At 31.9% G+C, this 144,179-nt stretch overlaps 7 protein-coding genes and 1 long non-coding RNA gene across 8 annotated transcripts in view; 5 read left to right on the forward strand and 3 right to left on the reverse strand.

The window, feature by feature from the left end:
- Nucleotides 1–9,282: 9,282 nt before the first annotated feature.
- On the forward strand, nt 9,283–23,508 carry LOC123668631. Its single transcript, XM_045602347.1, has 10 exons — nt 9,283–9,340; nt 9,388–9,537; nt 10,092–10,626; nt 16,155–17,181; nt 17,340–18,085; nt 19,091–19,348; nt 19,529–19,788; nt 19,900–20,020; nt 20,243–20,539; nt 22,845–23,508. The coding sequence occupies exons 3-9, from the start codon at nt 10,126–10,128 to the stop codon at nt 20,537–20,539; spliced, it is 3,210 nt and encodes a 1,069-aa protein (XP_045458303.1). The 5' UTR covers nt 9,283–9,340; nt 9,388–9,537; nt 10,092–10,125; the 3' UTR covers nt 22,845–23,508.
- A 5,910-nt stretch (nt 23,509–29,418) lies between these two features.
- On the forward strand, nt 29,419–39,429 carry LOC123668849. The gene is made up of 3 exons (XM_045602540.1): nt 29,419–29,514; nt 38,691–38,742; nt 38,861–39,429. Exons 1-3 carry the CDS (start codon nt 29,419–29,421, stop codon nt 39,427–39,429), a joined length of 717 nt encoding a protein of 238 aa, XP_045458496.1.
- A 2,761-nt stretch (nt 39,430–42,190) lies between these two features.
- LOC123668427 (sodium/potassium/calcium exchanger 3-like) lies at nt 42,191–61,322 on the reverse strand (the record flags this gene model as incomplete). The annotated part of the gene is given in 12 exon segments (XM_045602159.1): nt 42,191–42,636; nt 43,274–43,395; nt 43,681–43,782; nt 44,665–44,880; nt 45,036–45,137; nt 46,693–46,794; nt 47,065–47,212; nt 47,497–47,684; nt 49,397–49,499; nt 51,595–51,716; nt 61,152–61,211; nt 61,214–61,322. Coding segments are annotated over 12 exon segments (1,590 nt in total), but the record flags the coding sequence as incomplete, so codon positions are not given.
- A 16,716-nt stretch (nt 61,323–78,038) lies between these two features.
- LOC123668426 (sodium/potassium/calcium exchanger 3) lies at nt 78,039–82,450 on the forward strand. The gene is made up of 8 exons (XM_045602158.1): nt 78,039–78,226; nt 78,887–79,073; nt 79,171–79,245; nt 80,377–80,687; nt 80,858–81,020; nt 81,097–81,198; nt 81,274–81,395; nt 81,697–82,450. The coding sequence occupies exons 1-8, from the start codon at nt 78,047–78,049 to the stop codon at nt 81,922–81,924; spliced, it is 1,368 nt and encodes a 455-aa protein (XP_045458114.1). The 5' UTR covers nt 78,039–78,046; the 3' UTR covers nt 81,925–82,450.
- A 143-nt stretch (nt 82,451–82,593) lies between these two features.
- On the reverse strand, nt 82,594–101,926 carry LOC123668428 (sodium-coupled monocarboxylate transporter 1-like). The gene is made up of 13 exons (XM_045602160.1): nt 101,703–101,926; nt 99,036–99,195; nt 98,501–98,618; nt 98,073–98,140; nt 95,854–96,008; nt 94,942–95,082; nt 92,471–92,689; nt 91,976–92,103; nt 91,439–91,581; nt 90,957–91,138; nt 89,878–89,998; nt 83,552–83,695; nt 82,594–82,740 (listed from the first exon to the last, which is right to left on the reverse strand). Exons 1-13 carry the CDS (start codon nt 101,882–101,884, stop codon nt 82,669–82,671), a joined length of 1,833 nt encoding a protein of 610 aa, XP_045458116.1. The 5' UTR covers nt 101,885–101,926; the 3' UTR covers nt 82,594–82,668.
- Nucleotides 101,927–106,930: 5,004 nt separating this feature from the next.
- On the reverse strand, nt 106,931–120,886 carry LOC123668642 (voltage-gated potassium channel subunit beta-2). Its single transcript, XM_045602356.1, has 18 exons — nt 120,733–120,886; nt 120,055–120,149; nt 119,666–119,767; nt 118,928–119,059; nt 118,464–118,575; nt 117,035–117,173; nt 111,709–111,782; nt 111,249–111,486; nt 111,086–111,193; nt 110,162–110,307; nt 110,000–110,079; nt 109,396–109,528; nt 108,754–108,890; nt 108,579–108,675; nt 108,036–108,151; nt 107,604–107,740; nt 107,175–107,337; nt 106,931–106,961 (listed from the first exon to the last, which is right to left on the reverse strand). The coding sequence occupies exons 2-17, from the start codon at nt 120,061–120,063 to the stop codon at nt 107,226–107,228; spliced, it is 1,872 nt and encodes a 623-aa protein (XP_045458312.1). The 5' UTR covers nt 120,064–120,149; nt 120,733–120,886; the 3' UTR covers nt 106,931–106,961; nt 107,175–107,225.
- Nucleotides 114,670–117,243, forward strand: LOC123668643. Its single transcript, XR_006745613.1, has 2 exons — nt 114,670–114,814; nt 117,039–117,243. It is a non-coding gene; the product is annotated as an uncharacterized LOC123668643 (long non-coding RNA).
- A 13,365-nt stretch (nt 120,887–134,251) lies between the features above and the next one.
- The window catches only part of LOC123668961, a 24,654-nt gene continuing 14,726 nt past the window's right edge, over nt 134,252–144,179 (forward strand). The window contains exons 1-4 of the mRNA XM_045602649.1: nt 134,252–135,159; nt 137,992–138,123; nt 139,064–139,187; nt 142,878–143,037. Coding sequence (XP_045458605.1) covers nt 134,770–135,159; nt 137,992–138,123; nt 139,064–139,187; nt 142,878–143,037 — 806 coding nt within the window. The 5' untranslated portion in view covers nt 134,252–134,769. The remainder of the gene's footprint in view (nt 135,160–137,991; nt 138,124–139,063; nt 139,188–142,877; nt 143,038–144,179) is intronic.

Genomic DNA, 144,179 nt, shown 5'->3' on the forward strand with positions numbered 1-144,179 from the left:
ATAGAAACACTGTACATAAGATCAGGCGGCCAATCACGTTCGTGTAAGCTTGGAGACCAATCTAAAGCACGTATTAAATGCTACAAGCTTCACAACAAAGCTCATCACATTTTTAAGAGAGGAAGAGAGGATAAACAAATTAATTTTTATGTAGAATATCCATTAATTACGTGACCTATTTTTCGATTAGTTTAGACTGCATAATAATAAATTCATAACAAAAGCTAAATGAATTTTTTCTCGGGGACCCTTCTTCCCTAAGATCTTCGAGGAGACTAATGTTAAAAATTCCTGTTCATAAAACAACATTTTTCAGCCAGTCTTTCACCATTCGGGCAATTAAACTATGGAATAATTCACCTTTATGTAACAAAGAAGCCAAATCACTCCCATCGTTCAAAAGATTAGTTAAAATACATTACCTTAATACTGAGGGCGATTCCAATTAAATTTATTTATTAATTTTTATTATTTTTTTTATTTATGGCGAAATTGATTGTAACTGCTATGAGATACTGTTGTTATATTTATTAGTTTATTATATTATATTATTCAAATGTATACATATTTATTGCTATGTGTAGATATTTGTATGTAAGTTTATTACAATATAACTGCACCACCTATCCGATCTTCAAATAAATAGTATACAATCCTATTTCGGGTTGTCTGGAAGAAATGGCTAACTAGCCATAAGACCGCCTCTTGTACTACACATTCATAAGTTGTCTGTATTATTATTATTTTGTATTTGCATATTGTGGTGTACAATAAAGAGTAAATAAATAAATAAATAAATAAAAGAACAAATAACTTTATACCTAAGTAATATAAATACCAATATATATAAAAGAAAATTAAAGATATCTTTGAAATCTGCTAAATTCTACCACTTTTTTTGAATCGTCTTCATAATGTTTCAGGGTTCAAATTTAGGTGCCAAATTGCCCAAATGGCAGAAATCTGCTACAAACGGTCACCCTGCACGTTAGTCAGTCGACCAAAAATCGAACCAAGGTTAACCGAACTTTAACGAACGGATCAACCAAATAATAGGTATAGCGTAAGTGTATGCGTAGTCTAGCGATGCTGTTGCAGCAATGTTGCCACAAACTTGAAACATCATCTTTGTCATAACAATATTCGAGCAATATTGTCGTAAACTTGATATTTCATTTTTTAATTTAACACTATTGCAGCTATATTGTCACAAACTTGCCTCGTCATATTTGACACAGCAATTTAGAATCAAAGAAAAATCAAATTTGCCCTAAGTTTGCATGCTGTATGGGTATGTATGTACTAGGGATGTAAAAAATTATGAATTTATGAAATAGAGGTGGGGCCTAAAAAATGTTAGCCCGAAATATAAGGGGACATCCATTAATTACGTGAGCTATTTTCGATCAGTTTAGACCCCTCCTTAGGGGAGATTTAGTGAGATTTGCCTAGACCCCCTCCTCCCCTTACGTGAATATAATAGATATTGACGGGAAATAATAAACTGTTCAAGTATATTTTAGTTAATTTATTTAAATTAAATTCGAAGCAAAAACTAAACGATTTTAATAGCTATGAGAGTTATTTGAGCGGGCAAAATGAACACTCAAAATAAAAAAAAAATTTGTAATAAGGATTTTATACTTTATTTTTTTTTTGTTCAGTAATTAACATATTTTTTTTAAATATACAGCGCTAGCTAGCGCATACTAGCGCTTGACTGCGATCTCACCTGATGGTAAGTGAAGATGCTGGTTAAGTTGGTGCGCACTTGCCTAGAAGATGCCTATTCACTCTTGATTGAAAGATACCCAAGTTATAGTTAGTTGGATAAACAGAAGCTGGAAAGACATTCCAAATTTTTGAAGCAAAGCACTTAGTGCGATATCATGTGATTTCAACCACATAGCGATGCAAATTCATTCGACGCCTTGCGGTGTGGTGGTAGAAAGGTAATGCCAGAACGAAATTGTATAGTTCTTAAGCACACTCTTGGAAATATATCCTGTAAAATACCGACAGACAGGCAACCATGCGTGTTCCAGACTTTGAAGTCTAGAGTTAACCAGCGATTCTTCACCGATAAGTCTTCTGAGGCGTCGATCCGCAGAATCCAAAACAGCAAGCTGGTACTTGGCAGAGTCATCCCATAAATGGCTGCAGTACTCCATGCACGATCAAACTTGTGCTCGGTATAGAGTAAGAAGCTATTCTGGTGTGAAGTTCTGTCTGACTTCATTGAGGATACCAAGTTTTTTATCACTAGTTTTTGCCTTGAATTCCATGCATTGTCCGAAATTCAGATTAAATGAGACATTTATGGCCAGAAGATCTATATTATCGGTGATTGGTACAGATACACCTCGGAAAGTCGGAGTTAGTGAGAATGGAGTCCGTTAAGTGGTAAAAAGACACGCTTGCATTTTGGAAGCATAAAATTTGAATAGGTTGGCGTCGCCCCAATCGAATACCTCTTCCAAAGTCAAATTTATGCGTTCGACCAGACCCTCTTTACGCTCAAGAGTTCAGCTCCACTACCACGGGGATCGAATAAATATAATCAAAATAAACGTAGGTATATAAATTAAACAAGACCATGCTTTCACCCAGTTATAGTTAATACATTAAATAACTAAAAATTAAATTAAAGTTATAGGAGAACATAAAAAATATAAAAATCAAATTAATAAACATCGCCCTGGTACATTCTATCTTCAGACGACTACACTTTTAGACGTTCTGAAGATCAATTTGGGGGCATTCTAAGCTCTGTTGTGTTTTTTGCGTAGCTTTCATTCTGGTCTTACTGAAGACAGTTAATTTATGACTATAATGATGATTATTATTATGTTTATTTCAAAACCTAACAAATTATAGCGAATTTATACCGTATCCCGAATAAGCTCTGGCTCTTATATGAAGATATTAAAGTGGGTATTTAAAGAGATGGACGTTATTTGTAACAAGCCCTTTTTAAATGAAACTACTTAGTATTTTGTACAGCCCTACTCATACCAGTTACCATATGTGAGAATAGTGAGAAGCTTTTCTTGCTTAAAGCGGGTACAAGAATATCAATCTACTTTAAATCAATAAAAGCTATACGACTTAGCTCTTTTGTGAATAGAATCAGAACTAACGAGCGATATTTTTCATACGACGATACAATTGATGATTTTGCGGATTTGAAATCTTGCATAAAGTTAAAGTTAAACCTTCATGACCTAAGTGATTTTATTTCCATTATTAACCAGACCTAAAATTTCTTATCCACGTTTCTTAATTTCGTACTCAACTTAAGTGGCTCCTAATCCACCTTCGCCGTGATATGCACATCCATTCTTTTCTCTATAACATACTCCATGATCAAAATTCTCCCTCCTACCTTCGGTCCCGTTTCCATCTTCTTCCTACCCCAAAACGTTCTAGGAGGTCTTGCATCACATCGATGCTTGAAGTCCCCAGACATAACACCAACTTCTTACTCAATTATTTCACTATACGTGCTACAACGCTTTGGAATCGTTTACAAAAAGTGATCCAAGAAAGCACTTTAATTTATGCTTTTAAGGACAAGCTATGAAATCACCTTTCTCCCAATTCAAGAACCTCTCATAATGGATATACTCTCAATGTATGTATTTATTATGTATGTATGTATTTTATGTATGTATCTATTTTATGTATGTATGTACACGTTCATGTAAGTGTGTATGTAGTCAAGTATACATGTATTTTATATTATTAATTCTGAATAAGTTTATAGATTTATAATCATTATTATTAATCACTTTTGCACTTCTGTGCCCCGCGATAACAGAAATTCTCATCACCATGGGGAGGCTGGTGGACATCTCTTCTAGAGATAAGTTCGCCCTTGCCAATTTTCTTTTTCTTTCTAAATATGATTTTTACTTCTTTCTTTTTTTTTAAAGTGCAATGAAGAATATCAAATTTAATTAATATATCATTTGTATTATTTTTTTTAAAACTGTAAGTGCAGTGAAAAATACAACATGTTACAACGTTTACCGAAAATAAAAAATTATAATCTGATTAAATTTGAAAAGGTTGCAGCTTTTTTGGGTTGTTTTGTTGATTTAGTAATCACGCGTTCAACGAAAAATAAATAAACGTGATATCTCAGTACAGTCCCCGTCCGTCTTTCTATAGACCGGGATTTTACTCCGAACCCCCCTTTCCAAGCCTCGCGGTATTAATGGACGACCGTTCATGTATTTCAACATCAAAATCAAAAATAGCTTTATTCAAATAGGCTTAAAGAAGCACCTTTAAATCGTCATTTTACTCTTTAAAAAGTTTAAATATCGCTAGAGCTGCTTAGCTAGCTAAGGATAGCTACCACCGATTCGGATCTTAAAAAAAAAAAACTGTTTTAATATACTTACCTACCTAAAATTGTAAATATAATAAGATTTAGTTATATTTTTTTTTACTTAATAATATCGTCATAATCGCCTGAAAATAAATTAAAATTTTAATATAAACTTTAAATTTATTTTCAGGTAATTATACGAAATCGTCTTTGGGGTTTTTATTATAAATTCGAATACCATGACCCAGAAAGGAGACGTTTACTTTGATTTATTAAACATAAATAAACACTTCACACTCAACGGCCCCTGTAGGATTTTCTCCTGTGTCGGGGGTCCGGAAACACACACAATACACGAGCACAACGCAACAAAATCTATATGGCCGATACAAATGTCCTTCGTGAGCGGGAATCGAAAACGCGACTGCCAGCGCAACAGCTAGTGCTATGACCGCTGCGCCAACGCGTCGTCAATTAAATATTCTGCTATTATTAGCGTTTTTCCGCAATTTACTCAAACTTGGAGGGTGTAAGTCAAACAGATTTCGTATTCGACTCAGGACGTCAAATACAAAAGAAAAATACTTGACCAGCTAGCATCGCATTCAGCCTGTAACATCCCACTGCTGCGCATAGGTCTCCTTCTCCATGTAGAAGATGGATTGGAGCTTAGTCCACCAAGCTGGTCCACTACGGGTTGGCGGATATGTTCCCTACTATGAGTAACGATCGCTATCAGGTGTACATGATAACAACCGGGACCGACGGCTTAACGTGCTCTCCGAGGCACGGTGAGGAGACCCACAAGGACTGCACAAATACCCAGACCATGGCAAACACCTGTATGGCCAATACCCGCGGGTTCGATCCCCGCACATGAAAAACAAATGTTTGTCATTTGCGGGGATCGAACCCGCAATCGCCAGCGCTACAGGTACAATCCATGGCTGTAATCGTTGCGCCAGATGATAATCCATGCAAAATATATGAGTTATCCCTTTATCAGCAGAACCTTTATACCATACATGCTAGAACACCCCCACACAAGGCCAATCATCCAAACCGGAAAGAAACATTTGTACAAATACAAATATCCTTCCCGGGCGGAAATCGAACCAGCAAACCGTCTGTGTTTTAAGAGTAGCGCACCACTACACCAGAGTGGCCTAAGTAAATAGATAATCCAGTTTATAAACTGGTGGTGTACCCCCAACCATCCACCACCACCACTGATTTAGAGTGACACTGACCTTTCGGGTGCTGTATGTCAATTTAAACTACCAAGTGACTAGCATTTATAGGTTCATCAAAACATGCGCAAAAGTCACTTTACCGTCTTTACACGTTGAGCTATGTCGATTAACACCTCTACCTCTAATATGTCATTTACCGATTCTATACTATCGACAAATTAATGGATTTAAGCTTTCCCTAGTTAAGAAGTGGATCTAATACTAAATCTTCTTTTGAGGCTCGAAGTCAGTGACTAAAATTCTGAACCAAAGGTCAAGTACTGTTCACTTTTCTTTAGTTATTCACAAATAAAGTGCAGTATAAAGAGGCTACCCGAAGGTTAACTGACCAAATAATTCATTTTATAAATTTCAAACTTCGTCTTATTGTTTTTGTACATATACATCGCGAATGTAACGTTTCGCAATTCGCAACGTTCGCAAATGTAATTTTTGCAAAAAAAGTATCCATATACGGACATGATTGAGAATTCCTTTTTCTTTTAGTGCCTTATGCGGCGATGTTATAGTGAAGAGTTTTAATTTAATAAATGTTAAAATTGTTAAAATATTGGGTGAGCGAATAAACGTCGAATAAAAATTTTATTCAGTATTTGAACGAATCACTACATTATAGTTGAACTTCATTTAGTTTTCCAGTAGGCACTAACTGTACATTTGTTTACGATAAAAATTAAATCATGTACTTACTACCTAGGTGAATAGATGAAGTGGGTCAAGTAGTGGAAATGTTAGAGATATCGTAACTCGTACACGTAATATTGAAAATAGAACAAAAAAAGTTTTAGTTCCATTTTATTTGATTAGGATGCGAGCGTAACATTATTTCCTACACAATTTATAATAAGTACTACTTCTCTAAGCGCAATTATGTAATATAATAATATCTATATTATTATCCATAAGCTGTAAAAGAATGTAAAATTAGCTGCAAAGTTAGTTTACGAAACCCGAATTCACGGATTTCTTTGAATTTTAAAGGTTGTTCACCACATGGGACCTCTTTCGTGAAAAATAATTATGTGAAGTGTTAGATTCATGACGGTAGGTAACTATTGGTTTTCAAGCTTTGTATCTCTCTTCTCTCTATATATTGTACAAAGACCAAGTTTCCAAATACTAATTTAACTGTTGAAATCGTAGAAATGAAATGAGAATTTATTTCACCCACACAACGAACGTCAAAAAATATTACATTTCCAAAAATTAAAGTTTTCACCTAACAATATTCAAAATTGCTATAATATTAACATATGTTACCTTCATTATAACCTTAGGTAATTTATCCAGTTAGTATGCAATAAATAACAATATTTTTAATGTCTTTTATTATAATTCTTTTATTTTTAGTGTCTTAGTAGACATCGCCTTTCTTATTATGTTATCAGCTTTATCAGCTAATATCCCACTGCCAGGCATTAGGCCTCTTTCCCCTTGTAGGAGAAGGACCAGAGCTTAATCCACCTCGCTGCTCCAATGTGGGTTGGCGGATATGTTCCCTACTGTGGGTAACGATCGCTATCAGGTACCGAGGATAGGACCGATAGCTTAATGTGTATCCGAGACACGGTGGGGAGACCCACAAGGACTGCACAAATACCCAGACCACGGCAAATATCTGTACGGCCAAAACCACCAGCACAATAGCCACGAATCAGTGCTGTGACTGTTGCGCCAACGCGTCGTAAACCTAACATGAATACGTTCATTGAATGTTCATTAACAAAGTGTTCAAAAGACAGTTGAACCTCAATTTTAACCTTAATATTTAGTAATAGTTTTATCGTGGACAATTTCACCTCCCCGTTTTTAAGCTGCTCGAGCGTCGCATTAATCTCGTCGACCTCAATATCTGGGATATCTTCCGAAAAATGGCACACCAATGGTGCACGTGGATCTTCGGTGTCTCGAGTCTGAGGCTTGTGTGTGCTCGACTTAAACAGCTGTCCATAGAATTTCTCGACCAGACAGTAAAATGCTCTTACACTGTTATTTGATTGTCACCTGATGTTAAATTAACAAATTATATTGTTAATCGTTATTTTATCAAGCTTTAATTAAGATACGGAAATTTGAAGTTATTGTAACTGTGACTATCTAACTAAAAAATCATAAAGCTCTAAAGAATAGTATAATATTAGCTGATTTTTAGAAATTTCCTTCATCACAAGGCATTTGACCTGATCATACAGAATACATTTTTTTATTGTTTATTTTTCATAATCGATAACATAGTAGGTATATTATAGATACTATCTACTAATGCTTTATTTTGATTGCTTAGAAAGGGCTGTAAGCTGTATTTTAAAGGATTCCAAGAGTTCGTTCAGGGCATAAAGTTATGAATAAGACTTTATGTAATTAAAATGATATTAATTTATATTGCGTTTAAATAAAAAGTTGTAAACAATTATAGATTTGTAGATTTATAATTTATATCATCATATTGTTTTATTTAACTTTATACTTAGGTACTAAAGACGATATTAACAAGTTCGTCTCGATTGTTCATGTATATTTTTATTATAGAAAAGAAATCAAAGTAGATATTAAAATATCAAATTTGTTTTTTAAGAATAGATGAGTATGATACACAATAAGAGTAGTATACCATCCGATAGTACCACTAATCAGTGACATTTATATTTAGTTCTTTAATATACCGCGACTATGAAGGTATTTTGTAGATCTATAGAATTAATTACATCGTTAGAGATACAAATTATTTAGTTAAATTCTCTTTCAGTTTTCTTGAAAGTATAAAACGTACCCACATATTTTGCAACATAGGTACTTTTACATAATTATATATAGCCTTGGGCTTTTATGTACAAAAGTCTACATATCAAAATTTAGGTCACTGACATAGCTGTTCTTATGTGCAAGTAAATAAGAACTATGTGCTTTGGTGTATATCAATTAATATAGCTGTATTTACTATATATATATATATATATATATATATATATGTTTTTCTGTCAGGTTTGCCCTGCACGATATGCATACCTATTCATAGAGTCTGAGTATAGAATTTGTATCTTTCTCTTTTTAGCAAACTAAATTAATTTAAGTTAGACAGAGAGAGAAGTACGGTTATGAATATTTGGTGTTCGATATCTTAACACGCAATAGCCTACGCCCTGATTTTGGCTGTTATATTTTGGAACATTACTTCTTCATCTATTTTATTTATTAAATGAAGTGAAGTTAATATACTTATGTAGCATTGTTTTACTAGACAAAAAAGATGACTACTCATGTTTCTTTACGTGTGAAAAATATTAATTTAAAGTTTTAATAATGTATGAATTTTAACCAAATATCGATAAAATTTAAGAATCAACCAATAACCAATAATCGATAAAAATTAAAATTCAACTGTAGACATATACAATTAATTTATATAGCTACTACTAAATTATTTATATGAATTTGTAATACTTGTTTCGTTTGCCGCTTTTTTAATTTTAAGTGTTAAGTATATACCTATGTACTTATTATTTACATACATTTATTCTTTTTTTAAATAAATGAAATACTCAAACCAAGTTATTTTGGGACTTAATTGTTATTAACCATAATTTATACATTGAATAAAATTATTTACTAAATAAAATTAGAAAGATATTTTTCGATTTTGGTGGGAAGTCACGTGACTGATTTGACTCATCGCCGCCATATTGCGTTTGTGCTGTGGCGAGGGATAATATCGTACTGTCCCTGATTTTTTTAATATTTATAACATTATTAAGTAAGTTGATCTGATTGTTCGCGAAGTGAAGTTTTGATATATCTTAGTTTTGTGCGTGTTTTCAGTTCGATATGGCTTTTGTATTTGCTTGTTTTGAAAAGTAAAATCGCCCTGGGTTATACCATTGAAATAACCAAGTTAGAGAACGTCGACCGACAACCAGAAAAGTGTCAGCTACTTAACGGAGACTGGATCAGGTAGCAAACCGTCTTATCTTTTATTAACCTTTATTTTACTGAATTATGCTGTAAATATTAGTTTGAAGTCAGTTAAGTGATTTAAATACCGGCATTGATTGTTTACTTTTATTAAAGAGCAAAAAACAAATTGAATATGGTGTTTTTTTTTAAAAAAATATAGGAGTGTAATAAATATAATAATGGCTGAATAATTAAAGCTGAGATATAAAAAAATTACGTTTTTTAATTTAATTGGCAGAGTTCTAAGAAAGTTTTTTAGTAACCTTGTATTTGTTTTGTTTATGTGACAAATGTAAATAACACGATATTCGGTGTAATATGCGAATGCAACTTGATGAAGTGACCTTTGAAGTCACGCAAAGACGTACACGTAGCTCTGTATAGTTGTACCATGGAACCGCCATTTTGATTGCTAGCGCCTTGCCAGGGGAGAGGGGACGGCGGGAGGGGGCAGTCTTCACTATAAAAAAATATGACGCTCAATATTTGGTATCACTTCATGACCATAATTTTTATAAAAACATAACCCTATTGTGTGATTGTTTTGACAGTTGCTTGCCACATGGAATGTAACTTGACATCAACATGAATGGAGGTGTAAATGGTATGATGGAGGAGTCCAAGGAGGAGTGTCATGCTGACCATCCAGAACATGTAAAAGAGGTCAAAATTGATACCTCTGACGAGGTAGCATTAGATGCAAACCAAAGTGAACATGACGATTCAAATAGAAATAATCTTATAGACAATGGTACTGAACCCACAGAGAGTTCTTGTGCTGATTTGGCAGATAATGCTAACAGTATAAGTAGTATTGAAAACGAGGTTGGTGAATCTTCTACTGTAACATCTTCACAACCTACGCTAGAGGAAAGTAGCCACAATAAAGCCCTAACAAACCACTGCACTAACAGTAATGAATCATTCATTGATGCAGTAGAGAGTCGTTCTAAATCAGAAGTTGTATCTGAACAAGAAACTGAAAATTGCTTGACATCGCAAGATAGTTTAAGTAACGAGTTCAAAAAGGAAAGTCCTAGAAATTTTGATAATGATGTTGTTGGTAAAATGACTTCTAACAATGGGGTACGTACTACTTAGTAGCATATCAAAGACACTTAACAATAACATACCAAATACAAATAATTATAGAATATATTAATTTATTTTTTAATTTTTATTTATGTTTTGTTTATTTTGCAAGCAATACATAACATTATTTTATAGAATACTTGCTTGCACTGCTGGACATAGGCCTCCCCAAGAATAGTTATTAAGAAATTATTTAATCACATATATAGGATATGTCCTAGTTATTTTAGAGATCAAAATTGTATTGCAAATCCGATCTATTAATATTTTTAATCCAGAAGAAGTATGTGAGAACTGGTGTTTGTTATTGATTCAGACAAAAAGTACCAATATAATTTTTATGAAATTGGTTACCTAAGTTAATGTTGGAAATCCAGAATAAGACAGACACTACTTTTTATCTCTGCATTCCCACGGGATTAGAAATTGTGCGGGTAAAACTTTTAGACTAGCTGTGTCCAAAAGTTTTACCTCATAAAGTTTGTCATAAAATGTGAAAAGTAAGTCTTTTGATTATTAAAAAGCTGTCTAGCTTTTTTTTTGTTAGTCTGTTATTAACTCTAGAATATTGGTTATAAGAATCAAAACCAGTTTAAGCAACGGTAAGCTTAGTGTATAATTCACATAAGAGAAATTATAAATAGTTCGATCCATGTTTTTATTTTATTTTTATTTTTTACACCAACACTGCTCGCGACTTCATGAATTATTTTATAGTTATTGTTGAATAGTGACTTTACATGTTCAACGTGATTCTTTAAATTGGCATAACTTTTTTATTTATGAACCATTTGTCATGAAACAAACACTAAATGTTAAGCTAAGCTTGCCACAGCATATTAGTAAAAACCACATCTAAATCAGACAAGCTATTTCTGAGATTAGTGTGCACAGACAAACAGACAAAAATTCTGACAATCATTGTTTGGGGTGTTATTTGCGTTAATAATGGTTCCAATATTATTTTTTCTCATATATCTTAAATGTACAGAAAGACAAGACAATACATTTATATTATAATTTCAAACAAACAGTGTGGTAGTTGTGGCATCAAATAAATAATTATTAGTAGAACTATCAAAAATAGAGGAGGACAAAGTAAAAGAAAAGGCAGACAAATGTATACAAAAAAATCTGTAACTCAATTTTCATTAAATAATTTAAATGAAACTGTAAAAATATAGGTATAAATTAAGGAAGATATATAAAAAGAAAAAAAAAAACTAAGTCAAAACTTGAATATAAATTGAAATATTGAATAAAGTTAAATAAAGTAATTTGTACGAATAATCATATTCAATATTATTTTCTTCGTAATAAAATTTTACGATAATATTTATCATTTTATAAATAAATCAAACTAATAGAAATGTTTATTTTTGTACAAAACATTGTACTTAAATTTTGCTAATTTAGTAAAAGTAGTAGTTATAACTTTAGTAGAATATAATACTCTTTATACAAAACGAATGACCACTACATAAATATATTTTCAAGTAATTTTGTAATGTGTTTATCTATTTAATTTTTGCATAGACAACAAAATAAAATGAGATGCTTTACTTTTATGCTTATAATATCGTTTTTGTAATACTTATTCTAAAAGGAAAGGCTATTTTATTACCTTACCTTATTGAATGTTTGTAGTTACATATATCACAAAAATCTAAAAAAAAATACTCCTTAATTTCATTTTGTAATTTTACGATAATACTTTACTAGCGACCCGCCCCTGCTTAGCCCAAGTGCAATGCTGATACTAAATATAAGATATAATAAAAAATAATAATATAATAAAATATAAATAAAATCGAAGTGTCTGTTTGTAATATTAAAATAACCGCTTTTTATTAAATGCATTTGGATGTACACGGTACATATATCAAAATAACATTTTTTACAATTTTTGTCTGTCTGTCCGTCCGTCCGTCCGTCCGTCCGTCTGTCTGTCTGTCTGTTTGTTCTTTCTGGCTAATCTCTGAAACGGCTGTATCGATTTTGTCGGGACTTTTACTGACAGATAGCTGATGTAATAAGGAGTAGCTTAGGCTACTTTTATTTTTAAATTTTATTTATTTTATAACTGAAAAATAAATAACTGAAAAATAGTTTTTTTTGTTAAATTCCCAGCGGACGAAATCGCGGGCACAGCTAGTATAAAATAAAATAAAATGAATGCACCGCCGGCACTGCCGCAAACGCTTTGTCCCTGCATTTTAAATCTGTAATATCTTCGAAAATATTTATTTAAATTACATGCTGTAAGGAGCCATATTGATCTATAATAAATGTACAATGTATTTAAGGTACTTCATTGGATAAGCTTCGATATCGCTTCGTAAATAAGCTGTTGTTTCTCGTAAAAAGTAAAGGTTAAAAAAGGTTATTGTGGGTTATCCCTAGGTATATAACCTTTTCCTTTTTAAGGTGTACATTATTTTGATCTATCTCGTAGGGCGTCTCGTAGGGGGTCTCGTATCGCCAACGTTTACAATGTAAGCGCAACAAAAATGTGTTATTTACGACATCACATTAGAAACCTCTAAAATGATCAGTGTTCCTTTATTATTTTATGCATGTCTTATACATATGAACGTTCCTCTGGAATAACTCTATTTACTAAAGAAAATCGCATCAAAATCCGTTGCGTAGCTTTAAAGATCTAAAATCATACAGACTAGACAGCGGGAAGCGACTTTTGTTTTGTTTTATACTATGGTATGTGTGTATAAGAACATTTTGAATTTTAAAGTTATTCTGTTTTTAACCGACTTCAAAAGAGTAGGTTCTCAATTTGATTGTATTTTTATCCCACTACTTTAACAGGGTTTACCGATTTTGAAAAATCTTTTTTTTTTTGAAAAATCTTTTTTTTTTGAACCCGCGGAGCACAAAGCAGGGCTATTACAAACTGCGCAAATGGCCAAGTCGTTACTTCAATGTAACAAAATTGAAATATTTGCTTGAAATTGATATCCCCTAAAGTGTTGAAAAGATCAACTTAAATCAAAATTACCTAAATTATCAAGATTTTCGTTACATTTTATAAAGTCAGTTTTTTAAATAGTTATGGCACATTCATATACACACATCACATCATTATAGTGGAAAATAATATTATAGACCCAGAGACGTAATGTTGATCATATTGATTATGAGTTTATTAACCGACATCCAAAAAAGGAGGAGGTTCTCAATTCGACTGTATTTTTTTTTTTATGTATGTTACATCAGAACTTTTGACTGGGTGGAGCGATTTCGACAAATTTTCTTTTAATCGAAAGGTGGTGTGTGCCAATTGGTCCCATTTAAATTTATTTGAGATCTAACAACTACTTTTCGAGCTATATCTAATAATGCGTTTTTACTTGACGCTTTTTTCGTCGACCTACGTTGTATTATACCGCATAACTTTCTACTGGATGTACCGATTTTGATAATTCGTTTTTTGTTGGAAAGGAGATATCCCAAGCTTAGTACCATGATAAGGAAACCAGGATCTGATGATGGAATCCTAGAGGAATCGAGGGAAACTCTTGAAAATCCGCAATAACTTTTTACTAGGTGTACCGATTTTGATAATTCTTATTTTGTTGGAAAGAAAATATCCCTAGTTTAGTACCATGATAAGGAAACCAGGATCTGATGATGGGATCTCAGAGAAATCGAGGGAACTTCTTGAAAATCCGAAATAACTTTTTATTAGGTGTACCGATTTTAATGATTTTTAATTTAATCGAAAGCCGATGTTTATCATGTGGTCACATTTAAATATCATCGAGATCTGATAACGACTTTTTGAGTAATCTTTGATAACGCGTAGTTACTTGACTATTTTTTCGTCGATCTACGTTGTATTACTCGTCGATGTAATTGAAGTCGGTTTTTTTTCGTTTGCGAGCAAACACAATTATAAGTAAACGTCTTCTTTTCAAGACGTTTTCCAAACAGAGAATACGACATGTCATGAATACATACCTTGTTCACACATAATCGCTTCAGCCTGTAATATCCCACTGCAGGACATAGGCCTCATTCCCCATTTAGGAGAATTCCCCACGTAGGAAAAGGATCCTTTACAACAAGGATACTTTACGCATAATATTTAATTATAAATCCATTAAAACGTTAATATATTTTAGAAAGCGAACAAAATAATTCTATTATCCTTATATGTACGGAAAAAGTTAACCATTATAATTGGAAAACTGTTGAGATGATAATTTATTTTATGTCGGTAACCTAATATGTATGGCTATAATACAACAACCTATATGTTTGAAGGATTAATTCTGTGCATTGGCTATGTCATTAACAACATTTATATGATACATGTTTTTGCTGTTCGTTTTTTTTTTTTTTTTTGTATTATCGGCTATGGTGCAATATGCGTAAATCATAATATTTCAATTTTTAAAGTGGTGGTTGTTGAAGCTCGGTTCCTATTTACAAAAAACGATTCGCTTTGTTCGCGAAGTTGAAATGACTCGATAAATTTTTATTATAAACTACTGCTCAGTCAGTTCAGCCTATTACAGTCTACTGCTAGACATAGGCCTCCCCAAGTTTGCGTCAGACATCGCGTTGTTCCGCAATACTTATCCAGCCTACATCGGCACTCTTACGTAGATCGTCGGTCCAGCAGCCGGAGGACGTCCATCATTGCGTTTGGCAACACGCGGTCTCACAGGACACGTATACTCCAACGGCCATTAATCTTGCGACACAGGTGACCAGCCTACTGCCACTTCAACTTACTAATTCTGTGGGCTATGTCGGTTACTTTCGTTACTTCGTGAATAGTCTCATTTCTAATCCTATCTTTGAGAGAACCTCCAAGCACTGCTTGTTTCATTGAACGTTCGTCAACTTTGAACTTGTGGACCAGTCCCTTTGTCAGTGTCCGGCTTCGATACTACTACTTCTAATTAAACTTATTAGGATAGATACGCGCATGTTACTAGAAGTGTATGCATGGTTTTTGGAATGAAGTTACTGCATAAACAATATAAATAAAAATTTAAAATATTCGTACATAATCTATTATTTATCTATTATATAAATTTCTAAATGATTATTTTGTAATACTCACATATACATTACCCATAAACAGTAGAACATACAGTTACTTACATTAGTTACCACTGAAAGTTTTAATATATTTACAAACAATATATGCTTTTTATTAATGATCTTACACTTTTAATCAGTAGTTTATATTAAAATATAGTGTACAGCAGCATAGCAAAAATAGTTTTATAACAGAGATAAAAGAATTATTTAATAGCAAAATTCATTATGAATATACGTAAAGCGTCTCCGCACGATTAGTTTAAATTAATTTGTTTCATCCGAAAAAACGATCACGGGAAACAGCACTTATTTATGTTATATTTCGTTCTTACGCCATCGTTAGTATTTTATAGAGACAATTGTTGCGTTTGTATTGTAACATAGCCTTGGGCCATAATGTAAATAGCATATTTTTATGATAACAATGATTAGTAGAGTATTTTTTTTAGGTTTCGGATGAAATAGATTCGGAAGTTGAATCGGAAGAAGAGTATTCTCAGGCTTCGTGTGAACGAAGAGCGGAGGAGACTGTTAGCATCAACTCAGACTCAGAAGTAGATGGTCATAATCAAACCGCCCAAGAAAGTAAAATTAAAATTATAGATTTAATCTTATCCGAACATGACAGATCTGATAGTCAAAATGGAAACGCAAACGACTGTTCTAGTCCAGAGGTCCAAGAAATTACTACTGATAATGAAGATAGTGTCGTAGAAGAAAAACAAAAACCCACAGAAAATCAAATACAGTTACGTCGAAGTAGTAGAGCCATTAAAAGAAAAAGATACGATGATGATGTAGAAAATGGAGATTATGAGTCTGAAGTTGAAGAAATTGCTATGGTAGATCCTTTAAGACGTAGATCAAAAGCGATAGTTATCAATAATACCAAAACTTTAGTTGAGATGGCGGCCAAACAAATGAAATCGGGAATCCAAAAGAAAGAACCGACAGTAGTTATTATAGATACAAATTCTATGTCTTCTGTTAAGAGTAATCCTATAAAGAAAAATTCAATTCCTTCTAGTAATTCGACTTTAAGTGCTCAGAATTTATACCAGAGTATTATCGCGCGAGGTACTACAGTGACTCCAATAAGCACTAAGAATAACATAGCCTCTCAAAATTCATGCAACTCTCAAACCTCAATATTGCCCTCTCTCACTGACGACATGTATGTTGTCGAAGCGCCTTCTTTCATAGTACCTTATGTATATGAAAAGCCTTCACTCAAACCTTTTAGGAAATTTGTAGATAATTTAGGTAATGAATTACAAGAGCAACGAGCCAAAGAAGAGGAAGAAGAAAAGGAAAGAGAATTAGAGGAAAGAGAAAAAAATGAGAAGGAGAAAAACGAAAAGAGAGAAAAAGGTGAAACAGTAGTAGAATCGGACGAAGATGCTGACGAAACGCCATCTAAGACAAAATATGAACTGGAGGAAGAAAATAAGCAAAAGAAGAGAGAAGAAAAGAGAGGTGAGTGGTTCAAAATTATTTTTATTTAACTAAATCAGAATCAATGTGTGAAATAGTTAAATGTGTTTTTGTCAAGTAGTGCGTTTGACATTTTTTATTTCAAATGAAATTTTATATAAAAGTAAGGTACAAAATTCAACAATTGTACTGCTTTTTAGAACGGCGTCGGCGCAGAAACGATGACGACGATGCCTCTTGGGATGGTCAATCTTCATCAGACTCTGATGACGAAATAGGTAGCGATGAAGAGGATAAGACTGTGGTTATAAAGGACAAAGTGGATGCTATCGACGATATTAAAGATGTAACTGACTTAACCGTGGACAAAGTTGTTACTGGAAAGTCTGATAATTATTTTGATCTATCTCTTGGTAAATTTTTTATGAATATTGGCCTAAACCTTGTTCAAGAGTTTGTACAAAACGATTTATTGAAACAACAAAATAGAAAACTTTATAGAGAAAAAAAAGGAGGCCACAGTACAAAAATTACAGAATCTTCTATTGCGTCACTCAAGAAAAACTTAGAATTCAGTAAAGAGAACAATGCGCCATATGCCTTTAAGCAACATAAATGTGAATTTTGTACTTTTAAAACTGAGTCTTCACTGGTGATGGCTCATCATTTGGAGACTCCACACATGAAAAACAGTGTTTATAAGTGTAACTTTTGTGTTTACGAAAGTCGTAGCCCTCACGATATATTGTATCATATGGAAACAGAGCATAGTACCCGTGGTAAATTAGAGAGGGCACCAGCGTACCATCAATGTGCAAACTGTCCTTTCGAGGATAACGGAAAAGGTAAACTAGCGCGTCATCTTATTCCTTGTGCGAAGAAGTTCAAGCCTGATCTAAATCTCGCGCCGCCTATAGAGTGGGAACCTCCAGCAAAAATACCAAAGGTAATTAATAGTTATCAAAAATAAACGTATACGCTTCAGCCTGTAATATCCCACCACTGGGCATAGGCCTCTTTCCCCATGTAGGAGAAGGATCAGAGCTTAATCCACCACGCTGCTCCAATGCGGGTTGGCGGATATATTCCCTACTATGAGTAACGATCGCTACCAGGTGTACATGATAACAACTGGGACCGACGGCTTAACGTGCTCTCCGAGGCACGGTGGGGAGACCCACAACGACTGCACAAACACCCAGACCACGGCAAACATCTGTATGGCCAATACAAATGTTTGTCATGTGCGGGGATCGAACCCGCAACCGCTAGCGCAACGGGTACAATCCACGGCTGTGGCCGTTGCGCCGACGCGGCGTCAAAAAAAATAAACGTACATCAATATCTATACATATAATAAAATGGTAGGAAAGTCAAAACTGTACATTGAATATTTTTTTAAAAGAATACTTAGGGGTGATCTCGAATCGATACCGAAGCCAAAAATATGGTTTTTAGAATTTTTGTCTGTTTGTCTGTACGTATATTCGGGATAAACTCAAAAAGTACTGCATGGATTTACTTCAAATTTGACACGAATATTATTAAGAAGTCAGGTCAAACATACTACACAATATCACGGCTACATAATACCAGGCTATCACCTTAGGGGATACGAGCAGTGAACCTTTATTTCTTCAAAGCATTCTGTAACAATGTGTAATCTAATGACGCATATTTGAATGTTGTTGTTATTATGTTAATAACCATACTATAAGCTAGCTTCACACTATAAATAAAGACATTCTGTAGTATATTTAGTATCAGTATTGCACCCGTGCGAAGCCGGGACGGGGCGCTAGTATAAAATAAACTCTTAAATAAACAAGTCAACTTTTTTAAATATAGCTGTTATTATAAATATGGGTATATTAAAATTGTTTAAATGGGTTTCCTGTTAAAATAATCTCAAACAAAATGATTAAAATATATCAAAACACAATATTTTCAGATTGCTCGGGCTCGTAATGCTATTATGGGTTCATATCATAACACTTTTCATCGAGGTCAAGTCGGGAACAATTTGGGCAGGCCACCTATTGGTAACATCATGGCAAGTACCAGCTTCCGTCCCCGAGGAAGGTCACCAATGGGTATGCCCCCTCGATCTACTCCAGTTCAAGGAATACCCATCCTTCGAAGTGGACTTATGGTGAGGCACAATACACCATCACCGGTTATGGTCTCACCAAACTACCCATTAGGAGGTGTAAGTATATATAATATTATTTTGTTATTTCTATTCTTTTATTTATATGTTAATAAAATTTGTGTTATAATATACAAGATTTTTAGTTAGAGCTGAGTTTACATTTTTTAGAGTACCTATTTTAGATAACATTAAGATTAAACATGTTTAATTTTTTAATAATGGCTTTTATTACTACAGAATAATGGAAAGAATGCTGCAGTGCACAAGTCTCTGCACCAGCCCTCCATTTCTATAACTCCATTACCAAGGCAACCTGTACCTTTGCCACAACCGCCACAGCAAAATAAAAATTCGTGTGTCATCTGCGAGATTTGCGATGGTTACATTAAGGATCTTGAACAACTTAGAAATCACATGCAGTGGATACATAAAGTAAAAATTCACCCCAAAATGATATACAATAGGCCTCCACTTAACTGCCAAAAGTGCCAGTTTAGGTAAATTTTTTGTACATATTTTATTTGACTTAAAAAACTATAAGCCAAAATTAATATTTTTGATAGTCATATAAAATTAATTTACACTATAAAATACTTCTGAATTTGTAGGTTCTTCACGGATCAAGGGTTAGAAAGACACTTATTAGGCTCTCATGGCTTAGTTACTAGTTCAATGCAAGAAGCGGCAAACAAGGGAAAAGATGCTGGACGATGTCCAGTGTGTGGCAGGGTAAGAAACTTGTTGTGAAAAATATAAAATATACATACAACCAAATGGAATACTTTTGAATTTCATACATTACCTGAAACATGTTTCAATGTTAGAGCTTTACAAGCTTCCAATCCAATTTGTTTTTTAATATTGTAGCAATACCATAACTGTCAATCAATTTGTATTATCTTTTAGTGATGACATTATAGGATAATAAAGTTAGTCTAATTTCAATTCTAGGTTTACCAGTGGAAACTTCTCAATCATGTAGCTAGAGACCACAACCTGACCTTAAAGCCAGCGCATCTGTCATACAAATGTACAGTGTGCACAGCAACATTCGGAATGTACAAACAATTCGAGAATCACGTATATTCTGCTCATAGTGTTGTTGCCAAGCGCGTTATGGACAAAGGCAAGACCGCTCAACCTGTTAAAGCTGGACAATCATTGCTTAAACCTCTCAAAATTAACGACGAAATTACAATCATCCCACAACCAGTGAAATCGACATCACCACCAGTTCAAGAAAAATAGGTAAGAGTTTATAATTTTCATTTTATAACTTGAAGTGTTTGATAACATGATGATGTTCTTATACAACAATGTTATGCAGTTGGTAATATAAATGTTACGTGTCACAGTATAGGGCCTAAACTTCAATTAAAGAGCAGTAACATGTGCCACCCAGTTGTTCCGCTGAGCTATTTTTTAAGTAACATGAGACAAATTTATAACAAATTTAGTTCATTTCCCTCATCTACTAGTATAATAATTTATTTATTTTTATTCACTTGGTTATTATTTTGTGTCTATAAGGCTGCATTTTGCAAGTTGTTGCTTTTATTTACTTATATTAAATTACATATGCTATTCTTTGAAATTGCTGCTGAAAAGTCAAATATTTTTTAATCAATTACATACGTAATAAACTTAAGAGTGTAAATGTATGCGAAATACAAGCTTCTTTTTATTGATTATTATGCACTGCAATAATTAGATCGACATAGCTAATTTGTTGATATACACACATATCATACTTATCACTAAAGTGTAACTTTTTATGGAAATTGTACAAGAGTGCATAACAATTTATTTTAGAATTGTAATGTTGTAAAAAATATAGAGTATTTGTCAAAAGATTCTTTGGTTCAATCCTTAGTACTATAATTAACTAATTATTACTGGTCACTATTCCTACTTTCTGCATTTTAATATTTTCTCAAGGTCTTTGTGTATCTTCTTACATCTACATCTATACAAATAAATAAAATGGGAGTATCTGTTTGTAACATTAAAATCGCTTTTTACTAAATTCATGTACTTATGTATACATGGTATATATACCAGAATAATATTTTTTATAATTTTTGTCTGTCTGTCTGTCTGTCGTGTGTTTGTTCCGGCTATTCTCTGAAATGGCTGGACTAATGATAATACTATACTGAACTAATTATAACTGATGTAATAAGAAGTAACTTAGGCTACTTTTATTTTAGATTTTTTTTTATAGCTGCGAACTAAACAATAACTATTTTGTTAAATTCTACACGGACGAAGTCGCGGGCACGGCCATTCGCGAATAAATTATGTGTTAAATAATTTTATTTTTGCATTGCGATTGCTTGAATAAAACATCAATAACAAACATAAAATAGTTAATGTTCATCAACATCACATATAATTAAAAAAATAGTTTGAACTAGCAAAGAAACAAATATATTTAATATATGTAATATATATATGTATGTCGTGTCGAGATGTATCGTATGTTAGTTGTTGCGAATTGGTGTTTTTATTAAAAATATATTAAGCATTTTAGAGAAATTCAGTGACATACAAAGGAATTACGCTGATTTTGTTATGGTACTGTTCACGCAGTAGTAATTATGTAAGAGTGTATTAATTTGCTGAGATTGCAGTACTACAATTATACTTGTGTAAATAAATATTTATTTATTTATTTATTATTAGATGCTATATTATAGATACTTATATTATTAGATGCTCATTGCTCAAAAATATTATTTATAATAAATGATTATTAATAGTAATTACATTTACTGAGGTAGGGCATAGCAGGAAATTTCCTGCTCAAAATATGGAGCAGCCCGACTGGGGTAGTACCTCAACCTTACAGAAGATCACAGCTAAATGATACTATTTTTAAGCAGAGTTAAGTTCCTGTTGGTGAGTAAGGTCACCGGAGATCCTGGGGGAAATGGGGAACGGGTCGGCAACGCACTTGCGATGCCTAGTGTTGCAGCTATGGTAATCGCTTACGATCAGGTGAACTTTACGCTTCTTTGTCGACCAAGTTATATATATTTAAAAAAAGTGGTGCACGTAGTTGGCTAAAAAACTGACGGGTTCCATTCCCGCTCGGGATGAATATATGCATATGTACAAATATCTATTTTCAGTTTAGATGTCTGTCCATGTGTGTCTCCCCACTGTCCTCGGAGAGCATGTTAAGCTGTCGGACCCGGTTGTTATCAAAAATATCTGATAGTGATTGAACATAATAAAGAACATATCCGACAAACCGCAATGGACCAGCGTGGTGGATTAAGCTCCAATCCTTCTCCGCTTAGGCTGAATTGTTTCTATTACGTTGAAGTTATGGCGTTGCGATTTTTTGTCGATTAAAAGTTTCATTGCGTCAAAATAAAATATTATAATTATATATATATATATATATATAATATATATATAAACATTATTCAGTAAAGATTCATGAGTAAAAAAATTCTACATTTCGTACAAAATATATGTTTTTTATTTTGTAAGGTGTTTGAGTGGTTTATAAAAAAAGTTAAAAGCAATTTTAACTTTGTTTCAGATATATAGTGTCGAAACTGGTATACCAAAGCCGTGAGCTTGCCGGTGCCATCGCCGATTCTTACGTATGGATTGGGGTCTTAAGACCTTGTCACATTACTAGTGTACATTCATATGTTTCCTAGTGTACAACAATGTGTAGAAAATAGTGTATCCACAATCGTTATGTCGTTGAGTGCGAGGACTAAGTTTGAATAGAAATTTCATTAAGAATGAGAAAACTACGTTGTTATCAGACTGTTTGCTGTTTTTAAGATGTATAGATAATATTTTAAATTTTCATCGTATGTGCACCTTATTGCGTTGTATTAGATAACGAATATAACTAATTATATAGGGAAAAAAACATTAAAGGGCGCAATAATAAAGCTGATTCTATATCGTGTTAGAGACTGATCTTTAAGTGCAAAAATGACATACGCTGCCGTAGGATTGATGCCCCGTAGATTAAGTCATATGTGAATTATTCACAAAAATATCGTAGATTGTACAAGCCGTTTAAAGCACTGTTATGTCACTGCCACGGCTTCAAGCCAGTGATATATTGAGCAAAATAAATTTTTACACTAAACACATTTACTGTGTTAACAAATGCGGCAGTGTTACTGTCATTAAAGCCTAGAAAGAATTTAAATAATATACTAAATAATATATTACTTGAAAAATAAATCTATTATTTATATAATAGTATACACTAATTATAATTAATTGTTCAATTTTCGGTTGTCTATAGCCCACATATCGTATGATGATTGTTTTTATATTCTGTTGAAGTCGCTGGAAAATAGAATGTTTATGTTATCTTAAATAATTATGTTTATATAACCAGAAATGGAACATCAGTAATAAGTAATCATGCATGTCTCATATGATAAACAATATTTGTGTTTAAGTTGAACCCGTAGTGGTATTGTAGTGGTATTGCTTGAATTCTCTTCAAGACACTCACTCTGCGTTACCAATACCTACTTCAAGAAAAAGCCATCAAGTAAGGTTTCCTGGAGACATCCACGCTCCGGTCATTGGCATCAACTTGACCTAATACTCACTGGAAAGAGTGACCTTGGCGAAACACTACTCAAGCAGAAGCGGTTGCGTTGGCTAGGGCATGTGCATCGAATGGAGCCCTCGCGCCTGCCTCGGCAGATCTTGCTTGGTGCTGTAGCGAAGGCAAATGTAGCATGGGGAGGCCCATGCTACGGTTCAAGGATTGCGTTAAACGAGATATGCACGCCTTTGGTATCGACCACCAACTGGGAAGCAGTTGCCGAGAACCGTGACGGATGGCGTAAAATTGTTGTGGACGGACGCAAGGTACACGATCAAGCTTGGTTTGAGACTTTGGCGGCAAGAAGAACGCAACAACAACAAGCTTCCTCCGTCACTAACACCACCCAGTTTACCTGCGGGGCGTGTGGCAAAGTCGGCCACTCACGTATCGGCTTATTCAGTCACGAAAAGAGCTGTGTAATTAACTCACGCTGACACTGTTTAAATCGTCTGCAACAGAAGAATTGAGGCCAATGATGATGATGAGTGGTATGTGGATTTATTAAAAAAACATTTGATTTTTCATATGAAGAGAAATTTTTTTGATTTATAAAATTGATCTAATTGTGCGGTAAATTATACTTCCTTATGATGAAGGACCTCAGGACAGGATGAATCTTACGGATGAAGTTAAACCTCAGAGTGTAATATATAATTGTTGAGTAATGGGATTTTCATTTATTTTCCTTCTACAATACAAGTCAGAAGCCTATCATGTTGAAATTTCTATTCACAGCACAATATTTCCGTATCGCTTTAAGAACAAGAATATATAATACATATAGTGTTTATAAATGTACTTTTGGAGTTTATAATGTACTTACAACTCACACAGAATGATAATACCTCGAAACTTAAAACGTTCTGAGAAAAATAATCTCCTTTGGTAAGACGACTTGTATGAAATTAGTTTATATAGTTAAAAAATACATATTTATAAAAAAGTAATATACAGCGTATGTTAGTGTATAATTACTATAAAAACCTGAAAATCCGTTATATTAGCAATACTAGTAAATATGAATAATAATAATAATAATGTTCTGACGTCGAAATACTATGTTATCATGATCAATATAAATTATCTTGTGGTTTTTAAAGAAAGTTATCGAAGTAACTAGTAAGTTACTCTTAAAGACTCATTTGTTACGGTAGGTTAGATATGTCTATCGAATCCAGATCCCAAATGTAAAATATGATAATTTTTGTTATGTAATATAATATTTAAGTGTAGTCAGACATAAAGCTTGATACACACATACTACATTTCCAACATTACGTGACGAGCTATCGTTGATAATCATTATATATATATATATATATATATATATATGTTTGTCTATATGTCCTTTTTAGAATCGTAAACTATGTATTGGATCATGTCATGATCTTCAGCAAAGTGGTGTGCATGAGCCTACAAAGGAGTTGGTACGACCAAAAAAAATAAAAAAAAGCGTAGCAACGCGCGCAGGGTATATATATAAAAAATTAGCAGTTGATGAAACAGTACTATATATTATACAGTACTGTTTCATCAATTGCTATTTTTGTATTAAAGTATAGTATATGGAGGCTTTGAAACATCGTTACTTTCATGCGTTTCGTTTGCCAGTCACGTATTGAAATTATAAATATATAAATAATAATGTGGTTTCTGCGATGGTTAAGTGAAATATTTTAATAGTGTATCTTTATTACTCAAACAATTAGCTGCCCGAGACCTAAAATAATACATATAACAAATTTTAATATAATTATGGTCAGAACGTCTAATATTTTAATTAAACTTAGGATATTTGTGTGATTAAAAATGATATTATTGTAAAATTGACGAGATAGGCTAATAATTGATTCTTTAATTTATTAAGATACATGACATTATGTTTATTATGTATGTTTATAAGCTAATAATTCATTTGTTACACTATCTTACATAGCAATATCTATAGGTAATGAATATTATTTATATTTCGAAAAATTATTTTGAATATTATGTTATTTAGATTTAAAACCCTATATTGATTAAAAGGGCGATTAGTCTCGACAACATCCGTGCCTTTAATGGTGTATATATTTATAATATAGCATATGAAAATAGAAGTTAACCCAAGGTAAGGCCGCTTGAGCGATTTTGTCATCATTTGAAGTGCGTTGAAGTGCTATTCTATTATACGAAACTTGATTTATTATATATATACTTTGCATGTTTTATGTATTTTGGTTCTGTATAAATACCTATTGAAGTTGATGGCACGTTGTACGTTTATGTTGAATAATTGAGAATACATAATTGTGTTGTATAGATTACACCGCTGGGTTCATGGGTTGTTATCCCACATAAGGTACAAACTTTAAGACCGCGTTCCGGCGGCTGAATTCTACAGGCTGTGTACTGAAATAAAAAAATCTTATATATTTTTCACTTATTAATAATTTTATGGTGTAATAGTATTAACCCATTGTATATTGTACTTTTTTTTAAAAAGCACCATGCTAGTGAAATAAATGTATAAAAAATTATTTATTGCTATGGACCAATAATGTTTTATTTTTTAATATTATTAACATTTTCGTTTGTATTCGCTGTAACGATAGATAGCCAGTAAAAAGAGAAATTTAAAAGACTTACTGTCTTTAAGTTTATTTACTTCTAGTGCACGGATCAGGAAACGTAAAGTTTTACAAAAATTTTCTATATTACAGACGTCGCAAATGTGAAATTGAGATTTTTTGTTTGTTCGAATTTAATATTTAGTTTTAAAGGAATTTCTATTATTACGTTTGTACATAATTGTGCATTAATTGATTGAAATGACTGCTTACAATTTAATTTTATTATAATACACAATACCGATGCATTGCGAGATATGGAGAAGGCAAATGTCAAGGCATTCCTAAACAAAATTCTCTGTAGGATATCAAAGGTGCATGGTTTATATTTATTCTTATTTAAATTTAAATTGTTTAAAATTAGTTTCAAGTCTAAAAATGTTTTTCTTTTCAATATGTAGTAATAGTGAGCAACGAATTACTTTCAATTGTGAATGTTGCCGTGTATGAAGATTTGTAACATTTTGTTATGTAAATAATTGGTATCGTTTAAGTATTTGTAATAAAGATACCATACCATGATGAGTGTTTTAATAAAATATCCCGTAAGCCTCGCTACATATTATAAAAAACGTTGTTTTATCTCCTCGTCCGCCGTGTCTCACCGTCTGTAAATTATATATAGATACAAATTGTATCAAATTGTGTTAAAAGAGAGACTGGTTCATGTATAAGGTTGATTGATTATCAAAGGGATGACAATTGATTATTAGTAGTTTATGCAACTTTCATATAATGAAGGGTATTAAAACACGAGTGTGAGTTTATGAAACGTGCGCAGCGAGTTTCATAATAGTAACGAGTGTTTTAATACCCGTGTTATATGCAGTTGCATACACTACTTTATCTTTACTAATGCAATTAATCAAACAATAAGAGTAAAAGCTGACAATAGTTTATTTATAATAATTGTTCAAATTTTGGATGGTACAATTTTGAAAGTTAATGTTAATTATTGATCCAGCAGCTGTAGCGGTCGCGGGGCAAGCAGTAGAGCTCGTAGACGGAGTCGGAATAACTTATTATATTCTTTTTCATATAATTTTCTAGATTTTTCTGGCAAAAGATTGTGAGTTAATTTTGTTGCCAATTCTAGAATATCCGGAGGCGTACAAATATCATCGTCGCTGTCCATTTTTAACTTTTAATTTATTAAATTAAATTCACGCGTACGTGTATTGTCACAGTGATTTTGCCGCCATTAAAATCTAACCAATGAGAGCGCAGCTGCGCGCATGCGCGCGATGTTATAATGAGATTTTACGATATCGATGTGGATATTATACCATCATGTGAAATTGCTTAAATTGAGTGTTTTGTTGTCTGCGCTATAACAGTAGTAATTATAAGTCAAGTATTGGAAACATAAGTAGAATGTTACAACATTAGTGTAGATAAAAAAATTAATATTACAAAAATATTTCGAAATATAACATCAATACTTTATTACATTTTTTCCAATATACAACAGACATTCCAATTTTATTTATTTGTATAGAAAATTGGATTGTCTGTTTGTTAATAATAAAATAACTGCTTTTTACTAAATGCATATGGATGTATACACGGTACATATACCAAAGTAACATTTTTTTTTACAATTTTTGTCTGTCTGTCTGTCTGTCTGTTTGTTCCGACTAATCTCTGAAACGGCTCGGTCAATTTTCACGGGACTCGCTGGCTGATATAATAAGGAATAACTTAGACTACTTTTATTTGAGAAGATTATTTATTTTGTAACTGTGCAGACTGAAAAATAACTTGTTAAATTCCACGCGGACGAAGTCGTGTAAAAATCTAGTACACAAATAAACTATTGAAATTCCACTGCTGGGCATAGGCCCCTTTTTTTCTTTAGGGGAAGGATTGGTGCTTTATACACCACGCTGCTCCATTGTGGGTTGGTGGATATATTCTCTTCTACGAGTAACGATCGTTATCAGATATTTATGATAACGACCGAGACCGACGGCTTAACGTGCTCTCCGAGGCACAGTGGGGAGACATACAAGGACAGACATCCAAATTGGAAAGAAATATTTGTATATATACAAATATCCATCCCGAACGGGAATCGAACCCGCAACCCATCGGTGGTTTAGGCGACTACACGAATCACTATACCAGAGCGGTTACTCTTATGAACTAAAAATGTTAGTTACTTGTATTTCATACACATTGTAATACCTAATTCTTAAAATCACACAATAAAAATGAATATTTTAAGAGGTATGACCGAAAAAAAAAACATTTGCGCGAAAGCAAAGTATCGCGGATTCACACCAATGACGGAACTGTTAGTTGTTAAACTTTTAGATTAGATAAAGATCGGTTGCGATCATCCCCGCGCCGCGCCTCTTGCTGTTTATTATCGTTAGATCATTATAATTATAACAAAGCGATGCCGGGGCGGGCGCTTGTTATTTTTATATAATCACTTATAAGGTGAGTGAGGTCTACAATGCGGGCTGCGATCTGTGTTGCAAAATTTCTTCTGAAATGTGCAGTGACTGTCTTATTTAACTACTACTACGTCTACTGACTCTAGAATCCTATCTATATCTAATCTAAAAGATTAACAATTAATAACTGTTAAAGATACCATTAACTGCGAACTATTTACTACCTAAGTTTTATTATTTATGACTAACAAAAATAAAATATTAATTCGAAAAGTTTATTTTAATTATTTTTTAATACAAAATTAAAGTGAATACAGTTTAGCTAAATATAAGTTGAATTTAACCGCTCTTTAAGTTTATATTAGTACAATAACTTATAGGAGATTAACGCAGTTATAACATTAACGTTTGACAAGATACTGGACTATTAGAGAAATCAATATTCGGGGAAAAAGGGGTATAGAAAAGTGGGGTGGGCTCGGTTCGTGGTAGTGGTCGTCAGTCTGTATAATCATGTGGCGGTGGTTGGTGGTGTTGCAGGCGTCGTTGTTGTTAGTGAGTGGTACGCTAGATGTGCGGTTTTTGAACTCGCGTTATGCTAGTTCACAGGTAAGAGTTAAAAATCTATTTTCTTTTTTTTTGCTAAATTTCATTAATTACGATTTCGTTTTCATTTTGGCGACAGTAGATAACAACATAATATTATGGTTAATTAGATTGTTACTATTATTAGTTTCTTATAATTATTTGATATCCGTTTAAATGTTGTGGTGAAATTAAAGTTTTGTTTTATTGAAAATTTAAGCATTACGTCAGTAGCGTAGCGTAGTTGGGGCGGCAGAGGCGGCCCGCCCCGGGCGGCAGTTTTTAGGGGGCGGCAAAAGTTAACAAAAATATTTTGTAAATATTTGAACCGTTTTATATTATTTTTATCGCCACTACAAATTCGGACCGATCGAAAGGAGCACGGAATTTTTCATTACTTGTTATGTGGTTAAGTCGGGGTATTCCATTTTCTTTGAATGATATTTTGTAGCGACTGGAACCGTCTATACTTGTGGGGATTCCCCGTTTATAACTAATAATCAACAAGAATAACTTCTATTATATACAGGTTGTAAGGGGGTTCATAAACTTTTTTATTTAAAATATAGCCTGTATAGTGCAAAATAATGATGACTAATCTTGCCGGATAGTTCTCTATAATAATGTATGTAATATATAGTATACATAAAATTGAAATAGGTGTTTAAATTAGAGGGCGGCAAAATTTCCTTCCGCCCCGGGCAGCCGAAAACCACGCTACGCCACTGCATTACGTTAAAAAAATTGCAACCAGAAATGACATGTTTTTTTATAATTCTAATTAGTATGAGCCTCTGAGACAAAATAATTTGTTTAAAATGTTATCTAGATTATTTAAATTGCACTCGTGTCAGTTTTAGTTAACCCTATTCTTGACACTGTGTACAATTTGATACGTTCAACTTTTGGGAAATCCCGAGAATTTCTCTAACGAGTTTTTAAAACTTTTGTTGTTTGATATGATAGAAAATACTCATATATTTCTACCAAAAATACTATTTAAGTGTTTGCAACGAAAAATCAGCCGTATGAGCGCAAAATGGTGGACCGATCGAATATGTCTACGCATCGCAATGTAAAAATAATTATTATTTATTATATTTTGTTCAAATTGTTTTCAAAAGTAGTCCAATTGCCAAAGCTTATTATATACTCTAATCATTAACGTTATTTTCTTGTACCCAAATGAACTGTAAGTGCATGTAATCTTTTGTGTTTTTCAAGTGTAGCAGATATGATACATTGCCAGATGGCGAACAGTCTAGACATTTTTTGCTATGTATCAAATATATTACATTGCCTGATTTGTGAAGATACTATTTGAGTTTGCTTTCCTGACCACGCTTATAACCAGGCTACGATTGGGTTGGTTATTGTGACCAGAATGTGGTCAAGATGACAATTTTATTACAATTATTCGTTATTTTAATTCGAAAATACTTCCTCGCCTTATTATGCAACAACAAAGAAGAGCTCCGTAACTCGTAGCTCTTGTTCCGAAACTGGGAGCAAAATCAGATTTGGACGAAAATGAATCATCTGAGGATGTAGTTCAATACTACACCCGCCTTACGCACTCTGACAGCAGTTCACCACCTCTATCATTGCCATCTTCAATAGAAAACCTAAACCTGCTCTCTGATGACGATATTGAGTTTAATCAAGTGCTTACTTCAGTCTTTGGTACAGTCATACAGTCAAGAGTCATCACCATCGATCAACCCTTATTCACCGTCAATTTTATCGCCTAATCCATAAGCAAATGAGACTAGACCTTGGTGTCCGATACCATCACCCTCATCTCTATCTGTGCTGGCTACTCCCTCACAGGTACCTGCACCACGAGTTAGTGACTTGAAGCGGCATCATCAGTCACCATCGTCGTCGCCATTATTTGCATATTTTCCTTCATTGGCTACTCGTTCAAAGAGACCTACGCTTTTCACAGTCAAAATCTATTCGACAACCTGCTTGCAAAGTCCTTTGTTTCGATTACTTTTTCACATCTATTGAGCTATTACAATATTTACGCAATGAATGCAGCATTTTTGTAATGGGTACAATCCGAGCAAATAGGCTACGAGGAGCGGAGAAAAAACTACCCACGGATAAAAATATAAAAAAAGGGTAGAACACAAGTCGTATGCAATAAAAATAAGATTGCTGTCGTTAAATGGTTAGATAACAAATGTGTCACTGCTGCAAGTAACTTTGTAGATGCGTATCCTACCAGACTGTGGTTCATTACAAGATAGAACAAAGTAGAAAATGCCAGTGACTTGCCACAATTTAATAAAAATATTAACACTTCTTACAAGGGCGACGTTGATCTCGCCGATATGTTAATCACTCTATATCGTACACCATCCCGAGGCCATCGTTGGTATTTACCAATATTTTCTCAAATGCTCGACATTTGTATAAACAATTCCTGGCTTCTATATCGGCGTGATAGAAAAGCCAGGATGGATGGATGGACAAAAAACAAAAAACCCTAAAAACCTTTAAAATTGAAATTTTTGAAAGCCTACGGAGGTATGAAAAAACTGATATGAGCGATATCAGCAGGCCTGGTATGAAATCAACCAAGACTATTTAGAACCCAGTAGCTGGAAGACCATCAGATACTGTTCAGTATGATCAAGTTACTCATTATTCAACTGTAATAACCAGCAGATGAAGGTTGCACAAAAGGGTTGACTAAATTTTTTTGTCAAAATTGCAAATTGAGGTTGTGCTTATTGCCAGAACGTTTCATAGATCATTGTTTCATAGAATATCATACCAAGAATTAATACTTTATAAATATTATTATAAGGAACCTATTTTTAACACCGATTTTTTGACTTGAATTTAATGATTGATATCAATTTACCAAAAATTTAGATTTATGGTATACAAAGGCTGTTTTTTATGTTAATTTTTATATTTATGTAGAAGTATAAAATAATTATGTTTTATATTTTGTTATTTCACAGAGAATATTGACATTTAGGTTTTATTTTGTTACAATTATTATGTTTAAAACTCATTTATTAGCTACACTCAAGGACTGGCAGTGTAGCAAATTAGATACGTAGACTTTATAGTGTTGATTGTTAGGGGCCTGGCAATGTATCTAATGTGATACACTCAATAAATGTTGAATTAATTATATTATATTTTTTTTATTATTTTTTATCCCCCCAATAACCACATATAAACGTGTTTTATTATGTTTTTTTCAATATTTCTAAAATATTTTTTCTTGCCAAGTATAGGGTTAAATCTATCTATATAAATAAAAATTGACGCCGCGTTGGCGCAACGGTTACAGCTATGGATTGTACCTGTTGCGTTGGTGGTTGCGGGTTCGATCCCCGCACATGACAAACATTTGTATTGGCCATACAGGTGTTTGCCGTGGTCTGGGTGTCTGTGCAGTCGTTGTGGGTCTCCCCACCGTGCCTCGGAGAGCACGTTAAGCCGTCGGTTCCGGTTGTTATCATGTACACTTGGTAGCCATCGTTACTCATAGTAGGGAATATATCCGCCAACCCGCATTGGAACAGCGTGGTGGATTAAGCTCTGATCCTTCTCCTACATGGGGAAAGAGACCTATGCCCAGTGGTGGGATATTACAGGCTGAAGCGTATACGTTTATTTTTGATAACTATTAATAACCTTTGGTATTTTTGCTGGAGGTTCTCACTCTATAGGCTATATATTACAGGCTGAAGCGTATATAAATAAAAATGCATGTTCCTAAGCTTATTTTTTTGTATGTTCCTCAAGGCCCACGGAAGATTTTAATACTAAGTTCGCTTCAGCCTGTAATATCCCCCTGTTGGGCATAGGCCTCTTTCCCTTCTAATAATACTAAGTACAAAAAAAATTTATTACTATTAACTTTTGAAAGAACGAAGTCTGTCAAAGCTAGTATATTAAATACGTGATGCAAAAACTTTGTACCCCTTTTTACGAAAATTTCATGGACGGAGTAGTAAGTAATTTCGTGCACTTATATTTTATATAGAGGAGTGCAGAATGCTAATAATAAAAATAATAGCGCGTCGAAGGCCGTGCTTCTCCCACCACACCGACTTTGTCCTAAACCAAACTACGATCTCGCTAGGAGACACCCTTAGGACGAACGGACATCCCGAGCCCTCTTAAAGAGTTCCACTTTTTCTTTCACGGCTGGGTCTCAGTACCTGGCCACCCGGTGACGCTGTCAACGGCTAGGGCCAACAGTACTAGACACTCCGAAAAAAAAAAACGCGCTTCGCCTTATAGAAATTTATGATTAGCAGCGATCGCTTGCGTTTATTGGAACTCTAGCGAGGAAAATAACATAAAAACGTGCATTTCAGCGCGACAACATAATCCATAGCTACTTATACTTATAAGTATAATTACGAATATATTAATTGTATACGTTACGATAAATTTAAAAAAGTATTCGAAATCGTATGTTAGTATTTAAATACTAAAATGAATTCTTTTTTAAGACAAACATGCTTTTCAGCGCGACAAACGTTTTTTCGTACTTTAGTCGGTATTAAGGTTAATTTTTAAACCGCATTTATAGTAAGTACATTAGGTTAGATAGGATTAGATTAAAACCATAATTTATCGATTGTATGTATTCTGTTAAGATCTTGATTTCAATTAAGAGTTTAGGCAATTTAGTAATAGAGCAACTATTTTTAATTATCGAAAATCCTACGACGTTAGGTACTATTTTAGGTATTTAAGTTAAAAAAATAACTTAATAGAATAGGTACATGTTTTTTGTTGTTGATAATTGTTAATTACCTTTTATTTTTAGTCGAACGAATAGTAAGTAAAATATTTTTTACTTCAGCACTCACTAATAATATGGCAATTTGTTCATAATCATACGTACCTATAGTTTTAAGGTGTGAGTTCAAACAAGAACTAAGAATTTTTTTATAAACCACTAGCTGACCTGGCAAACTTCGTATCGCCTTATTTTTTTTTTCTTAAATATAATAATTACATATATCAAAACAAAATATACCCTATCTTTCAAGTTGGATCAAACTGCACACGGTGTGCAAATTTGATTAAAATCGGTTAAGTAGTTTAAGAGTTCATCGCGGACAAACATTGTGACACGAGATTTATATATATTAAGATTAATAAATTGCAGGGTTTGGCTGAGTGTTTTAGCCGATTATATGTCGCTCTTTCAAGAATAACCTCTAAAGAAAACATGTTTCTATTGTCTAATGACAAAAAAGCTATGAATGTTGTATATAAAGACATTCTGTAGTATATTTAGTATCAGTATTGCCCGTGTGAAGCTGGCTACTTGACAATAAATAAATTATATTGTAACCAAAAATACTGTCAACGTTGGACCACGTTCAGTCACAGCACTGTCGATCTGCAGTCGCATGTGTAACGAGAAGCATAAGCATTTTAGAGCCTATAGATATTAAATTTAAATTAAAAAATAAATTAATAAACATATATTAAGTTAAGAAATGAATTCTCAGTACCTATAAATGTACGTGTCCTAAAATTAAAATGTATCGTCAATAATTGTGTTTGCAGGCAAACGAAAAAAAAACCGACTTCAATTAGGTATATCGACAAGTATTAATACAACGTAGGTAAACGAAAAAATAATTAGTAAATACGCATTATCAAAGATTACTCCAAAAGTTGTAATGAGATCTCGATGAAATTTAAATGTGACCATATAATGTGATCGGCTTTCGAAAAAAAAAAAATTATCAAAATCGGTACACCCAGTAAAAAGTTATGCAGATTTTCGAGTTTCCCTCGATTTCTCTGGGATTCCGTCATCAGATTCTGATTTCCTTATCATGGTACCACACCAGGGATTTCTTCTTTCCAACAAAAAAAGAATTATCAAAATCGATTCATAAACGATGAAGTTATCCCCGAATATACATAATATATATATATATATATATATATATATATATACGGTCGAACTGAGTAACCTCCTCCTTTTTTGAGACGGAGAGTGAATGATCAATCGCATCGTAGTGTAGTGCGATAAAAATTTAATTATGATACCCGTTGCCCAGGTTGACTACAACGGCAATAACAATATCTAACCCCGATCATTAATACATATACTAAAAGTGTAACGGATCGCTGTCTGTACATATATGTATGATATATGAGAAAAATATTATTGGGACCTTTATCAACGCAAATAGCACCCAAAACAACGATTTTCAGAAGTTTTGTCTGTTTGTCTACGCGTTTCTGCACGTTAATCTCAGAAACAGCTTATCCGATTTAGCTGTGGTTTTCATTAATATATTTTGGTAAGCTTTACCTAACATTTAGCGTTTGTTTCATGTCAATCGGTTCGTAAATAAAAGAGTTATGAGAATTTAAAGAATCGGGTCGAACATTTGTTAACTGTCTATCTATTCTTTCTCTGTTCAGTAGCTGACTTAAACTTTGCTAAGCTTCATAATAATAGTCTATATAAAATTATGTTTACATAATAAATAAAAAAATTGAATATTACTAAGCGCATAACTCGAGAATGGCTCGACCAATTCGGAAGATTTTAATACAAAAAAAGTACTATTAATTTTTGACAAAACGAAGTCTGTCCAGGCAGCTAGAAATAATAATAAATACAAGCTAAAAATGATCAGTTTCGGAAATTTTTAATAGCCAATGTTGGGTACAGATCTGTATTATCAATCATATGAAATAGGGCTCAGCTTAGGCTTTTGTGATAAGTACATATTTGTTTAGGGTTTATAGGATTTATACATTTTAATATTTGAGTATATACAAATATTGGGCGTGTTTATTCTGGACTCACAACTCAAAATCGTCTTTCTGATTTGAAGATATATTCTGATAATAGTCATTGCTTTTGCAATGAAAAAGCTCCAATCTTTCTTTCATGTATAGGAAAGCTTTTGACCAGAAATAGATCTCTGCAGGAAAGTCATCATAATGCCTGCAATCTTTCTGTTTGCTTGTTCTGAATGATAGGACATCTCTTTTAAACCCCACTTGTAGGTTTCTTGTATACCTGTCTAGTAAATAACGTAATATAAAAGTAGTGTCTGATTTATTTAGACTACCATAAAAACAATACTTATATTATTTTAGTATTTCGAGGCTGTTAAGTAACTTTTGCGATCAGTCGTAATTACTAAAGTCGATGTGGACAAAATAAACTTACCTACTTTTTACCAAAATTCAGTTTTTCGTGAATACTTCCAGTGTTCATATATTATAATTTGTTTTTGGGTCACATTTATAGTGTTTTCTTTAAAGAGTTTTTTTTGAGGATTTTAAGAATTTATTGAGTATAAAATGTTATCTATCTATACTCCTTTTTTTCGATAGTTTTACATTTTATTATTATTTTTTGTATATGCTAGCCCGCTAAGTATAATATTGTAGCGATAAATTTACGGTAAGCACGTTAGTTAATAAACGTATCTAATTTGTAGTTATATAAAAACTTCGGATTAATTACATACGCTCGCTGCATCTGCGTGTATTACGCAAAAACGCAAACGAAAGTGAAATTGACTACTAGTTCACAATTAAAACATAAAATTATACCTAATTAGATACACACAAATAATAATTTGGTTAATAACATAAACGCCTACCACTTTTAACCTGTGCTAACCCGTTGTAGCTCGTATGTATATAAAAATATTAAAGCCATACAAGTTGATAAAATAAGACTATAACGAGATCAGACCTCCTGGGGGGTGACCTAGGGGTAGGTGGGCAACGCGCTTACGATGCTTCTGTTGTTGCGGGCGTCTATAAACTACAGTAATCGCTTACCATAAGGTAAGCTGTGTATTTATATAAACTACGCCACTGATAATACAACCGTTGGAATATTGTCAACAATTACTTCATTACAAATGTTGTCGAAAATTGTAGTGATATTTACTTTTATTTAAAAACTCTTTACTTTTCTTCTAAAATACTGCTATTGCGAATTTTGGAATTATGAAAAAACTATCTACAAATTGTTATTAATATTCACTTCAGCATATCGCAGTCCACTGCGGAACATAAGCTTCCACAAGTTCAAGAACTTATGGAGGCCTTTGTCCAGCAGTGGACTGTGATCGGCTGAAATGAAGCATACAGACAGTGGGAAGCGACTTTGTTTTATACTATGTATGATGTTATAGGGCACTTCCATCTTAAATATTATTTTGTAAGGTACTATGCAATAAAGCATCGGCAACCTTGATACTTATTCTGAAGTAGCCTCTAAGTCTTTTTGTACACTTGCGTGGTAGCAAAATACCAACTGTTAGCGCAGTGGTTGCGGGTTTGATTCCCGCTAATGACAAACATCTGTATAGACCATGATATTGTTTCTCGTGGTCTGGGTGTTTGTCTTTATATTGTATGTGTGTTTTCGGATCGCTAATATGGAAGTAAGCCCTACTGTGGGGCCGTTGAGTGTTGGGCGTTTTTTTGTTATTTAAAAGTATGTCTCCTAAATATTTAGCGTATTAATTACATTCCGTAAAAGCTTGGATGAGTTAATTGAACTGTATTGTTTGATGTTATTTACTAATTACTGCCGGAAAGTTATCCTAGCATGCGGTGCGATGCGTGAGTCTTAACAAACTAATTAGATGACAAGTTTACATTCTTATACAGTTTGAAAATTAACTTTACCGGCAGCATTTGACATGTGTAATTAAATGAGTGTGTTATTTATTGCTGATTGTGACAATGCTTTGCTATTTAATTATATAAGGCTTGCTACGAATGTGGAATTTTGCGAATTATTAATTATTTATTATTTGTTTGTTCACCAGTGGAACAGAACGCTTCGCTTTGGCTTGTACTATTCTACTGCTGGGCATAGGCCTCTTTCCCCATATAGGAGAAGGATTAGAGCTTAATCCACCACGCTGCTCCAATGCAGGTTGGCCACTGTCAGGTGTATATGATAACAACCGGGACTGACAGTTTAACGTGTACTCCGAGGCACGTTAGGAAGAAGCACAAGAACTAACAACACAACCAAACACAAGAATTAACAACCAGATCGGAAATAAATATTTGTAGAAACACAAATATCCACACCATTACACCAGAGCGGTCGTCAGATATATCTCGTCATCATATTATGTAAACTTTGACCTACTTTACTTTTTATGTTTATAATCTAATAATTTTTAAAATTATAATTTTAGTTCGACTGCTTCGACTATCCGGCGCCATTCCCAATGAGACCATATGACTCAGGTATTATGAAATTGATTTTTTTTTAGATAGAAAATTTCTCGATCAATTTTAATAAAAATATTTATTTTTACATTTATATTCAAACACTTATTTTGAATAATATCATATAATGTTATAGGATGGGGTCTGCCAAGAAAAGCGCCTAAAATGTTACACACGACAACAGAAAGGTATCACCCGACGCCATTTGTTTATGAAACATCAAGAAGGATTGACTTATTTCTTTCAAACCAAGAAGATATAATAAAAGAACATGCCAAATTAGTGCAAGATATAAACAGTCTAAAACAAGTTATGTTTGTCGCTCCGATAGCTGATGAGTCAAAGGATTATGATGATTCCATATTTCATGAAATAATAGAGACAACTTCAACTACTACAAATCGGCCATCGACCACTAAAATATCCAACTCAGCAAAGGGTGGTTTTCCGATTCTCTTATTGGGTGGTAGTAGTGCAAGTCGTAAACATACGCTCAAGAATCCATCTTTAAAGAATCAAAGAGAAACGCTAAGTTTAGTAGGAACATCTGTGTCACCATTAGTACGACATCCTTATCCCATTATTACAGCAGCGTCAGCACGCCAGCCTGTAAGGATTTGTATGTCATCGCCTTTTCCATATCCAACCGCTACCCGTCGCCCGAGCCTCTGGGAGCGTCTCCTTAAATCAATAGTACCCAGGTAGAAGATTAACACGAGTTAATTATTAGACGAGTTGATGACTCCACGTAATACTTTGTGATTTGTATTGTATACTGATTTCTCATTGTTTTGTTGATGCACGGAAAGCGAGAGTAATCTCGTTCATGCCGCACGTATAGGTAAAGGCACATTCATAATTACCGTCTACAACCGTCGTCAATATTACTAAGAACTGTGGCAGTTTGTAAATATAAACTCATTTATTCTTTTCTTTAAATAATACATTAATTAACGTAAATCCGTTTATTTTAAATAATGTTACACTGTTTGGTCATTTCTTATGGTTTTGACTATATAGTACCAATTTATAAGAAGAAATGCATGTTTAACGATGCATGAATAATATTTATTTGTAACAAAACAAATTTTATATTAAAGACGAAATAGCGATGTAAACTACTCTTTAAGTTTACTACGCCTTCGCGTTGAAAGACTGCGTGTCGCGAAGACAGTTGCAACGGCCATATTATCGCATGTTTCGCTTGTAATTAGAGATACCAACTTTGTATTGTTCAGTTTTTAGTACTTAGTTAGAAATAGAAAAGTTAAATTATTTATTCTTTATGGACATATAAACCCAAAATAATTAGAATTAAATATTAAAATTTTAAAATCTCAATATTATTACGATAATACTTTCACTTAAATTTTTATTTTTAGTATATTTTAATCATGGCTATTTAAGACGACACAGTATACCTATTTTGTTTCTCTAATGTCATAGAACTTAACAGGTAATTTATTTAGATAAATACTAAATGAAAAAATAAATGTAAGTTAATTACGAATACTATTCATTGTTTCTTAGTAAAATAGTAGTAGTGATAATTACTCTATATACGTTCTTATACGTATTGTACTTTATTGTTACGAAAACAAACAGTGATGTCCATTTGTAATAAATTAAATAAAAATGTTTAACAAACAAAATGTTATTTATTTATTGTATACTTAATAGTTAAGACTAAAGCTAAGGAATTTTACTAACTAAAAACTGAGACACTATTGTTGTTTCATGTGGCGAACGTGAATGGAAACTTATAACGTTCTATTGGTTGCGTTAACTTAAATTGCTACTTCTGCGCATTGTCTTAAAAATGATACTAAAGTGGATGTAGATATGGGCATACCCAGGATTTTATAAGGGAACAGAAAGAAATAAATGTGAAAACTCAGTAAGTAGTACAAATTAATAACACTTCTTTATTTGCTGCAATTTTTCATTTGCCCTTACTATCTACACTATTTCAATAATAGTTTGCGGAGGTTTTCACTAAATTTGCCTAAAATCTCCTTATTAAAATCTAAAATATTTATTAGCTTCGAGTCAGGGTGAGGCAAATGACCCACCTTGCCCCACTGTGGGTTCGCCTGACGTAGATTAAATTTGATTATTTAATAATGTACCAAAATCTATGTTTAATAAAATGTACTTATCCTTTTTTATTATGCTTTTACAGAAATAAATATATGTTAAAGATTCAATATCATTATAAATCAGGATATGATTTTCTTTCGGCAAGTAAGTAAAATCAAGACTAAAAATGTCTTAGCAAAAAAATATTTAATATTTAGAAAATCAGCATTTAGGATATGGTTGTAATAGCTCTGGTGGGAAATCGGCCGATCGGGAACAACCGAGAAGACCACAGTTCAAATCCCCGTGATCAGGAGATTAATTACTTTTTTTTATAATTTCACTCATGATTTTTTTATTTAAATAACCAATTCATATTTTTATTATTATTTTGGTAAAATCGGAAAATATTATTCATATTTTATAAATATGTAATTCGTATTTAAATATGATTTCCAAAAAACACGATTTGCCCATGCTTTTATAAACTCGCCAACCGCCACTAAAACCTCATTTTATGGAGTTCTACAGATTTTTTTAAAATAATTTATTAATTTTAATTAAAATTTTAGCAATCACAAAACAATTGTTCGAATTTGACTGATGATTTTTCAGTTTAGTAATATCGACGATATTTTAGAATCAGTGAAAGTTTGAAACAGTTGATAACATTCGTTACAGAATGTTGTCTAATCTAATTTACCTTACCTGAACAGGTAAACACAAAATAACATCTGTCAAGTATGTCATTTGTTTTTACAATCATTGTGATAGAATGTTGAAAGTTTTCAGTTATAAGATTACTCACCTATATTTGTAACAAAAAAAAAATCGTGTCAATGAAAAAAGTATATTTCAAATTAATTATAGATTGTACAAATCATTTTATGTTTAATTGTTGATGGTGCCTTACTTAAATAGTTTCACTTATTTTTTTTAAATGTTATTATTCCAGTTCTAGATTTTTTTTCAATTTATTTGTAACAATTATTATATTCTACAATGGTCTAGCCTATGTACTAAAAAAAAATTAGGTGATATAAAGTTATTACTTATAACTTAACTTACATCGAAAATAAAATAAAAAATTCTAAATGTAAAATTAAATTTTCATTAAAATATTTTTTTTTAATAATTACGTTATCTATATATTAATGCGTGAAGCAAAAACTTTGCACGGTGCACCCCTTTTTACAAATATTGCGAGGACGGAGGAGTATGAAATTTCGCACGTTTATACTTAGTTTATATTGAGAAGTAATGCAGATTACTACTATTTTTTTTGAATTATGCACAAAAATACACTAAATCAATAAAAAAAACATTACACACACACACATACTACCATGTATTTGATACCCATATACTCTTCTGTTTATTATTAAAGAAGTATAGTCTTTTAGAAAAGAACGTTAATAATATTCAAACTCATAATTTAAATTAATTATGGTCGAATTTCGGCCACTGGACGACCACTAGTAAGGAAGATGGCCGCTTACAGTTAAATATTTTTTTGCGGCAAGTGCTAAAATTGCAAGAAAAGATTTATCATATAAAAATTTTATAATAGCGTTAAAAATATTTCTGCGACGATTATGTATATGTTAAATTTCATATTTAAATATGTGGACATATTGGTAAATTGACGACAAATAGCACATTAAGTTCGATGAGTGAGGCCATCACCAGAAAACCAACGTAGACTAATGCGCATGAAACACCAACTTTCCAATCCAGCTGAAACTTATTTAGAGCGAGAGATCCATAAAGTGCGATTAACGTTGAAAGAAGTGAAACAGCGCTATATGATAAGCCGCTTGAGTTGATATTTACCTGGAAAACGTGTCGTAAGATTAATTACATAGGTACATATAGGATAACATTCAGATTCAGACTACACGATATTGGTGTTCATTATTCTCCCATTAAAATATAGCCTATGTCACTCAGTGAAAACGTTGTATTTATTCCCTTGGTAAAATAATTTTTAGAACCAGTCTAGTAGTTTTCGAGTTTATCCACTACAAAGAAACATAAAAAATGTTTTCTCTTTATAATTTATTAGTATAGATAAAGATAACTTTGGAATTATCATTTTAATTTTTATTTGTTTAATGTTTTAAAAAAAACACAACTTCATATTGTAAACTATGTAAGTAAATAAATAAATAAATAAATAAATATCTACACAACACACACACGGTCGTCTGTTCCTAAAGTAAGCAACTTAATGCTTGTGTTATAGGTAACAGCCGACTGGTATATAGCTACATATTTTTTTTTTTTTTTTTTTTTTCGATAAACATGCTTATAAATAATACATATATAAATATATAAATAAATATTTATATTACACCCAGACTCGGGGTGGGAATCGAACCCACAACCCTCGGAGCAGAAAGCAGGGTCACTACAAACTGCGCCAACGGGCTAGTCAACTTAACGTTAAGTATAAATTATTAACACTTACCCAGTGATTATCAGGATATGAGGGATAGAATAAGGATTTGATAAGCCACGGTAGGCCTAAGCACAGCAGAATGTCAAATGTATTAGATCCTATTGAATTACTAATACCCATTGTTCCGTGACCTAGAAACATATAATAAAAAAACATCATCCGTTGACGAATTGTGATAAAAACTGATTTTCGAAGCTGATATAAAATTTCAAACTTGGAATTTAGGAAGGTAGAGATACCTTGTATATAATATAATACCTATATTTATAGTGCATAAAAAAATGCTCCATATTTTCTAAATTTTTACTACGCACGTACATAATATTATTTTCTAAAGAAAGCATCAAAATAATTCTAAATTATATTCATCGTAATTAGCCCAATCCTTCTGACTTCTTCAATAAGTTTTGTTTTACCTTGATTTGTCACAAGTACGCTGGATACGGCTTCAGGTAGACTTGTCCCAGCTGCTAAAATTGTCAATCCTGTGATACTGTCGGGTATATTGAGTGTGTCACCTATAAAGGTTGTAAAATTAGAACAATAATAGTTATTAGCTGCTCTCTTAATCGACGATATTCTTATATGAAAGAAACAATAAATGTAAAATGAGTAATGAATAGTAATCAAGTTAATCATTGTAGCAATGTTTACATACAGGTATGATATTTGAACTTTGATTATAAAATAATAATCAAATTCAAATATCATACAAATATTTAAACCAGTAGTTAAATTTGTTCAGCATGTGTCCGTCGAGTCAGTCGTAAGTTAACAAATCACCGTCACTGTTGAGTACCGATGATCACAACAACGGGGAAAATGTAGGTCAGATTAATAAAAACTGGAGCAGTCTTAGCACTTGCAAAAGTAAGTACTTCTTTATAAGTACCTACTCTTATATTAGGACACAGTTCAAAGATCCCGAAAGTTAAAGCTATTGAATATTACTAGTTTAAATTAACTTTTTAATTATTAAAGGCGATTATTTAAATGGGTAAGCTGCGTGGCTACGGCACTATAGAATTTAGCCACCCCCTCTCATCCTGTGGGTGTCGTAAGAGGCGACTAAGTTCCACACACACAATTCCACTACCACCTTGGAACTTAAAAAGCTGGCCCGATGATCGGATAACTGGTGGCTTTGAAATACACAGGCCGAAGACGGGCAGCAGCGCCTTCAGCGAGACAAAGCCAGCCCTGCGGCCACCAACCCGCCTCCCAGCGTGGTGACTATGAGCAAAAATCCCATGAGTTCACGCCTAAAGTTTCGGCCCTTAGTTCCCGGCAGCCCCACTATTCCCAGCTACGGCAGCAGCCGCGGTAACGGTGGGTAGAAGGTGCCAAAATGATGGAGATGATGATGATTTAAATGGATGGTTTGAAATTCTATACATTACCTACAATAGTGATGATCCAAGCGACTAAGTAAGATACACCTCCAATCCACGTGATACACATAACGAAAGTGAGGGGATAAAGATGGGGACGCTTTCTGCAGTCTGGTATCGTGGCCCATAATATAAAACTCATCGGCCATGATATGATCCAGAACAATTTCTGCATTCCCGTTGACTTCTCATCAGGCCATGACCATACTGAGCTCGTGCTAGACTCTGAAGCAGTTTGATAATTGCATAATATTTAATTCAGCAAGATATTATAGAATTACATTTTTTTATCAAATTGTATGTACATACACAATTACTATAATAATAAACAAACAAAATTATATTTTATGGAGAGTTTAATTAAGCGCAATGGCACGTACCAGAATCAGTTGAATTATGTCTCGCGGTAACCACTATTCCCTGCTCTACGTCATTTACATTCGAATTCATATGATGTGACGCTTCCATAGAACCCATTTTATCTGAACGAAAAAAGCATTTAAACAGCTTTAAAAAATTATAAAAAAATTGTATTGATAATAAAAGTCACCCGCAAACCCGCAATCCAACGCATTGCGTTGTCGATTCCCGCACAAGGTATATACATTTGTATTGGCCATATAAATGTTTGACGTGGTCTCGTCGTTTGTGCTTATCTATTGTATGTATTTCCGGAACCGCGACACAAAAGTAAATCCTTGTGGGAGCCGTTGAGTGTGAGGTGTTTATTATTTATTTAATTGTTTATTTATTTATTTATTATATATTTATACTATTGTGTGAGTGTATGTTATTTGAGATACAGTTACAAAAAAAATATGTACAACTATGATAAGCGACTCATGACCGCTGAGCGAATTTGGCTAGTTGGGCTTTTTCATATGTTAAACGAGGTTTAACGAAGGAGATATTAAGTTCGTATAGAAATTATATTTTTTGATAAGATATAGAAAATTTTATTTGTGTTTTTTTTTTTTTTTAGAATGAAGAAGTTTCAGTACTTGTTTTTTGCATGTTAGGCTTATGTATATTAGACCGAGAGCCCAGGAGGGCCAGACTTTCGTCATTTCATAAAAGCTGAATTTCTCGGTGCATGCTCCGAAGTCCGATAGAAGCAATGGCCAAATATGAAGTTTAACTCATGGTTACTTTGGCAGACATCAAGTATCAAAGGCGTATAAATTTACTACGCACTCGCACCCACGGCCAACCTAAATGTTTGTCTAGGTCGAGATTGGAGCTATCGAAGTTACTGAAGTAAATTCTTTTAATAGGTACCCAAGTGACATGTATGAAGTTCAGTTTTATACTATCACGTACGTTTAGTTACAAATGTTTGTGGCTCTGGTTATCATCATCATCATCATCATTACAGCCTATCACAGTCCACTGCTGGACATAGGCCTCCACAAGTTTACGCCAAAAATAGCGTGAACTCATGTGTTTTGCCTATAGTCACCACGCTGGGCAGGCGGGTTGGTGATTGCAGGGCTGGCTTTGTCGCACCGAAGACGCTGCTGCCCGTCTTCGACCTGTGTATTGCAAAACCAGCAGTTGGATGGTTATCCCGCCATCGGTCGGCTTTATAAGTTCCAAGGTGGTAGCGGAACTGTGTTATCCCTTAGTCGCCTCTTACGACACCTACGGGAAGAGAGGGGGTGGCTAAATTCTTTAGAACCGTAGCCATACAGTATTATTATTGGTTATGGTGATATCTAATATTACTTCGAACATAATATTAAAATATTACGCATAAGAAATGACGTAAGTTAGTTGCCACTTTATACGTTTGTGATACCTGGTATTTGTCAAAGTAAGCGTGAGTTGAACTTCATATTTGGCCATTACTTCAACCTGTGGTGGGAGCATGAGCTGAGAAACTTTCAGCTTTTATAAAATGACGAAGGTCTGACCCTCACGGGCTCGGGTTATATGTATATTATTATATTATATATTATATTATATATTATATATATTATATTACAAATAAAGAAAAGTGTATAAATATTATGAGTATAAAAGCGTACGAATATATACCTTTAATTAGTAGAGGAGTTATTTCGGTATATTGTTTCTTCTTCTTTATAACACAACAACTACTTTTGGCGAAGTCACCGATCCGTCCGTTGTAAACCATAGCTGCAAGAAGTTTGTACATATTCGATGTAAATGCACAAATAAAAAATATATAATCTCATGATGGCTGCTGTGTTCAGCATCGTACAGGATAATTACATGTTAGATTAATTAACTTTCGTAGTAAAGTTACAAAATAAAATTGATTGATAACAATCGGTAGGTCAGCGCTGTAAATTTGAGATTTTACTGAAGTATATACCTATGAGTGTTGTAAGCCATAAGTATATCATGTTCATCATAATAAAATGGTAATCTTCCTAGACTACTTACCAAGGATATAAAATGTGTACATAAGTACAAGAAGTAGGGCCTCGTACCAATAAATTTTGTCATCTATTAGGGTTAAGATCAGTGCTACTACAGCTACTGCATACATCATACAATCTCGGGATACTGACCACCAATCCAACTCTATTACCTGTTTTAAAAAGTATTCATGTCAATCTACGACAGTTTTATTGTAAAAATTATTGTACGATTTTCTTAAGCTGTCAATTTTTAAGAATACACAATGTACAAGAATCAGTATAGGTAAGTTGTAAAAATATTGGAATACGTTAACAAATTTTATCCACAAAAGTATAGTACATATTTTTTACAAATATTATAACTAAGTTTTCTCGACTTAAACTTTTTTATTACTGTTTTTTAATAAAAGATTATTAAATTATTGAATTCAAATAAAATTTATCATATTGTTACCCTGCCCGCAACTAAAGCACAGCAAGCCGGTACAGCCAGGACGTTAAATACTGCTGAACCAACAATAGCGCCGACTCCCAAATCTCCTTCAGTGACAAAAGTTCCAATGCAATTAATAAACAACTCTGGGCTGGAACTGGCAGCAGCCATAAACGTAGCACCAGCTATGTCAGCCTCCATATCTAAACCTGGTGAATATAATATTCTTAGAAAAACAGTTTTTGCAAGCGTCCTCTGACCAAGTGACCTCATTAAAGAAATAGAACTGATATTAGAAAAATGTTTTTGATTTGGGCTACCTAGTCTTTATTACTTGTGTAATATATATTTAATGAAGTTTAGTTAATATTTATGTAGTTTAACATATTTTCCACTTTTATTTTATTTCGATCGTTAGGAAACTCACAACAAACCAATATAATTGTCCGAAACAAAAACAGCATTTATATACCATAAATTCTACAGCTTGAATAAAATTTTTGGTTTTAGAATAGAAAAAGTTTAAAGCATCATAAACATCAATATGGTCTTAAAATAAAAAGTGGTAATATGAGACAATAAGAACCAAGTCGTAATAATCTCTAATACGAGCTAGACGAAACTAAATAATGATGACTAGTTAATTTGCTAATTCAAAAAGAGTATGAAAATAGCCTTAGTGTATAGCATGTTTACCTTTTACAGGTAATACAATATTGCTATATTAGTAACTCGAGGTGATGAAATTAATGTATCAGATATACTTAGAAAATAATATTTCAACTTGAATGATCTAACGATTACATTAGTTGTTTCATAATTAGAATAAAAATGATCGTAGTCCTCGTGTGATTAAATGGTAATAAGTTAGAACAAATTTATTTGCAAAACTTACAAAGAGTAGAAATATTAAATTTGCATTATTTTATTTATTTCCTAACATTTTGAGTAGGTACATTTTTGCGACGGAATTGCTAACCATTTTTTATTGTTTAAACATTACGGAGATTGATGAAATCTAAATATAATTCGACGTCGTTCGAAATCACAGGATAACCTAGTATTTTAAATAAATAAATGATTTTTTTCCTTCTGTAACTTTCATATTTAAAAAATTTAAGTACATAGACGTAATTGAGTTTGATTAGAAAAGTGCTATCGAGTGAGATTGAGGAGATGCAAGATTCAATGGACAGATCGGTCAGTGTCCTGTGTGCACTATCCCTACTTTGTGGACCGATTGCGGTTGCATTCTACTGATATCTTGACTGATTGGTACTCATTTGTGCTGTTTATAAGAAGCAGACACCCATTCATACTTTTATTAGTTATTATTCAACTTCACAATGTAGTGAAGTTGTTATGTGTTTGGTTGAAAAGTATTATAAATATTATAAATATGAAAACATAATGTTAGGCATTTGTTGATTTGTATATTTTTTATAAGTTCAAATAATAATGTAATAGTCCTAAATTTATTTTATATTTATTTTATTTTTTAGAAATAATTTATTATAATGCAATGAATTTTGTCAATATTATAATTTATTAAACATTTATTAGCAGAATTATATATTACGTGCTAAGAGTACCTAAATTATCATTTTGCGATCATAATTTCTAAGCACTGCGTAAATGCGCGCTACATTCATATCTTTACTAAACTCCTTATCGCAACAAGGACAACATAATAACAAGTTGTTACTAATGAAACTATAACAGAAAACAACATGTAATAACAAATATTCAAAATGTGTATTTAGTAAATAAAATGTTTAAATCTATACCTCTTCATAGATTTTACTTAAGTTATTTGAGTTTGTGCTATATAAAAATGTTTTGAAATGAAAGATAACATTATAAGTGTTATATTATCGTGTATATTTACATAAGAAAGTAAATTATGCAATGTGACACCTACGTTCACAGATAATCTCGATCGCTGGCACGAAATAATGTTCACAGACAGTGCCGAGCAGTAGGAAGCAGTACACCGCCAGCACGCAATGAATTAGAATAAAACCCTGGGAAGATATATGAATATTATACTATGGCATTAATACAATTTAACACATGTTATCGGCAAAGTATATATTTTAGTTACTGTATGAAATACCTAAACATACTATATTTATTACGATATACATACGACGTTAATCTTTAACTTTGGAGGTTTCTAGGAGGGTAGGTGTAAGGTAGAAAATAAAAGACAAATAAAACATCTTTCGACAACTCATATCATCTTTACTAAATAGGAAAACTTTTACGAATGTCAATTAATTAACAAATTTTCTATTAGAACTGAGTTATGGACCTATAAGGTCTATTCTGAAAATAAACCATACAAAAATTAATAATGAGAGTCTAAAAAAAACTATTGACAAGTGACTAGGTATTGTTAATATGTTAATGTTAATATTAAAACAGGGTAAAACTGCAGTACTGTAACGGGTCTCATTTTACCAGTTACGAAACACCTAGAATGGTAACGAATATTTTTTAGTAACAAAAACTTGGATGAATTAATTAATGATTATAGTTGATTACATAATAACGATGTATTTTAGCTTTGATCTAGGATACTTAAAAAACTCACGACTTTAACTTAATTTATGTTTTCAACTTCTGATGTTTATTTTTATATTTTCAGACAAATTCATTGATCTGTAAATTGATCTAAAATAACTATTGCATTCGAAATTTGATTCGCCATTGTGCACAGAATGTGACCGAGTAGAGGATACATATCATGTTTTAATGGAATGTGTGCGAATCGAAACTGAAAGAAGTTTGTTTTTTATGCAGTACCCAGAATATAAAATATAATTTAAATAATGTGGGGCTATTCAACAGTATTTTGGCTTCACCAACTTCTGAAGAGGCTAGAAATGTTAATAAATTAGTCCTAATATATTTAAAGAGACGTTGTTGATTTAGTTAAGAGCGATGGAGGTGACATGGTCACTGTGTGACAAAACCTCCTATTTTTTTAAAGAATTAATAAAAAAAAAATACTATTGCATTACCGTTTGAATTATGTAAAGAATAAGGAAGGATATGTATTTTTAAATTATATCTACACATAATTTTTTTTCACAGCAAGCAATCTTTTTTGTTCTTCAGTTTCTAGTTGGCAAATATATATTTTTATTCCCCGTTTTTAAGTTATTATTATTTTCTATTTGTCAATAATTTCAACTAAAGCGGATGCCATCTTTATTTTCATAATTTCATTTCAGTCTATTGCAGTCCACTGCTGGACATAGGCCTCCACGATTCCGTGCAAAAAATAGCGCGAACTCATGTGTTTTGCCCATAGTCACCACGCTGGGGTCGGTGACCGCAGGGCTGGCTTTGTCGCACCTAAGACGCTATCTTTATTTTACAAAGTACTTAAGTTGATGTGCTCAACACATTACAATTATTCGGTATTGTATAGAATGCTTAGGTACTGTACAGAATCCAAAATTACACAGGTTGCCGATAACGAAATTCGCTTTGCTTGAAACACTCAATCAATTTAAAATAATTTATTAATATTATTATTTTAAACAATATGAAAACAGTATTAAAACCACAGAATGACAGGAATATAAGCATTGTTAAAATAGTTTTAATGAATGAAATAACAAAAGTTTATTATAGCGACTGAAATTTCACAATACATTTACAGCACATATTCACGTATATTACAATTACAACATATTATCCAAAGGTATAAAAACAACTTTAACAAATGAATATATAATTGTTTTCTGCATTAACCGTCTACCAAAAATAGAAGACCAACGATTATTTTTTTTTTTTTTTTTTTTTTTTGTGTATATACTTTACGAAATGTGATTCGATTTTAATCATTCTTCTTTTAACAGATTGAGTAATAATTAAATAATAATAAAAAAAAAACATAAACTGTCAGTTGAAGTCTGTTTAATATTTTTCATATTGAGAGATTAAGTCATTAAAACATGTACGTCGATTTGCAACACTTGAGCTTTTCAAGAGCAGTGTTTTAGTGGTTAAATTCTTTTTTATTATTATGATAATATAATAAAATTTATTTGCAATTTACATTTATGTTGTTCGCCAAGCGGATTTGGATTTAGAACATAATCTTACATGTTGCCTTTGAAATCTTGTGAAACCATCTGAAGGGAATTCGAGAATGGCTGCTGGTGTGCAGTTTAATGACGGATTATCCACGATGCCAAGGATATGACGAACGATGAATCCATTGTGACCTGTGAATATTTAATCTTTTAAATTATTTAAATTTTAATAATTAGTACACAACGATGTAGTGTTAAACAAAAATGTTTTACGTTCATACAGTTTTAACAGTGATTAAAATGAATTATTATTATTAACAATAAATTCATGACAACTTTACCTGAATCGATATCAATCACTGGTTTGCTATTGTTAAAAACTAAGTAAAGCAATGGTATACTGACGAAAAAAATCACTCTAATATAAACTGCTACTTTGTATTTAAACACACGATTAGTCCTTATTAACATGATAGCCATTAAAAAAAAAAAACAAAAAAAAAAAACGAAATGTGACTAGAAAATTAAAAAAAGAATGTCTATTATGAATATTTTAAAAATTTAATTGTTCGTCAAATAAAAAATTCAAATATTTCTCCGTATTCACCGCTTAGTTTCATTTGAAAATATATTATGAATGAGGAGCAGAAATTTATTCACGAGCAATTTGTACGCCGATCAAAATACTACTACCCTCTTGAAGCAGGACAAGAAACTGTTTATCAATACACCTATCGATTAGGTCTTCTTTATCGAAGTTATCAGTTGCAGAGTAAATACAAAAAAAAAAAATCTTAGGTAATCGATATCTTATAGGTTTATTCCGTTCACTAATAGTTGACTTTTAAATATTTTCGTCAGGAGATTACAGCTACCTATCTCATAAGCTTGAAGCATTTGTTAAAATATTATACATTTAGTTCTCGTGACTTTGTCTAGTACTAAGTATTAATATAATTATATTTTTAATATAGATATTTAAAGATGAAGCCAGTATAACCTTGTTAGTGAACTGTAAGATATGTAAAAAGTAAATATAATATTTTTCCGAATAAAATTTCTAAACACGTTTGGTAAATACACTGTAAAGAGATCGCGAATATAATTATAACATACATAGTGTCAATGTTTGGATATACTTCGCCTCTGTTAAGTTGTAGCCCTTGTTGGTACTAACCCGTCAGGGCTTATAACAACCAATGTGGTTGAGTAAAGTTTATAAAATTGTGACTTCCATCATTGCCAATACTTATATACTAGGTTTTTATTATACTTCTTTGAATATTTCAAATACATGCTACGTAACAGTGTTATAGGCGGTCTTCGTATCGCCTAAGCACACACACACACACATTTCAGCCTATCGCAGTCCACTGCTGGACATAGGCCTCCCCAAGTTCGCGCCACACATCCCGGTCTTCCACAATCCTCATCCAGCCTACACCGGCAATCTTACGTAGATCGTCGGTCCAACGGGCCGGAGGACGTCCCACACTGCGTTTGCCAAGACGCGGTCTCCACTCTAGGACCCGTCTACTCCAACGGCCATCGGTCCTGCGACACAGATGACCAGCCCACTGCCACTTCAACTTGCTAATTCTGTGGGCTATGTCGGTTACTTTCGTTCTCTCGCGGATAGTCTCATTTCTAATCCTGTCTTTGAGAGAGACCCCAAGCATAGCCCGTTCCATTGCACGTTGAGCGACTTTAAACTTGTGGACTAGTTCCTTCGTCAGTGTCCACGTCTCGGCTCCGTATGTTAACACAGGCAGGACGCATTGCTCGAAAACTTTAGTCTTCAAGCATTGCGGAATCTTCGAAGTGAAGACTCGACGGAGTCTGCCAAACGCCTAAGCAGTGCTTTACAAACATTTGTTTTATAAACACAACATCCACGGGGTCGCAGTTGCCCGTATCTTTTTTAAAACACCTAGCATTATGGCTTAATTAAAACAGACAAAGTTAACCAGACTTATGTATGATTTCGTACGTAGCGAGCACGATGCCACGTTGTTACATAGCTGCTAGTCAAAGTCTCAATCAGTGCTTAACTACAAAGCTATATTATTTTTGTAGCAAAAGTCTGTTATCTGTACTCCAAATTAACGAATGGAATAATTTATAAATCTACACTAATATTATAAAGCTGAAGAGTATGTTATTATTGTTTTTTTTTGTACGTGCTAATCTCAGACACAACTGGCTCGAATCGAAAAAATATTTTTGTCTTGGATAGTCCATTTACCGAGTATGATTATATAATATTTTTATGAACGTTTTTTCCTCACATTAACATTTAGGGAAATAGATAGTGTATAATAAAACAAACTGACAGATGTTTTAAACTACTTATGTATTATAGTATACTAGCGTGTTTTGTGTTACGAAAATAAGCATTTCGACTATCTGTATTTATGATTGATAAATAGCTTAATCAAAAATAACAAGTCAATACTAGAGATAAAACGTACCTACCCGTTTTTTTTCCAGAAAAATAACACAGTAAAAACGAGTTTCTCATACCTACAAATTAAAATGTAAAAAGCTTAAAATTTCTTGGTAAAGATGTGAAAATGAAACAAAGAAACGAGACACACTACATCGACTTCAAAAGAAAAGAGGTTTACGATTACCTATTTTTGATTTTATGTGACATCGTCATTTGTTTAATTTTTTTGAATTTGAAGCACCTAGCTGTCATTCATAACTTTGTATGTACGGTAATTAGAAATTAGTCATTAAATGCAAGCTCCTGTATACGTAACAGAGATGAAATATACAGCAGATTTTTAGGTAGACCTTTAAGAACACAACTATGTAAACCATTTCGTTACAATCATTTACTGATACCTCCACGAAAATGATATACATTTTAAATTGTATTTTAAAACTACAACCAATTCATAAAAATATTTGTTGCTATCGGCTAAAAATATTCCATTAAAACACAAGTTAATCAGTAGATTATGAGATTCTTAAGTGGGTAATATTCCACCACTTAAGCGTTTCCGTCAGTCTGTACACAACGGACTTTAGAGTATCGAATAAACTTTTGTAGTTATCATCTACTTTTGATTAAATAATAACGCAATTATTTTGTAACGTTTGACGACCAATATATAGATAATTTTTATGTTTGTATATTACAACATTGTAACCGACCGATTTCCGATATTTGGCACAAATATTATTAAGAAGTCGGGTCAACATATAGGATACATAATATCACGCTATCACCTACGGGGAACGAACAGTGAACCTTTATTTCTTTAACGCATTCTGTAACAACGTGAAATCTAACGACGCATATTTGATTGTTGTTATTATGTTAATAACCATGCTATAAGCTAGCTTCATACTATAAAGACATTCTGTAGTATATTTAGTATCAGCATTGCACCCGTGCGAAGCCGGGGCGGGTCTTAGTTTAAAAATAAAATTAAAAAAAGAAAACTTTTATAAAATTACTTCAAAATATTGCGTTTCGGATACGATCGTCAACGACGTCTGCCCAAATAATAAGGCTCGGGTAAAAGACTTAGGTAGGCATGTGATACTAATGAAAAAAAAAAATAGGTAAAAAAAACTTTTTAAGTTAAGCCGACTTAACCTTATATAGGTGTATGGCTTTATAAATAAAGATTAAAAAAAAAAAAAAAAAAAAACTTTTTAAGTTAAACGGTTTTATGTTAAACATACATTGCAATGTTTAAGATAAATGTACTAAAAACCAAAAAATAATAAAATAGATACAGTCGTGGGAATTATAAACATATGCATAGACTAGACTAAAATAAAACCGTGGGGCACGTCAATTATCTACAATCGTTGATTAAAATGTTTGTTTTGTAATGTTACACTATAATTGGGCAGTTGTTCAACCGACAACGATGGACGTGTGATAAGTAGGGCTAGAATGTGGAAACAAGCTAGCAAGCTCGATTATAAGCGAGTTTTAGGGTTTCATAGTGGTGAGCGAGTAGTACTTTTATCATATGTTTTGTCGATTAAAGACAAACTACGAGCAGTGAAACGATTCCTCGCCAGCCAGCAGTGTGAATGTCCAACGATAAACTAGTTGAAACATCTCTTTTATTTACATGGAGTGTATAACTATTGGAATTTCCATGAGCAAGAAAATAGTAAGTAATTTCCTCACCGTCTGCGGGCCAACTGCCTATTTTAACGACGAATTAAACGATTCTTCTATCGCACATTAAGTCGATAATTTGTAGACAATTGACGTGCCCCAAGGTTTTATTTTAGTCTAGTCTATGCATATGTTTATAATTCCCACGACTGTATCTATTTTATTATTTTTTGGTTTTTAGTACATTTATCTTAAACATTGCAATGTATGTTTAACATAAAACCGTTTAACTTAAAAAGTTTTTTTACCTATTTTTATTTTCTAGTTTTTAGTTTTTATTTCGCATTCTGTTTAATTCATTTAGTGCTTCATTATTGCAAGGCCCATCTTAAATATTGAGGTTGTATAGTGCACTGTATTCTTCTTGTCAAGCCCTTTTATTTGATACTCATATTGGTGGGATTGATAAAAAATTGTTATCAGACATTTGGTAGCGGCGGCCAGCTTAGATTTCAATTTTGCATAGTAAATTGTATTCTACTTGTTGAGACCTTTCATTTGATACCCATGTTGATGGGATTGATAAAACCTAAGTTATCCGCGATTTTGTAGAGGCCGCCATCTTGGATTTTAATTTTATATAGTACATTGATTATACTGGTTGAGCACTTTCATTTGATACCCATATTGATGGGATCGATAAAACCTACGTTATCCGCCATTTTGTAGCGGCCGCCATCTTGGATTTCAATTTTTTATAGTATATTGTATTCTTCTTGTTGAGCCTTTTCATTTGATACCCATATTGATGGGATTAATAAAACATAAATTATCCGCCATTTTGTAGCGGCGGCCATCTTGAATTTATAATGATAATGAATAAACATAATTGTATTGTCACCAAAATCCAAAGTGTATACAAAATTTCAGATTAATCGGTTGACAGAAAGAGGGTGAAATTTGAATTACTAAATTTGACCCAAGAATAAAAAATAAAACAAACGGGGTGAGCTAAATAAAACCGTTTAATAAATAGTAAGTAATAAATAAATAGGAGCAGTCTCCCAACGCAATGTATTTTTTTTTTAGAATTATTAATACTCGTACATACTTAGGTACTTTACGATTGAGTTTCTTTAATTATTTTTTACTTTTTAAAGGCAACTCAGGTTATTGTGTCGGGGTTTTTTTTTTAATTTTTAATTTAATTTTTATTGATTGTCAAAGTCTGTAGTCAAATTGAAATTTTTTAAAAAAGGTTCTTTTTTCATAATTTTTTGGTTTTTAAATTAAATTTTTAATTATGGTCCAATTTCGACCTCTGGGCGACCACTAGTAAGATGTTATCACGTCAAAAATAATTTAGCCGTCAAATTGACAATCTCCTTATCTTCGTAGGCTAAAAATTAGATAGTATAATAATATACCTTAGATGCACTTTCTGCCATTCCATGCACCACACTGAGCAAGCGGGTTGGTGACCGCAGGGCTGTCTTTGTCGCACCGAAGACGCTGCTGACAATCTCCGGTCTGTACACTTACAAGCCAGTCGTTGACTGGTTCGCCATTGGACAGTTTCAACAGTTTTAAGTTGTTGTTATTTTATTCTGCCGTAGTTACATGTACCTTGTATACACACATTTCGTCAATATCGTGAGTTGTCGATGTTGAGTAGTTATGTTTTTATTGTAAATTTTTCAATGTTGTGTAGAAAATACTTTCTGACCTGACAGACGTTGTCCTATCTTAATCCTTAATCGATATCTTTTATTTACTGTGCAATTTCCTTAATTTCGATTCCAAAATAACTTTCTACAAATTATTATAAAACTCAAAGAAACGGCAAGGAAAATCCTTTAGTAAAGCCTTTCTCAAATTGTAGCGTTACCAAGAGATATAGGAATTAGTTGTATACATTAAAATTTTATTTTCAGTTGCGAGGTAAGATCTGTTTTATGTTAATTAATCTTGTGAACACTCCGTAACGAGTGAGACAGAGAAAAGCTATCGATCATTAGACTAGCATTCATATATCAAATGGATAATTTTATCAGAGTTGTTTGATTGTACAGGAGATCGTCGCCTGTTATTGTTGAGGCGACTGCGATGTAAGTTTGTATCTGGGTCAAATATAAAACGTAACAAATAGTGCGAGCGACGCACCTCTAAATACTTTGCTTACAGTCGCCAAACTTATTTATTTTGTACAATCATTGTTTTTTTATACAAATGCTTTAAACCAGGGGTTCACAAACTAATTTTGTATACTGCCCACTTTAAGAATAAATTGTTTTATAGTGCCCCCATTTTTTCGCCTACTTAAAATCACTATAACTTCAAATTAAATTATTTATTGCGAGCTATATTAGCGGAGATTAAAAATTAATTCTAAAAGAGACTTTTACTATGACCCGCAAGATTTAACTTGAGGCTTGAGTGCAGTAGGTAGTACATAACGGCGCTCAGGCCTCAAGTTAACTCTTACGGGCTACACCTGCCAATGAGAATGATTATTGAAACGTCACTTTATAGTATTTAGACAGAGTATCTTTCCTTCAAAATAAAACAAACATAATCGATTCTAATATAAAAACTAATTTGAAGGATGATTTAATTAATTAAAAAATGGTGGCGGTATGTAGAGGATCTACATACCGCCACCATTTTTTTCTGGGTCTCTTACCGCCCCCTTTCGGGATGCAGCACCCACAAGGGGGCGTTATCGTCCACTTTGGGAAAGGCTGCTTTAAACTATTATAGACTTGATACACGGCTTTCTGACTAAATATTATTATTTTTTAATATGAAAAATCTTCAGAAAAATATAACATAAATATGGACCTACCTTTCCTCACCGTCTGCGGGCCAACTGCCTATTTTAACGACGAATTAAACGATTCTTCTATCGCACATTAAGTCGATAATTTGTAGACAATTGACGTGCCCCACGGTTTTATTTTAGTCTAGTCTATGCATATGTTTATAATTCCCACGACTGTATCTATTTTATTATTTTTTGGTTTTTAGTACATTTATCTTAAACATTGCAATGTATGTTTAACATAAAACCGTTTAACTTAAAAAGTTTTTTTACCTATTTTTATTTTCTAGTTTTTAGTTTTTATTTCGCATTCTGTTTAATTCATTTAGTGCTTCATTATTGCAAGGCCCATCTTAAATATTGAGGTTGTATAGTGCACTGTATTCTTCTTGTCAAGTCCTTTTATTTGATACCCATATTGGTGGGATTGATAAAAAATTGTTATCAGACATTAGGTAGCGGCGGCCAGCTTAGATTTCAATTTTGCATAGTAAATTGTATTCTACTTGTTGAGACCTTTCATTTGATACCCATGTTGATGGGATTGATAAAACCTAAGTTATCCGCCATTTTGTAGAGGCCGCCATCTTGGATTTTAATTTTATATAGTACATTGATTATACTGGTTGAGCACTTTCATTTGATACCCATATTGATGGGATCGATAAAATCTACGTTATCCGCCATTTTGTAGCGGCCGCCATCTTGTATTTCAATTTTTTATAGTATATTGTATTCTGCTTGTTGAGCCTTTTCATTTGATACCCATATTGATAGGATTGATAAAACCTACGTTATCCGCCATTTTGTAGCGGCCACCATCTTGGATTTCAATTTTTTATAGTATATTGTATTCTGCTTGTTGAGCCCTTTCATTTGATACCCATATTGATGGGATTAATAAAACATAAATTATCCGCCATTTTGTAGCGGCGGCCATCTTGAATTTATAATGATAATGAATAAACATAATTGTATTGTCACCAAAATCCAAAGTGTATACAAAATTTCAGATTAATCGGTTGACAGAAAGAGGGTGAAATTTGAATTACTAAATTTGACCCAAGAATAAAAAATAAAACAAACGGGGTGAGCTAAATAAAACCGTTTAAAAATTTGGTGAAGTAGTCATAGCAAATAACTTAAATGCGATAGCGTTTGTGTTTTGCCACATAGATGACCAACCCACTGCCCACTTCAACTTGTTAATTCTGTGGGCTATATCGGTTACTTTCGCTTTCTCGCGGATTGTCCCTTCGTCAGTACCCACCTCGGCACCGTATGTTAACACACACAGGACACATTGCTCGAAGACTTTTGTCTTCAATCAAGTAAAGGCTCGACGGAGTCTGCCAAACGTCGCCTAGCCCAACCGAATTCACCTGTGTCGGCTTCTTTCTCGAAGTTGTTTTAGCCTAGTTGGATGGCATGACCTAGGTAGACATAATCCTGAACAAGGCACCGTCTGAATATCGGAACGGGGTACAATCGACTGATATTGGTCCGGTATGACTTGGTTATTAAACATAACTTTCGTTTTGTCCAAATTCATACCGAGGACCAGCATTTGATGTTGAGACAATTGCAAAATCGTTTATGGGATTTTATTAAACATACAAATACCATAACCCGGAAATTCCTTTCTTGACGTTTACTTTGTGCAGTCGGAAATTTGGACTTACTATTTTACTACTAAACTAGAGTATCTTATTTTTCAATATCTTATTTTTTACTCTGCATGACTCCGACTAATGGAATTTAACAAAATACAAGCATTTTTTTAGATGTTCAATTAAATCAAATTGCTCTGTACTTAAACAAAAGTTCGTTGATAGTATTTTATAGAATGACGCCTATAGTACAATCTCTATCCTTTGAAAGTCTCTATCTACATATTACTCTATCGTAGATTCTCAATGCTATTATAATCGTAATTGTCGCCTGAGTCTGAATCGTGGTACGTTACTCAATCTGATGTAATTAAATGTAATTTCGTTGTCGCGTGCCGTCGCAGCGGGGGTGCAATTGTGGGGAGGTGGACGAACTCTTAACCTGGTAGGTTAGTGAAATCACTGCTGATGTCCATTACGTATATCACGTTTCTGACTCTTGGACGGTAAACGTTTACGTTTCTGATAATAATTTGTTGTCATGCAATTCTAAAATTGTAGAAAGGATAATATAATGAGAGGTAGATTTTGAATAAAAAAGTTTTAGTTTATATAAATATTAGAGTATAAGAATTTATAATAAAATAATGCTAGTTATTTGTTCTGTTTTTTCGGTCATTGATAAGAAACGTTAATTAGAGTTGAAGTTTACAATTAAAATTAAATAAGAAAATTAATATTAAACCAATTATCTGCATTAGGACCATAACGCTTCATATTTAATGACTATAAACTATTATTTTTCTACTGTTAATGTTGTCTTTGTTTGTAGGAATTAAAGATTCCTAATTCTAAGTTTAGTATTATGAAACATAAACGAATGAGGACATGTTAATTGCTAACATGAGTTCGTAATTCCACTATATCCATGATCACACCTGATAAAAAGTGACTTGTGTAAGGTGCCTTCTATATATACAAGATATACCATTTCAATTAGATCAAGAATTTAAAAAAATCACTGCCGGTACATATACAATACGTGGTGAGGCAGCAGTCGCGCTTAGAGTCACTTCATCATTGCGCCCGTGCGCCGCCCGACGTACGTGTATTGTATGAGAATATATAATTGGATCCCGTATTCTTCTTTTGACTAGCTCTCCGCCCGGTCCATTATGTACCGCCGAGCGCTGGCCGCGGCATTTGGACGCCACTGACGACGCTCTCGGTCGTCTCCGCGCGATCCCTCCGCCACCACAATGAGTGCCTCCGAACGAGGTACGTTACATTAAACGGGTAGCAGTCCCCAGCCGGGACTGTGAAGTGCACACCGCGTACCCGCAAGGTTATACATCGAAACAGGTCGGAAGTGCGTCCAATTCTCTGTGAATGGCTAGGTCACACTATTGCGAAGCTAATGGGCAGGGGAGAAGATTATATCGGCGGTCCGAGTGCCTGTTATTCTAAGTGAATGTAGTGGTTAGTGGCATCCGTGACGCCAGCCGGGGCCCGTAAGTATGGAAGAGTAAAGGCGCGTCATGGCTTACAATGCGACAGGTATGTGCTGTCGTGATCCTATTTGTTATCGATACTTCTCACTGGGCTTTTGAGAGCAATCGTTAATGTGTCCCTTATTGTTTGTTTAATTGACCCGAAAATAGTTGTCATCACAAGTAAGTCACAAATTACGGGTGTGGCTATCAGCCGGACAATGACTATTCGTGAATGAATTAGTGCCGTCTATGGCGCAATGATTTTATTCAAACTTTTTGTCATATTTTCATTCTTCTATAGTTTTGAATATATCGGCTACTTTAAAAATATCAAATATAGAGGGTTTTTTCCATCAGAAAAGAAACATGAAATTACGTTTTACTTATTACCAATCCGTCACAATAAGGTCTTCATTGTTCTCCACCTAATTTACCTCCCCGTGTATTTTAATTGGCTTGATTCTCAATCGGTATTTTTAGACTGCCTGACTTGTAGATAAGTATGACATGTTCAATTTGTCGTCTCATAATCACATATACTCGTAAAAACCGTTTGATTGATGGTAAGACTTGATCTTCATGATATTTTACGAGCGATTTATGGGTATCTTCATTTCCAACAGTTGAGGTGTTTTTGGCAATTTTTGTTTTACTATCTTCAAAGCATATTATATTCTTATCTCATGTGACGAACACAACATTAGGTATTTTAATCTGACATCTACATCTTTTTGGTATAAGTAAAGCTATTAGGTATTTTCGAAGCGTGTTACAATTTAGATATGAATTTTGTGTAGTTATTTTATTTTTTTAATTGCGCTTAAAAATATATTTTTTTACATAACTATCATATATGACATTTGTTAATAAAATCTTGAGTTAATCTTAAAATCACATTTTAAGATTTTTTTTATTTAACTAAATTATTCCTATTATCAAAATATTGAATTAACATACATATATATAAATAATTAATGTGTTCAATATTTGTACACATACATAAACTGCTAATTTCATTATAAAAAAAAAATGTAGTATCTTCAAAATTTTTGGTAATTGATTGTGCAATTTGTTGATAAATTAGTCATTAGCTTTGGAAGTGTATTCTACATGTTGTTTGAGTAGCTTATACTCTACCTACCTGTCTTTGTTTTTGTTATATATCGTCAAGGGTTCATTAAACACAATTCAGCAGTAATAAATTACCTTAAAAATATACGAATTATTACATGTTTTTATGGATTTCAAAGGTGATGAATTAATTGTGTACAACATTAGCTGAGTATTATAGTATTATATGTGCTTTGCGCTTGATTTTTTTCCTTTCAGATTAGGAAATATATATATTCGTAGTACAATTATATGTTGTAATGTATATGCTGCGATATTACTCGTAATTTACAAGACAATAAGACTTAAGCCGGTCTGCATAAAAAATACCTGGCAATCTACTCCCTTATACTCGTACTTGGCAGCGTAGTAATAATAATGCTTTTAAATTGTTTAATTTCATGATGTTACGTATAATAGTTTTTAAAGTGTGGCAATTTTCTTGTCCGCGGGTAATTTTACGGTCGTTTGCGTCGGCAAGCGTTCCTAAAGTTAGAAGAAGGGGAGGCGCAGGATTAGCGCCTCATCCGGCTAACAATTGACAAATTGTCAGGGCTGGCGATGGAGGAATTATCTGCCTAAATTTTCATTGGTTACACCTTAAATTTTAATCATAAGATATGGAAATAGAAATGAAGTATACTGAAAAAACTAATTTCATTGTTGTTTTGATAAGCAATATACAAATTTAGCAGAAAGATAAGCAGTGTATGAATAAATAAAATACATGTATATGTTTTTATTTTTGTGTACATAATATAAGAACTATTTGAATAGGACATATAGATGTCGGCTGTGGCCAGGGCGTTTGTGCTTGTGGTTTGAGTCTGACCAAAAGGAAAACTGAAAGCTATAAAATGTACGGCGTTTATTTATTAATTATTAATTACATACAATTTACGCGACTGTTTCTTTCCTTTTACGCTATAAATGAACATAACTATTTAGTTTATAATTTAATAATATTAATTATATTAATCTTTGCATTGCATTGCTATTGAGCTTAGTTAGTATTTTTTTTTTAATTAATTTGAGATGTTTGATTAAATCTGTATATCAACGGTGCTTCTGCTTATTGATTTTACAGAATATAATAAAATAAATTTAGTAGTGAAATAATTTATTCGTTCGAATTTTTTATAAATAAAACAAATCAGATAAACGTAACATAGCTTCTTTTTAGAATCAGATTTATTTTTCGAATAAATTTATTTTAAAAAAAGAGATATGCAATTAAATAATGACAAATACAAAGATTAAATTAAATTAAACACAATCTTACAGATACATACATAAATTATCTAAAATTAAACTAAGTTTATGCATTTTAACAATGCTTACTTTTCGCAGTTAGAAGAAATACTTGATGGTAAGATTGAAAATTAAAAATATCAGAGGTCGCATCGTTTTAAGTTAACCGTATTTAGTACAGCCAATTAAGCTATGGAACGATGTACCCGCTAGATCGAAATTTTTCATATGATGATTTTTATATTCGGTTTAAGCGAACCTGGAGCAGTCAATTTTTGATATGATATTCAAAAATGTTTAGAATTCCTAATGTGTGGGTAACACAAAAATAAAATCGTAGATACAAGTATTCATAATTCAATTGCTATTTTAAAATTTATTAAAAAACTACTTGGTTTGGATTTAATCATTTTCATTAGCACATTTGCTTGTAAAGCTTTATTTATGGTTTGCTTATTTTATTTAGAATTAAGTATATATAGATAAGTGTTAAAAATGGTCAGCTTAATTTATATTTAAAAAGAAAATAAGTAGAGGTCTAAACATTTGAAAAAATTGATTGCTTTTAAACCACGTCTTATATAGTGTATATCATACACAATGGCAGTGGCACGGGCGAACCATATAACTAAAACGGAATAGATGTTTGTAAAAGCCTAATACAATATTTCATTTTTTCACGGTTAAGATCACTATCACGATACAGCCAGTAAAAGCCTACTGCTGGGCATGGGACTAATTCTTCATATAGGAGAAGGAATCATTTTTTATTACCTAAGTATTAATCGATTTAAAATAATAATATATATTACAAACAAATTTACAAAAAAATATATAGTTGGTGACATTGTAGAAGATTCGGCTCGTTTCGGTTTTTTTAAAATGTTGTTTAAAATGTAACTAAAAATTTAAGTCGTGGTTACTGGTTGAAGTCATGTATAATCAATATCTAAAAACATAGACGATCTTAGTTTGTTTGAGTTCCATTTTGTTTGTCAGATCAAATGTGATTTTTCTTCTTTTATAAAGCTAATTTATTTTTTAGCTATAGTCAGTAATTGTTATACATCGTGTTCTAAATGTACATACATGTTGTATGACATTGAATAGTTCTTTCGTTCCCCTTGAGTAAACTTTATGATTTTACTCACATCTTTAATCTATAAATTATATAAGCCAAACACATCTTTTAAATATTTGTGCTAAGTAAATACTCCGGTGTCAATTGATGTAATATATACTGAATACGAAACTTACCTACAGTAACAACCTTTAAAAATACTTTTACAAAATTAATGAGTGCCTAGTAACAACGACTATTTTACTCGTATGGTCTTTCATAGTTTAAAGTGCCCGTAAAAAGGATTTATTTTAATTCAAGTCTAATTTATTTATTACATTCTATTGTTCATAGTTCATAGTTAATATATTTGTAGCAAACACGCGTTACATAGAACATTAAATAGTGCTTATGTATTTCAGTATTATTGTAAAATAAAGACGATGTCCGAATATTGTGTATGTTATATATAATATGTTTTTTTTTTGAATCAAGAAGACCTCTTTCAGATTATACTTTAATGTATGACCAGTATTGGTATTTTTTTTGCTAAAAATATTTTTTGCATAAATATATACTCATTTTTAATTCAGTTGTCAACAATTCATAGTTTACATTTATAGTAAACTAGCGGCACATAGAAAGAAGTTAATGTCGAAGTAGCCTTAATGCGGACTTCCTGCCTTCTTTCATATGTCAATTTCCTTCGTAATGCATTCGATAATATCTCAACGAGAAGAGGCACGCACTATACCTCAAACGTTACAGGTCACGTTAAAGCGATTAGGTCTAGTTTACGTCAGCAAAGCTTAATTGATTACACATGAGATCAATGAAAATGAGATGGCTGGAAAACGTAAATGACGGTCGACTGGACGACTCTTAACAAAAGGGTCGGGTCCAGTCATTTATACATTGATGCAATAGTTTATGGAACGTTATTATTAACAGTAAGGCTCGATGTGATTTAGTAATTATTTATCATTATTGAATTTTTAGTTTTAAATAAAAAAACAAGATCTTTTTAGTAAAATAACATATTTTGATTCAAAGTTCTGAAAATCAGTTTTGATTTCAATATTTAATTTTGTTCTGTAATTCACATTCAACGCTCCAAATAATTTTCAAACTTAGGGACTCCTTTTAATAATATTTTTTAGTTATTATATTATGTGTATATATATACTTAAGGTTTTTTTTTTTTTTTTAGTTTAATGTAATTTATCTGTTAAATATAGCTTAACTATTTATTTTTATAATTTATAATATTTTCAAACTGAATATCACATGACATATCCTATTACTTTAATACTTAAAAAAGAAACAATTCAGTTATGTCAAATTGTCAGTAGTAGAATTTCCATAACAAAAAGTTATAATGAAAGAAAATGTGCCTCGCCGTCCAGAAATCATTTATCTCGATTAAAGTAGTTTGACTTAGAAGTTGACTAGTTGACTGGTCACTAAGTTCGAACGTGCTATTTTAAAAGTAGAGATAATTATTAACTTCTTTAGTAATTTAATTTTAATTTTTATAAGAACATGAATAAACCAACGGCTCAATTAGTCGACGTTTTTTACAGACTAATCGCCTACTTTGTTAGTATAGATGACTCTGTAATTCAGACTATACATAGTTCTTCTAATATAAAGAGTATTAACATATACAGTAAAGTTAAAGTTATAAATGTTGCCTACAAACCACTATTTTAGCACGAGGAATTAAAAAGCTGAGCTTTTGTTGGTATAGCGACCCAAGTTTATTCCTCCTTTTATTAGTATCTACAATTTGTATTATTAAGAAGAGGTTGACGTTATTTTCTAAAATCGGATAATCCGGTTAGTCAAGTTGACGCAGTGGTCATTTAAGACAATTTGCTTGTTGACTTTGCTATTTGTCGGAGCGTTTTTAGTGAGGAAGTCACGTTGTTTGTTTGTCATCGGCGATGCGTTCGTCTATATGTACGTATATTGTTCGTTTTCGTAAGATTATTTTTAATTTTTGCAACAAGGGAATGTTGTGTGATAAATTAAATATAAAATGTGAATTCTCATTAATTACTATTGAAATTAGTCGCGTTTTTTCTCTCTCTCAGATATATGCGTATAGTCATATAAAAAAGTGCACACAAATTCGGAAGGGCAAAAAGAATATTTTTAATTCATACCTAACATATTAACAGATTTTACTCACGTAATTGTTTTTATTTAAACGATTACAGTGTATTTTAAATTCCTTTATTGGATCGAAACTTACACACGTGAATCTTCAATTAATTTTAATTTTGAGGATAAAAGCATTTGTTCTAATTTTATAATCTAGACTAGTAACTACTACCAATAATATACACAACATTTTTTAAAGACAAAGGTACCTAGGTTGTAAATAAGAAATAGACATCTACCAGGAAGTGTGAGAAGTTGTTATATTTACTAGTGGTCGCCCAGTGGTCGAAGTTCGACCATAATTAATTTAAATTATAAGTTTGAACCTTATTAAGGTTCTGTAAAAAATTTTAGCATTCTGCACTCCTTCTCTATACAAACTATAAGTGTGCGAAATTTAATACTTCTTCGCCCACCCAAATTTCGTAAAAACTTATTAATATATAGATTAATAAGGTTAAATGTATGAATATAATAATTTATAAGCCCCATGATCACCGTTTTGAATAAATAATTATAAGTTGTAGAGAAAATACGACTATAGCATAGTTTTATGTTTTCTAAAACTACTTATTGAATTAAATAAAATAAGTTACAAAGCTCAACAAAATGAATTATAATATATTAGTTGGGTCTTTCAGTTTTCAGTCAGTCAGTAAAGTTATTTCAATTTGAAATTTTATGAAAATTAACTGAAAGACCGATGCTCACTACTGGTCACAAGAAATCAAAATTAATATGGAAAATCAATACTTAACGGTACAGCGTTCTTACAATGCAGTACCATAGATAAAGTAAAAAATATAGATAACGCACCTAGAACAGAAAAGTGAAGCCACTTTTTTAAAGATGTGTGAGTGAGTGAAGTGTTGACACTTTTTAAAAAAAAGTCCCTAAAATTTTTATTAAACAATTAATTTAATATAGGTAAAATGGGTATTGGAAATAAAAACCTGTTTATAGTTTTAAATATATTTACTCCTTTTTTCGATTCAAATTGTTACATAAATCTATTGTAGCCGTGTTTTGATTTATTTAATTATATAAATCTGTGTCAATGAAAACTTGCGTTTTTAAGTAATTGATGATTCCTCTGAGGGGCAAGTTCCTGCTTTAAAGACGTCTAACTCTTTGCTGTAATAAATTGATTTTACTTTTACATTTTTTTTTAAATTAAGTTCCTGTTTTTTTAACTTTTCTCTTAGTTTATGTTTTTTAGGTGTATCAAAGATTGAATCTTGGTTAAGGACTGATTTAGACTCATCCGGTAGGTCCTAGAACAAAAAATATAACATTAAAATACGTAGTAGTAAGTAGCATCAGTATATACGTGATGGTACTCTGCGAAGTCCACGTTTTGTACTGTACATGTCAGCTTTATCAAAATGGTTTGAACAAACCAACTAGATGAGGATGGCTGTCGTTGTAGTTCATTTCGGCTCAGTCGTAAAGCAGCTACCCATTCATCTCCTATTAAAATATTCGTTGGAAACCTAAAACCATGATATTTAGTAGTAAAATATGAGTAGTTAATTCACAAATTTAAACAGAATCAAACGAGTTAAAAATTCATATTTAACTTGACTTCAATTTAGGAAAAACATAAAAATCACACAATAAAAATAATAATAATAATGTTGTCCACTTTCTACTTAATTATTTTTCTATGATTGCCTACAATTTACTTACCCGCATTTTGGGCTAATGGAAATAAAAATTACTGGTAACACTCCCTCGGTACGTCATTTCGGGACATCGAAATTATAAGTTCCGAATAACCTCAATATTATTTTGGAATAACATGAAATATAAGGTTTTGTTTGTACTTGCGTGTGAAACGATATTTCTTCAGACTTTTTATTCACTTTGGTATTGTTTTTGCACCATTTAATTACATAAGAACGGCATTTTGAAGGCAAAGTTACTGTACGAGGCCCCGTGAGATACTAACGAAAATGAGCGTAGTTTGATGCATATGTGTGCGTGAGCGCGTGTGTTTACTTGAAGGAGCCGAGTTTTGTGGCTTCAGTAACAACAAAGGCCGCGCATTATCTACTTTTTTTTACTTGATCTATGTGCAGTACATGATTGTATGCGATCATCGTAAACATGTATAACGTTATTTATTAGTTCAATTCATTTGTTTATTTGATAACCTTCGATAATGTCGAAAGAAGGTAGATAATTTTCCCGAAGTCCAGTAGATTATATAATTTAGTTTGCATTGTAAATAATAAGAAAAACATTATTTACAAATTTACCATTTAGGAACGTGGAGTATAACGATATAAGATAGTAAGATATTTGAGAGCGACTTTATGAAAAAAAAAAACTCCAATTAAGTTAACAAACTTACATACTAAACTCGGCTTTGCATATATTTATTTATGATAAAGTTACATATATTTATCACATAAAAATCATATCAATAATGAAATGTTGTAACTTATGTGTTTGTCTGTAAGTAAATGAATAAATTAAACCGGTAACTAAACTTTTTGTTCTATTAAGACAAGTGCAAGGGCAGTGACTAGTGTAATACGGGTTAACAACTAATCATTATTATATCAACAAGATGTGGGTCGTTGAACTATCCTGACCTATTCATGTAAAAGTCAATTCATATGCCCTTACTCATATTTTATTGAAAATTATCTACTTGCAAACACACACGGAAACCTAATTTTTTTACTTGATTAAATTTTAAATGGCGAACCAATTAACTATAAAATTTGACCTTTGGTCAGCTCTAATGTTACCTGTTAAATGCATAAGTTTATACTATTGTATAACACATAAAGGCTTTATACATTTAATTGGCTTTCATACTTTAGGATACGCTGTAATAATCTATACGTGTATGTATAAATAAAATTGAAGTGTCTGTTTGTAATATTAAAATAACCGCTTATTGACTAAATGCACATGGATGTATACACGGTACATATACCAAAATAACATTTTTTACAATTTTTGTCTGTCTATCTGTCTGTCTGTCTGTTTGTTCCAGCTCATCTCTGAAACAGCTGGACCGATTTTTAAGGGGACCTTCACTGCCAGAGAGCAAATGTAATAAGGAGTAACTTAGGCTACTTTTATTTCAGAATTTTATTTATTTTATAACTCAGCGAACTGAAAAATAAGTTTTTTGTTAAATTCCACGCGAACGAAGTCGCGGGCACAGCTAGTTTTTAGTATAGCCGTTATTTTTAATTAACCGTTTATTTGATTTGACATTTTTCATTTATAGCAAAAAGCACAGATATTTTCGGACAATTTCACATATAGATTACTACAAAGCTAATTACTATTACTGGCCTAATTGGCAATCATGTTAAATTTTCGAATAAAAATACATAAAATGAATTAATATGGGCATGTGGTTAACACCTATCTATAAAATGTATGTATTTTGAGCTTTGAAAATATATGTGTGTACTAATTGTATCCTGCGTGTGCTGCTACGCTTTTTTATTTTTTATTTTGATTCTATTTACAATCATTTATATATATACATATATATATATATATAAGATAGAGACTAATATCGCCCGTTCATAGTAAAGTGATAGTAGCAGGGGTAGGTAGAAAAGAATATAACTTGACTTATGTCTTTGGTTTTCAACATAGGTTGTTTTCAGATATTTACAATTAGAAAGTAGAAATTTTGAAGAATATTCCTAAGAACGTATTACTCCAAATTCTTCATATCCATAAGTTCTCTAAAACTAGGAATTTCAATTGTAATAATAATCATTGCAACAACGTGAGTCCAGCAACGACGTGAGATTAATGAAAAATGAAAATCAATTTTCTGAAGCATAAATTCTAAGTTATTTGACTTGCTAATATTTCTGCATGAATAACCTTTCAAATAGTATTAATTAATTATGTCATGTCACTTCACATTTAAGGTTAAATAGCAATAAACATATAAATTGTGCGAAATATGTGATCGAAATGTATTGAATATGAATAAAATATACAAGATACAAGTAAGATCATGCAGCTGAAACTGCTTTTCTATTTTAAATTTACTCAAATTATGTATTAAAAAAATATTGGGTTAAATCGCTATGTCTACGAATAATTTACGATTTACATCGTCATCACCGTCATCCTGTTTCCAACCGCCGTACATTCATAAGCTTCTGTATATTCCAGGTTTTAACTTCTCGAATGAACATCTATATGAACTTAAATCGGATACAATTTTGTTTCGTACCTTTCGCGTGATACAGAATGAGATACAGTCGGACAAAATAACAGACATGAAATAAGTGATATAATTTTGTTTTCGGTATTGATTATGCAGTGCCCAACTGAACAGAACAAATAATGACGTTTAAATATTTTAGTACACAGCTCAATAGAAAAGAAAAAAAAATATAATAAAAAGTTTTGTGTCTGGAAGTCATAAATATACATTTCTTACTTATTAATTCTGCCTAACTGATTTATCATTATTTAAACTAAAAAGGAATAAAAAATTTAATTGAGTAAGAAAACAATGTAGAACACATATCTCTACACTTATAATTGATTATATTTTCTCTTTATTTTAACTCTTATATAAGTTGCGTGTTTAACTACAGTGAGTATTCGTGATTAAGTTTGTGTGAATGTGTTTAAATCGTTTACATAGATGTGATAAGATCTTTATATGTCATATTTTAATATATAATAGATTAGCAATTATTCATTCTGACATTAAATACTTTTGTTTATCGCGTACTTTTTATATTTAAAGTAAGTTAATGTTCCGTTACCCGCTATTTTAACTGTTTAGAATCTCCACGCTTCTTTTTAGATTACAATAATATTATACAAGTACAAGTTAAAAAAAAACTACAAAATTTTTATTTAAGAAGGCTTTAAATGTACTTTTGAATTTGAATTTTTCGATATTTTTCAAATAAAAATTAAATTTGTTTTTTTGAATTAATTATAGTTGAAGTAAAACTACCATTGATTCGGAATGCAAATTTTGCAGAGAAAAATTGCCAAGAATATACCTATATGTATACGTATCTTTTAAAAAGCAGCTTAGCTCGGTATTTTTAGTAAATCGTATTTTTTGGAAATCATATTTAAATACGAATAACATATTCATAAAATATGAATAATATTTTTCAATTTTACCGACAATAATAAAAAATATGAACTGGTTATTTAAATAAAAAATTACGAGTGCAATTAGAAAAAAAAGTAACCTAACAAATCGACCTGCTGACATGTGGATTTGAACCGCGGTCTTCTCAGTCGTTTCTGACCGGCCGATTATCCACCCGAGCTATTACAACTTTATTGACAATTGCGAAATTTACGTTCATATTCTAACGATATTGTAGCCATTTTATCATTGCCTAAAAACAGGGATAAAATGACATTTTCTAAAAATGAATTCTAGCTATATCGATTTAACGCCCCTGAAATCCCTTGCATACTAAATTTCATGAAAATTGTTGGAGCCGTTTCCGAGATTCAGCTTATATATATATATATATATATATATATATATATATATATATATATATATATTTATACAATAATTGCTCGTTTAATAGTAATAGATATCATTACATAATATAGAACAAAATCACTTCCTGCTGTGTGTATGCTTAGATCCTTTAAAACTACGCAACGGATTTTGATCCGTTTTTATAAGTAAATATAGTGATTCCAGAGGAAGGTTTATATGTATAACTAGTATGTGTAATTAATGCATAATACTAGTCCTTTGGCGCAGTTTGTAGTGACCTTGCTTTCTGCTCTGAGCGTTGTGGAGGATGTATGAGAAGGAGATTTTAGAATTAAATTGGAGTCAGGTCTAAGGAACGCTCATGGGAATTACGAAGATACATGAATCATTCTTTATCGTCTCAAGGGGTATCATGATTAAAAAGTACACAGTAAAGAAGTGAAAGTACATGAGTATTCCTACGAAAGCGAATCGGGAGCCACTTAAGTGTCTCGCGGAAATCGGAGACATGGTCATATTTGAACAATATATGAACTGTATATAGAGATTCTGGAGGCACTCAAGCTTGTTATGTTGCTTCTTCCGTAATATCTAGGAAACATGCATCTGCGTAGTTAAGAATCGGTAAAAGCAGTACTTGTGCTAATGCAATTTTAGAAGGCAAAGGAAGAAAGAATTGAAGACGCCGAAGTAACCCAAGGACAGCAAACATTTTTCTGTTGAGCTCTGTTAATTGAGGTGTGCAGGAAAGAAACTGATCTAGAGTTTTCCCAAGTTCTTAACAGTCTTGCTGTAATTCAGAATAGTATTTTTAAATACTACAGGTCGTATAAGTCACCAATCTATGAGACTTTGAAGGAGTGTAACCTGACGAGTTGCTCCAAACGTAAATATTACTTAATTCATTATTTAATACTTGACGGTAGATCAGCCAGCTTAGAATGGGTATAAATTTGTATATCGTCTATATACAGATGGTAGAGAGAAGAAATGTTTTTTCTGATTTTTGTTTATTAATAAATAAAGAAAATAAGAAGAGACTCCACCTTGCGGTTCGCCGGCAATATTGGTAACCCAGCCAGAGTAAGCATCTTGTACTTGTACCCGCTGCCGGCGCCCCGAAAATTAGCGACCATTCTAAAAGTAATTAGATTAGATTTTTTTTTTAAAATAATAATAGAGCAGGTTATCTTGTGTATTAAAAGTATTGCGTGTTTTAACTTAACGAGTTACGCGTTTTCAGTTCCGTGTTGAGATTCTCACTTTTTTATGAATATAAAACAGATATGCTAATTGCCGCGAAGTAATGGTATGCGTACACGCACGGTGCCGTGAATATATTTGAATTCAGTTAGAATATTTTTTTTAATTCTTCTCTTAGCTTGTTTACTAATTTAGGGACTGAAAACGAAATCATTTTCATTTTTTGTCTTCAGTTTAATTTTTAATTTAATTTTTATTTTATGAGTTATTCGATTTGTTATAATTGATGAACTGAACCAAAATTACTCGTCAATTATTTTTTTAACATATTTTATTGTTATAATGAATGTCAGTTTTATTACTTATAAATTGAACGTAGTTATATTAATAAATCTAACCAATTATTTAATTAATTTAGTTCCTGTAATTTAGTTTATACTTTCTTCCGAAAACGTTATTTACTATTTACAATCCTTTTTTGTATAATATAGAACGTACCTATTGTTAGAACATATTATAATTAATCTTTCGTTTATTATCTATACAAATAAACAAAATTGGAGTGTCTGTTTGTAATATTAAGATAACCGCTTTCTACTAAGTTAGCTTTTAACTAACATTTTTTTACAATATTTGTCTGCCTGTTTGTCTGTCTGTTTGTTTCGGCTAATCTGTGAAACGGCTAGACCGATTTTGATGGGACTTTCACTGGCAGATAACTGATGTAATAAGGAGTAACTTAGGCTACTTTTATTTTAGAAATTTATTTATTTTATAACCCTGCGAACTGAACAATAATTAATTTTTTTAAATTCCACATGGTCATGTCCACATGTCGCGCGAACAGTAAGTTTATAATAATATTAAAGAAATATACTTAACTTATAAATAATTTACTAATTTAATTATTTATCTGATTGGCACAACACGCAAAGTTAATTTAATATTGTTTTTAAAATATTTTCACTATAATATTTAACATCTCTTCGGTATCAACCGCGTTGTGTTTATTGGCCTTTTTGCCAGTTTAATTTTGATGTGACTGCTCTTTTGTTAATCTCTTTTGTTACTCTTGTAGTGGACCTATATCTTCATACCATGATAATTAATATATATGATTTAATATATATGATGATATTCAATATAGACTATCTCGTCGTATCGTAGACGTCTTTCTCGATGATTATGGAAAAAGTCTGTGATTCACTCACTATAAATATATGCAATTGGAGTTCAATGGTGAAAAAATATTCGCGACATAAATAAAAAAATAAAATAAAGGAACAAACAAACTGACTTTTGTAATATTAGTACAGACGAAGGTAACCTTCCTCGAGGAAAAGGTTATCTCTAAGATTTTTTTACAAATCGTAATGAAAACTCCTGTGATAAGCCATTATACAAACGAACAAGCACTTCAACTGTAATATATAATTACTTTGGCGTATATTATTTGCTACGCCCATATCATATTCAATTTGTTGCATTATTATATATAGCACTAGTAAATATATAGAGTATACATACCAAAAATATATAAGTATTAAGTTTTCGCGTCGAATATATATATTTATATAGCGAAAGTACGTTCAGCCACGCGCTTGTAATACATCTGATGTAGCAAGCGTCCACAGGCTACGGTTACCGCTTACCATCAAGCATACCGTACAAGTATTTGACACTCTAGAGCAGCGGTCTTAAGTTTGTTGGTTTTTTAACCTATATTTATTAGGTCCATATTCATATTTGTTACATAATATTAAGATATTATGGCTAAAGAAGAATAATAGCCCTCTCTTCCCGTGGATGTCCTAAGAGGTCCTCTCTTAAGGAATAACACAGTTTCACTACCAATTTGGAACTACGGAAGGTGATGGAACGTGGAATAACAACCGAACTGTTTAAAAAAAATTTAAACACACATACCAAACATCAAGTATTTCCGCTCTCTCTTATGGGCAGTGGTAGTAATGTTAGAGGAGTGAATGCTAGGAATTAACGGAAAACAAGTGGCTAACCGACAATACACCTGACTACGTACAATGGACGCACTCTTCAGCTGAACCATTACCTCACTGTACTCGATGTGAATCTAAGTCATATTAACTAGTATATATGACTTACTTCCACTTCGAGTTCGGTGTGTTTATCTGACAGCCGAAGATTGATCGAGGACACGATTATTCCAAACTCCGTTTACTTGTTCTGTTTTGTTCTGTGAAGGTGATAGAAGGCATTTTTTCAAGGCGTTCGACAGCGACTTTTTCCAATATCTACAGTCTGACGATATGGTAAATACTATGAACGAGGATATTTCAAAAGCTTTACATGGCATTACGTGGCTTTCTACCATGTTATTTTGGGAGACTTCAACGCCAAAGTAGGAATACAAGATCGCGACAAATTGGAGCGCAGCCTTTACCAGCTTACTCCCCACGTTCCCGGTTCTCCACAGTCCCCATCCAATAGCGGAACTATCAGGACTGTCAGGAAATGAAGGCCGAAGTGCAAGCACTTCGTGTCGAAATTTCTGGAGGTAATGCCTATAGTGACCACGCTGGGCAAACGGGTTGGTTACCGCAGAGCTGGCTTTGTCGCACCAAGACGTTGATGCCCATCTCCAGTCTGTATTTATAAGCCAGCTGGTGGATTGTTCTCTCGCCATCAGTCGGCTTCTACTGTTCCAAGTTCGTAATGGACTTTGTTATACCTTAGTCGCCTTTTACGATACCCACGGGAAGAGAGGAGGTGGCAATATTCTATTCTATCGTAGTCATACGGCAATACATTTTCTTACTATATTTAAATTGTTCATTGCGCTGTGGGCAACCACGCGATGGGCTGCATTTCACGACCAAGGCTCTTGAGGTATATAAAAAAAAAATTTAAAAGCTAATGTAACGCCGTAACCTCATTCTCCAAATAAGTGTATATGTCTACTAACTCAGATGACTCAACTACAATGTATTTACATGATTTACAAATACTGAACCACATTTTTTTACTTTTTGAACGTCCCAAAATATTTTTGATACTATATTTTTGTAAATATAATTTTTATAGATGGGTATATCCGCAACTGCACGCCGCCAGCTATAGATGACTTCCCGGCGGGTTTCTTCACGGAGCTACAGAGGCAGCATGGCGCTATTGTTCTTCATGCATTCATTTCGATCTATCTCTTCGTTGCTCTCGCGGTCGTTTGCGATAAATTTTTTGTACCGGCAGTTGACCGAATATGTACGGGTACGTGAAATTTTTGAGTATTAACTACCTAATTGATTTCCACAGATATTTTCAATCGCGTAGGGATTACATTATAAAATTATAGTAGCATAGCTTCAATTCAATAATAATCTCCCACTCAACTTCCGTTTGCTTCGCCCGATTACACTTTTCGTAACGCTCTCGTTACGCATTTACCAGCTTACTCCCCAAGTTAAGTGTGTGTAAAAAAGTTTTATTTCAAAAATTTCATCAATTGTAACGTAACACCCAAATGTGTCATGCTAACTAGTTTTGAGTAAATAATTAACAGAAATCCATCCATCATATATATCAGGATAATATTTTAGAAAATTTTGAATTTATAATTTTTGTACAACTTTCTTGCAAATTTTCTTTTTCGGGAATAAAATAAGTTATAGTGATTTGTTATTTCGATTTTATTTAACTTTATGATGTTTGTGTTAAAGTAACGACATATTTGGCGAGTTACGATACATATCTATGAATATATAGGGTTGGTATGGTCTTATAACCAATCTGAAAAAGACTCTAAAACACCATATTTTTGACAAGTTTGTGGATTCTATCAAAACATTATCAAGAAAATTAACTGATAAAACAGGTCACAGAGTTTCATTCAAGTTAAATAACCGATTTCGTAGGTTGCTAAGTCGTATTTAAATTTACCGTATTTTTTATAAACAATGTAATTACGGCAAAAATTATTTTCTAATCGGCTTAATTAGTGACTCTTAAGCTAAGAGCGTTAAAAAAGTGATTAAATTATTGTAAAAGAAAATCGAAAAATGCGGAACCATAATCATTTATTATTAAATTAATTTTCTTACTTTAAACGGACAAAATAAATATTTAAACCAAGTTAATTATTGCAAATACAACTATACGCTTAATGAATCTATTCAACCTTTTGCCATAAAATTTGGAAGAAAATATTAAGATTAAACACCGATAATTATATAGATTATATAAAATATTTCAGCACTGAACATGACGAACGATGTGGCGGGTGCTACTTTCATGGCAGCGGCTACGTCCGCGCCAGAATTGTTTGTGAATGTCATCGGAACATTTATAACAGAAGGTGATATTGGTGTGGGCACTATCGTTGGGTCTGCAGTTTTCAATATTCTGGCTGTGGCTGCCTGCTGCGGCATCGGCGCCGGAATGGTAAGAATTTCTTTAGTGAGCCATCCATAGCATGTCACATGGTAAAGCTAATAGAAATGATGGAAAGTGGATCGTGACACCGTGTGATGGGAGAGTTGTATATATTTAACAAGTTTTTAGTACTACTACTAAGTTCTAAACATGTCCACATGTTTGAATAACACAAGAAATTTGCATTACCTATAATTTAATTTTTTTATGTTTAAATGTATAATTATGTCGTACAAACGTTAGTGTCTGTGACAAGGAATGAGGTTAGTCTAAAAATCGTGAAATTGTTGACGTAATTTATGGACGAATCCTTACCACAGATTATAATTGCAGTAATTATTGTCTGCCGCTTCGAGCTATTAGGTTAAGTACTTTGATTACATGACTAACATAAAAATTTATTCCAAATTTTATATCATCTACTTCGTTTAAAGGAAACAGACATGCCTTCTTCAAAAAAACTGAGCCTACGTACTAGCTTTTTTTAACGATAACTAGTTATCTTTATTTAAAAAAAATTGTACCTCTTTGTATTTTGTCTATATATTTGGTTATTTTATTATTTAGTTGATTCTTAGCAAATGGTTGTTTCCCAAGCTTGTATTGATAGCTACATATTAAGAAATTACGTTTAAAACGTTACTTTCAATTATGTTTGATAATTTTTAGGTGGTACCCTTGGATTGGTGGCCGTTAACAAGAGATTGCTTAGCGTATGGCATTACGGTGTCTATACTTATTTGTATTATGCATGACGAATATGTGCAGTGGTACGAAGCGTTCCTTCTTGTTTTGTTATATGGCGTATATATTTGCATTATGTATTACGATAAATCTATACAAAATTTTGCAAAAGGTAAGACTTCGTCAATTTATAAAATAATGTAAAGTATAATGATATTTTCATTTTACGAACTAACTTAACGTGTATTTTTTAATTTTTTTTTTAATAGGAAGTTGGATATGCATTTCAAACATGTTAAAGAAGGACAATGAAAAGCAAGACTCGGTTTTACCAGTAGACAATGGTTTGTACTAATAAGATATATAAGAACATAACATACAACAATATATACAATATCTGTCACATATAATAAAACTAGCTGCCCTGGCGAACTTCGTATCACCTTATTTTTTTCTGAAATATAATAATAACATAATATATCAAAATAAAATATAGCCTATCTTTTAAGTTGGATCAAACTGCACACGGTGTGCAAATTTGACTAAAATCGGTTAAGTAGTTTAGGAGTCCATTGAGGACAAACATTGTGACACGAGATTTATATATATTAAGATGGTAGGAAAGTTAAAACTGTACATTGAATATTTTTTTAAAAGAATACTTTCGGTGTGATCTACAAACGATACCGAAGCCAAAAATATAGTTTTTAGAATTTTTGTCTGTTTGTCTGTTTTTCTGTTTGTCTGTATGTATCTCCGGGATAAACTCAAAAAGTACTGCATGGATTTACTTCAAATTTGGTATGAATATTATTAAGAAGTCGGGTCAACATATAGGCTACATATTATCACGCTATCACCTACGGCGAACGAGCAGTGAACATTTATTTCTTCAACGCATTCTGTAACAACGTGTAATCTATCGACGCATATTTGAATGTTGTTATTATGTTAATAACCATGCTATAAGATAGCTTCATGCTATAAATAAAGACATTCTGTAGTATGTTTAATATCAGCATTGCACCTGTGCGAAGCCGGGGTGGGTCGCTAGTAATAATAATATAATACGTAATTGAAATCTATATAAATAAAAATGAATTTTGCTAAGCGCATAACTCGAGAATTGTTTGACCAATTTGGCTAATTCATTTTGTTTGTTCCTAAAACTCACGGAAGGTTTTATAAAAAAAAACAACAACAAAAGATTGATATTTGACAGAACGATGTATGTCCGGGCAGCTAGTGTTAAATAGAAATGAAGAGAAATACTACCATATATACTTTTTATACAAATAAAGTTTACAAAAAAAAAAAAACTAACATTTAAAAATTAATAATAAGTGGTATTCATTTAGGATTTGGTAACTATCTTAAAGTCGTTTTATTCCTAAACATTTTATTCATATACTTATGTAATATTATTAAGTATAAGACAAGGATTATTATCAAATGATAATTATTATTTCTAACAGAAAATAAGGATGTAAAGAATCTGTCCACAATTGATCATCACCAGCACAACGGGAATGTTAAAAGTGTGCCAATATACAAGGATGCGAATGAAAAGAAACTTGCAGTGGATACTACTCAACAAATCGAAAAATTCAAAAACGATGACGATAAGAGTGCTAATGGTGAAAACGATTCTAAAGTTGGTGATATGGAAATAGCATGTCAAGAAGATACGAATCAAAGTAACGTGGAAGAAGGTAACAAGGAAGCCGTTGAAGAATATCGTCATTCTTTATGGAAATGGCCTAGTGGAAGAAGTAAACTTACGAAGGTAACAATGTAATATGATATCCACATTAAATATTTAAAAAAAAAAAAAAAAAAAAAAAAACTAAATTTACAATCAATAGGTTTCATGTCTATTAAATGTTGAAGTTTTTCTGTAGCCGAGCACCACTCGTTCGGGTATAAGGAATGACATATTTTATTTGTTAATTTCAGACGACTTGGATTGTCACGTGGCCTATACATCTCGTGTTTCTTTTCACGATTCCTGATTGTGAAAAGCCTCGATTCAAGAACTGGTTTCCACTAACATTCATAATGTGTATAGTCTGGATTGGCTCGCTGTCTTATATCGTAGCGTGGATGATAACTATTATTGGTAAGATTTTATTACATTTTCCTTTTAATTATTTTATCGTGTAATAATTATGTGATATAAAATATAAATGTTATAGGTGATACGTTAATGATACCTGATTCTGTTATGGGAATTACATTCTTGGCCGCCGGAACATCTGTACCGGAAGCTGTATCTAGTGTAATTGTTGCTAAACAAGGTAAAAAATACGAATATATCATAATTGCTATTACTTGTATTTGCTATTGGTTTTTCATAATCAATCTATTTACAGGTCACGGATCAATGGGCATAAGCAACTCTATAGGATCCAATACATTTGACATACTCTTATGTTTGGGACTGCCGTGGTTAATTAAAGCGTCGTTAACTCCAGCTGAACCCGGCAACTATTGGGTTAGAATGTTATTTTGTATATACAAAACTGAAGCGAATTTTTTTAAAATCTATAAAGCGAATGTGAACCAAATGCGAAAGTAACTTGCTAAGCGATTTGGGCCCGTCGTTTAATTGTGAAGAATCACATAGGTTTATAAATAATAACGATTAATTTTCAATATAACGTGTTGTTCTTAGTGTTGTTTTAGAATTCAGGTGATTTTTCATAATTAGACGTTTTTTTTTTGTAATGTCTATTCTCTTTGCTCCGCTTATGTTTAACTAAAATGCATTTGTATAACTTTTGTTCTTTCAATAGGTGAAGATTAATTCGATGGGTCTAGAATATTCAGCGATTTCACTGCTGTCGACGCTTCTACTACTGTATCTGACTTTCTGGTTCAACAAATTTAAGTTGGACGCAGCGGTGGGGAGGGCGTGCCTAGCTATGTACGCCATGTTCCTGGTACTGGCCACGCTCATCGAATTAAACGTTTTCTTCCCGGTGAACGTGCGTACTTGCAAGAGAACCGAACTGAAATCTTAACTACTATACATATCCAGTGAACTGAATAAAACCTCAACAGTGATATCATTTGCGTCAGTCACATACTAAGAAAGCATCAGATTTTCGATGACAAGATACTGTTCGAAAACTGTATTAAATTTTTACTCTCACTTTAAAAGTGATACGATGATATAAATTTTAGAATCAAGATTAATAAAGTTAAGTTTATTATTAATTATATTATTATTTTATCTTTTGTTTGAAGAACTAAAAAGATTACAGTTTTTTGTTGTATCATTGTGTCATTATTCTCCGGTGTCTATAATTTAATTGAAATATGTTTCAGTATATAAGGAACATTATCCGAATTTAACGTCAAATACTTTTATAGGTTTCATACTATTAATAACCCTCAAATTACAGAAAAGGGGAAATCAACGGCAACATTTTGTATTTTAAATATATTTTTTACTTACCTTCGTAACATAATATTCATAAGTCGGAAAATTGTTTTGTAAATAAATACACGTATGATGTGATGTATCAACAAATAAGATTAAAAATATACATAGATTTTTATTTACCTCATTATTTCAATTCAATGAAATTCTCTTCTAATTTTTAATATTTATTTATATGATTATTTTGAAAAAGGTTCTACGAAATTTTTGTTACATAACAAGTTTTGTTATAAATAAAACACAATTATCTTCTTTAAACATTATTTCAATATAATTGGAACACAACAGTACACAATCAAATATTGTTTCTCTAGAAACTAATTTACGAACTAAATATATTATTATTTCTTGGAGATAATAACTCGCTATCAAGTCCGCTGTCATCCTTGTCCTTCTGTAATGAAAATAACTGTATTATTAGTTGTTAAAGACATAAGATACTTCTTCATTACTGATATAAAAAAATATGTGCTTCTACAAAAATAAAATAGTGTGTAACAACAAGTAAACAACACAACATAATATATAATTTCACTCCGTATTGAATACTTATTACGTAACGAGTTATAAAATAATAATGATATAGGTACTTCAAGTTTAGTTTCATGTTGTTTTTGTTACACGAAATATAATTTCATACGTGTTTTATATTTTATTTTGTACTTTTAAAATAAATAAATATGTGGCTAAACCATAAACTTAAAAAAAATATAACTCAAAACAGAGCCAATATTATTAAGATTATTGTAACAATATATCATGAAATAATAATTTTGTTTGTTATTGCTACGTAATTTAACCTTAAAACACCTAATTAATTGGACAGTTGCAGTTTTAGTGTTTCTATTATTTATTGTTATTTATCATTTGGCTAATGAAGTTATTAATTGTGAAAGTGGAATTAAAATGGGTTAAGGTGTTTAAGAACAAATCTTCCACAATTAAAGTGAACCGAATCAGCGTTTCTCTTCTTACACACAGAACAAGACAGTTCCTAAGTTAAAATTGCAGTCAGAAAATATTTCGCTGATCGGTAAAAAACCTTTTTTGTTTTATACCCCCCAATCTAAAACATCTAATTTATCAGCAGTATTCATATTTAAATATAAATTGCTTATGAACTAGATAGACCAAATTCGCTAAAGATAGATAAACCTATTAAACTTATGACATCCCTTGCTTACATAGGGTTGAGATAGTCTCACCTTATATGCTATACGGAGGTTTAGGAGTTCCATCTCCCTGGCCTGTAATTCAATATTGTGCTGCGTAAGGCGTGGCCGCCGACAGTGGATGCTTTGAGGAGGTAGCCAGCGATGGATGACAGGCGTCAAGAGGTCACGATGGATCTGTAAAACTATCCGTTATTAAAAAGAAATAATAATACAATAAATTTAGTAAAATTGAATCAAAATCTCTCAGTGGATAGTACATATAAGTAAAAATCGTGAACAATGAACATAAATTCAAAGTCGTTCCTAAATGCTAAATTTTAAACACCTAAATTCTTTAAAACTCATCGTTTTGCTCTACAACCGAAGAAAACTTGCATAACCACGCACGAAGAAAGACGAACGTAGTGGGAAAAATTGTTTGACCAATCCAAATGTGAGTAAAATGTGACAAAACTTAACTACGAATTTTGTTTTGCACTCCTCGTACGGGAAGCGCTTAATCTTAAACCTCAATAATTTTATAACAATGCATTAATATGCTTTTGCTATAAAATACAGACTTTCATACAAAATCTATTAGGTTGAAATTTATAAGGCGCTTTGTTACATTAACGCGCTACAAAAATTGTAATAGTAAGCGATTACCGTAGCTACTTGACGTAGCAAGCAAAGTTCCGAACATACTTATGGTTCTTAAGTCGTCCGACGAATATTTCGCTAGCGCGATTTAAATGGGTTCAGCGCCATCTAGTTAAAATAACGTGTAACTAGTTGAGCTTGCTCACGAACAGTTTCTGTTACTGGTTATGTTACTGAGATATTAGAATTAACAAATTTTAAGGTTAACTAAGTCTCCTATTTTTTATTTTACTTTAGCTGAAAAAATTTAAAAATAAAATTTTATTTATTACTTCAATACCAACCAAATATGACATATAAAACTCTCGTGTTACAATGTTAGTTACAAATTATAATACAATACTTCTCCGAAACGCCTGGACCGATTTTTATGAAATTTTGTGTGCAAATCGAGTAGGTCTGAGAATCAGCCAACATCTATTTTTCATACCCCTTAGTTATAGGGGGGGGGGGATTAAGGGGGCTAATAACATATATGGCAAACTAACGTTTCCGGGGTCAGCTAGTACTTTTATAAAACTTATTAATAAAAAACTTACATATTTCATAGTAATAAATACAAGAGTATTATTTGTTGTAACTGCTATATTTAAATCTAATCTAATATATAAAATTCTCGTGTCAGGTGTTTGTAGTTAAATTCCTCTGGCTTGACCGATTCTCATGAAATTTTGTATGCATATTGGTTAGGTCTGAGAATCGAAAAATATCAATTTTTATCACCCTAAATGTTAAGAGTAGTCTACCCCAAAAAAATTTTTTTCATTCTTAGATAAATTATTTATTTTTTATTTTATTATGATTTGGCGTTAAAAAATACATACAACCCTAAATTTTCACCCTTCTACCACCAACCCCTATTTTTAAATAGCGTTTAGCGGCAAGACAACGTTTGCCGAGTCAGCTAGTAAGTACGAGTATATAAAATTCTCGTGTCAAAGTGTTAGGGGTCAAGCTTCTCCGTAACGGCTGGACAGAATCTTATGAAATTTTTTGTACTTATTTGTTAGATCTGAGAATCGTTCATAAACTATTTTTTAAGCCCCTAAGCTATAAGGATGGCCCATGCCAAAATATATTTTTATTATTTATTTATTTATAGCGATTTTATTATTTTAAATAAAATACGTGTGGAAAAACAACGGTTGCCGGGTCAGCAAGTACACATTAAACTAGAAGTTAAATATAATTCGAAGTCTTTTTTGAATACTATTATAGTAAATATAACGATTAAATAAATATTGTTGGATGATAGCAAAATAGCGCAAGATCTATTTGACGAAATAAGTCGTTTTTTACTGTGAGGAAAGTATTAAATTAGAAGCCTATAAAATAAGAAGGCTGAAGAAATCCTAAATTTTTAGAATGAATATGTTTACGTTTCTACCATAATAAATCAATTTTTGATGATTGCAGATTTATTCTCCTTTAAATTATCTGTACAATGATATACAAACTATCCTGTTTCCGTAAATTAAACAGTGTAAAATGACAAGAATTAGGTTACATTACTGATTACATTAAAGAGTGTTATTGATTGATCACTTTAATGCTATCTTCATAAGTATCATGTTTTCAGTCTCACTTTTCTTTACAGAATCAACTTTTCGAAGCGGTGGGTAACTTTATTTTGAATATAATTATTTTCGAAGAATTAGGATACTTAAATAACGGTAAAATGATTATTGAAAAGTGCTTTTAAAGCCTACTCGAGTAAAGAAATCTTTCGTTTGATTTACAGCTTAAGATCTATTAAGAAAAGTTTTTATTCGTGTCTCTTATTGAGACAAAAATTGAAAATTTCGCAATTTAGCAATCCAATGACTCTTTGGACTTAAGTTTTTAGATTTTGGCAGTTGCACCTTAATAGAAGATAGAAAAAGAACAAAAACAAAACTTGTAATAGTTATAATGGTCGACAAGGATAATCAGAACAATTTTTCTATACGACTTCGTATGAAATAAGAGTAGTACAATAATAGTTTCAAAAATATACAAACATAAACTTGAAATATATGAAAAAAGGAAAAACATACTACAAGTAATCGAGAGGATCATAATATCAAAACATTATCTAAGTTTAAGAGTTTATTAATAACTATATGCATGCCTATATCCATAGCTATCCTATTTTTTTTTATATTAAACACCTAGTTATAGTAGTATTTTTTTAACAAATATAATTGTTAATTTACTTCTCTTCTCTTGTTTACTTCAAAGAAGGAGGAGGTTATTCAATTCGACCGTATATATCTATATGTATAAATAAATAAAATTGGAGTGTCTGTTTGTAATATTAAAATAACCGCTTTTTATTAAATGCACATGGATGTATACACGGTACATATACCAAAATAAACATTTTTTTACAATTTTTGTCTTTCTGTCTGTTTGTTCCGGTTAATTTCTGAAACGGCTGGACCGATTTTGACGGGACTTTCACTGGCATATAGCTGATGTTCTAACTTAGGCTATATTTATTTTAGAAATTAATTTATTTTGTAACACTACGAACTGAACAATAATTTCTTTGTTAAATTCCACGCGGTTTTTGGTTGTGGACCTCTTTGTATTCATGTTCAAGAAGCGGTATGTAAATACATAATTATATTGAATTGTCGGTCAAAATATTAGGTCTTTACCTATGAAATTGCCGTTTCGTCGTACTGGCTAGTTCAAAACAAAAAAAAAAAGAAAAATCGCTAAGAACTCGAATTTCAAATTATTTTTATTTTAAAAAATATAGAATTATTTTTTTATGATTAGTCATTTGTTTTTACGTTTTTCGTCATCGTGGATATTAAAAATTCGAGTGATTGTGGAGTATGTGTTCCGTCGTGGTAGCAAAGCGGCAGAAATGTTTGTCGACAATGACGAATTAAAGGCGATTGTGGAGGATGATGATTCTCAAACTGCAGCTGAATTATAATCTATTTCACATAAGATGGGTACGGTGACATTTGATATGTTCCAAAACACGCTCACTATTTTCAACAAATCGGATAAATATACATTTTTAAAAATCACCAATTAGTTTCCAAAGCAAATAATAATGCTTGATTAGATTGAAATTGTATTTATATATGCGTTTTTACATTTTAAACAAAATAAAAAAGGTACAGAAAAAATGATAACTTAAAATTACGGGCATGAAACGAAACGTTTAATGATAGGGATTGACACGTAGTAATCGGCTAAAATAAATAATCGTAACGGCCATCTTGTGAATCGCGTCATCTCACTGACTCGAGATATCTCAATCAGTACTTTCTGTCTCTTGTATGCTTCCCGTGTTTTGGTTTTGCTAGTTGCTATAGTTGTATTTGTTGCTGTTTTATTTTTGTTAAGTTCTGTTATTATTATTTTTTTAGTTATTCATTTTGTGTGTGTGTTCTGTTTTGTAAAATGCCGAAAAGAACAAAAGAAGACCGTTTCAAACAGTCAATTGGTTGTCCGCTTTCAGGAATACTTTGAACGGGAGTGAGAACATAGCGGTCCATTATTATCTGTCAACCACATAGTGGATCGAGTTGCACAGGCACTTGAAATTAGGCGTAATACAGTGTCAAAAATTACTTCAGCCTATCGCAGTCCACTGTTGGATATAGGCCTCCACAAGCGCGTGCCAAAAAATGGCGTGAACTCATGTGTGTTGCCTATAGTCACTACGCTGGGCGGGTTGGTGACCGCAGGGCCGGCTTTGTCGCACTGAAGACGCTGTTGCCCGTCTTCGGCCTGTGTATTTCAAAGCCAGCAGTTGAATGGTTATCCCGTTATCGGTCGGCTTTATAAGTTTCAAGGTGGTAGTGGAACTGTGTTATCCCTTAGTCGCCTCCTACGACACCCACGGGAAGAGACGCTGGTGGCTATATTCTTTGTTGCCGTAGCCAGACAGCTTAGTGTCAAAAATAACTAAAGAACAGTATGGTGACGCCAATATGGAAGATAATGAGTTATCGACTCCCAAAAAGAGGCAAAGGAAATAAATGTTTGGTCGTTGAGGTTGAATATGATTGTTAGCGGAGAAATGAGATGCCCACAGTTTTACAATAATTAATGTCTTTGAAAGGTGCTAAATTATTTAATGGAAGTGTGACATCGTTATGGCGAATTTTAAATAAAATTGGATTTCCATAAAATAAAAAAAAGTTAACAAACGGAAAAGTGCGTGAAAACTTTGTGACATTCTTAGAAAAGGCGAAAAACATTACGAATTGGAACAACGTAGTATTCCTTGACTAGACATGGTTGAACGCCAATCATACTGTTGGCAAAGTATGGACAGACGACACTGCTCATTCTTCGACTAAAGTACCGGAGGGTAAAGGCGAACGACTAATAATTTGCCACGTGAACTGTGTTAATGGGTTTGTCGATAACTCATTTCTCGCGTTTAACATCACCCTTAAAATATTACTTATTCACTATAGCGATGATTAATTTTTAATAAGCAGTTAAAATTTTTTTTTTATATAATCGATTAAAGGTTAACCGCATTTGTACTCGATAATCGAATCACATCAATTAATTATGCATGGTCACTTCACTATAGAGTTAATTTGACATGTGTCACCGTACCCATCCTACGTGAAATAGGCTATAGCAGCAGCTTTCGAAGTTAGCACTAAAACAATAAAGGTCCATTTGCGTCAAATTGGCAAGGTAAAGAAACTCGACAAATGGGTACCTCACGAATTGAATGAACGCCAGTGCGAAATACGCGTCGAGACGTGCTTTGCTCTGCTCAACGGACACACAAACGAAGGCATACTGAATCGCATTGATATTTGTGATGAAAAATGGATTCTATTCGACAATCGCAAGCGCTCAGCTAGTTGGTTAGAACCTGGTTCAGTACATAAACAATGCCCTAAATGGTGTAATTCATCATAGCTTCTTACCAAACGGCATAATCATTACTGCAGATGTGTAACTAAACACAATAATGGGGAAGCTCGCACGTCTCCAACCAGCTTTGGTCAATCGCTCGGCTCTGCTGCTCCTGCACGACAACGCACGACCTTATACTGCACAGCAGACGGTCTCCAAGTTACAAGAGCTGGGGTTAGAAGTTCTCCGTCATCCATTATACTTGCCAGATCTTGCCCCTACAGACACCACCACCTTCCACTACTTCCACTTTCCACTTTTTCCAGAATTTGGATAACTTTTTGGCGATTCAATACCCGAGAGGCAGTATAAAATGTCTTTGAAGAGTTTGTTGCCTCCCGTGCAGCAGAGTTTTTCAAGAAAGGCATCAATAAGCTAACACTACGTTGGCAAAAATGCATTGATTCCATGGGTAATTACTTTGAATAATAAAAATAAAAAATATAGAAAAAAAGCGCGTTAACTTATTTCATCAAAAACAGCAATTTCATTGGTCAAAGATCTATTATTTGAGGAATAGAATAGAAAAAGAGTCAAATAAAATAAATCTCAAAACACTTACTAAATTAGAGGGAACAAGCAGATAAATTGAATACAATTTTCATTTTTCTGTTATCGACAGAAATAACTTGAATATAACAATAAACCTGGTTAACCTGGAAACTTTTTTCCTGTGTAAGGGTAAATGTACCTTAAAGAATTATTCGTGCGGTAATTGAATAAAATTTTATATGTAACATATTTCCCTAATAAAATAGACTAGAACTACGAATTATTTAATCACTCAAATATAAAAAAAAACGCTAAATAAAATTATTTGTTTTTACCATTGATGGATCGTTTGGTCGAGTAAAATACGTGACGATAGCGCCAGTGATGGTGCAAACAGTCATGCCAATGAACGTGTAGTACAAGTAGCTGACTCTGTACAAAAAGAAGGTACCAGACCTGTTAAAAAAAAACATCATGAGATATACTCGTACGTTTTAGATTAAATCCATACCTATATTATAAAGCTAAAAAAAATTGTGTTTTTGCTTAGGTGCGCAAATCTCAGTTGTACTGGTTCGAATTAAAAAAATATTTTTGTATTGGATACAGCATTTACCGAGGAAGTCTATTTTTTCTTTAAATGAACGGGTGCAAAACCGCGGGACACAGCTAGCATATAAATAAAACAACACTAAACGTTAAACAATATTAAACGATTGATGTAAAAGAATACCAAAAAAGAAACTAATTCTATGTTCCTTTTTCAAACCCCCTGATCTAAACAACCAAGACACACAATATATACATAACTGAGTCTAAAGTGTGACAACTACCTACTACTAGTACTTAGAATACAATGCCAGATGCTCTGCCGTACGCAAATGTGAATGATGTATACCAATAAAATATTTTTGAAGAATAAACTTGCACACATATTTTTTCGTAGATAGTCAGTTAGGCTGATCCCTCACGCTCTGAGATGAAAGGCTCGATCGGGTGAACTCGGGACCGCCGAGTGTACCCGAGCGATAAATATACAGACAGCTGCTCTTTGCTGTTGAACGCTGCAAGGCTGGATCAGGTGAACTCAGGACTTATTGCGTTATTGTTTGATTGCGATTACCAATGAAGTTTTAAGTTCTGCCGTGCGGTGTTAAGCACACACTTTATTTATTTTTTTCCTAAGTACATAATCGTATATTCAACAAGGTAATACTGTTAATCCATAATATTAATTCATTAAAAGAAAACATTGAAATTAAATTAATTTTTAAAGATATACAAGGATGTGGTCATGATTGTTTTATTGTGGCCACGATCTGATTCATAATGTTTATAAATTTGAACTTACATATTATTGTAGTTGTACACTTACACATGTATTGCTCAGAGTAGAAGTATACAATAATATTACCTGTCAAATTCAACAGTAGTGTCTGAAGTAGGTGAAATATTAAGAGTGAAGTTGTTCGCACATCCGGACACATCCACTGGTTTAGGAGCTACTACTATTTCTCCTCGCAACATAGCAGCTTGTGTGCCTAAGGATATCCATCCGACCAGAAGAGTTGACGTTATACCACCAACTAATGCGCCCTGTTAAAAAAGATAGCAGAACATAAAAATTAAGTAACTGTAGAGTTTAACCTAAAGTTTTCCAAAATAGTTAAACTATATACTTAAGATATGAAACAGAACAGGTATGTAGTATATATATGAAATAAATTATAATAAAGTCGGAAAGTGTATAAATATGAAAAACATATAAAGGAACAAATGATGACTGAGCGATTGAAATTAGAGCAGCAAGGTAAATTAGAAAATTTCATATTACTATTAGTTAAAATGCCTTTTAATAAGATCAGTAAAGTAAAAAGAGATTTGTGTTAAACTCACCGTGGCATTAATCCACGGTAAAAACAATCCCATCGTAAATAGCCCCAACAAACTGCCAGCTGTTATCCCGGCTAAACTTTTGCCAGCTTGTATCAGAGCTCCCATGTGCTCAACCAGAAACACGAGAGCGACGCAGATAAAACCTTATAACAATTTTTTAAGACAAGTGTGGGAGAAACTAGAGCATGCCTATGTCGAAAGCCAACCTGACAAAAGGAACTGGTTAGGTAGGAAATAGTAAAAAATTGTAATTGTGTACTTATAATTCTATTTACTTTATATTTCATTTTAATTATTGTAATAATTAAGTCGTTACAAAATTGTCAGTGAATTAAGGCTTTATTTATTTATTTAGTATCTGGAAATCTTGAGTGACCGTTTGCATAAGTAACTATCTTATTATAGTAAATGTTTCTAATTACGAAAAAGTAACGAGTAAGAGGATAGAACCTTGTCTAAAAATAGATGTCATGTATATGATTCTTCTCACGACTGGTAACCAAGTGGCGCCTAAACTGAATATTTGATGTAACATACCAATAACAACAACAATGACTTTCATAATAAAACTTGCGGTTCTTTCCGAAATGGGCTTATTGTACGCTGGCCTGATCAGATCTTCAAATATAACACCACACATAGAATTCAAACCCGTTGACATAGAACTGCAACATTAACATAACAAAATTGTTTTTATTGATAAACCTCACTAGCAAACTGAAATTTTGTCGTTAAATTTCTGCATTTTTAACCAGCTCAGACTAGTCAGTAAAAATACTTTATTTGTAATTGGTGAAGATCACGAAGGTATCATTTATATTGTGAATAATACAGGGAAGTTTTAATTTATTTTAATAAATTCACTTTTGCTACAAATTTATGTAATTGTATGATTTTAACCCAGTAATACAAAAAGCGCAGGTTTTAGGGTTTTGTTTTTTAAGTGTGTAAAAGCAAGAAAGCATTAAAGTTTATATCAAAATAGTTCTTATATAGGAAAATATGAATAATGGCATCTCAACGGGACTGTACCTTAAAGCAGCACTAAAAACACCGCTCATAAAAATTCCTGGTAGAGCCGGTATAGCACCAGTTATAGTCATCACGAAGTACGGTAACAGTTGGTCACTTTTTCTTATAGCCCCCGTACTAAGAGGATCGCAAGTTGCAAACGTAGCATAGATGACTAGACCAGTGTAGCAGCATAGTGACACAATGGTGAAAATTCCCGCAGCCATAATGAAGATCGTTCTATATTATTTGAATGTTTAATAAAGATTAAAATTAATAGATGAAAAATTATAGCGAAACAAGTTTTACAGATTTTATCGTGATTTATTAAGTTTTTTTAGATGCCCGACGTTTCAGATACTTTACAGCAACCATAGTCACGGGAGAAAAAAAAAACTTGATAAACCGCGATTAAATCCGAAAAAGTTGTTTCATTAAAATGAGTGAAATTTGCGTAACCATTAGAAAATAATAGATGAAAAATTTTATAGCAATTGTAATATACCAAATAAACGTCTATACTTGTTAGGTAAGTTTATTATCAACGTCTTATATACTCGTCTTTATAGTTTTTCACAAAATTAATATCACAATTGTAATAGCATATCCTCACAAAAGATCCCTACTAATTCTTACAAATTCTTACAAAGCCAGTTAACCTAAATTATTTAGTCTCGACAATGTGGAGATGAGATTTAAACTTATAAACGCCTTCTTCAACTCTCAGGATAAAAATATTACTCGTACATCAGATATATGCTTTAAAAACTGATAATTTACTTAGATATATAAATATGATAATAATATATGATATATGATGATATTATTTTAACTAGCTTGTTGGCGCAGTTTTTAGCGACCCTGCTTTTTGCTCCGGGGTTGTGGGTTTGATTTCCACTTAAGTCTGTGTGTATTATATATATTTATCCAAATAAATGTTAATTGTTTTGTTTATCAAAAACAAAAAATCTTAGCTGTAATAAAATTATTAGATGCAGCTAAGAATTGTTTTAACAAGCATTAAGTAGCTTATCTTAGGAGCAGACGACCATGTGTGCATGTTATAGAAAAAAAAGTTAAATTTAATAAATAAGTCTGTGTGCCTTTAAAAAGTTTTTTCACCATCAAATTATAGATGTCGCTTTTTTCCTCAAATATTGTGAGCCGTAATGCGATAATAAATTCCTGGTCAAAACATAGATGAAACTTTTTCACAAATCATGACAACCAAAACGAATTAATTCATTGCATACAATCAGAAAAATAATTATTTTACTGTAATTTAATACGTAGTTTTACAAATATTTACTTTTGAAGTAAAACTTTACGTACGCATGACTTGAGAAATAAGCTGGTGAAGGCGTAACGAGAGTGTATAAGAAATAGATACAAGAAAAGTGTTATCGGGTGAGGTGAATGGAAGTTGAGGGGAAGTGATATAAGTAAGATGGAGCTAAAGATATTTTACTTGAGTCGTGTGGTCTATAGCAATGTAAAAAATGTAATTTTTGTACCTAAAAAAATATTGATAATGTAACTTTCAATCTATAAAATGTAATTTTTTAGGTTCGGTACTTGCCTATAAACATAAACAATAATAAACATAACTAAATAATTACACGTGTATATAATTCATATTGGAACGCCATTATGGCGCGATTGCTTGTATTATTTAGTAAATCAAAAGACGTCATAAGTGAAAATCTTGTAAAATATTTAAATTAGATGGATATTTCGAAAATAAAGTGACACAATTACTAGACAAATATTGAATATAAAAAATATGAAATATTGAATTGACGTTCTAAATTTCATTACCATATATCCTAGCTCTGAGCTTTAGTAAACTAAGAAATATACAAAACTTGGTAAACTCTGTTACCGTGTGATGATTGCGCTAGTTACTGTATGGTAAACTTTATCAAGTATGGTAAATATTATCAAGCAAAATTATGTTTAATAATTATTTAATCACGTAATTTTAATAAAGAATATCTCAGACATAAATCTTTATAATGCAATTGTAAATTAGATGAATTTGACATTGCATATATAAAGAATACACATACATTATACCCAGACTCAAGCGGGTTTTGAAACCGTGATCCACGGAGTAGAAAGCAACTACAAATTGCGCCAACGGGCTAAACAATTTTTTTTCATCCATCCAATAATAAATATTAATAAACTAAAACTTTAAGATTAATATAGTAGAATTAGATGTTGAAAAAGACTAATGAATCAAAAAGTTTTTACTGTCGGAGACTATCAAATAGTGTGACCCACAACTGGTGAAACAGGCCCTTAATTTGTCCAATATCACTACTCAAAACCTGTGTCACCGAAATTTGTTATTTATAAGGCGCGTAAGGTGAAAACAACCAATCCGAGATTTTAGTAGCAACCGGTGATACAGGCCTTTAGAATTCGAATTTTAATTTTGCGATTTACCTTGACTGGACTTTAGAGAATAAAGGATTACGCAAACTTACATTCTTGCTTTTCTAAGTGAAGAGAGAGCCAGACATCGCTGTATCATAGCCTGGTTAACAGAACATGAAGCTAACCAGCTGAAGTAGTTCCCAAAAACCGTGGTCCAAAATGTGTGGCGTATTGTTGGGTTTATGTCCATACTGAAACCGTTTTTCAAACAATTTGTTTTATAACTTTGAATCGTATGTAATAATGTGCTTAAAAGCTTATAATGTGCTCATAATCTTTATCAAGAAGTGTAAAATCAGTTCTATAGTTTACAGTACTATTATATATTTAAGTAACTTAAATAATATTTGAATTTTTTCTCGTTTGCTCATTGACTCTTAAATGACTAGGTTTTTTTTAAATATAATATATTATTATCTACTGTTATAATAATAGGACCTGATTGACCGAGCTTAGTATTTTTAGTAAATCGTGTTTTTTGGGAATCATTTCTAAATACGAATTACATATTGATAAAATTTGAATAATATTTTCCTATTTTACCAATATAATAATAAAAAATATGAACTGGTTATTTAAATAAAATATCATGAGTGCAACTAGAAAAAAAGGAAAAAGCTATTGATCTGGAGACATGGGGATTTGAACTATGGTCTTCTCGGTCGATCTCGACCGGCCGATTTTCCACCTGAGCTATTACAACTTTATTGACAATTAAGAAATTTACCTTAGTATTCTAACGATATTGTAGGCATTTTTTCATTGCCTAAAAATAGGGATAAAAAGAAATTTTCTAAAAAAAATTCCTAGCTATATCGATTTATCGCCCCCGAAATCCTCTTTATACTAAATTTCATAAAAATCGTTTGAGCCGTTTCCGAGATTCAGATTATATATATACAAGAATTGCTCGTTTAATAGTATTAGATTTATTCTCTCGCATGAATCGAGTGAAAACTTACTTAAAGAAGTCGAGACGATCACCTTGCTCACTTATTCTCATTACTTCTTGAAACCCACCGAGTCGTAAAGTTCCATAAATTAATACAAAAATTACACCGAAATACATTAGAATTGTTTGTAGGGCATCAGTCCAAACAACTGCTTTTAGTCCACCCTAAAATTATCAAAAAAGTTGTTAGTTATTTGATTATTTATTTTAATTCGCAAGTAAAAAAAAGGCTTTTAAGACCAGCTAAATCATATAAATGTTTAAAAAATTATCTAAATATTTATATAGTTAGCATATCGTAACAATTTATAAATGACATTCTTTTATTTTACAAAATTATTTATTAATAAATATTTACAGATAGTTGTGGTACAAATCATGTCAATCTGTGTTCAAAGCACAGTGGAGCTCCCAACCGGAGACCGACAGCAATTCTAAAACTTTCACTGTCTAATAAATGTCCCAAGTTTTTTTTACAGCATTGCGTGTTACCAGTGACCTGACTCTTTATTAGATACAGCTAGAAGCCTGGCACGGTTTTTGTCGCTTGTAAGATTAAACGTCAAATTTATATGAGTATAGTGAACTATTGGCATATTCCAAAGTTTTTGTTTTGTAACATCCTTAGGGACCTCGCCATTAAGACGCCTTAACTTCCAGTTTTCTATTGCATCTGTAGCATCTGCAATGTGGACTGAATTTGATTTTAATATGTCAGAACATAGACACTTGATACTATGCAAATTTTTCTCACGCCGATATTACCGTCTTTAATCGGTAAAGTAGCTTGGACTCACAAATTTCCACCAGAAGATAAATTTAGAATTTTATCTAATGGATTTTTTAAAGTGGAATTAAGTTTTTCGGTCAGTCCAGGGAATTTCCAAATTAGGGTTGCGCGCAAAATATACATTTATTTCGGGACAAATAGAAAATATTTTAAAATAGTATAGGCAACATGAGAATTAAGGGTACCCAATTTGTTTGTTTGTTTTAACTAATATTTTAATTTTATTATCCAAAACTGGCTGCATGCCTTTATCAAAAAGTGATGCAACTAGGAGACGAAGTGTATTTCGTTAAAGTATTTTTAAATTATATAGGAACAATTTAGGAGAGTGATAGAAGATCTGTGAAAAAAATCACATTTCGAAATATTTAATTTGTGACCAATTTTACCAAACCCGTTCTTAACTTTGATTAAATATTCAACGACATCGCTTACTTTAACTCCTATGGTTCTATTATGTAGGTACCCTATGTTCAATTATAATTTTAAATTTGAAATGCATTTGTAGATACCTAGACTAAAAAGAGGTGGACCTAGTATGACTCCTTACTGAACGTCGTCATTAGAAAAATGGTACTATCGCAAAAAAGTAATAATAATAATAAATACTCTTTATTGTACACCACAAAGGAACATTACAAAAACAGTGATACATACAAAGTAAGATGTACAAAGTAGTTTACTTACTATATACTAGCTGACCTGGCGAACTTCGTACCGCCTTATTTGAATATAAAATTAAGTATATATATCGAAATAAAATATAGCCCATCTTTCAAGTTGGACCAAACTGCAAATGGTGTGGAAAATTGATGACAATCGGTTAAGTAGTCCATCGCGGACAGACAACGTGACGCATAATTTATATATATTAAGATTACATATACTTATATATATATATATATATATATATATATATATATATACATATATGTATATGTATATATATGTATGTTAATGTTATTGACATATAAATAGAATATATATTTGTGAAATCCGCCTAATATACAATTATAAAAACTTTTATGAGTACGTTACAAGTAAGTAGTTCTCCGCCTGGGAATGCATTCGCGTGGTTCATATTATGATTTTGACTGGTCCGTTTTCTCCCGGCAAAATATGGTCAATCAGTGATGCCAAAACATGCTATTAGTGAAACAATTTTGAAAATCCATCCAATAGTTTTTGTGTTTATCAAATACAAATAAATAAATAAAAAAAATTTCCTCTTTACAATATTGTATAGAGTATAGACAGATAAGTCTTGTTACAACATATGATCAGCGCATGTTCAGCGCGATGTCAATGGCAATCACAATTTATGTGGAACACAATAGACCAATTTCGACCATGGTAACCGCTTAGTCGACCCCGTTCAGTGGGTAGCCGTGAGTAACAATTCGCAGAGAACAAGGTATTAGGGTCAAACTGATACTTACTAGAGTTGTGTAGAAGATACACACCAAGCACACGATGGGTGTTATCATGTGGAGATTTATTCCTGTCACTGCAAACATTTGTAACATTAAACTGTTATGTTTAAGAGACTTTTATTTCATATTTCAACACATGAAATATTATAGTAAGACTGAGCGTGTGCTAAAGCGCATTGACAAGAGTTATAATATTAATTAATGTAATATAGTTATGGACTAAGCACACATGATATGTAGCAGATGATAGCAGTTTATATAGCCCAGTCTTGTGTAAGATATTTAAACTCATTGAAATTTGAATACATGAGCTTAAATTTTTGAAAATGAATTTCAAATAAAAGTGCATCATTACCGTTATTAAAATTGAAGCTAGACAGTTCGTAATACATATATACGCTTTATAGCAAAATACAAAGGATCCTGCACTATACCTTGACTAAATGCTAAGGCAGGTACATATATCACAATTGGTATATAAAGTAGCATTTTTATGATAAAGATTATAGACCCAAGTAGACGAACGTTTTGGTTAAAACGCAGACGTAAATACTGAAAGGCAAAATACAAATTTATAAGATATCCTACTATAAATATAATACGGATATAATTCTAACACACATAACAGATATTGAAAATAAAGAAACGAGAGTATTTCAAGCTACGAATATATTTTTTCTATAACATTTTTTAATAATTAAGTAAGTAACTTCCGGCATCCTCGTTGTAAAGTAACAACTCAGCGTACAAAGGATATTATGATTAAGCTAGAATCGCATTTTTAGATTCTAAAATTACTTCAGTCTAAAAATAATCTCCTTAAGCGCATAGGTGATCCATTTGATATGATGTATGAACGACAAAATTTATTTTACAAAGTTTCCATCATGCAAATTTTTATTTTTTACGATTACTAAATATACATAATTTATTTTACTACTATTAATTGTGAATTAGATTTTAGCTTACCTCATAAGATGAATTTATTTGTAGATTATAAAAAACGGGTAAATAAACTATAGATATAGTCAGTGATACTATCCATTCTGATAGAACAATGGTCCACAGCTGAGTTCCGTACGTGTACATTTCAGCTGGTAGACCAAGTAGCGAAATTCCAGATACGTAGCTAAAAAAATTAATATGAAAGCTAATTCATCGCCACCAGAACTTAAAAATACCCACCAAATATAAAATCCATGTTATCAACCAAAACAAAATATACAAAAGTATACATAGGCTGGAAAGTGTTAGTGACAAAAAATACTTTTTTATTTTGATTGTTTATCTACATATTTTTTTTTACATTATTTTTATACACATTATTTTTTAGGAAATTTAGTATATTCATAGATTTGAATTGAACTAATTTTTAAGCAAAATTGTTTTTTTCTAAATCAATTTTTTTTTGATTAATTATTAGGACGCGTGAAGTAATTAAGTATATAGTTTCAACTTATTATGTAACTAGCTGTGCTCGCGACGTCGTCCGCATGGAATAGTGACTTTGCATGTTCAACGTGATTCTTTAAATTGGCATAACTTATTTATTTATGAACCGATTGACATAAAACAGATTTTTGCTGATAATATTAAGTAAAGCTTACCAAAATATATTACTGAAAACCACATCTAAATCGGATAAGCCGTTTCTGAGATTAGCGTGCATAAATGCACAGACAAACAGGCAAAAATTCCAAAAATCATTGCTTTGGGGGCTATTTGCGTTGATAAAGACAAGTACATGGAAATATATCTTCCACGTACAGACAGTCACCCGTTACATTTGTTATATGTTGGTTTTTGTTAATTACACGAAATAGATAACAAAATGTAAATATTTCTGTGTCGTACATAAGTGTATTTTATACAATACAATTTTATGGTTCGGATTATAATCAGCTGCATATCGGTGACCAAATTAAAACTAAATTTGTATTAAAATTATGTTGTAGGTATATTGAATTGCAGCGCGGAAAAACAGTTTTATGGAAGTTGTTCTATCGTCTTGTGGAATATTAGTTTAATAACTTGATTGGTGTTATATAATTCGTAATGTGATATTTCATACGATTCCTCATAATTCCCATTCCCATTTCCTCATTCCCTGTTCCATATTTTTACATAAATATAACTAACTCATCGTTTTATTAATGTAGGTGAAACTGTTACTAATGTAATACATGCAAAGTGACCGAATTTTATTAAAATATAATATATGGGTTTATTTTTACTATTCCGTTACAACTTCATGTTTTTAAACAAACAAAAAAGTGATAAAGTTGATGATGTCTTTGTTTTATTTAAAGTTTTAAATTCAAGTCAAACGTTAGAATTGCTTAATATAATTAACAAATGATTGCATAAATCTGTAGTAAGGTCCGACAAGTATAAAATCTAATATTGGCGAGTTGAGAAAACGAGAAAGTATGGTATTGAAAGTCTAAGACGTTCTGACGTTCTGATTCAATTTTTAAGTTTTTTTAACCAAAGCAAGTCCGATCTTTACTGTTTTAGACGTAGTTGGAAAATTGAGCTTTTTAAGTCCTCGAACTCAAAGTGATGTTCAATTATATAATGAGTTCAATTATATATGTATTCTTACTTCACCAAAGAATTACAAGTTACAACAATAATTTAATACATTACAAAAAAAAAATTAAGCAAGTAAAAACACATAGTTCACTTACTCTATACCTAATTTACGTTCTTGGAACAAGATTGCTGGTGAGTAAAGTGATACAAATAAACATTTTAACATTAAGGACTATATTAAAAGAAATACCACTTACACAATACCCACGCTCATTCATTGCTTTCAAGAGTTCCGTATGAGTCGGTTATATGGGTGCGTGGAAATAATGGATTAACTAACTTCATAGAAGTAATCAAGTCAATTCATACTAACTGTGAGTTTAAATTAATAGTTTTTTAAATTAAACTTAAGTTTAAAAAGTTTAATTAATCTTGGAAGGAATTTTAAGGTAATCACTGGTGACAGTAGTGAGTGAATAAATAAAGACATAAAGGATATAAGCAAGTAATAAGAAAGGCAGGGGTATTTGTATGATTTATTATAAATATTTTGTAGTTTAATAATAAAAAAAATATTTCAAATCTTATGCTTAATTATGTAAATAACGCAACTGCAAAAAATCGCCAGCTATTTTATTAATATTATTTAATATCCATTTGACTTTTTATTTAACAAAATTGTTTTTTGACGTGACAACGTCTTATAAATTGGTTTGCCGGGTGACACTTCAAGAAACTGCGTTACGCTCCGCTCACGTTATGCGCTCACAATGAGAGCGAGTGAGAGGCACGCGTCCCTTCCACTCGGGCATGGTTAGCCCGCCTGAGAGCGAGAGAGACAGACATAAAAAGTGAATGAAATTCAGTGCGAGATTCTTTGTATAAATTAATGTTTTAAATATAATTCTTTGTATAAATAAATGTTTTAAATTGTTACTATTATTTCATCCTTCTTCCTACTATACGAATGAATATTCACATTAAAATTATTTTACCACTCAAAGTCGTTGTCACGTAAAACTTTCGCCCGTATACCGACTTTACAGGCAACCAATTTTTTTAATTATAAAATAAAAGATAAACATCATTTGAATCAAATACCTGGCAATCAAGGACATGGAGATGGGGAAAATACCCATAGTTTTTCCGCCCATTAGGTACTCAGCTGTCGTGTTCTGCTTCTTCGCAGCAAAAAATGCGAAATACACACCGATAAGGGCGGATAGGAGAAGCATCGTACCAAATACCAGGTAGTCTAACCAGTCAAAATATACAACGGACATTTCGAAGGCGTCCACGTCCGTCCAGCGCCACGCCACAATTTAGTCTCGGTCAATAGTACCCGAGAGGTACTGGATCAGTTCTATTGCTATATTTATCCTCCGAAGGATCTCGGACGAGACCATTAGAGGGATGAGGTTCACTAATTGACTATTTACCGGTCTGTCGCGTCTCGCTCTCGTCGCACGAACGTTAATCTGCCGGTGAATCGACTACAAAGTAAGATTTTTGCTAAAATTTTGAGACTGTTATTAATAATATTTAATTGTAATAACATAAATAAGACGGAAGCTGTCGCTCTTCATCAGAAAGTGCGTCACCGAAGCATGGTAAATCGATTCACATATTGGTTTATTTATACATAGTAGGTATAGTGTAGATGTAAAATTTTTGTAAATATAGGCCGTGTTAAATTTCGGTGTATCTCTCCTAATCAGTAATATTATATTTATATTAGCACATTGGTACTTAAAAATAAAAACAATAATTTTTTATTTTTTGACGTGAAAACGTCTAATTATTAGACTAATAAATCGATGAACGGCGGCTGCATGCACGAAAAAGGATGACTCATTGTCCCGTTACGCTCACTGTACGCTTGCGCCGCATCTATCTCTCTTCCACTCGATCGGCCTATGCGCTCGAGGAGATATTTTGTTATGACGTTGTGACATTAAACTATCGTCCGTAAACCAACTTTACAGACAGCCAATTTTTTTTTATTAATTTAGTATGAGTAAATATTCAGGTTACAGTAATATCGAAATCATGCACTTCTGTAATTACTTTTGTTTTAATGAAATAGTTACCGTACCACACAAACTTTGATTTAATAAAAACACTATAAAACTGGTTTTTTATACTTCGCATTTGTTATTTGTTCACCTGAGATACGTCCGTACGTGTGAATACGTCCAACGTTTATCTTCGTATTGTCATTGATTGATCAAAATATGATGACAATACACGGCTATAAAAAGACCTTTTAGATAGGCTAAATAGCCGCACGAGAGTTTCCGTAAACGTATATCTGGGGGCACGGTAGTGCCCCCGCCAAGACGAGCCAAAAAAAAAAAAAAACGAAAAGCACTACCTATCTTTTCTCGAAGTGCTTCGTCGGTTTTTTGAACCACCATAACTTGGGTTTGGATTACACCAGATAAACAAAATTCTCAGGATATGATGTCAATAGTAAACTTACTAAACATATAAAGTTTCAATTGCATAGCTCTTATACTTTAGATTTTATTGATGTCTAAAAAACCTTGATGTCGTCACTCACTGATGATCATCAAAATTCTTAGAGTACTTCCTGAAGTCCCAGAAAGCTGAAATTTGGTATATAAGCTAGTATTAGTACACAAACAACAAAAAAATTATAAAACTTGAAACTTTTACCCCCCGACCCCTTAAACTAGGGGGTGGAAGTTTATATGAGACTTCCGCAAATTTTGATGCTAGAGGGATGAAAATTGATATAGAAACTCCTTGTTACTGCTTGATATAAATAATAATAATAAAATACATTAAAAAAATCGGTTATTAGTTTATGTCGATTTATTCACTGTTTATTACTTTTCTGTTATACAATAGTTCTATTAAAGAAAAAATAAAAAGAAGAATAATAAGCAGTGAATAAATTTTTCACCTTACGCCCACGTGACGGTAGCGAAACGGCCAAGCCACATATTTTGACTAAGGTGTAGAGTTTGTGAAGTTAGGGCTTGTAGAGTTAGGGCGTGTAGAGTTAGAAGCTTGGCTCTACATGAGATCTGATAACTTTTTGACAATGCGAGCCATATGATCTCGTCTTGGCAACATTTTACATGAAAATGTTTTTGGTGGGATCAATATTACCAAATTTTAAAACTTTTGTTTGTGTAGCTCGCATGTATAACTCACGCAAGCGCCAAATTTTTCTAATACGTACTTTATGTGAAAAAATAGAAATTGGCATAAAATATTACTTTGAGACCTAATTAGAGTAATTAAAACTGAAAACTTATTTAGTTTGTCGAGAGGATTTCTTGAATTTCCTGTGGGTGTGTCCGAACGATTAGGTACGTTACTGTTTATAATAGTTTCAATGCCTTAATTTAGAAGGAACGTTGTTACTAAGATTTCTGACATTTTTGCGACATTGCAGAAGTCACGAACACGAAACGACAACTTGGTTTCAATACAAATAATAAAAGACAATGTTTTTTTCGTGCTTTTAATGTAAGTGTAACACACCTGACTATATATTGACATCAAAGTTACGCGTGATAAACTTGCAAATTTTTAAATTTAATCTAATGATATGATTTTATTGTGATAATGATTGTAAAGTATAACATGCTAACATTAATTATGATAATGACACACATTAATTAATATAGGGCTAACTAAGACAAATAACAAGAATAAATTTTATTTTTTTTACGTGATGTATTTTGATAATAAGTACTATTGATACCGATATAATATTCAAAAAAAGATCGTTTTGCTATATTAAATTTTATGTTAAGTTTCAATTTCGTTTATTAAAACAATTTGTAAATAAAATTAATTATTTTAAGGATAGTGAAACTAGGCTTTATGGGTAGAAATACACTCAGGAAGTAAACAAAACAGACAATCAATATTTAAAATGTTAAAGAATTATCAATTTGCAAATACATATGTACAAAATAATGCTAAAAATATATACTTTATTTCATCAATAAAATAAATATTTTTTTTCAAACATTTTAAATATAATTCACTTTCATAGTAAACATATTTAAAAAAAAAATTCGTACAATCTAAATCAATGTACGATAAACCGAGATTTGACTATGTAATAATATATTCGTATAGTAAGAACAAATTAAAAATAAGTACCTATATAGTTTTGAAACCATAAAACACTATTATTATAATTGTGATGCGGTAGTATCAATTTAATTCCGCACTAAATGCTAGCGTTTTTATTATATTTAGCCAGGAACATATTCAGGAGTCCTAAATGTTGGAGTCTATCATTTTTAGGTAGTAGAGAGTAAAATGACTTTAGCGAGCGTAAGTTATATAAAATTTTCTTGTTGTACTTATGTGCAATTTTTTTTTACAATTACGAATAATTTTTAATAAATAAGATACTAATCCTATACGTTCAAATTGATCGTTTAAAATACAATAAATACTTAATCGTTAATAACATTCATTCTTTCGTTATGTTAACGAAATATTACATTTTAAGCCAGACATTATTTATATTAATGCAAGCAGTGGGAAGCGGTATTTTTTGAATTTTACAATTTCACTTATAAAACTAGCTTCCTTATCAGTAGTCAAAGGAATCAATTAGATCTATATAACTGTTATATTAATTTAATTCACCTATTCTCGCTTTTATGCCGCATCCACGCTTACGCGTTCTGGCTTAAAACAGATTCTAAAATTATTCAAAACAAAATTTGGTTATATTTAATACTTCTTGCATTTTAACACGAATCTTAGTATAGTTTTAGCACGCAAGAATAACTATACCATAAGCTGAAATAAGTTCCTGCATTAATTATTTATGATAATATTTACCAACGATTAAAATCTTTAGCGATGTAAATCACTAATAAGTACTTGTGCTTTTATTAATGTACTCGTAATAAAGCGTTTGTGTAATAAATTATTTATAAAATTACCAAGTGAAGTAGCGCCATAAGTTATTGTAACTGAAGTTGTTGTGATTTTTACTTACATCTATATAATTATTTTTACAAAAATAGTACACATATTTCTTATATTAACAATAATAATATAGCCGCAAATAAATTTATAACTCTTTATTATAATTTAGAACAATAACAATATGTGCAACTAAATCGTGAACGCGGCATTAAGCTCCGTACTTTATCTAAGTGAAAGACACCCTAAATGGTCTGTAACGATTGTAACTACAGATTTTACACAAACTACATCATATCTAAGCCAGACATTATACAATCCTAACAGGCTTTAAAAATCGTATTAAAATTTACAGATTATTTATCTTCTAGCACATCGAATCTACACTTATAAATATACTCGTACCAAAGTACGTGCTGTAGATCAATTAAATTATGTGGACATTTATCTACACAACTATTGTACGTTGAAATAAAAAAAAAACCTAAATAGCAAAATATGTACTTACATATATTTAATATACAATTTTTTAACTGCTGACATGTAGATACAAGAACAATTATAGTAGTACTTGACATCGAAGAAAATTACATTTCAAATTGTCTCTACTTTTTGTGAAACTAAAATGAAGCTAGTTTCAAAAGTGCTGTGCTTTGCACAAAAATGCTACTTCTTATCATCATTTCATGATAGTAAAATACAAATCATTTAATTTACATTATCAGAAATAATACAACATTTTCATCACAGTTCCAATGACAGCTGAACAATTCAGTGTCAAATAATTTCAAATACGATTTTGCCACCTCCCTTTAAACAAACTAAGGTACAAGGAATTTATTCCTAACATAGTTCATCACTTATCAAACATTATCATAACTTTGTAACCTACATGATTTGTTTAATATTCTTACAATAAGAACCATTATCGTTACAAAATTACATTTCGTGTGTCTTTATTTACACGTCAGCTGGTGAAGGCATATCGAATCGTGACCTACGCCTGTCTCGAGAAACCGACAACTGTCCTGAAGATGATCGTTGTAAGGACGAGGAACGAGGACTTGAATTGCCTGACTTTGATTTCTTCACTTTGCTACCACCGGACGCTGGCTGTTTTCCTTTTAATGATGATATCGATATAACGACGTCAGTTGAGACGCCACCTTGTTCTGAAAATGTTTTAAGGAACTTAATTCTGTAAAAATCGTTGAATTAGTCGAGTTTCAGAAAATTAAAAAAAAAAAGAAACAATCTGTTAAGAGAGCATAATCATTTAATTTAAATTTTCAACAAGGGATTATTTGTTTAACGATTTATTTAATATACGAGAAAAATAACCTTGGTTGAGCACTTTAACTTACCAATACGCCTGATGACTTCTCCAGCGTTATTTAAAAAGAATTTTGGCTTGCCGTCCTTAACTGATTCCTGCAATATTTTTATAAATAAATTTTTTATTATGTTAAATACTAAAATATATTGACGTCTATTTTCCATGTCACGCCTAGAGTAAAATAAGGGCAACATTGTTAACAGCGACATAAAGACTACTTTTTACAAAATAAACAACAAATGTGTTTTAGTATAATAAGAGACTTGAATAACGTAGAGTATATGTCCAGGTTACTTGTGTAACTCTACCTTTGATTTGCTAGATTTGGAAGCAGACTCAGTGCTTCCGCGCCACCACGGTCACTGAATCTCACAAAAACCACGCCCGGACTCTTTAGCGGGCGTGGAGGCTTCGGCTTCAACGACATCACCTTCAGCTTTCGGTGAGCCCGCTCCAGATGTTGATGCACCACTACGGTACACGGTGACAAAATTTATAACCTTATTTATCAACGATTGAACATTTTATATATCAATTCAATACATTATAAAAAAAAACATATATTAAAAAAAGTCGTTCACATGAGAAGAAAGACATGTGCAGACTTATATTTAATTCATTATTATTATTGTATAGAGTTGAACAACTCTATACACTATACTCTAGAGTTGTTCTCTATACGTTAATAATAAATCATTAAATATAAGTTATAACAAATAAATAAATATAAGTCTCACGTCATGTCCAATCGCACTGTGTTACTATTCTGTTGATTGCGCATCGCGAGTGTTGAGACCATGGGTGGTCTTTGTGGTTTATTTGACAGCAGCTGCTCAATATCATCCATCACCGAAGGACTTAGCTGAGGCACGATCTGATGTAAAAAGCATTTCAATATATATACCAAAAACGGAGTTCTTTTAAATATGTATCTAATTCATTTGATATCAATTTTTAAGTCATGTGAGTATTAGGTACGTTGATTTCAATAATATATATGGTAGTATAATACAGTGTTTCATATATAGGGTTGAAACTATACAGCAACATTTTCCATTGTCACTATTAATTTAAATTTTAATATTGTAAATTTTTCCCATTTTATATTTGGAACCTAAAATAGCTATTATAATCCCTTTCCATGCTACTATAATTTTAAGGGTATGTACCTGCAAAGCATGAATATTTTCTTTAAATTGATCAACGCTGGTTGCGCCAAGCAGTAAGCAGTTTATGGATTCATTTTTGAGGCACCAGGCGACAGCCAACTGACTCATAGAGCAATCTGGTTACAGAAATAATTTTTATTGTTTTAACGCATAAATCACGTATCTATATATAAATACGTGAAGCAAAAACTTTGTAACCCTATTTACAAAAATTGCGCGGAAAGAGGAGTGTTAAATTTCGCAAACTTATAGTGTATATAGAGAAGGACTGCAGAATGCTAGTATTTTTTTTTAATTTAGCATAAAAATACATTAAATCAATAAAAAGATATTAGACCCATCAGCATGTATTTAACAACATAACCTTGATAAGGTTCAATCTTATAATTTAAATTAATTACCCCGAATTTCGACCACTGGGTGACCACTAGTAATAATAAATACGTAATAAATAATACCCATGTGGGTTTCCTAAGTCCATGTTATACTTTCCTTAAAATTAGACCTTTTTTATTCAAAATATTTATAGCAAATTATTCGTACTCATAGTATTAGCTAAATTAGCGAGATCTCGCAGTTTTTCTCCATATGTGCGAGGTTCCTCTCCGGCCACCTGCTCTTTGCTGTTAGAAATTCTCATCTGAAAAGAGCACTTTGATTTAAAATATGGGTAACTCTACTTGCGATTCACAGGGACCACAAAACTAACCTCGCTTACATCCGGAACTGCAAGGTCTTCTTCGCACCAGCTGAAAGTACTGTATTTTCTGTTGAAACGTGACTTCGCGAATAGACCAGTAATTTCTTCACGTCCAAGACCTTTACCAGTTGTAATCGCAGACCACGCCATCATCCCTGGGATCAGACACATGATACCTATGAACAAGTAGAACCACACCATGATAGGTCACACGCCTATTTCGCCTGCCAAATTTAGGCATTCTCGAAATAGTAATATTTGGTATATTATTATTTATTATTATTTACCCGTCTCACAAAGTTTTACATTTAAACATTCTGACTTACGATACATAATTTAAATAGTATTTGTAATTGATTATGTATGTATTAATTTTTACAACAATTAAATCATTCAATGTATATTTAATATATTTCACTAATACTTGTTAAAATTAAACGTGTTATCTAAATATAAATGTGTACATAAAAATAAATACATAATAATTTAACTACATGATATTTATATTTCTATATTGATCTACGTAAATCAAAAGTTTAATGGATTAAGCGTAAATATATAACTGCAAATATATAGCATGAATGAGTTGATTTGGCAGAGAGTTAAGCGTGTGACAAGAATGTAGGACAATGTGAGAGGCACCATATTTCACATACTCACCAACACCAATCTTGTGGTACAGTTCGGGCATGTATAGTTCAGGTTTTTCTCGACAGAACATGTGATATTCAGTCTGTTCAACTATAGGTGTGATACAGTTGAATTGCCTACAGTTAGTGTAAGCGTCCATTATCTGAAAGAAAAATAAGAATCCATTATATTAAAGCCATTTATATCACAAATATTCTTTTATCCATTAGAACAGTATAATCTCTTCTCATTTTAGATTTATACTTATTTTAATCGGACTGTGAGGAACTACCTATTTATAATAATATTTTATTACTAAAATATTAAAAGTAAAACAAAACATAAATATAATTGCTTTAAAATAGTTGAAGCCAATATATAAGAATAGTTTAGTTATATCAATTAAATACAAATTGTAGAGATTAAAGTTTTCCTCATGGATTCGTCGAGTGGCTATTTATATGATTTTGGTTACATTTATAGGTTTGCGTTTTATTTTTGAAATATCTGATTCTACTATGATAATAACAACTATTTAATCTAATTACAGAGATTAAAAATCTTATTACTTAATATGTATCTCGTATTTTGATTAATGACGTATACATACATCTTTTTTAAACTATGTAATTACCTCTGAAGGAGACCATCGAGCTGTACCCCAGTACATAACCCATCCTTGATTGATTACGAAATTCATTGCTCTGACCAACTCTGGAAACGAAATTAGGATAACACAGAAACTTAAAAGGATGTATTGTAAATCATACGGGCTAGCTTGTTGTTTTGAACTTACCTTCCATAGGGCAAACGGGATCAGTTTTGTGTAGCAGTACTACATCTATATATTCAACTTGAAGTCTCTGTAGTGAAGCTTTTACACTTTCAATGATATGTTTTCTAGATAAACCCCTTTCATCTGACCTGTTAGCATGGGGAAACCTAGTAAATGGAGATTCAATATTAGGATCTAGAAAAGCTAAAAGCATTAGTTAAGCAGCATTTTATTAAAGCAATTTCAGAAGCGAAAGGCTCCAAAACATGTTTGCAGTAGCATAGTTTTGTATAAGATAGGTATAAAGAATTTACTGGGTGAGTGTTACAGAAGAGATTCTATCCTCTAGGACATAAGTGTTAAATATGATCATTATTTCTTGTTTTGTTATATATGATCCACGATATATTTCATCCATAGGCTCACAGACGTTTTCTTTTTATTATCAGAAATTTATCACTTGTTATGTGAAAGCTTCGGTTTGTGGCTACACGTTCCAATACGCATATAATATCACTTGGACTTAGGCATAAGCATATCTGTTTGCGCAGTTAAGTGAGTGTATGTTTATTTATTAGTTCACTGAACGATTTGTTTAAGGTTGGAGTTTTTTGCAGCAGCTTGACTACGCAAACCGAACTGCGCAAGTAAGTCAGTCCCAGAAGCCAGACCTTTATCGTTTTCGTTACTTAGTTTAGTTGATTTATTACATTTATATTCAACGTCTCTTATATGTCTCTCATTTTATGAAGACATTTTTGATTATTCTATTATTAATCATAACAATAACTGTATAAATTGTACAACAATGTATATTTACATTTATAAGACGAAGTGTTAGTAAACAAAATGTTAATACATTTAAATTCGGAGCTTAATAAATTAGAAATAACTAAAGATATTTGAAAGTGATTAGATAAAAAATAATGTAACAGCATTACTTACTTCGTACTCCAATATATTTTTGTGGTGATAATCACGCTAGTTCGCCTCACATTCCTCTTCTTCAATATTCTACCAAGCTCAACCTCACCTCTGGCTGTAATTATTATTAATCAATTGAAGCTAAATAAAGATAGGAAATCAAATAAAATTCTAAAGTTATATCTTACCACAATGCGCCTCAGAAAGGTCAAACAAATTGATACCGTTTTCCAGAGCGGTCATAATAATATCCTCAGAACAATCTTCACTTAACATCGTCCACAGTCCTAATCCAATATTCGGTACTCTCAAGCCAGATTTTCCTAAGTTTTTATAGCGAAGCCCAGGTGTTACTGCTGAAGGCATACTAGCATGGTTGCCCATGTACACAGACATATGCTTGGAGACATTCATTTCGCCAGCTGTAGACAAAATTTGGGTCTACAGTAATATAGTAGTATAAACGTGTGCATTATTGGCTATGAACATATGAATACTCATAAGATATTAAATTTTTAAGGAACTGAATTAATAGAAAATTTTAAATGTTAAGCCAAAAATATCAACTAGCCCTCTCAGAACTTCTTTAAATATAATTTTTTATAATTGAAACGATTTAAAATATATTTTCTCATGTTTTTTACCTTGATCTAACATTTGCTGAGAATTGGCGCTAAATTCATCCATACAATCAAGCGAGGCAATGGGAGCGCGACATCTGTGGCGACAAATATTAATAATAATTACTTATATTTGCTTCATATTATTTGGGTTTAAAGGTAAAATCAACTGCAAATATTCCAAGTATTTTATAAATCTTCCTTTGTCTTCTGTAATGATTATCATCAATTATTTGTAATGGTTTACTAGGGTTCTAATAATATTTTTCCTCTGGAACTGATCGAAACAAAATATTTCAATTTAGTATTTTCTAATATCCGCCATCCCGTATTGGGCAGCGTGGTGGAAGCTCTGATCTTTCTCTTACATGCGGAAAGGGGCCTATGCCCAGCAGTGAAATATTACAGGCTGTAGCATATTATTTTCTAAGTTAATTTGAACTACAAAAAAGTGTTCAAGCATTTGAAATTTATCTAACATTTTGCCTATTAGTATATATTTGTACTATAACTACAAATACTCTGATCACTATTTAATCACTCGGTAACAGTTACTAGTCTAAATGAAATGAATATTTCTATGATTATCTATTATGTGCTATGCTTAAAGTATATTAGTTTCTTTTGTTATCTACTTATGTCTATATATGTCGTATCTACTTATTCCTGTACTATATACTGTCTATACAATGCAGTTTTCTCTAAAAGCAAACGGTCAATGTCATCGCTATATCTAACAAGAAAACATCTATTAATTTAATTGTTAAATCGATATAGCTGGGGATACCTACCGAGTACATAAAGATTTCTTAATAATAAAAATACCATTTTCATTGAAAACATATAATTTATTTTGTTAATTCCGAAACCATTTCATTTGAGGGACGACTATGTTGACTGAAATTTATGCTATACGCTAACGTTTTATATGGTTATGAATTTCTAGTTTCTAAAATATTCTATTTTTTAATATATTTTTTAAAAATTTATTTAATTTAAAATTGATCCCTAACATCTATGAAGCGATAGTTGTGAATAGAGAAGAAAGTGAAAGAACAGCAAGGAAAGGGTACCAGAATTATGGAGCAGAGTCATAAAGCGGTAGTGTATCATTGGAATACCATACCTTGCACAGCATCTGCTTTCCGCAGCCAACATGAGGTAAGCCAAGCTTCGTACTAAATGGTCGGCGGTATCTTAAGCTGTTTTTTGTGTAACGCCTTGGTCGGATCGCATGACATACTGGTATCAGATATGGTTAATGATATATTGGTTAATATCAGATTCGTAATCAGCATAATAGTTACAAATCGAATTATGTATTTGAATACAAACTAATCGCTTAGCAGTTTTAAATAAGCTGTTTTCCGTAATTTATTCTTACACTTTGTTGTAACATTCGCCAATGATCAGACCGGGGCATTACTTTTTAATAATACTTAACAACTTGGCTTTAGATACGTCGCCGTCGTGGTGCCTACTCGCATGCGACGGTCGCTGTGCGCGATGCAGCGGAGTGCTCAGCTTTACTCACCACTGGGAGAAGACATAGATAGAGGCATGGCGCATCGGGACTGCAGTCTAATGACTTTCAGTAAAATGTCAAGGTCGTTTATGGGTATACCGTGCAATTGCGCAAGGACTTCGCGACGTGCTGGACGATCGATATCACTCAATTATTTCTATTGAATTTTCAATAATCGTATGCATAAATGAAGTTCATCGATCGCACAGAACGTCCCGCATTGAGGTTACGTCTTCTCCCCGGGCAACACGGCGGTCCCCAAAGGTCCAGTTACCGGTATATGGTGGGCATGGGATTCGAGTCGATGCTGACGGAGTCAGGCGGGCCGAGCGGTGTATGTGGCGTGCAGCGGCTGACCGTGGACTCGCTGCGCGACATGATGCCGTCCTTGCCGCCGCTCTCCCTGCCTTGCATCTCGTGTCGCCTCATTCCGCTCCTACGCTTAGCAACAGCATCTTAACTCCCTACAAACATCTTATCTGTAATAAACGTACACTCCCACGGTCGAAGGATAGGAAATTGCGGGTTAAGTTTTAACACTCAAAGACATAAACATAGATAAGCATGCATGCCCTAAACGCTAACATCTATTCCTCTAGTTTGAGTGGTTCACACCAGAAAAACTTCTAAGCACTGAACTATCGCGGTATATTAGATAAATCAGACGAGTATTATTCGGTGAGTGGTACACTCACCGAGTAGGCAGATAGGCTTAATAACTCAACATGGGTAGCGTTGCCGTCGAGGTTTCAACTGCTAAATCTGCTTATTGTGTCGTAACGCGGTGTAGGGTTGGAACAAAGGGATGCGCGCGACGCAACCCTGCGCATGCGTCCAGCGTTCTACCGATTTGACCTATTTCTAGATTAAGGCCCAGATGCTACGCCAATTACATGGAAGTGCCTTTATTATTGGTACCCAAATTTTGAACATAAATTTTTATTCTAAAAAAAAACCGATTGATCCGGAACACGATTAAGAACACTTTTAGGCTTACATAATAAAATACATTAAAATTTTACTAAAAAAAAAATCTTTAAGCTTTTTATAAAATTCTGCAGCTATAAAATTTCAAAAAAAATGTAAATTTATTGTTACAGATAAAAAATAAAGAATTTAAAATTTATAATAGCATATTCAATTGAAGTTAATACGCATATACGTACATACATCGCATCTATTTTGATAGAATCAGTATTGGTAACCTAGGTAAAATGCAGTCTGTATGCAGCTGCGCCCCATAGAGCGTCGCGAGCACGGTTGTCCCGGAGGATTCAATTTTCTCTATTTATTCCCGAAAATTAAATTTTATTATTTATTCAATATAAAGAGTAATAAAAAGTTTTTTAAACGATTTTTTTTACAATTTTAGGTTTGTTAAAAAAAAAAACGTTTACGTTCTTGAACGTAAATTGGAATATTTTCTAAAATGACGTCACTATTAAGATCGCGTGACTTAAGAAGAGCAACTTGTTGAATGCTGTGTTATTTCTTTGGATAGAGCTTAAAGTTGTTCCGGAGTTCTATTAGTCGATAGAAATCATTTTCGTGCAGATTTAAACATCGTGCTAATATTATAGGAGTGTAAAATTACATTTTAAGTCGGTGCGTATATCTTGATTTTATTGTTGCTTCAATTATTATACGTTAAGAATAATTGTATCTTTCGCTTATCTATTTTTTCTTCTGCAAATGCGTTAACATTATTTTTCCTAAGTGTTTGCGACTGTGGTTTTCACGATTTCTTTTGTTATGACTTATTGCGCATTAATTTTGTATGTCAATGTAAAGGAATTTTGTTACTAATGCTTTTGTAATAGAGATGTTTTGGACAATTATCATAATAAGTAATGTGTTTTACAATTGTTTATATATAATAAAGTATATTTCGTACAAAATTTGATGTTAAATTAATTATTGTATTTCAATTTGAACATTAGTCACCGTTGTTTTTTTTTGTTTGGGCTACGTATAGCTTATATTATGTATAATAGTTAATTCATGTTTTGCTAAAAGCTCATAAAACACAATACATATTTACGTTGTCAAAATAATTTAAATTTTTGTTAAAAGCCCACCAAACACAACTAGGTATTCATTAGTTCAAAAAAAAAACTAAGATATTTTATGTATTCTCTGACGATGTTTATTAATAAAAGCTAATATAATAATAATATTAATTACTCAAATCATTTAAGTAACGATTTTATCATTCAATTTTAAATGCGCACATGAAGGCGCGCTGTTACGATCATTGATTACGTTCATCATATGGCCATTGTGTGGAACTTTAAAATATTCGTTTGAAAGGAAAAATCAGGAATTATTACAATTAACCGATTAACCGTTTAATCGTGTGTAAACATTTCTAAAGTAAACAACTTAGTAATGTAGATTTTGTCAACGAGTGCCTAGTCAAAAATAAAAATATTTATTACTATCACTTTAGATACTGTGAATAATAATCGCAATAAAGGTGTTCTCTGTTTAATTGACCACCAAATAAATTTTACGTAGCTTAATTTCAGTAGCCGATCGCTACTAAGTTCCACGAAATTAATTTCTCTTAGTAACTTTATATTAATGAATAGTTTAATTTTATTACTTTAATTTACTTCTAGTACTATTACCTATATAGTAGTAAAATTAAATTATTCATACTAATATTATTACATAGTCTGGCCATACTCGTAAATACTGTAACAATTAAAAATAAACAAAATATTTCATTTGAATTTGGAATTTGTCATTTTTATATGATTGTTCATTGTGTTTTTTCATTTTCGCGCCAGTACATCGTAAAATATTTTGTGATATAAAAATGGAGTGTTGTGATATAAAGGACCGAATCGCTATGATTTCATTACATAAAGTAGGTATTAGCCAAATACAATTTTTAAAACTCTCAATACACTTGATTTTAATCAAATGTTTGTGTACCCGGCTATTGATAGGTACTGTGAAACCTCCTCTCTTTGTGACAGAAAAAAGATTTGGCTGTCAACATAAGTAGTGGTTGTACAAAAAAGGCGATCAAAGTAGTAAGAGAAAAAGTTCGGAGAAATTCTTTCCGAAAACAAAAGATTTTATCTCAGGAAATGAAGATAGCACCTAGAACCATGTCGCGTATTTTAAAAGATGACTTAGAGTTATGACTATGACTGCAGCCTATAAGAGACGCACTGGTCATTTCTTAACTGATAATTTAAAAAGAATAGGTTGGTAAAATCAAAACAACAAGCAATATTTTAACAAACAAAATGACCCTATTTATGCTCAGAACTCTAAGTAAGCTTCCCAATTAGTCAACAGAGTACAACGTGGTTATTATCCGACTTCAGTGATGGTTTTGTGGGGTGTAAGCTATGAAAGAGCGACTGATTCATATTTTTCTGAAAAAGGTACAAAAAAGCCTCTTAACAACATCATGTTCAGTAACCAAGAATGGTCCTTTCAGCAAGACTCAGCGCCGGGTCATAAGCTCGACTTCAATCACATTTGTGTATTCTTTTGATACTTCAGTTGTTTAAAATTCACATTTTGACTTTTAAAGAACTTATTTCATATTCATATAAATGATTGAAGGTATCTGTAGAATATTCATTGCTTTTTGGGGTCTTAAGTGATCTCTTTAAATTTCACTTCAAAGGTAGTGCGATTAAAAACACTTTTGCTCGTTGATTTGTAAGTAGCAAAAAAATCATTAGACATATTTAAAAACCTATTTTAGTCCAAAAATTACGTGGTGTGTTTACAGTCTTAAAATTTATTACGATTTACGATAATGTTTACTTAATAAATTAAATAAAAAATAAATATTGTTACCCAGGACAAGACGGTGTTTTGACTAGCTCTCCTTTGACTGACGCACTGACGTCATTTGCCGAGGCTATCCAAGATCTGGCCTCATCTCCGGTGACACAACACGGCGTTTCAGAGCATCCATCGCTATCTATTGATTCATCTAAACCGATATAATATGTCATGTGATTTCAAATGCTTTATGGCGTCTAAAAATAAAATTTACAAAACAAGATCACTGTCAACTAATTTTAAAATGTAAAAATTTACACGTGTAGCAAGATACATATATGTACTAAATAATATTACCTACTAAGGGTTCGTTTCATCGGTTTCTGATAAAAATATCTCTCATTTATAAGTTTTGCAAGCAAGAGGTATAATAATAATCCAACAACCAGTTTCACCTTAATCAAAATGCAATAATTTTAAATAATGATTGGGTACAGTAATATTATACAGAAAAAATTAAATATGATACTGATAAAAATATACAGCACAAAATTTTGTTTGTTGGATACCGTTTTATGCCAGATCAGCAACCTGTGATAAAAAAACCTCTATATATTATAATATATAGACGTTACTATTATTGTTAGTTATTTATCTCACATTTGAAGCATTAAAAGAAGAGACAAATATAGATAATTCCTAGAATAATACATCAATAACTTTATTTTAAACAGACTTTGCTGTCGTCGCTACATTTGGAATCGATCGAATTATGTCATTTATTTACTGTGGAATTTGTAATTATTTTTCTCGAATTCGATACTTTCAAATTGTCTTTATCAAAATTGTAGATGTAAATGAAAAGTTATTATTTATTTAAAGATTTAAAAATATTACATACTTATTTTTTTAGTCACTTAATAATATGGTTATTATACTATTACATAACTATTAAACCCAACAAACTGTAAGTGTAGTGTCAAGTATTACAGTTCAGATTGGCTAAGTTAAACTGAACTTTGGGTAGCGGGGTTGAAACAATTAAGTCTAATCTAGACCAGTTAGTAAGCGGTAATGTTATTATGATTCGGTATCAGTCGACTATTCGTACTAATCGCGATAATGACTACACTATTCGCAGTAAAAAGTTAGTCAGATTAATCTGACATATCTGTCAGATTAGGCAAACAAATTTTATGTCCTTAAATTTACGAAATTATTCATTCGTTATATATTAGATATAACACAAAAAGTACTTCTTCGATCTCAATTAAATTTAAACAGGACCACATGACAAGCACCATTTTTCGATTCGACAGTCAAAAGTTACGGGTTAACATAGGTACATAAAAATTCAATCGAATTGAGAGCATCATCCTTTTTGGAAGTCGGTTAAAAAACATATTACAAACATTATATACACTTAATAAGTAACGTTAATTCAACAATATTCTTAATGCGTATGTTCTATAATTAATCGCTTATTTTTTCTATATAATACCTCTACAAGATCCTAAACGCGATAAATTTATGAATATGCCTTCGTTGTCACTCATACTTTGGCTAGATTGTGGTTTTGTAAGCTGGGCACTGCAGGCCTTCTTCAAAACATTCTGTTGGATTACAAATGCGATTAATTAATTTAATTTTGAACTGCCAGAATATTTGTAAAATGTAAAATTAAGTAAAATGTTTTATTATCTAGCCACTAATAAACACGAAGATATTATCAGATAAAGGCCATAGATACAAAGTAGTAAAATAGTTGTATAATAAGAACTTAAATATTTTAACGTGAAAATAAAATATAGTGGAGAAGATGAGCTCTAAGATGAATTTTATTCTAATAATAAATAAATAAACTGTACATATGTGCTATGTACATTTTATAAAATTCAGCATTGATACACAATTAGGCACTAGTTGTGTATCTTTATGTAATACTCTAATACCTTAACGCCTTACCCTATAATGTTTTGTATCCGGTATGGAAGGTCGACTGTAACGCCATCGTGTGGCTTGTCTCTGCAAGTCACATAATCGGTGATGCGACCAAGAGGTACTTATTCCACGCAACTCCTCTACTGCTTCAGCAATCTGTTTGGACACGGAAAAATTATGATAATATCAATTACTTAAATAATAAAAAAAACCTGAGGTATATAACAGAAAACAGAAAGACACAAATTAGCAATGGCTACAAAATATTCATCATGGAACGATTCCGAAGGGCGTTATAGAAAAAAATAAAAGAAGAGATAAAATATCGTATCTCTTTATTGGAGTTTCAACGTAGAAAATGTTGAAATTCACCACACAAATCTTAAAATAAAAATAAATTTTGGTTATATAAGAGTTAATAATAGTGTTTGGTTGCAAACAACAAAAAACCGAAATGCATTTACATCAACAAGTAATATAACGTAGGCACTCGATAAAATAAACAAATAAATAAGCATTATTACGGATATATGTACTCAAAATGCACTCGATCAAATTTAAATGGGACCAGCCATAAGCATCAGCTTTCGTCAGGGAATCATTAAAACGGTATACTTAGTAAAAGTTATGAAGGTAGCACACAAAAATACATTCGAATTGAGACCATCTTCCTTTTTTTTTGAAATCAGTTGTTTAACATCATGATATATTTAAAAAAAAAAAAAAAGATAAGTAAAATTCGTAAAGTGCAAAATATTTTACCTCGCGCTTTTGTTCTTCCTGTGCTTCTATTGCTCGCTGATGAAGAAGTTTTATGTCCAACTTCCTGACTTCCTCAGCTTCTCTTGCTTGGCATTGTTTTTCCTAAAATAATTAAATTTCTTAAGAACAAGGTAAGTGATGCCCATTTTATAAATACCTGTGCCCCACAAAATATAACGGTGTTCAGTAGTGACTGTAACTAATTCTCAAAAACTCATTGGGCTTGATTTTAGGAGTAAATCCTATAATTATAATCTTATCAGCAAAATTTAAACTCATATTTTCCTTTAGATTAACTTTACTATGATGAATTATCATTTGGTGTTCACTTTGTCACTACTTTTAATGGTGCTGTATCATTTAATCTTCTGAAAATGTGTATTAAATACCTTTTGCATTTGTTTTTCATGTTCGATTTTCTGCTGTTCCAGTTCCTCTTCTGGGATGGGTGGCGTTTCATCCCCACCGGAGGTATGTTTTGCTCCTGAAAGGCGTTAACAAGAACAATCTAAACGACACGAAAGTTTGACGAATTGTCCACAGTATTAACGTTAATTATGCGTTCCTTAAGAGTAAGCAAACCGATTGATCATCATATCCATGTTCTCATTGCATGCTATTTACAGATCGTACACCTCGAATTGAATAAGTATAATAACAGTTAAGCTTGCCTTTTAACCAAATTAAGGTTTAATAATATTTCATTGGGGAAAAAAACGCTGAATATTATGCTTAAAGCATTTACTGGATAAAAAAAATAATTTTCATTATTCGAAATTTCGTTCGCGATTTGATGGATTGATTAATTATTGTAACATTTCATATAATTTTTATCTCAAAATAAATTGGAGCTTATCCACAAATGAAAGATACTTTGAATTAAACTAATAACTATCAATCAGCGTTAGATTTAATTGATATTTTTGTCTAGAAGATACTTATTTCTATTCTATACCCACTGACGTATGACAATGATGACTGACGAAATACATTTTCGAACGTTATGTGTCGAGAATCTTATGAAAAAAGAAGAAGAATAAGTAAAATTTTTACAACTACATATTTACCAGTTGGTGGGTGATAAGAAATCCAAAACTGATGAGCCAGTTTTACTACGTTTCGTAATTTACGTGGACCAAGGAACGTCGAAAGAGGTCAAATCCAAGTGAACGTGTAAACCGTTTGAATTTATTCATAGATGTTTATTTTCATAGTTACGTATACAGTGAAGTTTGGTGGGATTGATTGGCTAACGTCCAAATTTTCTTTATCCCTAAATCGCAGTCCTATAGTTAAGGCGAATTGTCGAAAATTAATTATTAAACCATTTTTACAATCATACGTGAGCAATAGAAATAGTGAAAAGGCTGGTTATTTTTATTTACGTAACTAAGTTGTTGCCGATACGTTTTCAAATCTCTATTAAATATCAAATACTAAGAAATATTAGTATCAAATTTTTTTACATTCGCTTCGTTTTTCTATTTATACATTTTGATATTTCATATGTTTGACAAGTTTTTCGTGTTTATATTGTTGTTTGCATATATTTGCTTTTTATTAACTGATATATTTTAAAGGTCTCAAACAACTTGATTTACTTGAAAATAGAAAAATATATTTGTAAATCGGGCGGAACTTAATGAATTGCAGTGTGCCATGCCATTTACAGCAGCTGTATCGATTTTATCAGGGCTGCGCGTTATTTTAGTAGCCCGGGCAAACCTACGATATTAATTACGAGGCTTTTATATGGAGCATTTTCGATTCGACGTGTATGTCAATATTCATTAAGCATGTAATTCCTCCCTCCTTTTCACCCACTTTACATGGTACAGGTTAACGTCATTCATTATTTTATGAAATTGTAATTAATTCTAGGTTTAAATACCCCTCAATCATAAATATAATTTTGTATTTATGTATCATATTCCACATATCATCTATTCGATGTGATCTTTTATTTACGTTTCTAAAATCTACACCTCGGTGGCTATTAAGTATAATGAGTCATCTGAAAAATACTAATTTTATAGGACAGATTTTCTAAAGGCACTATTTAAGTACATGTTGATTTTTGATTCAGCCAGTAACATCGTAGGATGTAGACTACTACATCCTACGATGTTACTGGCTGAATGCAGTGCAGGGCATAGGCTTCTTTCTTCCATTAATCAACCGCGCTCCATGAAGGGTTGGCAAATATATTTCCTACTAAAAATAACAATTGCTATCAGATACCTATGATAACAATCGCAACCGACAGCTTCACATACTCTCCGAGGCACTTTGGTGTGAGACCCGCAAGGGCAGACGTCCAAACCGGAAAGAAATATTTGTACATATGCACCTGTGCGGAAATCGAACCCGCGACTGCCGGCATTTAGAAGTCAACGCGTGAATCGTACCACTACACCGGGAGATATTTGTAATTATTTGTGCTACCTAATTAAATATTACGCTTTTGTACCCATATTGATCAATCGATATTTTATTATAAGTAGATTAGCATAATTTACACTGTCTTTTTCATTAGTGTACTATGTATAATCATTACATAGTATAAAACAAAGTCACTTCCCGCTGTCTGTATGCTTAGATCTTTAAAACTGCGCAACGGATTTTGACGTGGTTTTCCTGGTTTTTTTTCGTTTATTTATTTATTATATATACCTAATATAGTAGAGGATCACTGATAGTTTTTGCAACTGTGCGAGCCGGGGCGGGTCGCTAGTTTAATAATACAGTATTCGAAAAGCCATATTATCAGAATTATTAAAAGTAAGCATTTATAGTAATTGAATTTTAATAAAATTATAAATCAAAAGTTAAATAAAATAAATTTGAAAAATATTTCAAACAGTACGGATAAAAATAGGGTATTAATGTATTTTCATCTTGTAAACTGTCTTACGTGTAATTAATAACCTTGTACTGGATTATCCGAATAAAACGTTTCATTTTTTATTTAAAAAAAAAAAACATCCCTCACGGATTAAATATAGGGATTTGAAATTAATTGTTCTTTTTAAAAGCAGGTTATTGACGACTTCCTATGTAATAATAATATATAAATTTCAAATCAAAAATTGCGTAAAAAATAAGCATGGATAATTTAAAAATAGGTTACATTTTATAACATTTTCACATACAGATTTATTTTATTAACGAAGTTAAGTTATTCTTACACGAATTTGAAGAAAACTTCACACCTATATAAAGAACAGGGATATAGCTGTTTATCAATTGAATTTCACTTAGATAATAAGATGTGTGATTTTTTCTAAACCTTCACCTTTTGTATATTTGAATATCTGTGTTTCACCAAGAGAACGACAAAAAGAACTCGAAAGATAAGACAACCACTTATAACTAGTGTTTTATATTCAAATCTATTTTTGTATGCGTACCTCCTTTTTTGAAGTTGCTTAACAAAAACGCAAAGTTCTTGAAATATAATTTGACTCATTATACTTAGAAGCCATCGATATTTTGATTTATTAATTTATTTTTGATTGAGTCATTTTATTATAGTATGGTAAATTTGTCTTGATGAACCTGAAAAACCTTACTTAATTTTAAGAACGTATGTCTTTCAGTAAACAGTGTTTAAAATAACATATTTAAAGTATATTATAAGCTGTTATTACAAGGTGCAAATGCCTCGATGAATACTCGTAAATGTTATGAGGAAAGGAGTGAACAATTGTATACCTACACATTTTTAATATAATTTTTTTTTTTTTGACTAATCGAGCTTGTAACATCCTACTACCGGGTATAGGCCTTATTCTCACAATACTGCTACACACTGGGCTGGCGGATAATTTCCGCACTATAAGTGACGATTGCCATTAAGTGTTCCGGATAACGACCGAGATCGACAACTTTATATTTTCTCTAAGGCACGATGAGGAGAACCATAAGGACATACAGCTAGATCGGAAAAAAGATTTGTATAAATACCTACTCATATATCCATTTTGAGTGAGAATCGAACTCGTGACCGTTGGCGTCTTAGGTGACTACACGGCCCACCACGCTAGAACAGTTCTCAATTTTTTAAACGATTTTAATTCTCGAAAACGGAACGTTTCGTCTAGTCCTCCTTTATTGTGCAATTATTATTAGAATCTGCGACAGTGACGAATACATTGTAGACTGTAAACTGTTGTGAAATGTATTCGGTAAATCTATCATACCAATCTTAATATCCATATAACTTAGTGGTAGTAGTGGTATTACTTATTATAGGTATTTCCTTCCTATGTGTTCGTCAAAGCATTTGAAAATGTACTGACGTTAAAAAACATTTTATGCAATCGTATACAAGAGTTTCAACCGATCATAAGTGTTTAAGCTGATTCATGTTATCCTTCATTTACGTTGTTGTCGGAAATAATAGCAGTGGATAGCGGCGGATGGTGACAATTTCTGTATTGAAATATAATATAATATTAATAAAGGTGGTACTTACATAATAATATTTGCGAATATAATTATGTAAGTACCACCTTATGAATAACGTACGCTCGGATGTTGCCGGCACATTTAATAATAATAATAAAGACGTTTATACCACGCATAAAATATAAAAATATTTTTAAAGTCTAATTTACAGAGATTTTGGAATAATTCTGACAGATAGGTCGTAGATTGAGCTTATAGATACTTTTCAATCCACACATTTACTAATGCTGCCATAATAGGACGTTAAATTTACATTTAAAATCTAAACATAGTAAAACATATTGACGTGATCGGCCAGAGGTTGAAATTCCACCATGATTAAAAAATTAAATTAAATAAAACCAATAAATAATGAAAATAAAAAACCTTTTCAAAAATTTTCAATTAACTACAGACTTTGACAGTCAAAAAAAAAGTATAATATGCGTGTGTGTCAAATACATTGTAGTGTGTGTAATTCTTTTTTTATTTATTGATTTATTACATTTTATGCATAATTAAAAAAAAAATATTAGTCTTCTGCGCTCCTTCTCTATATAAACTATAAGTGTACGAAATTTCATACTCCTCCATCCTCGCAATTTTCGTAAAAAGGGGTGCAAAGTTTTTGCTTCACGTATTAATATATAGATTAGTAGATTAGGTAGGTTTTTATTTAGTATGTTTAGATTTTTAATGAAACTTTTGTTTATTTTAGCTTTAGGTAGGAGTAATCGTTTCAGCTAATGTTTGTAAAAATTGTAAAACTATTAGTTCGTGATTCTCAATTTCTACTATATTTCGTGTCAGGTGGTTTATTTCTTCTGCTCTTTCTGCGGAAGAAGGTTGTGTGTTATTAGACAGTGGATCGGTTGTAGTCGTTTGTATTTGAGCTATACACTGCTCCTCACTTTGAATGGAAGTCTGTTCTATGTTGCATAGCACTGAAAATTGTTGTGTTTTTTGTAGTGACTATGCCTTCGGCTTTTTTTGTGAGGTTGACAAGTTCTTGAGAAATGACATTTTGTTTGATAGTTCTACGAGCTTGGTTGGATAAAGTGTTTCCTTTGAATTTTAGGATTTTAGGATTTTCTAGGTTTCTTGCTGCAAAAAGTTCTTCTAATCTATTTATGTCCCCGGCTCCTCATAATCTAGCTTTGAAGTAACTGACCATGAGGTCTTCCAGCTCTACTGTTGACTATTTGCGTCTTCTGTCATCACTTACAGCTGTATTTGTGGTCGATACAGATGAGTTTGTAGGCAAAACCCTACTTTGCAAAGCATCATCCGCCTCCCTCCGTCCTTCCCCTGTTGGTCGGCTTTAGTATCTTCGGATCCCCCAGCTTTCGCTGGCCTTCTAAGAAGAGAGCCACTGACGTCTTGCATGCTGTCATGTCCAGTGTCAGCTCTAGATGTGCCCCGGAGTTCTCCCCCGGGAAGTGGCTCCATACATACATTATTAATAAAACTGCATTTTACTGGGTTTACCTTAACCTTATGGCCCTATATATTTTCATAGTATACGTTGCCCGTCCCTCACGAGATCTGATAGTTGACTCGCTCGTAAGGTAGGATTTTAGAAGGCTTATATTCTTTTTTTTTTTTCTTTTTTTTATAATTCTTATTATATTTACAAAAATTAATCCATATTTAAAAATATTAAAAAAAAAAAATACTTTCTAGAAGATTCTTAAGGAATGAAAATTAAGTAAATTTTGTTGAAAACCGGAAAATTTCAGAAACATTACAATTATTTGAACTTTACGCGTTGGATAGTTTGCAAGACATGACAACGTCAGTTAACTTTTAAATAAATAATTCTTGTAGCGCAATGCGCAATTTCCTTGGCTTTTTCATTCGTGTTCCTCTATAGTGTATACATATTTTTAAATTAGTTAAATTTTAGATTGGCTTTTCTTCGTGTGTTTAAATAAAAGTAATGTAATAATTTTATTGGAAATATATATATATAGTTCTAATTAACTACAAGATTAAATTATCATTTACTCGTCTCTATATATTGTTAGTTTTGTTATATACAATAAGTTCAAAATAATACTAAAACTCATTACCTAATTTTATGGAAATATTATGAAAACCTACCTATCTACCCTATGTAGATATTAATAAAATAATCGATGCGAATATTTACAATAATGCGGAAAGGTTTTGCAGGTTCATCTAAATATTAATCCAGGACTAAGATTATCGCTTTAATATATTTTACCATCCTAAATTTATCTACATAATTATGTATATGATTAATATATTTTAGAAAGTAAGAAAATCATGTACCTATTTTCTATTTTCTTGATTATAAAATGTGTTTTTTTTCTTAGGCAAAATACTAGATTAAGTTCGTTTAAGTTATTTTTAACTGAAAATATTTTTACCTTTGGAATATAGGCAATAAAAAATGAAAATGTATTCCCGCATAGCGGGAACGTATCGCTTAATCATGACATTTGTTTCACTGGAAATAATATGATTTCAAAAAATATGAATCGTCTCTACTTAAAGTGTGTGTGTACTTTTGTACGCACGTAAGAAGTTATACTTCATTGGCCAGCTAACTTCAGGGCGTCGGTTTTTTTTTGTGACGGTGTGCTCGCGCATTCGTTGGTCAGTTAACTTCACGTTGCTAACAAATTTCTTCTTCTTCATTGACTAGCTAACTTCAGGGTGTCGGTGCTTATGTGACAGTGTGCGCGCGCATCGTAAAAATTCACTCTCATCATTTACCCTAACGTGCCAAAAGAAGCATAACTTCAAAAATAGTGCCATAAAATTAATATTGATAAAACGCGAATACCGAAATCATTCTTGCAAACGGTTTCAAATATTTCTGTTATAAAATTTTTTATATTCACTAGCTGTTGTATATTTTCTATTACAAAACAAAAAAGATAATTTTCCATATTAAAGGAATTTTATAACAGAAATATTTTACAAATGGCAACGGTTCGTTTTTGTTGCCTAAAGTTGGTATAAATGTCAGCACTAAACTGAGCTATTTCAAATGAAAAATTACTATTTTTGTATGTTATAATAAGAATTGATTATTAGCCGTCCCGCCAAAGAAGTCCCAGTCCACCTATAAGTGGATGTAGCGGGGACTTCAGGCGTACAAGAGATTCTGAGTCTCCTAAGATTTTTGATAGGACGGCGCAATATCGTTCACCGAATCAGCGACCACCAAGACGTGGTTCGGTAAGTATATATAAAAGTTTCGAATAAAATATACAAAAACTATTTATTTTCTTTAAAACTGTTACTATAATGAATGGGGGATCATGAGTGACATGGGACTCAGAAGTTGTGAAGAAATATTCACATTTTATTTATTTTATGTTCATTTTCATTTTCCACATTTATAAAATGTTTACTAATTATAATATGTAATTAAATATGTATTTATTTCAATAATATTTCTTAGAGCATGTATTAACTATTATTTTTGTATTATTATTCATATATACCTATTATTACTTTATTTTTAATTTAAGTATAAGTAATATTTATAATTACCTTTTTTAACAATAATATGTCCTTCACAGTGGCGTAGCGTGGTTTTCGGCTGCCCAGGGCGGAAGGAATTTTTGCCGCCCTCTAATTTAAACACATATTTCAATTTTATGAATACTATATATTACATACATTATTAAAGAGAACTTTTCGGCAAGATTAGTCATCATTGTTTTGCACTATACAGGCTATATTTTAAATAAAAATATTTATGAACCCCCTGTATATAATAGAAGTTATTCTTGCTGATTATTAGTTATAATCGGGGAATTACAAGTATAGACGGTTCCAGTCACTACAAAATATCATTCAAAGAAAAGGGAATACCCCGACTTCACCACAAAACAAGTAATGAAAAATTCCGTGGTCCTTTCGATCGGTCCGAATTTGTAGTGGCGATAAAAATAATATAAAATGGTTCAAATATTTACAAAATATTTTTGTTAACTTTTGCCGCCCCCTAAAAACTACCGTCCGGGGCGGGCCGCCTCTGCCGCCCCAACTACGATACGCCACTGGTCCTTCAGTCCTTGAATTAATACTACCATGAAAAACAATAAACATCGAAATAAAACAGTATAAGGTTACATTTTTAAACATAGTTATCAGACATAAATTGTTTAAAAGTAATGCCTGATACAATAAAACTTCCTAAAAAATATTTATTATTGTTTAATTTAAGAATTTTCGTAAAAATACATTTTATTTGACAAATATATCTTGTTTTAACTTAAATTACCAAAATTTTAACATGAACTGATGAAATTATATCACTGTGATGTAGGAAAAATAAGTGAGCGATGTTATTAAATAGTTACAACAGTTTTAATTATATAACAAAAAATTAAATGTATATTTATTCAATGAAAGATTAGTAGATTATTGCCTTTCATACATATTCCGCAGCTGTATTTTAAAACCATGAAAAATAAACACTAAAGATAAACATATAAGAAACCAATTGTTACGGATTGACTAGCCACTGGTAGTGTCAAGTGTAAAAAATATTATTTGTTATTTAGCTGAGATATTAGGAAAGCGACATAAAAGTAACAGAATATAAACATGGCATCTAACCGAATGGTACTGTGAACGATCGAACTGATAAATGTCTCATATTGTATAGAGCAAGCTAATTTGACCTATAAATGACAAAATTAACACAAACAGGCGAACGTCAGTAGTAAGAGGAGAACATTCTTTTATATTACTGTATTGTTGTATTATTAATCTGGTCAAGTGTATACTATATGGCCTTTGTAGACTGTACTTTAGCAATCCGACAAGCGCATTCCGTGAGGCTCCGAGCCAGAGCCAGTATAAAACACTTACTGATATTTTTGCACGGTACGGACTATGAGGGGTCTAATATGAAATGATATAGTTTACTAAAAAAATATATAAATTTTTAAATGTGCCTCGTCCGTGCCATAGCACTGCCATAGCAAGGTGTAATATGAAGTATCCCTTAATTCGATGTGTCACCGTTCGAGAGTTTGTTTTCTTAGGCGGTACCAGTGCCTGTTTTCCATGTTTTTAATCTGGCATTAACAATGCTTTGTCACTATAAAAATTATTCAAAAATAAGAATATTCATCATCATAAACAACATCAGCCTACTAAAGTCCACTCTTGGGCGTAAGTAGGGTAGAGTAAGCGGGTTACATCACAAGGTCCGCTATTTGCGTTTCGCCAGTCAGTTACATACCAGCTACCCCCTTCAAGCCATTCTGTCCATCAGGCAAGAAGGCAGCAACCTTCATTTGCCGAGCCGTCTCCTCCATTCGAGAGCGTTCTGTCGCCAATGACGATCGGTTCTACGACAGATGTGATATAAGTGTGACTTAAAACATTGTGCTAAGAATGACCCAAAGATGTATTATTACACGGTCCTTCATTCAAACCTTATCGCAGGTACATTTATATATACTTATTGAAATTTCATGCTAGAGTCTTTTGTCGTCATTTAGGTGCTATTTCAACTAAAACTTTCTATATTCTTTATTGCACATAAAAAAAAGAAACAAGTAAAAATCATATTTATAAGAAAGTTGGCAAGGGCGAACTTATCTCTAGAAGAGATCTCTACCAGTCTATATATATAAATATATAATTAATTTACCCATGATGATGAGAATTTGTGTTATCGCGGGGCACAGAAGTGCAAGAGTGATTAATAATAATGATTTTATAAATCTGTAAACTTATTCAGAATTAATAATATAAAATACATGTTACACTTACACTTATGTATGTACTTTTTTATAGTAAGCCATTATCAAATGAATAAATGTATCAAGATAATTAAGTTGGTAAGTAGGAGACCATCCATAAATTACGTCACACATTAACTTTGTAGACGGTCGATGAAATGTTACATTGTGTGACAAGGGGCGGAGAGGGGGTCCAAAAATTTTGTGACATTGTATTAAAATATTATATTATTTGTGAAAATGTATTTGAAAATAATTATTGATATATTATGTATATAGGGTGTTCGACTTCTAACTACGTTCCTTCAAATGGGAGGTTCTGTAGGTGTAATATATTAGGTTCCACGTGAAAAAAAGTTCCTAGGCTTCTTTTAAATGTTGCTTTGTCTTAATATTTGAGCTACTCTGGCAAGTTACTTCTGCATAACCGTAAAATGAGCGCGTAAGCTATAATCTATATCTATATACTTAAATAAAAATGAATGTTGCTAAGCGCATAATTCGAGAAAGACTCGACCAATTCGGCTATTTTTTTAACCGACTTCCAAAAAAGGAGGAGGTTCTCAATTCGACTGTATTTTTTTTATGTATGTTACATCAGAACTTTTGACTGGGTGGAGCGATTTCGACAAATTTTCTTTTAATCGAAAGGTGGTGTGTGCCAATTGGTTCCATTTAAATTTATTTGAGATCTAACAACTACTTTTCGAGCTATATCTAATAATGCGTTTTTACTTGACGCTTTTTTCGTCGACCTACGTTGTATTATACCGCATAACTTTCTACTGGATGTACCGATTTTAATAATTTTTTTTTTGTTGGAAAGGAGATATCCCTAGTTTGGTATCATGATAAGGAAACCAGGATCTGATGATGGGATCCCAGAGAAATTGATGGAAATTCTTGAAAATCCGTAATAACTTTTTACTGGGTGTACCGATTTTGATAATTCTTTTTTTGTTGGAAAGAAAATATCTTTAGTTTAGTACCATGATAAGGAAACCAGGATCTGATAATGGAATCCCAGAGAAATCGAGGGAGGTTCTTGAAAATCCGCAATAACTTTTTACTGGGTGTACCGATTTTAATAATTTTTAATTTAATCAAAAGCTGATGTTTGTCGTGTAGTACATATAAATTTTATTGAGATCTGATAACTACTTTTTGAGTAATCTTTGATAACGCGTAGTTACTTGATTATTCGATGTAATTGAAGTCGGTTTTTTTTTTCGTTTGCGAGCAAACACAATTATTTTGTATGTTCCTTAAGGCCCATCGAAGGTAATTTTTTTTTTTAAATATTTTCTTTTGACAGAACGGTGTCTATTCGGGCAGCTAGTTTAAAATAAATAACATTCTACTAAGAAAATAATTCTTTCCAATACGTAGTTCTTTAGTTGTATTCCTTAGTTAGTAATGATATTCCTTTTAAAAGCATGTTTACGTGCTCAAGAAAGGTGTCATGCAGAACGAGTCTCTAAAAGTATCTCTAGCTTTAAACGAAGTCAAATTTAAAATCAAGAGATCATAATTATATGTGTTTTATATAAAACTAAAATTAAGTTTTATATTCCTTCGCTATAATTTAAACTTAAATTAAAAATAAACTTTTGAATCCAGTACCTACCGAAAACACGCCGATAGTTCGCGAGTAACTGCGTGACGTCACAATGCTAATTTCTATTAACTGTAGTACACAGCTGATGCAGTGTTTTGATTTTGGAGCCATCGACACTACTATCGTGAAATTGCTTTACCATTATGACTACACACACATCATGGCGCGTTCGTAGTCACTTGATCGTTTTAAAATTTTATCAATTTTTAATTGTTTATTATTAACTAAGTTTAACAAAAAATTAAGAGGTTTTCCTATCGACTGCTTATACAATTTGTGTAAATTTTTACAAATACATTTTAAAAAATCAACAATTTTCATATTCAAAAACCTGATTCAAAATACATGACGTCACACTAGGTAGGGTCTCTTAAAAGTGACGGCCAAGTGACAAAAACTGGTGAGCCGGATTAAAGAGAACTAAGGGATCATACAAGTTTGTATGAAAGTCCTTAATTTTTCATACTACAAGCTTAAAAGTTAGCAGGAAGATAGTTAATTAGCAAACGTCTACTAAGAACTAATTTTGCGACATGGCCGTATTATAAAGGTCTAAGGGCTCTCGAAAAACTTATAATTAGACACAGAGGTAAATTTATAGTAACCGGATTTTGTGACAACATCGGACTAAGGTGGCTTCAGGGCTAACGCAAGTTTGTATAATTTTTTGTGGTATCGACTTGAAAATTAGTATAGAGATAATTAATAGTTAGTAAACGGCGTTTAAGAACGTATGTCGTGACTAGGGCCGCATTAATAAGGTCTTAAGGCTCTCGAAAGGTTTTTTTTTAAAATACCATAATTTTTTATTTTATGAACTTAAAATTTGACAGAGTGGTACTTGATAGTTAATACGCGTTCTCTAAAAACAGATTCGCCGACAGGGCCGCACTAAAGAGATCTAAGGGCTATCGAAATTTCTTATAAAAAATCACAATTTTTGGACTACAAGCTTGAAATTTAGCAGAGAGAGAGAGAGTTATTAGTTAGTAAACATCCTCTAAGGACAGATTTGACAACTTTGAACGCATTAATAGGTCAAAGGGTTCTCATAGGTTTTTACAAAATTTATTATTTTTTTTATGCTATGAATATAAAATTTGACAGAGGTGAATTTAATGTATAGTTAGTTGAAGTCAAACAAGAACGAATTCAGTGACAGAGCCGCATAAAAGGGTTTGTATGACAAGTCATTTTTTTAATTATACGCTTGGAAATTTATTTTTAGGAGACTTATTAAAAATTAATAAATACATATTTTAGCATTTGTGGATAGTCTTACCTTTAAAGGGATGAAATAAAGGCTGAAAGTTTAAATGAAAAATTCTTTTCTTAAACTGGAACATCAAATTCTATTTTAGACTGGTAATTAAAAATAACTAATAAAAAGAATTAAAACTAACTTAAAATGGGTGAAATAGGAAATGAAATTTGTATTTAATGCCATCATTTCTGGAATAAGAAGCTTAAAAACTTGTCAGGCTTTGATCACCAATACATTAATATATATTTCAGTGTTTTTGAATTTGATGAAAAATAGGTTACACTAAAATTATTGACATTTTGTATGAACTTACGTCTTATAGTTGCATAAGCCTCTAGTTCTGGACTGCTTTTGTGATAATATACCTTTGTTTTTAGGCCCATTTAATAATGGGATAAAAATAAATAAATAAATAATATAGTCTAGGCCTAACTTAATTTTAAGGCCTTAATATATCTTAAATAGTTTTTCTATTATATCGAAAGTGAAGAAATTTTAAGGCATAAAATTTTACGTTTAGCCCTTTGATTGCATATTACAAAAGTAAATATTTAACGTTTGCGGAAATTCGACATGTTAAAAAAAGAAGTTAGTTCGTAATACTGAAATTACCTAAAAATTGAGAAGACAGTTTTTGTACGACTCTTCCGTTAAGCGTGATCGAGAAGGAGCTCTGTGAACAGTCTGATAGATCTAGCGCACAAATAGAAAATCGTAAATGACGTATACACAAAGGTTTTAATATAATAATTATACACTATTTTAGCTCCTCTTTTCAAACATTATCAATATCTACGCGAGTGAAGCCGCGTGCAACTGCTAGTTATACTCTAAACCTTTATCAAGAATTACTCTGCCATTTAGTGACAACCGTACAAAAAATCCTGAATTACATACAGGCCTGGCCAGTAAATTTTAGCCAACAATTTCCCTATTAGTTTTTTATTATACTAAAATAAATATAAAATAATTTTCACCCAGTAAGCACACAGATGGGTGAAGTTCGTCTCTAGTTCGGATCTCGTTTTATTATAATTATAAATGTCGATATTGTTTTATCTAAATAAAAATCAACGAAATAATTTTATAAACGTATTTTGTTTATTTATCAATCACCATTAAATTAAATAGGTACTATTTTATTTACTTAACATATTTAATATTTAATTAGATAAAATACAAGATTGCTAATTAATTAACATTGCAACACATTAGATTTGAGCTGAAAGAGAATATTGATTATTCATTTATAAACTTGTCTATGCTATTGCTTATTACAATAAATTATTGTTAATCATTAAAATGAAAATAACATAACTTTAGATCATATATACTCCTATTGAAAATGTATATGAAATGAAATGAAATTATAATAATAACAATGTTTTAAACACGTTCTTGGATTACATACATTTTTACTTGAACTTTTTTTTGTATGATGTACCTGATTTTATGAATCTAAGCAATATTTTACTGAAAGAAACAAAGTGAAGGTATATCAATACTCATGTTTTTGTCTATGGTTCAGAACAGGTGGCCTTTTCTCAGCGATTCCTTTGCCCATGACCCCTGACAAAGCAAATAAAACTTTAAAAATATCTACGGTTGACGCCTTGACGCTAGTTGATAAATTTTGTTACAAATTTTATAAGATTGACACTAAAACTTGATGTCGTAGAAGTGATGTAATTAAACGGTCAATTCAATTAGAGATTTAATATTTCGAATGTTTTTCTGTGGGATAAATTTTTGCGCCATCTTTTACTCACGGAACAATTGTATAGTTGCGTCTATTATCATTTTACATGTGCGTGAAACAAATGTCAGAACATAAGACGTACGTAGAATTGTAGCTGTTTTGACAATGTAATACCGGAGGAATATAAGTAATATTGTTTCTTCCTACGGACTCTTATTTGTGGCGAGAAGAACGAAAAAGCCGCGGTAATGTTACGGACAAGTGTAGATTTGGTTAGCTAGGTTTTGACAGCCGGCGGGCTTGTCGTAAGTGATTTACGATTGGCTTCCTATAAAAATGAACAGTCGCAGTAGCGTAAATGAAACGAATTTGGTGAATTTCTCGGCGGATTTGTCGACATTGAACCAGTTGGACGCCAAAGACAGTTTGCTGAGTTTTCCCTTCGATCACATCTACGCATGTCACTCTCAAAGCTCAGATAGAAGGCAGCCTCTTCAATTGGAAAAAGAAGTGGAAATATCAACGCATTGTGTTACGGCAGAAGAAAAAAAGAATACTAGTTCTTCTGAGGTAACAAGGCTGTCAGAACAGCTCACTGTGACTGAGAATCAGAACAAAAAGCTCAAAGATCTGTTCATCTACCATTTGGATCTTATTCAACAACAAAACGAACTTATAAGCAAACGTGACAAGTTGTATCAAGCTTTAAAACAGGAAAATGATACAGTAAGTGTTTTAACTCTGGCTCGAAAAAGTAAATTTTTTAGAGCTTATATATCATGCATGTTATGCTTTGTTTACATACAAATAGAAAAGTTTCGAGGGCTGAAACTATAGTTACAGTTGGAGTTTCACATTGCCTATGAGATATTTAAATGTATTTCAAAATAATTTTTTACTAAATATATAGATAATCATCATTAATGCTTTTATTCAACACTAATGTGCATCTTAACATACAACATCATATTAAAATATAATATACATAGGCAACTTTAAATTTATTTTGTAGCTACCTATAGTTTAAACATTTATCAATGATTTAAAAATTAGGTTGATTATATCTGCTTTATTCCACAAGCAGCAAGTTTGTTTGACCCACGGCTTACATGTAAAAAGCTCGCTAAATAGAACGTTATTGTGTCCTCTGTTATACAACAGAAGTCAGATGTAACTTTTGTAACAAAGCTTTGGAAACGAATATTAGCTTAAATCGTGTTATACATCTTGACCTATCTCAATGCTTTTATTTTTAACATTGTTTTAACATAAATATACAAGTTATTAAATTAATACACTTAATTTTTTTTATCAATGTTTTAATTTTTTTAATTGGATAAAGTTAGATGAGTAAGAAACTAACTTTACTAAGAAATTAATATTAACATGTTTATTAGTATAATAAATATTATCTAGCACAAAAATTTTTACCAATCTTAACCCAGATTAAAAAAAATATATTCTTTAAAAATATCTCTAAGCTTTGCGATTTTAGCCATTATTAGAATTGTGCTGGTACTTCTTGAGTCTTGCAATGCGTTTTTACTTAAATAATGAAAGGCTTAACATTTATTTGAAACTAATTAAAGCACTATAAATTTGTTTAAAAAATTGTGTGGTTTTATGGAGCCACACTGCGTGAAACTTTTTTGGGTTTGTAGGCATTCAAAAACAGTGGAACAATTGCACGGATAAGTGAGGAATATAAATGCTACACGGTCAGCTGATGTGAGCTATGGACGCTGCCATATTGTCCTTAGCTGCTCTGTCATGCACCTTTCACTTTATTCCTACTTCGCGACATTTGTAATGCGACATGCGATAAATGACCAAAATTTTCTGCAGCAATAGAATAAAAGTTTTACAAAAAAAAATTTTTTTTTTGTTTCACTTAAAATTGATTATATTTGTGTACTTATGTATTATACTGCAAAGTTTGCCAACAATTGCTTAGCGAATTATTTAATACTGCAAGTATGCTCTATTGGCACAGCTGGAGGCTACCAAATTTACCTATCAGTCAAATTCGACAAAAACATTTACAGTTGAAATTGAATTAAACTGAACATACTATTTAAATTGCTATTTTTTAATATAAAACTAAAGTTGCTTGCATGTTAGGACTTTTATTTATATAACGTAAGTATTATGGTCATTCTCAAGTAACCGTCTATGTAAGGTTTTGCCTACGTGAATCAAAATCTTTGATTCAATTCATTACAAGTAAGGGGCCGTGCTTTTAATCATGTGATGTTTTTAACGGCTTTTTAACCCAAGGGGAGCGCCCTTGCTGATATGTGGTGAGGTTTTAGACTACCTGAGATTTTAGAATATTATCTACTTGTGAACCCAGCAACTTTTAGTAGGTACGAGGGGAAGGGTCTATGACAAAAAGAGGAATAGAACACTGTGAATGATGACTTCAAGTATTCATTTTCATAATTCAGTGTGCTTTATTAATATAATTGACAAATTTAAGTTTGATATCTTCAAAGTTAAATGTAAATTAAAATGTGATGTTATATTTTATTACTCGCGACCTCTGTCTGTCCATATTTTATAAGTATTATTCCAATTAGTTCAGTAGTTTTCGCAGTATAACTGAACAAAAGAACCCGGCTCTCCATTTATTAGTATAGATTCTAGTTTATAGATCGATAGACATCAACGTCTTAGGGTGCTTGTTGGTTAATTTTTTTGTTTCAAATTTGCTTATTCACCATAAATAAATATGCATTAACTCTATGTAACCAGTATCTTTCCGAATTCCTCCGTTCCTTTCCAGCCTCCTATGATTTATTAGTGACCCCTGATGTCAAAATTCTATCACTAATAATATAAGAAAGGTATGTTATTGAGAATGGTCATTATAATACACATGCTTAGGCTCTGCACAGCTCATAGTTTAATCACCTACAGTTCCTGCAAGATGATATTAAAATGAAACAACAAATTATTATAAATATTTCAAAGTACAGATATTTCACAACTTTCAAAAAAAAAAAATAGATAATAAACTTAATTTTGTAAAAGTTAAGGATTGTACTGCTATATATATATATTTACTGCTGGCTTTTGACGACAATATTTTTTGTATGTTGATACAGTAATTTTTTTAATAGTATTTTAAATTTTGTTTACTAACAAAATGAAGTTCAAAACAATTGTAGATTGTCTTAATAAAATTTTTTGTAAATTTGAGAAATATTCTATTTTTGTCTTAGCATGCTAGTGAAACAGTATAGGTTTGTTAAATATTTCTAAATCTTTTTAGATTACGTTTAATAGCATATAGCAGTGAGCTCTAAACATTTATATATACATGCATATATAATAATAAACATTATATCTTGCTATTATTTTTATTTATATTTTTTATATATACTATATATACATTTTCATGTATATTTTATTTATAACTATACCATTTTTTATTTTTATTTTTGTCTTGTGACTATAAACAAGTAAAACAAAGACGGGGAAGAAACATTTTTTTTATATATATCTATAAGCTCCACTACAAAATATATTATATATTCTGTCTATGTATTATTCCAGCTTAAGGCAAAATTAATTCGAATGGACAGAAGAGTAGGGTTGAGTCAACGGCACACTGTTAATCCTCCTCTTTACACACCAACATCGACTATAACTTCTGGTGTTCTCAAGACCGAACAGGGTGTTTCTCAGGTAAGTTTTATAATTCTATATCAGCTTAAGTGCTTTATTGTATTAACTTTAACAATAAAGTTAAAATACAAAGTAAATAATTATAATAGATAAAAATATCTCCATAAAGTAATATTTCATTGAAATTAATAACTGACCCAAAAGTTTCATTAAAAGGTAATAATAAATATAGGTATATAATTGAATATTCACGTGAAAATTATTAATTTTTTTCTAGTAATAATTTCGACACATAAATAGAATTTTAATTATACACTAAAGCGTAATTACGTTAAAATAGCTTGAAGCAAAAATGCTGAAACAAACATGTGTAAAATTTATTAATTATAGTGTAAAAGCCACCTATTTGAATGTGACATTTATGGATTGGTCGAAATGGACAAATTTTCCTGCTGCAATAAATTGAAATCGAACAATAGCCCTATAGTAACATACTTAAATTTTGTTAGTTAATAAAAGTAAATACACATTTAGTATTGTACAATATCAATACTGTTTTAATGGTCTGGCATTATTTTGAATAGGTATATGTTAAAAATATAAATTATCGAAATCTACAAGATATTTGTACAGTTATATTTTTTCTTAATGCTACAGAACTGAATTTTATTTAAACTATTTTAAATTAAATAAGTAAAATAAAATGTGATTTCTCAAGAGATAAATGCGATAATAAAACGAATATTACACGTAATTTATCTAAGGTTTGGAGATGTGAATAAAAAATTGCGCTGAAGCTATTCTGGTGCTGCTTCTGATGATTGTAATTTCAAGCTTCATTATTTTATTACAATTTTTTTATATTTATTAGTTATTTTTAGATTTTTTTATTATTATTTTATATTATTTCTAATTAAAGTCCCACCTCGATCCTTTCCCTATAGCCAATGTTGGCCTTATCAAATCCTCTCCTTATGTTCTTATATTAATTCGTTTTCAGATTATGTTAAATAGCTTTACAGAACTGCTTTTACCAGATAAAGGAAATTCATTTCTTTTTGATAAAAATAAAACTTTTGGACAGGGAGGGACATTCGGGATTGCGAGAACGAATATAGAACCAGGTGAGCTGAATTTTATATTAGAATATAATAAAATATATATAATTTATAAGATTTTAATATACTATATTCAAATAATATATATTATATTTTCGTATAATGTATTGATACTTTCGCTTTATTAGGGAGGAAATGTACCAACATTGTACAAATACTATCAAGGAGCAATTTTTAAGTCTATACATACAGTTATAAAAAGTGTTGGTTACTAAGTTAATAAATGTTTTTCTGAATACACTCGTGTCTATATTTTAAATTTCATGATAATTATTTCAGTTGAACTACACAAATTTGTATTAAAATTAGGGTTTTTAAAAACGTCTTTCGTTTTCAGAAAAACATAAACTTAATAACTAGAGGACGACGGATAGGACTTGAGTACAACATAATTGTGTTTGCTCGCAAACGATAAAAAAATAAACGACTTCAATTACATCGACAAGTAATACAATATAGGTAGACGAAAAAATAGTCGAGTAAATGCGCGTTATCAAAGATTACTCATAAAGTCGTTATCATTGGACACATTCATCATGCAATTGATGTTAAATGAGACCTCAAGATATGCATCAGCTTTCGATTAAAAATGGATTCATCGAAATCGGTGCACCCGTAAAAAGTTATGAGAACGTTGGTCGGCGAAAAATTAAGTAAATACTCATTATTAAATATAACTCGAAAAGTACTTGACGATACTCGATTAAATTTAAATAACACATTACAACTTCCATTAAAAAAATAATTATCGAATTCGATCCACGCAGTGAAAGTTCTGAGGTTACCATACATAAAAAATAATACAGTCGGTTTTAAAAGTCGAAATGTTTCTAACGTCTTATGCGTATGCGTTTTACTCAAGTGAAACTTAATGTAAATTTTAAATAATGCTTATTACGCTTTTATTTTGGTATGAGGAAATTGTAAGCGATTACGTACATACGAAATAGGGTATCCTACGTTCGTGTCAGCACACATTTTTCGGTTTTTTTTTTTACACTAAAGTGATTTTGGGCTAAACTTGTTTAAAATTACTTCCAACCATTCCTTGTTATAAACCTAGTTAATCGCAGTTAACTTAATTTTTTTGGTACATTGTTTTGTCGGTTTTTATAGTTCATAAGGTCGTAGTGGAACTTACACTTGATCGCTTCTTACTTTCAACTGAGGAAGAGGGGGTACATTATCTGTATGTCATATATTCTGCCGGAAGCATCGCGGCATGTGAAGTCTGATCTCTCATATCGACACATTTTCGAACTGTATTTTCTACCCTAGTTACGTATATTTTAGTTCTTCAGTCGAACTCTGCATCCTGATTCAAATGCATAAATACACGCTCAGAATGTTTTCTTATAATTATAATCCTATATTCTGACATAAATTTTGTCCATATTTTGTCAAGCTCTACTCTGCTCTACTGATCTGTCAAGTCTAGGGATATAGGTTCTTACATATGAAATACTAACGACCCGCCCCGGCTTCGCACTGGTGCAATGCTGATACTAAATATACTACAGAATGTCTTTATTTATAGTATGAAGCTAGCTTATAGCATAGTTATTAACATAATCACAACATTCAAATATGCGACGTTAGATTACACGTTATTACAGAATGCGTTGAAGAAATAAAGGTTCACTGCTCGTTCCCCGTAGGTGATAGCGTGATAATTTGTAGCTTATATGTTGACCCGACTTCTTAATAATATTCGTGCCAAATTTGAAGTAAATCTAACATAATATTGACAAAAATTTCCAAAAACTATATTTTTGGCTTCGGTATCGATTGTAGATTACACCAAAAGTATTTTTTTTAAATATTCAATGTACAGTTTTGACTTTTCTACCATTTTACTATATGTATAGATAAGGGTTAATGTAATAAATGACAGCAGACTAAACTTTCTTAAATTATTTTACTTGCGACCAAAAAATTTTGTTCTTAAAGAAACGAAATGACATTAAAATGTAATAACTTTTGAGGATTTTCTAACGTCGAATATACAAAAGAAGTACAAAGGAAGTAAAAGATATCGTGTTAGTTCAATTCATCGTGACACGTGTTATTATGTAGTAGTATGCTTGTCAATTGAATTCTGACTTATGAATAAATTGAATATTTTCGTGCTGAAGTGTTTTTTATTTTAAATTTGAAAACTATACACTGAATTATTTAGTAGGCATTACAATGTAAAATAAGGCGTAGATTCCTAGATACAATATTTTACATCGACCTATTGAACGAAAATCAGCTAGGTTGTTTTTTAAAGCGCAGCTTTTGGTACACAAAACATTACTTATTCAACGAGTCTACTAAGAGAGCTGTCGCAACTATATTCTTAAAAAAAAACAAGTTAAAAATCTTGAGTCACAAAAAATTGGTAGAAGTTTGATCTGCCGGAAAAAAAATCTTAAAAACTATCAACGCCATCTATTATACATCATCTATACCTAAAAGGTAAGTTAATCGTACAAAGTTGTATAAAACTATAATAATTGGATGTGTAAACGTCTCGAAAAATTATATGTCTTAGATTATACCCATTCATTGCATATTCATATTAGATAGCACCGTCTACATTGGATATTTGCGTAAAAGTTGGTTAGGTATGATACTAAAAGACTGTTTCACAGCTTGCTCGTAACGTATTGGATTGCTTATTGTGATCCACCAGATAAATGAAACTACTACGTGTACACGTTTTGAATAGAGATACACGACAGATGACAAATTCACTTTTTAAAAAAGCCATTAATTTCATTAACAAATATTAAAAATCTATTTATTTAAAGGACAAACAGATTACTAATACTACACGAAAAAGCTTATTATCATTTTATTTCAAAATATTATTAGAATTTAGAATAAAATATTCGGATAAAAACAAGATTTCGTACTTAGTAGGTAGTAAAACGAAAAATACTACGCAATTTTTATAGCGGTAAAACAGATCCTTAATGTCATCAATCAATTATTTTTTTTAAGGTTTAGATTTAATTAGCGGATATATAGTATATTTTATATAATTTTGTAGTCGTCGTGAAACATGAGAATAATAAAAAATAATTACTTCATCTGTTAGGAAAATTAAATTATCGTAATTTTGTGATACAAATAAAATAATTTTAAATAATCACAAACAACATAAAGGTATCTGTGCAAATAATTGATTTAAAAAAAATAATAATAAATACTCTATCCTCTCCCTCTCTTATGTCGAATGAGACTGTATTTCTGCAAAGATTATTATCATTTCTGATGAGTCATTGGACAATATTTAGGAACTGACTTTTGGACGCACTAAATATAATATTATGCTACATGCCCACTAGTTGCTATGGTGTACATGCATGAAAAGCGAGGTTAAATAGCTAATAGTGTCGAATTATTCAAATAAAAATGACACAAATGTTCAATGTTATAGGTCACATTATAGCTTTTTGACATTTTCCATTTGTTAATCAAACTTTTTTCCTACTGTATTGTCGATACACGTTGGTATGAGGTATATTTGAAGCGTAAATCCTCTTTAAGTAAGCTCAAATAAATATAACACAATCATAAATAATATATATGTACGTCCACGTTATGCCTCTCAATAGTCAATCATTCCATTAGTTTTAAATTAATCACCGTAATATTTGTATAATAATAATATTATTGCACGTAAGACTCACAGTTAGTTCTTTTCAGAGCTACCAAATTACACATCAGGCGACATAAAAGTTCCGGCCTTAGATAAAAAACACAATTGTGATAATTTTAAAATGATTGACAACAAGCGATCGATCATTAAGAAAGAGGTCAAGACTGAAAATCGCCCGGAGGCATTGTACACAGTTACTTCGAACAGGTATGCACTTTCTTCCGGACAGGTACATAGATAAGAGTAGGGTACATGGATAAGTAAGGCAACTACGAGTTTGTATGATAATGATACCGATCTACGTTTTAATTAAGCAATGAAGAAGGTGTCTGATACCGGAATTCTTAGTGTATCCCTAATTAATTTGTAGCACTAATAGAGTTTGATACTTGCAGAATATTTATGTTAAAACGTTACATAACGTCTTTCAAAAAATAGTCAAAATGTTCTTATGCTACTATAAATAAAAATATTTTGTTGTTCAAGCATCAAACTAAATTTCAAGCATAAAACTTTGTCTTTGATGGCTTTGTAAGTCTTTTATTTAACTCAAAATTCAGTTTTCGTGTGTGATTTTAAAATTTTATTAAAATTTGATAATAAGCCTTGGAATGTATACACCTTGATCATAATCAAAACAATAAATTCAATGAAGATATACAAAATTAAGATTACTCTAAATACGTATTTATGGAATTAGTATACGTAGTATGAATAGAACTTTGAATATGAGGGTGATAAAAGTTATTGTAACATATTATTTTATGTCAAACTTACCTTTTTTTTAAGTTTCACTTATTCGTCATGATGTGATTGTACTTTGTGCACGTTAAGCCCTCGGACCCGGTTGTTACCACGCGAACCTGATAGCGATCGTTACTCGTGGTAGGGAATATGTCCGTCAACCCGCATTGGAGCAGTGTGGTGGATTAGACTCTGATCCTTCTCCTATATAGGGAAAGAGACCTAGCAGTAGGATAGAAGAAGCGTATAATTTTATGAGGCTAAGATAATGGAATCGATTTTATTTCGCCATCCATAGTTAACGTTCTACAGACTTAGCGTCTTTCGCCACCGGTTTTTTTTAATTAGAAGCATTTGTCTCGATAAGCCAGCTCGAGCTAACTGAATCTACAACAAAATACAAAACACAATTATAGTACGAAATTATATTTCACGTAAACCAATCTAAACAATGTTGTATTGAAATTGGAAATAATTGACAGAAATTAGTTTTTAGAGATACATGCTCCTTTTTACAATGAAACCTCAAAAAACGAGTACATTAATTACTGGGATACGAATTTGAGTAAGGAGTCAAAACATGTATTTGACTATCTTTATCCAAA

The sequence above is a fragment of the Melitaea cinxia genome, chromosome Z, assembly GCF_905220565.1.
Source record: "Melitaea cinxia chromosome Z, ilMelCinx1.1, whole genome shotgun sequence".
Lineage (NCBI taxonomy): Eukaryota > Metazoa > Arthropoda > Insecta > Lepidoptera > Nymphalidae > Melitaea > Melitaea cinxia.

Excerpts from the sequence above, each read along its gene's own strand:
- LOC123668642 (XM_045602356.1), bottom strand. Across the intron at positions 109,529-109,999 it reads CTCGATGGTCTCCTTCAGAG|ATAATGGACGCTTACACTAA; the intron begins GTAATTACATAG and ends TTTTTCTTTCAG. Across the intron at positions 107,338-107,603 it reads ACAGTGCGATTGGACATGAC|TGGTGCATCAACATCTGGAG; the intron begins GTGAGACTTATA and ends CGTGTACCGTAG.
- LOC123668631 (XM_045602347.1), top strand. The coding sequence starts at position 10,126 with ATGAATGGAGGTGTAAATGGTATGATGGAGGAGTCCAAGGAGGAGTGT. Across the intron at positions 17,182-17,339 it reads GAAGAGAGAAGAAAAGAGAG|AACGGCGTCGGCGCAGAAAC; the intron begins GTGAGTGGTTCA and ends ACTGCTTTTTAG. Across the intron at positions 19,789-19,899 it reads TGCCAAAAGTGCCAGTTTAG|GTTCTTCACGGATCAAGGGT; the intron begins GTAAATTTTTTG and ends CTGAATTTGTAG.
- LOC123668849 (XM_045602540.1), top strand. The coding sequence starts at position 29,419 with ATGTGGCGGTGGTTGGTGGTGTTGCAGGCGTCGTTGTTGTTAGTGAGT. Across the intron at positions 29,515-38,690 it reads CGCGTTATGCTAGTTCACAG|TTCGACTGCTTCGACTATCC; the intron begins GTAAGAGTTAAA and ends TTATAATTTTAG. Across the intron at positions 38,743-38,860 it reads AATGAGACCATATGACTCAG|GATGGGGTCTGCCAAGAAAA; the intron begins GTATTATGAAAT and ends ATAATGTTATAG.
- LOC123668428 (XM_045602160.1), bottom strand. The coding sequence starts at position 101,884 with ATGTCCGTTGTATATTTTGACTGGTTAGACTACCTGGTATTTGGTACG. Across the intron at positions 98,141-98,500 it reads TGCCTTAGCATTTAGTCAAG|TGACAGGAATAAATCTCCAC; the intron begins GTATAGTGCAGG and ends AAATGTTTGCAG. Across the intron at positions 92,104-92,470 it reads GTTTTTAGTGCTGCTTTAAG|TTCTATGTCAACGGGTTTGA; the intron begins GTACAGTCCCGT and ends TTAATGTTGCAG.
- LOC123668426 (XM_045602158.1), top strand. The coding sequence starts at position 78,047 with ATGACGAACGATGTGGCGGGTGCTACTTTCATGGCAGCGGCTACGTCC. Across the intron at positions 79,246-80,376 it reads GGTTTTACCAGTAGACAATG|AAAATAAGGATGTAAAGAAT; the intron begins GTTTGTACTAAT and ends TATTTCTAACAG. Across the intron at positions 81,396-81,696 it reads CTGAACCCGGCAACTATTGG|GTGAAGATTAATTCGATGGG; the intron begins GTTAGAATGTTA and ends TTCTTTCAATAG.